Raw genomic sequence first — 143,614 nt, forward strand, 5'->3', positions numbered from 1 at the left:
GGTGGGGAGGGGAGGGAGGGGTAGGGAGGGGAGGGGAGGGGAGGGAGGGGAGGGAGGGGAGGGGTGGGGAGGGGAGGGGAGGGAGGGGAGGGGTGGGGAGGGGAGGGGAGGGGTGGGGAGGGGAGGGGAGGGGAGGGGAGGGAGGGGAGGGAGGGGAGGGGTGGGGAGGGGAGGGAGGGGAGGGGTGGGGAGGGGAGGGGAGGGGTGGGGAGGGGAGGGGAGGGGTGGGGAGGGGAGGGAGGGGTAGGGAGGGGAGGGGAGGGGAGGGAGGGGAGGGAGGGGAGGGGTGGGGAGGGGAGGGGAGGGGAGGGGAGGGGAGGGAGGGGAGGGAGGGGAGGGGAGGGGTGGGGAGGGAGGGGTAGGGAGGGGAGGGGAGGGGAGGGAGGGGAGGGAGGGGAGGGGTGGGGAGGGGAGGGGAGGGAGGGGAGGGAGGGGAGGGGTGGGGAGGGGAGGGGTGGGGAGGGGAGGGAGGGGTAGGGAGGGGAGGGGAGGGGAGGGAGGGGAGGGAGGGGAGGGGTGGGGAGGGGAGGGGAGGGGTGGGGAGGGGAGGGAGGGGTAGGGAGGGGAGGGGAGGGGAGGGGTGGGGAGGGGAGGGAGGGGAGGGAGGGGAGGGGTGGGGAGGGGAGGGAGGGGAGGGAGGGGAGGGGTGGGGAGGGGAGGGAGGGGAGGGAGGGGAGGGAGGGGAGGGGCTGGAGGGTAGGGAGGGGAGGGGAGGGAGGGAGGGGAGGGGTGGGGAGGGGTGGGGTGGGGAGGGGAGGGAGGGAATGGAGGGGAGGGAGGGGAGGGAGGGGAGGAATGGGGAGGGGTGGGAGGGGAGGGGCTCGCACCTCGCGCCCCGCCCCGTGGTTGTGCAGGTTCATGAGCGCGCGCGCCTCGTGCGCCGCCTCTCCCGCGTCCACGAACTCTCGCGAGAACTCCACGCCGTGCTCCACGTCCGCTGAGCAGCCGCCCCACCGCCACGACCCTTCGTCCTTCCAGAGCCCACCCCCCACGCCGTTAGCTCTGCCCACCGCCCCCTGACCCCTCCCCGCCGTTCCGCTGACCCCCGCCCTTCGTGCCGTAGGCACCGCCCATTGGCTCGTGGGTTCCGCCCCACGCTCTGTGAGCCCCGCCCACCGCCGTGTTGCTCCGGTAAGCTCCGCCTACTGTCGCGTAATCCCCGCCCACGATCCTGTTAGCCCCACCCACGATCCTGTTAGCCCCGCCCACGGCCCCGTTAGCCCCGCCGTGTCCGTGCGGCGTGGCCAGCCCCTCTTTGGTGGCGTCGCAGCCGCAGCCGCCGAGGCTCCCGCGGCTGCAGGCCGCCGTCACGGCGTGGGCGACGGCGGCGGCCGTGAGGGCGTGTAGGAAGGCGGCCTCGCGGCACCCTATAGGAGTGGGGGGGGGAGGAGACATCATCATCGTCGTCATCGTCGATTCGAGGAAAAGAGTCGCGCCTTTCCCGTTCGTCAAGACCTCGACGCAGTGCCGGATTAAGCTAGTGCGGGGACTGTAGTGTTATGTTGTAAAGGGGTCCTAAATGAAACAACTCAAATCTTACAACACACATTTTTAACTTGCATAGTAAAGTAATTGTATGTTTTCATTTGCTACACAGCCAGATAATACGACAAATCGCTAACCTTAAACACGCGGTCGTTCAAAAAAGTTGAAGACAGTATAGTACTATAGTAATAGAGCAAGTGCAGAATCTCTGAAACGGAATTGACAGCTTTAAAGCATTTAGCGCGGGGCCCTTGAAAGTGCGGGGCCCGTAGCTTGTGCTTGAAGTCACGCTGCGCAAGCCCCTTTTAGACCCAACCGCTGAACCTTCAACAATGCGAGTTCAAGGGTTGAGAGCTGAACGGCGTTCAAAAGAACTCACAAACACCTTGCGAACGACCCAACGCAATATATCCCTGGGTTTGATCTTTCATGAAGCTCATGGTCCACGCTAAACCGCATCCGTGCAAACCATGGCAGATGCGATTACCCGATGCATAAATGGGAAATTTAAAACTCCCCAGTGGTCATCTAGAAAAGACCGTACAACGTATAATGACGCAATGCCCGATCCACAAATACGAAAGAGACATCACAGCGATACACTCCGCTGCTCCTGACGAAAGAAGATCACAATCGTCCTCATCAATTGAACATCATCGTAATGTTCATGTTATAGCAATAAATCATGGGCATCTATTTGCTGGCAAGAGAATGACGGAAGTCGTGGGGCAGTGTCCCATCGAGACCCCACGGCAGCCAAAAGAGCATGGATATCCATCCGGAAGGTTTATAAAAGCGACCCTAGGAAGACGAAGCAACGCGACGACCCGCCGTTGCAGAGCGGCAGCAACTCCTGAGACACGGCAGGGCACCGGACAACAACTCAAGACGTGGCGGCTTCAGCGACGAGGAAACCAGGAGATTCACTATTTTGCGGCGCAGTACAACATGGCTGAGCTAGTTTCAGGAAATAAGAGCCTCATTGAGAATGGCAAAGCCGGCGGTACACTGTATTGACATTCACACCGAGAAGACCATGCACTTTGGACCAGTAACAAATCTGGTGGCAGGTGCGCGTCAGGGCACTCATACAGCCAGGGAAGGATGCATCAGAGACGGAGAGCCTTGGGCCTACATTACTACGACGCCACCTCTTAAAACCGTACGAGCGCCTAATTCCAAACCGCCTATCGACATTTGATGAGCAGCATCTGATCTTGGAGCAGAGGTCGCAAACGGGTTTTGATTCCTTACCCGTACCCATACCCGGCCACACCAGGGTCGCAAACGGGTACCCATACCCGGCCGGGTACAGGTACCCGTTCCCTACCCGTACCCTACCCGATATGAGTGACAAACGGTTACTCACCAGTGACTCACGGCCTACCCGTACCCGTTCCAGGCCGCACCAGGGTCGCAAACGGTTACCCGTACCGGGTATCGGGTAGGGTACGGGTATCGGGTACCCGGTTGCGACCTCTGTCTTGGAGCAAGCTGAATGTTCCTTCCGTCCACAAAATCCTGCACTACTCAAGTGCTGCACGTCACTAAACTCACCGGAGTCAGCTTTGACAAGGGTCTAGCAACAGGCGATGGTGTTTTGCCGACCTGACAGCGGCGTACGACACAGCGAACTTCCGGAAGCTCCTCACTTAACCCTTTCCCGTTCCGACGACGTACATGTACGTCATCACTTTTTATTCCGATACCGCTGCGATAATGAACGTGTACATCATCAACACGAAACCGGAAGAAAAACTTAAATAAAACTACGTTATCGGTACAGAGGCTCCCACAAGACCATGCGGGAGGGCATGTGGCACAGTTTGGCGCCAGCTATCATAGAGTACAGTCGTTACACTACAGTTCTCTGCGGTGAGTACAGTGTCTTTTATAACAATGGCGCTATGCCTCTGTAATAAACCTCTTTAAGACGGCTTGTGAATCGGTCCTTTTATTTCACTTCCACAGTTTACAAACACTCCCCGTTGCTGGCAGGCAACGGGAAGCGGGCAGACAGCCACAAGAGACGCACCGCCCACGTGGGACCCGGAGCCCCGCACGCACGTGGCCCCTCGCTCCCTTCGTTCCGTGTCTGCTCCCGTGTCTCCCATCTCTCCCCTCTTTAACGCCTGGGTCACGTGGTACCCTTAAGCCAATCCTGAATAGCCTGCGCCGAACATTCCAGATTCCCCCCATCAACTCCCGGGACCACGCCTCTGACTTGGCTTCCCATTAGCTGAGGCCAAGACCGGCAGAACCAATCACCCTAGCTGACATGCCGTGATCACGCCGAGGCCATGCTCCCAGGCTCTCCCCCCATTGGCTATAAAGCGGGACCGGCAGAGCCGATCACCACGTGAGCCGGACATAGGCTCTTATTACACCTCTGCAGATAAAATTTACGTTGAGCCGCTTGCGCGTTCCGAGATTTAGAGGTGAATGGGACACCCACCCTGCAACTTGCAGACGTCTCGGAACTGGAAAGGGTTAATATCTACAGCTTGACACACGACCGCCACCATGGTACGACCGACACAGTCTCTAGCACGGCCAACGATTCTACGTCGAACTATGCAGGAAGCGGAGCCGCTGGCGACTACAGTACAACGACCTCCCACACCCAATGGGGGAGCGGACTTGTGCCAACAGTCTCCAACGTGAGAAGAGGTGTTCCCCTTTTATCTGGCAACAAAACAGTTGTGTTAAGATATTAAAACACCAAACTGAAACCTTTTACAAGGAATCATGTCTGCATTAACCACAATGCTTGTGGTCAGGACACTAGACACCCGCGACACTGTCACGCCGTGGAGATCGAGAGAGACAGGGAGATACACAGACACGGAGATACGATCACGACAGATGGAGGACACTCGACCCCCCCAAGTCGCTAAACCATAGCTGTAAGCAACCTAAAGTCATGAAAATGCATTCTAGCCGCAACGGAACTGCTTACAAATTGTTGGCGGCTTTATGCCTGGAAATGTGTCGAACACGGCTGGACGCAATAACTAATCACATCACAACGCACTTCGATGTTGACGAACGCCTCGCCGCTGTAAGTGCACGTTGCATTATCCGGGACAGGCAGACTTCGCTTAGCGCTCAAGATGCGTTCCTGGAGAAGTGAGCGCTAAACGAAACGGCGTTAAAAGGGACCATAATCATTGTACATATGGGAATGCGTTCCCGACAGTGTTATTTCTTTCGTGTGCGCAATATACGAGGGCTTCATATGGGCATCGCTAAACCGCGCTCCCAATCCGGGTCCTTCTCAGAGAAGAGCTCCAGGTCCTCCGTGGTCTTAGTGATGCCCTCAATCTACATTTCTGTGGTGAGGTTTCTTGTAGGTGGAGCCTGAGACTCTGTCCTGGTCTCGTGATTTATCACCTGGCTAAACAAATCGATTGTTTTAACAACATTTGATCGTGACTTCAAAATGTGATCATTCGAATCGCCGGGGGTGAGGTCTGGTTGGCTGGGAGTGTAAGTCGCTCTCATTGGCTGAGCGAATGATGGGGGCCGGAGTTGCTGCGTGTTTTCACTCGTAAGTGCTTTGTAGAGATGTTTTGATTTAAAAAAAAAATTGGTAAAAATGTTCTCCAGGACAAAGAGCGCTATAACGAATCAGCGTTCTACGAGGTCACGCTAAGCTCGGTCTGCGTGTGTATATCAATCATCAGCCTTATCCATAGCAGACGCACTAACAATTAGCGATCATCATTAGCACAGCAGTAGCACCACCACCAATATCAGGACGATCGCCTCCAAACCACCACCTCCATCACGACTACCACCACCACATGTCCTAAGGGGCCATCCATAAATGACGTCACGCGATTTTGGATGATTTTTTTACCCCCCCCCCCACCCCCCTTCGTCACACGGCGGCACAAAAAGTCAGACCCCCCCTCAAATATGACGTCACAAAGCTCTGCCCCCCCCCCCCCCCAAGAAAAAACATGCTTCAAACTATTGTCATTGTAGTGCGTATTTAATGTGGCGCTGCACTCTGATGTTGTAGGAGAAAACATGTATCAAAAAGTGTATTTAATTAAGTAGAACGTGTTGTCTATATTTATTTAAAGTTGCGCATTTGATGTGACGTCACATTTCTCAACCCCAACCCACATCGTCACACATCGTCACAAATGTCTGACCACCCCCCCCCCCAGGTGCGTGACGTCATTGATGGACGGCCCTTAACACCAGCACCGTCATCATAAACACACCACCACGTGTCCCATCACCACCAGTGTCATGTCCTCTGAGCCACGTGGTGGACACTGGTGGTGGAGACGTCCATCCCAACATTTAAACCATCACCACGTGTCCCATCATCAGCAGCATCATCACCAGCACCACCACCACGTGTCCCATCATCGCCAACCATCAACCACGTGTCACACTACCACATGCCCCAAATATTCCATCACCACCACATGTCCCATCACCACCATCACCACCACATGCCCCAAATATCCCATCACCACCACATGTCCCATCACCACCACGTGCCCTAAATATCCCATCATCACCACGTGTCCCATCATCATCAGCACCACCTCCAACCACCAAATGTCCCATCACCACCACATGCCCCAAATATCCCATCACCACCACGTGTCCCATCATCATCATCATCAACACCACCTCCAACCACCACATGTCCCATCACCACCATCACCGCCACGTGCCCCACATGTCCTACGTGTCGCACCGACGGGCATCCTCCTGCCCATCATCCCCGCGGCCCCGCCGATGCCCGTGCAGTTCCAGCGCTGCTCGCGGAAGAGGCGCGAGCACTCGGCGGCGGCCGCCTCGACCCCGAGGCCCGCGGCCACCACGGCGCGGGGCCGGCGCGCGCACGCGGCCCTCTGGCGCGGGGAGAGGCCCGCCAGGCGCACGCAGATGGCGCTCGCGCCCAGCGCAGCGGTGCCGGGTACGGCCCTGCAGGGCAGCGTGGGTGGGGTGGGTGGGATGGGAGCGGGGGGGAGCGGGGAGGGGGAGCGGGGCGGGGGAGATGGGAAGCGGGGGGGGAAGGTGGGAAGCGGGGGGGGGAGATGGGGAGCGGGGGGGGGAGATGGGGAGCGGGGGGGGATGGGAGAGGGGAAAAGGAGGGAATGAAACAAGATTAGAAACCGGGCATGGCCCTAAAGGGCAGCACGGCGTGGTAGGTGCGCGGGGGGGGGGGGGGTGTGATAATGATGAGGTGGTCGCCAGAGAGGGGAGGAGAGTGGAAACGAGAAGGGAAGAAGGATACAAGACAAGGGTTGAGCGATAAGAGAATAGTTGGGGGGGAGATAATATACCGGGTAGGCCCATGAAGGGCAGCAGTGGAGTGGTGTGAAAAGGAAGATGGTGGGGGGGGGGGTAGCGGTGGAGGAATGGTGAGCAAGGGAAACGGCGCAGGATCACTCAGGCAGCAATCTTGTATGCAAGGGTTGGTGGGTCGAGCAGTGACGGGCGCGATAACAGACGACGACACGAGGATGATAGCATGAGGTGGAGGAGGCTGTACGACACATTTTACTCTGACCCAAAAATCAATTATGACTCGTAGTTGATTACCCAGGAAAGTCCAAGCGACTCTTCATCCCGAGTATCCTCCTATGGTTGTTTACACGAGGGAAGAAACCAGAGCACCCAGAGAAACCGCTACGCGTGCGAGGGGACAACGCTCAATCTCCCTACTGATGGAAACAGGTGGAGATGATATGCTTAGGTTTTTTTCGGTAAAGTCACGTAGGTAAAAGATTTAAATTAATAAAAGTAAAATAAAATAAAAAATCACGACGTTTCGGAGGCAACACAAGCTTCCGTCTTCAGGTGGAACCGTCACAGTACAATAGCTGTATATTACTTGATACAGCTATCGTGCTGTGACGGTTCCACCTGAAGACGGAAGCTTGTGTTGCCTCCGAAACGTCGTGATTTTTTTTATAAATTTAAATTTTTTTACCTACGTGACTTTACAGAAAAACCCTAAGAATATGAATCCTTGCAGTCACGAAAGCTTCAAATCTAGGTGGAGATGAGTCGACACTTTTCTGTACTGCCTTCTTCCTGGCGAGCCAGGAGTATCATGGGCACCTCATTGATACCCACGGGAAATGAGTTGCAACAGGAGGTTAAATTTCGATTTAAAGCTTTCGTGACTGCAGGGATTCATCTTCTTGGTTCTTTCGGTAAAGTCACGTAGAAGGGAAATAATAAAATTATAAAAATAAAACATAATAAAATAATTATCGTGAGAATTATTTTATTATGTTTTATTTTTATTATTTTTACCGAAAGAACCAAGAAGGAGGTTAGTTCACACTTGCCGTAGAGCCTTTTGGCAAACCACGGTAATATGGTTCCTCGATGCCCGCCCATGGGAAGGGAGTTTCGCAAAAGATCTCTGCGGTGATCCACCAATTCTCGCTGCTGCCCCCACGGTGCTGGATTGTCACAGCCAGTCACGTGCAGCAGCTTAGCCACGATTAGAAAAGAACAGATCATAAGCCAAAAACGGAACAAGACCTGGGTAGTGCGTTAAGAAGCGTGGGGGTGTGCACGGGTGAGATGTTAACTACCTCGCCTGATATGCAGGAGATCGTGGGTTCGATCCCGACCCTGACGCCTGATGCTGTATATTTGGAGTTTGCGTGTCTCTCTCTCATCATCATCACGGTGGCTAGGAGATGTTAACTACCTCGCCTGGTATGCAGGGAGGTCGTGGGTTCGATCCCGACCCTGACGCCTGCTGCTGTATATTTTGAGTTTGCGTGTCTCTCTCTCATCATCATCACGGTGGCTAGGAGATGTTAACTACCTCGCCTGGTGTACAAGAGGTCGTGGGTTCGATCCCGACCCTGACGCCTGCTACTGCTGTATATTTGGAGTTTGCGTGTCTTTCTCTCTCCCCGTAGTCGCGTTGATTTTTCTCCGGGTCCTCCGGGTTTCCCCCTCCACATTTAGAGTCGATGACACACGTTCATAGAGTGTTTGGCTGCTGCTGTACATTTCAACGTGATGAGCAACTTCGTCGGGCTATCACTTGTGGCCAGATCGCTTCTGAAAACGAGCTCGGTGGGCTTTACCTGGATAAATTAGAAAATAAATTGTACAAAAAAATGTAACGTCCTCAGATTTAAGCGACTTTACGACGGAATTGCAGCCAAAGTTTGCATTTAATGCAGAGAACACGCCCGGATAGGACCTCGTTTGCAGGCTACATCGGATGGATTGCTACCAACGCAGGCACCGTGCGAGATCGACTGCAGCGCTGGGAGGCATTCAATCCAGCAGTGGATGAATAATTCCCTGTGCATGCATTGCTCATGTACGTACATGTGTGTGTGTGGGCGCGCGCGTGCGCATGTGTTCCACTCACCCCTGCCGCTCGTATATGCACGTCACCACCAGCAAGAGACGGAGCCAATTTCTAGGAACCTCCCAACCCATCCTAACATGTCTTCACCCTACACGGCACTCCGAAGCACCGGCGACGACTGCGGATATCATGGGCCGCCCCGTTCACACACACACACAGGTCTCCAACCCTGCCTAACGAGCCCGTGTGTGTGTGCGCGTGTGTGTGTGCGTGAAGGTGTGTGTGTGTACAGGTGTGTGTGAGAGAGAGTGTGTGTGTTTTACTTTGTGTGTGTACGTGTGTGTGCGTGTGTGTGTGAGAAAGTGGGTGTGTTTTTACTTTGTGTGTGTACGTGTGTGTGTGTGCGTGCAGGTGTGTGTGTGTGAGAGAGAGTGGGTGTGTTTTTACTTTGTGTGTGTACGTGTGTGTGCGTGAGAGGGTGTGTTCATACTCGTGTGTGTGTGTGTACGCGCGTGTATGAGGATCGGTCGTGTAGCGTGTGCAGTGCCGGCCTTTATAGGTGCTCGCTAGCAGCACTTGCTCCTACAGTCTGTAAAGGCTACACGGGGGATCTTTGTCTTTGTACGCGCGTGTATCTGAGATACACGGGGAGCGGTGGTGTAGCGGTTAGGGCGCTGCGCTACGAACCCGGCGACCCGAGTTCGATTCCTGCTCACGGTCAACAACATTGGCGATTATCTGAACCGGTCCCGGGCCCTCCCCGAGGTCAACTCAGCCTCAAATTAATTCCTGGTGCGGGGAGTAAGCATCGCCGCTAGGGAGACAAAGGCGGCCGGGCGTGGTGCTGCCCACCCACCCACTCGTGTGCCGATCTTCATAAGTTCTCACAGCACTTGCCCCAACAGTCTGTTCAGGCTACACGGGGGATCTTTGTCTTTTGTATCTGAGAGAACGTGGGGAGCGGTGACGCAGTGGTTAGCGCAACCGCGCTACGAACCAGGTGAATGGAGTTCGATTCCCGCTCACGGCCAACATCAGTGACAGAACCGGTGCTCCTGGGTCCTCCCACAAGGTCCACTCGGCCTTAAATAATTACCTGGTGCGCGGTGTATAAAACATCAGCACTGGAGAGACAAAGGCGGCCGGGCGTGGTATTTAATTATTGTTCACCCACCCCTCGTGTGGCGTGTTAGCCTCCTAAAGGTGTTCGCTCGTCTCACTTTCCCAAACACCACGTGTGGGCTATACGGGGGACATTTGTCTTTTGTTGTGTGAGTGTATTGATACGGGTTCGTGTTTGGACGTGTATGAAATGTAGCTGGAAGGTTTGCCGTCGTGCGCGTTACATGCCTACCCACACACATAAACACACAGCCCCCCCCCCTCTCTCCCCTTATAGCCTTATAATGGACTGTCGGGGCAAGTGCTGCAAACAAGCACAGGCGAAGGCCGGAACGCCACGTGGCCGTAGCCATTAACAGGACGCCTTCGTCTCCGGCTACTCATTTTATTTTTTAAGGCTGAGTTGACCTAGGGGAGGACAAGGAACGGTTCAAATGTTTGCCACCGTTATTTGGTTGTGAGCGGGAATTGAACTCTGGAACCGCTGGGTTAGAGGCCGTCCATAAATGACGTCACACGATTTTGGACTATTTTTGACCCCGCTCCCTCGTCACACGACGTCACAAAAAGTCAGACCCCCCCTCAAATATGACGTCACAAAGCTTTGCCCTCCACCCCCCCAAAAAAATAAAACATGCTTCAAATCGCTTTAAACTATTGTCATTGTAGTGCGTATTTAATGTGGCGCTGCACTCTGATGTTGTAGAACAAAACATTTATTAAAAAGTCTATTTAATTAAGTAGAACGTGTTGTCTATATTTATTTAAAGTTGCGCATTTTTATGTGACGTCACATTTCTCACCCCCCCCCCTCCTCGTCACACATCGTCACAAATATCTGACCCCCCCCCCCCCCAGGTGCGTGACGTCATTTATGGACGGCCCCAAATAGTAGCGCAGTGCGCTAACCGCTACGCTCCAGCTCCCCAAACACACACAAGCTCGAGGAATACATCATCCCACTGTTGGTCATATGCCAGACCGCTGACGAGGCTGTTAGGACTTATAACCGTGATACTTTGAACACTGTACACGCGTGCACATAGCCATAGCGAGTAAGTATTTTAACAGACTGTTGGGGCAAGCGCTGTTGGCGAGCATCTATGAAGGCCGGCACGGCACACGAGGGGGTGGATGGCCAACAGCACGCCCGGCCGCCTTTGTCTCCTCGGTGCGGATGTTTACACAGAGCTACAGGTACTCATTCAAGGATGAGTTGATCAAGGGGAGACCCAGGGCCGGTTCATATATCGTTCGCTCCCGATGACAGGAAGCGAACTCAGATCTGCGGGTTCGTAGCGCGGTACGGTGACCACTGTGCCACCTCTGCCCGCACACAAACACAAGCGCACAGACACACACACACAGACACGCACACAGACACACACAGACACACAGACACACACACACACAGACACACACACACACAGACACACACACAAACACACAGACACACACACAGACACACACACAAACACAAGCACACAGACACACACACACACACAGACACACACACACACACAGACAAACACACATAGACACACACACACAAACACACACACAAACACACACACACAGACACACACACAAACACACAGACACACACACAGACACACACACACAAACACACACACAGACACACACACACAGACATAAACACACACACACAAACACACACAGACACACACACAGACACACACAGACACACACACAGACACACACACAGACACACACACAGACACACACAGACAACTAAAGATCCCCCGTGTAGCCTTAACAGACTGTAGGGGCAGGTGCTGTTAGCGAGCACCTATGAAGGCCGGAACGGTACACGAGGGGGTGGGTGACCAGCACCACGCCCAACCGCATTTGTCTCCCTAGTAGCAATGTTTACACACCGCACCAGGTGCTCATTTGAGGCTGAGTCGACCTAGGGGAGAGCCCAGGTCCGGTTCAGATATTTGTCAATGAGTTTGACCCAAAAGCGGAAATCCAACAGGGTTGCCACTGCGCCACCGCTCCCAGTCACAAGGAGAAAGATCCCCCGTATAGCCTTAACAGACTGGTTGGGCAAGTGCTGTTAGCGCCTATGAAGGCCGGCTCGGCACAGGAAGTGGTGGATGTTGAGCACCACGCTCGGCCGCCTTTGTCTCCCTCGTGCTGATGTTTACACACCGCACTAGGTACTCATTTGCGGCTGAGTAAACCTAGGGGGAGGCCCAGGACTGGTTAATAATCGCCACTGGTGTTGTCCGTGAGCGGGAATCGAACTCTGATTGCTGGGTGCGTGGCGCAGTGAGCTAATCACTGCACCACCGCTCCCCCAGTCCCAAACACACACAAACACACGCACAAAAACACACACACACAACAACAACCGCCATTCGCCACTAAGTGGCGGTGACGTCACCACGACGCTTGTGCCAGGCCATGTGCACCTTGAGGCTACGTGAAGTGTCGAACGCCCGCTGGCAGGAGGTCACGGGGCAGACCCAGGTGCCCCGGGTCGACTGAGATGACCGAGATGACTGGCTGATGCACCACCTGTGCCCCCTACTGTGCCAACTTGCTGTGCTTTAGCCACCCGGCGCTCCGCTCGTTGTTGTGAGCGTCGCTCCTTTGCTCTCCGTTGTTGTTGGAGGGCGACTGCCTCCAACTGCCCAGTAGCGTCCTTCACGAGCCACCTCCACAGAGGCCGCTCTTGACACCGCTGGTACCAGTCATCGGCAAGTCCACTCAGCTCCACGTCCTCCTGCACCACATCACTCCATCTCTTCTCTAGCCCGTGCCGCGCCTGGTTAGCCCCCTCGATCCGGCCGAACAAAAGCTGTTTAGGCATGCGGTGGCTGGGCATGCGGGCTACGTGACCCAGCCAACGCAGCCTTGCCTGCCGGAGGAGCTCTCCGATGGGACTTTGCCCAGATCTTTCAAGGATTTGTGAGCTCCTCACACAATCCAGCCTGGTTAAACCCAGGATGGATCGTTGGCAGGCCAGCCTAAATGTTTCTAACCGGCGAAGATGCTCCATTAGGGGGGTCCACGTTTCGCAAGCATAGAGAAGGGAGGGAATGACCGTGGCCGAGAATACCTGAAGCTTCGTGCGGAGCGACAGACCAGGTAGCTTCCACACAGCGTTACGCAACCGTTGAAAATATATTGCCGCTCGACTGATTCGGAGTGAGACCTCTGCTGTTAAACTGGAACCGGTCATAATCACACTGCCCAGGTATGGAAAACTCTCCACTCTCTCCACTACTGCCCCATCACCGATTGGGAGTTGTGGGGGTAGAGTGTCCGATGGTGCAAAATACCCAGGCACACAATCACACGCACGCACACACAAACACACGCACACAAACACACACACAGTAGCAGCCGCAAAAGTTTCAGCAACAGCATTGTGCAGCACTCTAATCATCTTCATCAGCAGCAGCCAAACCATTATCAGTTTCAACATTAGCAGCAACACCACCACCATCACCATGATCAGCAGTAGAACCACCATCATCATCAGCAGGAGCATTAACAGTAGCAGTATCATCAGCATCGTGTTCATAATCTGCAATAGGAACACCATCAGCAGCAGCAACAGAAGTGTGCACAGTAAACAATGTCATCATGATAATCAGCAACAGCGGAAAACCATCATCATCATCACCACCAGCAGCAGCAGCAGTGACATCATCATCAGTATCAAAACCATCGCTCCTTTTCAATTGCAAAACCATCATCATCGATAGCAAACCCATCATGCTGTAAACACGCAATCAGCTTGTCGCTTACTGATGCAGTTAGGAATTTATTGCATGTGCAGTAACATCATCTACTACAACAGATAAGAACGTTTAATATTACAACCAACGATAACATCATTACCATCATCAGCAGCATCATCATCATCAGCATTACCGATGTCATGAATGACGTGCAGGAGGAGAGCTCTACAAGTCTAGTAAAGATGACCCGGGACGACTCAAACCATAAGTATCAAGTCGACTTGCTATTGGGGACTTGGACAAGAGAGATCCGGCCACATAGATCGGTATTGCTCAACACTGGGAGACACCAAACCAGAGCAAACACATGTTTTACTGGTAGGAACCACCTGGTTCCACCAGCCCACAGGGGATTATTGTGTCCGTCCGTCCGTCATGCAGGGAGGGGTTGGGTGGGGAGGGAGGGGCTGGGTGGGGAGGGGAGGGTGGGGAGGGGCTGGGTGGGGAGGGGCTGGCTGGGGAGGGGAGGGGTGGGGCTGGGTGGGGAGGGGCTGGGTGGGGAGGGTGGGGCTGGGTGGGAGGGGTGGGGCTGGGTGGAGGGGCTGGTCACCCGTGGTGCCCTAATAACACTCAACGTTTAACCTACTCACGCCGGCTTGTGCCCGCCCTCACAGTCGGCCATATTTGCGGAATACACCACGCCGCCGTTGACCCTGGCCATTGACCGAGCAACCCAACGTTCCTACCAGCTCCCTCCGCAGGACAATGTGTTATTTGCAAACGTGTGCTGCTAAATTAAACGCACCCGAGGGCAATACGCTTATTGGAAAGCGTTCGACAAGACATGCGTGTGCATGTTTTTTCTTTCTTCTCGCCCACTTGTTTATAAAGTGAATAGGCAGTCGACTGGGCGGCCCCATGCACATCGGTCGTCGAGGGAGGAACGCCGCACATTGTCCGTCCAAAGAGTGGCCGTGAGAATGATCCAGCAGCCTCCCAAAGGGGGTCGTGAGTTGGATTTCCTTGCCAATTGTTGACCCAGCCTCACCATTAACATCACCATCATCCTCTTAGGTTTTTTTCGGTAAAGTCACGTAGGTAAAAAAAGAAAATTAAAATTAATAATAATAAAATAATAATAAAAGTATTAATAGAAATTAAATGTATTGTTATTTTATTTCTATTATCGCTTTTATTATTTTTTTATAAAATAAAAATTAATAAAAGTAATAATAAAAGTATTAATAGAAATAACATAAATACAATGTATTATTATTTTATTTATATTATTACTTTTATTAATTTTTATTTAATTTTTTTACCTACGTGACTTTACCGAAAAAAACCTAAGAGTATGAATCCTTGCAGTCACGAAAGCTTCAAATCTAGAATCACCATCATCATCGTCACATCTACGTGGTCGATACATTGAGTACCGTCTCTGCCGTCATGCATGGGACCGTTGGACCAACGTTGGCTTGCTTACAGGGTGGTAAACAGGGTTGGGGTAGTTGCTAACGCTAAAGCCCAAACCCCTAAATCATAACTCCAATTTTTGTTTGTGTTTTACCGGAATCGTAACGCCAACATGACACCCGCCCCTCAACGCTCACCTTGCACCCGACGACCGGCACTGCACGTTCATCGTGACGCTCACCCTGACCCATGCGGAACAAGATCGCTCTCACGAGTCGCCCACCTTACACACCATCGCCTGCGACTGCTTTGCCCACATCATGGGTGAGTAGCTGCGCAAGCAAAACGTCTATTTAAAACCATCGCTTCGGGATGTCAACAACCATCATTTGCAACAACAAAAAATTGTCGTGTCCGCAACGATTTAGAGTCTCTGTCTCGACCCTGAGCAGCAAACATTGCCCCGCAGCTCGCAACCAGTCGCAATCCATTTAGTTGCGCGTCACGCAAAAGCCACGAAACTCCTCGCAACCAGTTGCGATTCGTTCAGTCGCGCGCGACACAAAGTTGACGCAACCGCGCTCGCAACCAGTTGCGAGTCGTGCAATTGCGCGCAACGCACAGTTGACGCAACTGGTTTGCTCGGGTGTCGATCCGGCTGAACGTTGAGCTTCAACCCTGACCCCGACTCGAACCCAGGGCCGCACGCCTGCGTCGTGCTGCTCTCTGTACATCTGCACGCAGCAGCGCGTTCCTGACGCAGGCCGAATGGGCGTGGGACGACGGCCTCGGCAAGGTAAGGTAATTGTACCCTTTATTACCGGGTAAAAGGGTAAAGGTAAAGGGTAAAGGTGTCGACATGTAAAGGGTAGGGTAAAAGGTAGGCTCGTTGCTTTTTACCTTTTACCTTACCTGCTAAAGGGTAAAAGGTAGGGTAGAGTGATTGTATTGTGGTAAGGTAAAAGGTAGGGTAAAGGTAGGCTCGTTGTTTTTACACTTTTACCTTGCCTTGCCGAGGCCTACGTGGGACTACGGTGCGATTATTTTATTTCATATGGCGACGATGATGATGGTGATGATGGTGAGCGGATAATGGTGAGTGCCGATTAGGTGAGTACGGACCGCGTGTTGAGTCGTGCTGTGAGCGGTGTTGGTGAGCGGTGTTGGTGAGGGGTGTTGGTGAGAACAGCGGTGAGTTGTGTCGGTCAAAACTGTGCGAGTAATATTGGTGAGCGTCGCTGAGTACTGCGGTGAGTTGTGTTGGTGAGCACTGCCTGAGTAGCGTATGGTGGGAAGCGTTGGTGAGCAGGTTTAGTGAGCATCGTGGTGAGTAGTGAATAATTTTGGTTTAGTGGTGGTGAGCACTGCGATGGTCACAGTTGGTGAGGTGGTGCGGTGAGTCGCGCTGGTGAGGTGCACACGGCCGCACGGCAAGCTGACGCATGGTTTGCACACTGAGTAATACCTCCGTGGTGAGTAGCAGTGGTGAGGGTGAGCAGTAGCGGTAAGCAGTGCGATGAAGTTGAACAGGGTGGTAGTAGCAGTGGTGAGGGTGAGCAGTAGCGTTGCGAGGATGAGTAGAATGTCGCACGGTGTGGCGCTGAGTCGCGGCGGTGAGGGTGAGCGGTGCGGTGAGGGTGAGCGGTGCGGTGAGAGTGAGCGTGGTGAGGGTGAGCGGTGCGGTGAGGGTGAGCGTGGTGAGGGTGAGCGGCATGGTAAGGGTGAGCGTGGTGAGGGTGAGCGGTGCGGTGAGGGTGAGCGTGGTGAGGGTGAGCGGTGCGGTGAGGGTGAGCGTGGTGAGGGTGAGCGGTGCGGTGAGGGTGAGCGTGGTGAGGGTGAGTGTGGTGAGGGTGAGCGTGGTGAGGGTGAGCGTGGTGAGGGTGAGCGGTGCGGTGAGGGTGAGCGTGGTGAGGGTGAGCGGTGCGGTGAGGGTGAGCGTGGTGAGGGTGAGCGGTGCGGTGAGGGTGAGTGTGGTGAGGGTGAGCGTGGTGAGGGTGAGCGTGGTGAGGGTGAGCGTGGTGAGGGTGATCGGTGCGGTGAGGGTGAGCGTGGTGAGGGTGAGCGTGGTGAGGGTGATCGGTGCGGTGAGGGTGAGCGTGGTGAGGGTGAGCGTGGTGAGGGTGAGCGTGGTGAGGGTGAGCGTGGTGAGGGTGAGCGTGGTGAGGGTGAGCGTGGTGAGGGTGAGCGGTGTCACGCGGGGCTGACGGAGGAGTTGGAGACGGACGAAACTTCGGTGCGGGACGCGCTGGACACCTCGGAGCCGTCGTCCACCTTCTTGCCAAACAGCTGCATGATGCAGTTGCGGAACTGCACTCGACAAAGGGGGGCCGTCCATAAATGACGTCACGCGATTTTGGACGATTTTTGACCCCCCCTCCCCCCTCCTCCTCGTCACACGGCGTCACAAAAAGTCAGACCCCCCCCCCCTCAAATATGACGTCACAAAGCTCTGCCCCCCCCCCCCCAAAAAAAAATTTAAACATGCTTCGAATCGCTTTAAACTATTGTCATTGTAGTGCGTATTTAATGTGGCGCTGCACTCTGCTGTTGTAGGAGAAAACATTTATAAAAAGTCTATTTCATTAAGTAGAACGTGTCGTCTATATTTATTTAAAGTTGCGCATTTTGATGTGATGTCACATTTCTCAACCCCCCAGCCCCCCCCCCCCTCGTCACACATCGTCACAAATGTCTGACCGCCCCCCCTCCAAGGTGCGTGACGTCATTTATGAACGGCAATCGAACTCGCGTGGCCGGGTCAGTAGCCTAAGTGTGCTAACCACTGCGCCACCACTCCTCACTAACCACTGTCACCACGGGACGCATACACACACACACGCACGTGTGCGCTTACTGCCTTACACTGTCGTATCTGTCATCCGTATTGTGGATGGATCGCGTTTGCCGCATAATAAACATAATTTGGCTGGAAAATCTTCATATATAGAGGACCGCAGAGCTTGGAGGTGGGAAGGGAATGGGAATTTGATACCGGCTCACCGCCCTGCTGATGCCTTTCCCGCTCAGCCGTGGTTCCTTCTCGAAAGTCGGAGTCGTTCCACATTGAAAACTAATCTCTTTAGAATTATTTTTCGTGTCTAGTTTGTTGTCCTTCCCCGCACCGCCGATTATCTCGGTTGGCAACGTACGGCGCGAAAGAAGTTCACCGTGCATACGCGCATACACACGTTCTCGCTCTCATTCGGACAGCGAGCGAATTTTGCGTGACGACGACACGTTAGAACGTGACGTTATTTAAATAACCGCGTCATCACCAACAACTAACGCCACTGCTTCTGATATTTGATTATCCATGCCACCAAAACCATTACCGTCAACACGATCATCATCCTCACCACCACCACCGTTACCATTATCACGTCAGCTACAATCACCAACATTGTCAGGGTAACAATTATCATTATCTTCACCACCACTACCACCATCATCAGCACCACCATTAGCACCACAGCCACCACCTTATTCACCACCACCACCACCATCCTCACCACCACCATCCTCACCACCACCACTACCACCACAGTCCTCACCACCACAATCGCTCTCACCACTATCTTCACCACCACCATCCTCACCACCACCACCACCACCACAGTCCTCACCACCACAATCGTTCTCACCACCATCTTCACCACCACCATCCTCACCACCACTATCCTCACCACCACCACCACCACCACCACAGTTCTCACCACCACAATCGCTCTCACCACCATCTTCACCACCACCATCCTCATCACCACCACCACAGTCCTCACCACCACAATCGCTCTCACCACCATCTTCACCACCACCACCACCACCACTCCAACGACGAACACCACCATCCTCACCACAACTACCAACAACAACAACAACCGCCATTCTCCACTAAGTTGCTGTAACCTCCCCAGGGCGCTTGTGCCAGGCGAGGCACCTCAAGCCTGGACACACTCCGCCACCAACCGCCGATCTTCACCAAACCAACAACACGCCGGAGCCCCGCTCACCTGTCTGTTCATGAACACGTAGATGACGGGATTGTAGATGGTGGCGCTCTTGGCGAAGTACGCCGGGAGGGCGGCGGTGAGCGGGTGGAACGCATAGCCCGGGTTCGCGGCCGCATAGCACGCGAAGAATGTGTAGGGTCCCCAGCAGAAGATGTAGGCTAAGATCATGACCACCACCATGCGGGAGACGTCGCGCTCCGCCTTCTGCGTCGTCTCCGACTCCTTCTGCTGCTGCGCCACCTACACTCGGTCAACGCGGAAGGAACGAGCGTGGTGGAGGGGGTGGTGGTGGTGGTGTTGGAGGGGGTGGTGGTGGTGGCGGTGGTGGAGGATGGTCAGGGACACCGGGAAGAGGGGAGGCATGGGAGAGGGAAGAAGAGGATTGACGCGGAGGAGCACGGAAGAGAGGAAAGGAATGAGGAGGATGGAAGGAATATATGAGAGGAGGTGGAGGGAGACGCGGATTCGGAGGAGGTGGACATGGGAGGGAGAGGAGAGAGAGAGGATAGGAGGGAATGGAAAATGAGAATAGTTATTTATACTGGAGGAATTCGATGAGCTATTAAGCTCGTTTTGACATATATCCAATAGGGACGGGTCAGAACATTACAACAATAAATTATAGGCAAGGCAAACAAGTCACTGAAAAATATATACAACAAAAAAAACTAAACTATGTATCTTGCGAGGTAAGGCCCACTGAGCCATTAGCTTCTTTTTCAGAAGCGACCTGGCCACAACATCATAGCTCAACGAAGTGGCTTATCATCATGTGCAAATCTACAGCAGCAACATTGTATAAATAAAATAGGGGAGGAGAACGCGAAGGCGGAATGCTGCGTCACTCCCATTCGTCACCACTCACTCATCATCGCCACTTCGTCTTCGGCGAGTACCATGGACAGCTCCTGTGTCACGTGGAGAGTAGTGACTCCCTACCTCACCGTGACTTCACCGCCCTCCTGCCCACGTGACGTGTCCCCCGGGGAGACAAAGGCGGCCGGGCGTGGTGCTATCCACCCACCCCCCTCGCGTGCCGTTCCGGCCTTTACATGTGCTGCTCGCTAACAGCACTTGCCCCTACAGTATGTTAAGGCTATACAGGAAGAACTTTGTATTTGTGATCTCCCTGCGTGGCTCTGTGTCCCCTCCCCCCTTACCCTAACGCCCAATGTTTCCCCCTCGTCCTTTCCCCCGATGCCCTCATCCCCTTTCCGCCCCCAAATATTCCCCCCGATGATCACTCACATCCTCACGTGCCCTACGTCTCTGTGTGCGCCAACCTCATCTGATGCTCCCACTGGCCCGTTGCCCCCCCGCAAGTTGCACCCGCGCGTGCCCCCCTCCCCCCTCTCCCCCCTCCACCCCCTCAATGCTCACAGAGTGTATGGCGAGCCAGACTTGTAAGTAGCAGAGGATGATGACGGAGAGGGGGAGGAAGCAGCAGGTGACCATGAGCACCACCATGTAGGACTGCACGCCCGGGTCCGTGCTGCCGCTGAACACGTCCGGCCCGCACGACGTCTTCAGCCCGTGCGGCCAGTACCTGGCACGCGCGCCAGGCAGGGCACGGCGGCGGCATGGAGACCGTGCAGGAGAAAGAACGCGCCGCGGAACGCCCAGGGTCCCCTCCACCCCGGGGGGGGGGGGGGGGGGACACGTCGCGTCGACGGAACACGCTCGCGCGCGTCGCTGCCTCGTCTTGTCTTCACGGAATTGTTTCCAGGGCCTTGACGATACGGCGCTTGACGAGGAAGCTCACAACGGTGGAACATGCGAACGTGATGGCGGAGACGCGGTGAATGAGATAGACGAGAGGGGAAGCAATGGGGGGGGGGGGGGTCGTGGGGGTGAGCTAGTAAACAAGAAGTGAGTCTTGAGTGAAGAGCGGAAACGAGCGAGCGAAGGTGGAGGAGGAGGGGGTTGTTCCAGTGAAGTGGCTCGAGCACAAGGGAAAGGAGTAACCGAGGAGAGACAGACAGCAGAGACAGACAGCAAAGACAGACAGCAGAGACAGACAGCAAAGACAGACAGCAGAGACAGACAGCAGAGACAGACAGCAGAGACAGACAGCAAAGACAGACAGCAGAGACAGACAGCAAAGACAGACAGCAGAGACAGACAGCAAAGACAGACAGCAGAGACAGACAGCAAAGACAGACAGCAGAGACAGTCAGCAGAGACAGACAGCAGAGACAGACAGCAAAGACAGACAGCAAAGACATACAGCAGAGACAGACAGCAGAGACAGACAGCAAAGACAGACAGCAGAGACAGACAGCAGAGACAGACAGCAGAGACAGACAGCAGAGACAGACAGCAAAGACAGACAGCAGAGACAGACAGCAAAGACAGACAGCAGAGACAGACAGCAGAGACAGACAGCAGAACCAGACAGCAGAGACAGACAGCAAAGACATACAGCAGAGACAGACAGCAGAGACAGACAGCAAAGACAGACAGCAGAGACAGACAGCAAAGACAGACAGCAGAGACAGACAGCAAAGACATACAGCAGAGACAGACAGCAGAGACAGACAGCAGAGACAGACAGCAGAACCAGACAGCAGAGACAGACAGCAAAGACATACAGCAGAGACAGACAGCAGAGACAGACAGCAGAGATCGAGAACGGAGTGGGGGGGGGGGGCTGAGGGGGCGGGCGGGCTTGGGGGAGGCATTGCCGCCACTGCAATACAAACAACTCCCCCCCCCATCACCCACCCACATGGCGACCCGAGTTCGATTCCCGCTCACACGGCCAACGTGACTCATGCAGCCAGCTATGGCTGCAGGGTGTTGGTGGTACACGTTGTTGATGTCGTTTTTTGTGAAAATTCGGTCACAGTTCCTACGATCACTGTTGCATTGCTTTTATGACTTTATTTTGGTGATTTCGAAAACGTTGTTTGGTTTGGCCTTGTTTGTTTGTTGTAGTACGGAGTTAGACTGATGGCCTTAATCTAAGTTGTCTTGTGGTTGTTGTTGTTTTTTGACTTGCATCCCACTGGGATTTTTGCACACAGCGTTGGTGTACGGTGCTTTATCTGCAATAAAGTGCCGTCTTTTCTTGGATTTTCTGTTTGCAAATAGTCACATAGTCACTTTAAGATGTTTTCTTGTTCATGTTTTTGTTTGTTGCGGTTGCTCCCGATTCAAGAGCCGAATGGCTCACAGGGCTATACCTAATACATTAAACTGAAAACTGAATAGTCTGAACCACTCTTGGGCCCTTCCCTAGCCTCGCAAGGGGTAACCGGTGCTGCATGTAAACGTCACTACAGGAGTGGGGGTGGGGGGGTTGGGGAGACAAAGGCGCGCGGGGATGGTGCTGGTCTCGTGTGCCGTGCCGGCTTTAACGGGTGCTCGCCAACAGCACTTGCCCCAACAGTCTGCTAAAAGCTGCGTGCAGTACAAGAGAGAGAGAGAGCGAGCGCTGTGCCTCTGTAGATACTGTGCGAGCGACTGGTGTGTCCGTGGCACACGCCACTGGGAGAGGGAGGGAGGGAGGGGGGGTTACTGGAGTCAAGGATGCAATGGATGGGAAATGAGAGAGGAATAGGAAAATAACGGGAAATAAGAGAAGAGTGATAGAGAAACGGGAGCAGAGGGTGAGGAGAGGGTGAGGAGAGGGTGAGGGGAGGTGAGGAGAGGTGAGGAGAGGAAGTGGTTACTGCTGCTGCACGGTTTAGCATTCTCAGGAAGAACGTAATCAACCAGGTAGGGTGTTGACTGTTATGTTATCCGACTCTCTGTTGTATTACATTACATTTCTGAGTATACTAGATTTGTGTTTCTATTTCATTTATACCTGATGATGATTGCTTGTGTTGCAATCGAAACGTCGTATGCTAGTATTTAATTTATTATTTTATCTTTATACGTGACTTTACCGAAAGAACCAAAGAGTTATTCCTGCAGTTACGAAAGCTCCAAATTAGGTATGGAGCAGCAGGGTCCGTTTCCACAGCGGGCCGCGGTGAGAGGGGCGGGGATTTGATACCTCTCTCAAAAGAGCTTCATAGATCATCGAATTCCTCCGGTCAAAAATAAAGATTCTAAGTGGCGGGGTCACGTGATTTACGTGAGGCTGATTGACATTCAAGGCACAGATGTTGGTCACGTGGGATCCCCTCCCCTCGGCGTCTCCCCTCTTAATACCTGCTCCAGCCGAATATGGGAAGCGAACACCAACACGCGGGCCAGACCCACGAGAAGATGATGAGGATTATGGAAATTTTGCCGTCGAACTTGATGTTGCCGAAGGGTTTGCAGACGACCATCCAGCGCTCCCACGAGATGATGGCTAGCGACCACAGACCGGCAATGCCTGCACGCGACACCATCGCATCATCAGCCGTCGTCATCGTAAATATTACAGGAAATATTCGCCGTCGTCACCAACGGCAGAAACATATAATCAGCGCTATCATCGGCGGCCCCGTCGTGATTGTTGCCTGGAACCATCGGTAGCAGGATCGTCGTCGAACTCAGCGGCAGCATCGGCAGTGTTATTTTTTTTTTACGATCAGTGGAAACAAGAAGATGCTCGGTGTATTTGGCACTTTGCTTCGTTCATCATTTCGTAAAAAAAAATGTTTTTACATTTTTAAACTTATCTTTATGTAAAACCCCCACCTCTCGCTTATTCTCTCGCTCACTCTCTAGCTCACTCTCTCGCTCACTCTCTCGGTCACTCTCTCGCTCACTCTCTCGCTAGAGTGATATCATCGCCGTCATCGTCATGGGCATCCTCAACATCATCTATAGCGGACATACCACCACCACCATCATTATTATCAGTCGCCTGCACCAGGCATCTTGAGACGCACCTCCGTTATCATTTCCATCATCAACAACAGCAGACAATCATCATCAGTAGAAGACGGCATTGGCCTAACATTTTCAACCATCTTTAGTGGTGAGGACATCTCCACCACTGTCGACACGAAAACAACCTAGACACTCACCCCATTGCGCAGATCTTTGTGCCACATCTTTGCCCAGATCTTTGCCCAGATCTTTGCCCAGATCTTTGCCCAGATCTTTGACCAGATCTTTGCCCAGATCTTTGTGCCAGATCTTTGACCAGATTTTTGACCAGATCTTTGCCCAGATCTTTGCGCAAATCTTTGCCCAGATCTTTTACCAAATCTTTGCCCAGATCTTTGCCCAGATCTTTGACCAGATCGTTGCCCAGATCTTTGCCCAGATCTTTGCCCAGATCTTTGCCCAGATCTTTGCCCAGATCTTTGCACAGTTCTTTGCCCAGATCTTTGCGCAAATCTTTGCCCAGATATTTTCCCAGACCATTGCCCAGATCTTTGTGCCAGATCTTTGACCAGATCTTTGCGCAAATCTTTTCGCACATCTGTGAAAAGATCTTTGCCCAGATCTTTGCACAGATCTTTGCCCAGATCTTTGCGCAAATCTTTTCCCAGATCTGTGACCAGATCTTTGCCCAGATCTTTGTGCAAATCTTTTCCCAGATCTTTGCCCAGATCTTTGACCAGATCTTTGCACAGCAGTTTTCTGGCCACCTGGCGCTTTCGGACCTGCGCTCCAGGCGCCACTCACCGCAAGTGGATACAACGTAGCCCTCGAAGACGCACATCGGGTGCCCCAGGATGAAGTATCCGAAGACCTGGTTGCACACGCTGATGGTGGAGGCGAAGATGGTCTCTAGGATGTCGGCAATGGCCAGGTTGACGAGGATCCAGTTGAGCGGATGCCGCAGCTTCTTGAACTTCATGGTGGCCACGAGCACCAGGCCGTTGGTGAACAGCGAGAGGACGACGACGATGATCATCCACGCGGACGTGAGGTTGAACATCCAGCGAGGGGCGATATGATAGTTGGGGCCTTCGAAGGGATCTGAAGAGGAGGGAGGAGACGCGGCAGAGTAGAGGGTGGGGGGAGGTGTAGGAAGGTGAGAGGAGGGGAGATGAGGTGGTGGTGGTGATGATGATGATGTTGTTGTTGAGTGGAGACAAAATGTCGAGGTTGCCTTAGGCGAGGAGATGATGCGAGGAATGGAGAAGGGGGACATGGCAGGAGCGAGGAGGTGTGAGGAGACGCGAAAGAGAGGGAAGAGTTACTTCCAGACGAGGGGTGGCGACGGGTGGAGACATTTTGCACGGCGGTGCGGGTGGTGGAGATGCCGCGGGGAGAGGAGATGATTGGTGAAGATCATTTGAGAGGACACGATGAGAGGGTCGTAAATATGCATCTTGCCTAAAGCGAGTCGAATAACATCACAGCTGCGATGATGATGATGGTGATAATTGTTCGTGATGATGCGAGTGGTGATGGTGGTAATGATGACCGTGTTGGTACCGTTATAGCTGCTGCTGCCGCTGATGATGATGATGATAACGACGATGTATGTGTACGTGCGTTGAACTTCCTTCGCACCGTACGTAGCCAACAGCGCTAATCGCAGGTGCGGTGGCGGGGTGGGTGCAGAAGGACAAGAAACGATGGCGGTGTCGTGGTGGCGACGATGTTTGCTCACCCCTCGTGTTGTTCTCGTTCGTGTATCTAAAGATGCTATCCTTCGTTGTGTCTTCGTCATCGTTGCGCCTGCGAGCCGCGAACACCGCCCCCTGCCAGGACGCCGTCATTTTGTTTTTGTTGTTGTTGTCAAAAAAAAAATTCCCGCCAAAATAATATTTTGAATGCACTTCACTGAAACGAAACTCGACAACGAAATAAACCCGCTAAATGTGTTTTGTTTTGTTTCGTGTTCATTTACTGCCAACGATTCGCCTCAAATGTTCACGAGTAAATTATTTAATGAACCTACGAGGTGTTTGTAAAGTCTTTACTGCGTAAATGTTTTGCCTCGCGTTAAATAATGTTGAATTCTTTAAAGTAAATATTACAACTTTGATTATGCACTGACACGCACTATGCTTGAGCAACTACTCCATCTCACTGGAACGAAATTTCCACTATTTTTATGATCACAATAAATACCTTTATATATAAAAAAAATGTTACCACAGAAAAAAAGAAGCAAAAAAACAACGCTTTAGTTTAAAAAAAAATTTTTGCTTGAAATATTTCCCTTCTGAAACCAATTTCAAGATCTCTGGAGTGCAATTCGCGGTTCGATTCCCAAGCCCCCCTCAGGTGTGATGGCTGCTGCTGCTGCTGCTGTTCTTGTTGGTGGTGATGGTGGCGATGGCGGTGATGATGGTAGTTTGCGTTCGTGGATTTTTGTATCACCCAAAGAAGTAGTGCTCGTCCACCACCCGCTTATATAGACTCGAGCAGCAGAGATGAGAAGACTTTTTTTTCGTTAGCAGAAAGAGAGACGACCTCAATCTCGCCGCCTAAGCCCTGGAAGCCCGGAGTCTTAATTAGATATAATTGCTTATTTATTTATTTTTGTCTAAACGGAGATAGGTGGCTGGGGGGTTACATGTGTGTTGGTTGTTGGTGGTGGATTGTTTAAGCGCGACCTTAATTTTATTTCGTTCCCCCAACCAATTCCCAGATTCACCGTCCGCCTGTGTGGCCAGCTGTGCAAGGGCGACATCCGATGGTGCCTACAAAGTCAAAGGTGCCCCAACTGTGGCCTGGAGCAAACCGTGGGGGGGCAAGTGGGGTGGCCAGCAACCACGCCCTGGTCGCCTTTGTCTTCCCTGAGGCTGAGTCGATCTAGGGGAGGCCCAGGACCGGTTCAGATCATCGTCGCTTGTGCTAGTGGCCGTGAGCGGGAATCGAACCTGGGTCGCCAAATTCGTGGGGCGGCGCGCTAACCACTGCGCCACCGCTCCCCAAGTAGTGCTTACACACTCACAACAACAATGATAAGCCACTTCGTTGCGCTATCATTTGTGGGCTCAGGTCGCTCTGAAAAAGAGCTATGCAGCTCAAGTGGGCCTTACCTGGTTAAATAAAAGTTTTTCTTTTTTGAATATTGTATATACAGAGTGGCCCATAAGTCAGGATACATAGGGTTATAGGGTTATTACACACATTGCAGTCACGAAAGCTTCAAATCTAGAATTATTACACATATATTTATTTTGACACATCGCGTGGATTTATTTAATTTGTATGAACACACGTTGAAACTGACTAACATTCACATCAATGCACGACGCATGAACTCTCTTTTGGAAATTAGTTGAAATAGTTTTAGGTAGGATACATCCGCCACTTCGCAACCAAATATGGAGAAGATAATATTACAGACGATTTACTGTTACCAACTATTTTTTAAATCCTTTATATTAAGTTCACTTGCTTGCTTGCTTGCGCGCTTACGACCGTGCAAATCTTTCGGTCGTTTTTCAACCCACTTCCCGTGATCCAATCGAGCTGACATTTTGCACACAGACTCGTTGTGCGTGACAATTTATTTTCGTGAAAAAAAATTCCAAAATTTTACACTTTTTAGGAAAAAAAAAATATATTTAATTACCAATTGCTTAATGGTGGCAGGCAATCATCTGACCCATAGGTGGCAGCCATCTCAAGCCAGAGGACGAGAGGACTCTAGCCGCCACGCATATAAAGGATTTATAGTGAAAAACTTTGTTTTTACGGGTTAATTTTTTATGTTACCAGGTAAGGCCGACTGAAGCTACACAGCTCTTTCTCAGAAGCGACCTCACCACAAATGACAGCTCACGTGGAACTTTAGAGCAGACAAAAACTCTAAACGCACGTTTCTAGATGTCGATGGGAAAACCGGTGGACCAAGAGAAAGATCCACGCGACCACGAGGAGGACATGCAAACTCAAAATATGTCGACTTCAGGGTCGGGATCGAACCCACGACACTCTCGCATGCCAGGCGAGGTCATTAACATTTCGCCACCAAGGGGATGGCCGTGGTCACGCAGGCTCAACCAGGACTAAGGGGGCAGAACACGGCATATATACGTCGATAAAATGTACTGCTCGTTTCGACGGGAGGACTTCGAGAGAGAGCGAGAGAGCGCGCGCGTTTCGTTGTTGCAGTTCCTCCTTCATTGAAGAAGTCCTTCAACGCTGAATTGGTATCGCTCGAAGACCCTCGACAAATCGATTTCCGGCCACCTAGTTCCGCCGCTCAAATCTGGGTTCTGATGAAGGACTCCACTTTCGTTTCTTCTCTCCAGGAAGACGGTGTCAGTGGCTGTTTCAGGTGACAGTCTCCGAGCGAGGCGATTCGTTTAGGCGTGGCGGCGGCGTCGGACATCTGGGTCGCGCTGATTCTGGATAATCCCTTTCGTTCGTGAGGATGTCCTGGGCGAACTGATTGATACCTGGCGCTTGGCACTGGAAGGGATGATGATGAGGTTTGGTGGCGGTGGGACGGGTGTTACGTTGGCGAGGGAAGGATGGGAGGTCGCTGTTAAAGTGTTTGGGGGGGGGGGGGGTGTGGGGGGGGTGGAGGCTTTTCGGGGGCAATGGGAATTGGATGTAATTATGATAAGTGACTCCATCATCCAACGCAACTTGACACCCGCGGAATTAGGGCCACGTTGCTTCAGCCTCTCGTGCCACTCACCACGTGGGCTGTAATTCGCTTCGAGGCTCAACGCGTGTGGGAGCTCAGTTAGATCGTCCCACCGCGACGAGACCCCGAGAGGCAGTGGCCAGGTGTGTATGTACTGTGCGCATGTGTGTGTGTGTGCATGTACGTGTGCATGTGTGAGTGTCTGTACGTGTGCATGTGTGAGTGTGTGTGTATGTATGGCACAGTAGGGGGCACAGGTGGGTGCATCAGCCAGTCATCTCAGTCATCTCAGTCAGTCGACCCGTGGCACCTGCTGGGTCTGTCCCGTGACCTCCTGCCAGCGGGCGTTCGACACTTCACGTGGCCTCAAGGTGCACATAGCCTGGCACAAGCGGCGTGGTGACGTCACCGCCACTTGGTGGCGAATGGCGGTTGTTGTACGTGCGGTAGTGTAGCGGTTAGCGCTACGCTGCGCTATGATCCCCCGCTCACGGCCAACACCCAGTGACGATTATTTGAACCGGTCCTGGGCCCTCCCTAGGTCGACTCAGCCTCAAATAAGTACCTGGTGCGGTGTGTAAATATCGCCAATTGGGAGATAAAGGCGGTCGGGCGTGGTGCTGGCCACCCACCCCCTCGTGTACCGTTCCAGCCTTCATAGGTGCTCGCTAAGAGCACTTGCCCCTACAGTCTGTTAAGGCTATACGGGGGATCTCTTTGTCGTTGCTGTAACAGTGAATGGATCGCGGCTGGTAAATCAAGCAATCGGTGTTGATGTTGTTGCTTTACAATAGACGAGCAGGCGATGTAGCTCCTTCATACACCTGCCCTTCCACGCGACGACGACGAATGGCACAGAACGTGTTTGTTGGAATTGTGATCCATAATACAGGGTTAGTTTCGGGTTAGATCGCGTAAGTATACATGTGTCTCGATTTAAAGCTTTCGTGACTGCAGGGATTCATCTTCTTGGTTCTTTCGGTAAAGTCACGTAGAATGGAAATAATAAAAATAAAACATAATAAAATAATTCTCACGACGTTTCGGCCACAACGCAAGCAGCCGTCCTCAGGTGAAGAACAGGTCTGTCGAGAAGACAGAATCTGTGTTAAATTTGTTATTGTGAGATGATATATGTAATATATTTTTTATTTAGATAGTTTAACATTTTTCGATTTAAAGCTTTCGTGACTGCAGGGATTCATCTTTTTGGTTCTTTCGGTAAAGTCACGTAGAAGGGAAATAATAAAGTAATAAAAATAAAACATAATAAAATCATTCTCTTAATTCTTATTATGTTTTATTTTTATTATGTTATTATTTCCCTTCTACGTGACTTTACCGAAAGAACCAAGAAGAAGTTGAACATATTGTTTGTTGATGCTGCTGCTGCTGTGTTGGCAATGGTGCACAGACAACTGGTATGAGTGGCCAAGTTGAGACCACAACGCCACGCATGTAACATGTATTATCGGCACGTCCTGAAGAAGTCCATTGTGCTTTCTTCTTGTCTTATAGGTCGTCAGCATCATCAACGTTAATTTCTTGAGCAAATGCCACCGACTCACAGCAGCAGAGGCAGCAGTGATACATAGAAACAACAACTTTGGACCGGATTTTTCCATAATTAGGACTCATCGGCACAGTACGTACAGTCACCGCACATCTGGTTCGTACGGTTGACTACGTATGGTGCGAAAGAAGTTCAACATACGGACAATTCTCACTGCTGTAAAGTCTGCCTCTGGGAAGCGCATATACGCTACTGGCATTGTATGTGTGTCACTTACAGCATTGAGGCATCAGCGCAGAGATTTTTGGTTCAAATGCGGGGGGGGGGGAGGTTTAGTCACCCATAATTAAATCCGATTCTCGAGGAGTCTACAGGAACGGATTTTCTACTCATATTTTCATAATCAACATTTTTTTTCTTCATATTTTGCTTGCCTTCCTCCAACTCCTTCTGGCTTCTAACACGAAATCGGCAGCGATTACAATACGAGCCAATTATAATTGAGTGCGTTTGATGTTCACGGCATTCGTACGGCGCAAGGCTAAGGGGCCGTCCATAAATGACGTCACGCGATTTTGGACTCGCCGTGCCACCAATACCATTGGCCACTCGGTGCCGGTGACGTCACCACGGCGATGGTGCCAGGCTAGGTGCTCGCTGCTTGGCAGGAGGTCACGGGACAGACCCAGCAGGTGCCCTACAGGCGTGACCGACTTGGGGGCGTCCATAAATGACGTCACGCGATTTTGGACGATTTTTGACCCCCTCCCCCCTCTTGTCACACGGCGTCACAAAAAGTCAGACCCCCCCCCTCAAATATGACGTCACAAAGCTCTGCCCTCCCCCCCAAAACCATATTTCCATTTTGAAAATAAAACATGCTTCAAATCGCTTTAAACTATTGTCATTGTAGTGCGTATTTAATGTGGCGATGCACTCTGATGTTGTATGAGTATTGTTATAACAATTCCATACTTATTTAAAGTTGCGCATTTTGATGTGACGTCACATTTCTCAACCCTCCCCCCCCCTCGTCATACATCGTCACAAATGTCTGACGCCCCCCCCCCCTCCTAGCTGCGTGACGTCATTTATGGACGGCCCCAAATAGTAGCGCAGTGCGCTAACCGCTACGCTCCAGCTCCCCAAACACACACAAGCTCGATGAATACATCATCCCACTGTTGGGCATATGCCAGACCGCTGACGAGGCTGTTAGGACTTATAACCGTGATACTTAACAAAAAACGCAAATAACTTCACTGTACACGCGTGCACATAGCCATAGAGAGTCAGCGTGCTAACAGACTGTTGGGGCAAGCGCTGTTCGCGAGCATCGATGAAGGAACGAAGGCGCTGCCACCTTTCGCAGACGGGTCTAGTCTGCGGGAGGTTCACCGTATTGGGGGAAATCGCTGCCACGCGGCTTCACCCGACGAGGCCTCTAATTTTCGAGGGCAACTTGTGAGATTTGGGCCGTATGACGTCATTGGAAAAAGGGATCCGCAGTATTCACCAGGGCGGCCGCGAATCGTGAACCGCGAAAATCGTTGCGATCGGCAACATCGCCACCGCATCCCGAAAGGAGGAGGATGGTGATGGTGAGCGTCATGACAATGCTCCACACGCACGGTGTGTGATTTCCTCTCCTACATTCGACCATCACTAACATCTCATTCGTCTGTCTGTGCTAAATTAGATTAAGTATTTAGTGAGCGTAGGATTGGTATAGAAGGTGTGTAGACAATGACAAAGAGCCCCCAGATAGCCTGAGCAGACTGTAGGGGCAAGTGATGTTAGCGAGCACCTATAAAGGCCGGCACGGCACACGAGGGGGTGGGTGGCCAACACCACGCCCGGCCGCCTTTGTCTCCCTAGTGGCGATGTTTACACATCGCACCAGGTACTCATTTGAGGCTGAGTCGACCTAGGGGAGGCCCAGAACCGGTTCAGATAATCGTCACTGATGTTGGCCGCGAGCGGGAATCGAACCCGGGCCACCAGGTTCGTAGCGCAGCGCGCTAACCGCTACAATAAATACACACATATATACACACACATCTAAATATATATATTTTGGGGGGGGGGTGAATGTTTATTTCTGAGTTATATTTTAATATCGACGGTTGGGGATGGTAACAAGGGTGAACACACTTGGCCAGAGATCCTCCGGCTGGGCAATTTCAACAATGGGCAATTGGTTTTAAAATCCCCTAACCCTCTCGTCCCACACACCCGCCCACCCACCCACCACCCACCAACCCACCCGCCCACCCACCAGCCCACCCACCACCCACCAACCCACCCACCCACCCGCCCACCCACCAACCCACCTACCCATACGCATGATATACGTTGAGCACGACCGGCGATCGGGATGGTCGCGTGGTAGCCAGGTGGCGGCGGTGGTGGCGGTGGTGGTGGCGGTGGTGGTGGTGGTTGTGGTGGCGGCGGTGGTGGCGGTGGTGGCGGTGGTGGTGGCAGCGGTGGTGGTGGCGGCGGTGGTGGTGGTGGTGGTGGCGGCGGTGGTGGTAGCGGCGGCGGTGGTGGTGGTGGCGGTGGTGGTGGTGGCGGTGGTGGCGGCGGTGGTGGCGGCGGTGGCGGCGGTGGTGGTGGTGGTGGTGGTGGCGGTGGCGGTGGTGGTGATGGTGGTGGCGGCGGATGGTGGTGGCGGTGGTGGTGGTGGTGGTGGTGGCGGCGGATGGTGGTGGCGGTGGTGGTGGCGGTGGCGGTGGCGGTGGTGGTGGTGGCGGCGGATGGTGGTGGCGGTGGCGGTGGCGGTGGTGGTGGTGGCGGCGGATGGTGGTGGCGGTGGCGGTGGTGGTGGCGGTGGTGGTGGCGGTGGTGGTGGCGGTGGTGGCGGCGGATGGTGGTGGCGGTGGTGGTGGCGGTGGTGGTGGCGGCGGTGGTGGTGGCGGTGGTGGCGGTGGTGGTGGTGGCGGCGGATGGTGGTGGCGGTGGTGGCGGCGGTGGTGGCGGCGGTGGTGGCGGCGGTGGTGGTGGTGGTGGCGGTGGTGGTGGCGGTGGTGGCTACGTTGCTGCTGCTGCACGTGACTGCTGTGACCCAGCGCTGTGGAGGCAGCAGCAGCATCAGCAGCGAGGATTGTATTGTATGTCTGTTGGACTTCTTTAGCACCGTACGTAACCAACCGTGCTAATCGGATGACAACAAGCTAAACACAAGCTAGAAAGCAGTTCTAATGGAATGAGTTTTAAATCTGGATTTGAAAGTGCATAGCTACAGTGGATACGTAATGTCGGAAGGAAGAGCGTTCCAGACGGCCACTGAAGCACATCTGAAAGCGCGCGATGCGGTAACCACCGTCTTTGTTCGATGGCCAGCCAAAATCCGCTGCTGCGAAGATGACCGGAGTTCGCCTGATGGTTTATGCTTCTTGACGAGATCAGCGAGGCATCGTGGTTCATTTGTGGCAAGCACTTTGCGTGTAAATTTCGATTTAAAGCTTTCGTGACTGCAGGGATTCATCTTCTTGGTTCTTTCGGTAAAGTCACGTAGAAGGGAAGTAATAAAATAATAAAAATAAAACATAATAATTAATAAAACATAATAATTATTATGTTTTATTTTTATTATTTTATTACTTCCCTTCTACGTGACTTTACCGAAAGAACCAAGAAGACTTTGCGTGTAATCAGCGTGACCTTACAATGTATTCGTTCGGCTACCGGAAGCCAATGCAGCTGGGCGAGCACCGGACGGACGTGGTTCAGATCTTCCAGCACCCGTCACGACACGTGCCAATGCATTGCCTACACGCTGTAGCTTTGCTCGTGTATTTTTTTCTTCCAGACGTCCCGTAGAGTCGTGGGTTGCAATGAACGAGCCTTGTCGAATACTCTGCAACACGCCAAAAGCTATGCTACACTCGGGTTGGTGGACCACCGCACACACAGATGTTGTTGTGAAACTTCCTTCTTGCCGTGGGTGGGCGTCGAAGGGGTTCAGTGCTACCCAGGCTGGTCAGGAGAAGGCGGTACAGCGAGTGTGGACTAATCGCCATCTGTTTCCATCTGTACGGAGACACAGTGTTGTTGTTGCTATTGCCTCCTCGCGCAAGGCGTGGATTTTCTCCGGGTGCTCGGATTTACTCCGCGCGTTAACACTCGTTATAATAAACACAATTCATCATTTATCGGCTCGAAACATACTCAAATATAAACGAAATATAGCAGCGGCAGGATCGTCTTGAAAAAGAGTCCAAGGACGTAGTGTGGCTTTCCTCGATGAATAAAAGAGTGTGGTAATGGGGTTAATGAGTGGGTGCTCCCATCTCTACCAGAGAACGTCTGGCCATTGTGAAAGCGAGAATGCCGAAATTGCCCTCCTCTGCGGGGAGCTGTCGAGGGCTCTCTCGAGCCGATGCCCCTTCCGGCAGTAGGGGCGCGAGCGGAGCAATTGCAGGGCTGCGCCTCTATCGGACGTGATCAGCTGATGCGCAGAAGCGAGATGTATTGCGGGATTGTGATGTCGACGGCACGGGGGAGGAGGCCTTCATCCAGCAGTGGAGAGAACCACCGCTGTTGGTCGCATACATCACGGGTGCAAATGAGAGGTGTTTACAGTACAAAAAAATATTAGTTTGGAGCATGGATTGACTTCATGCAACAGCAACATTTAAGTTGTTCTCAATGTACTGCAAGAAGGGCCTTTGTCTGAAACGTCGCGTGTTATATATATTTGTTATTTCAAGACCACCCCCAGTGTTATTGACGAATCTGTTGAGGTTTTTCGTTGTTGTTGTTGTTATTGTTACGTTTATGGCTAGGAGCGCCAATTAGTTTTAGCCTAGGGGCTCCCCTGTTGTCAGCTGTCCCTGTGCGGCATTAGGTGAACGCAGCACCCACCTGCCAGTGGACGTTCGTCTGCTAGAGTAAGAAGGGGGTGGGGAGGGGGGCCAGACGTTGCCACACTTTGGCAGATGTAGAGATGCGAGACAGGTCAGTCACGGGGGTCGTGGAGGATGAGACGATGGACAAGGGAGTTGACACCACGGGTGTCTGTAATCGAACTCCCGTCTCCAACATCCCGACTGTGAAAAATCCATTCCACATTGCCCTGACGGGAACGAGTCCGTAACCAACGGGCGGGCAGTCGCTGCCAAGTGACTTGAGAATCTCCAGCCACGGCTGCTGATTTGCAAAGTCAAAATCCGACTCCGTTAATCCACCCACCACCACCCAGAGTGAACCAGATTTACTGCTTTTTTACCTCTGGGATTAGGGCCTTGTGTGTGGGGGGGGGGGAGTTTGGGTGGAAGTGGGAGCATGTGATCTTGGTGGAGGGTGGGCGGGGGGTGGTGGATACGTGATGGTTGTGGCGGTGATGGTGGTGGAGGGTGATGATTTTGGATTAACACCACCAAGGATCGAGACTCAGGACCTCCAGCAAGCGGATTAACCTCACTGCATCCGTGTCAAGGACTCCAACTCCCATTTCTCAAGGTGAGTGGCCACAGAGACAATGATACCCCATGTAGCCCCGGACACGGCTGTTTGGGACAGGCGCTGTATCTTGTGTGCATTATAGGGTACCGTGTGTGGACGTATTGGTGCAGCGTAACAGACCGGTCCTCATTAAACAATCTGACGATGTCGCTGTTTGCCCTTGAGTGAGCCGCAGACACTCCATCAGAAGTTGCACTTTCGATTCAGCAGCTGCTTTCCCACTCGAAATTAATAGAGGGACCGTCCGATCCAAGTCTCTAAGGTTGGACACGAGGAGTCAAACCCGGCCTTTGGAACACGGAGCCAAGCCAATCGTCCGTCAGGCTGGGTGCTGCTATACGGCAGTGGTTCTTAACCCCTTTACTGCAGCCTTGGTTATCAATCGTATATTTTTGTTAAAATGCAATGTTAATTAATACATAGGTTTGATGATATAAAGTAGTTGTATTTGCGTGCCCCGTGCTTAATTTGCGTTCAGATTATTCACCTTCTAAACCAACCTGGCCATACTCTTAGTTCTTTCGGTAAAGTCACGTAGGTAAAAAATGAAATTAAAATTAATAAAAAATAAAATAATAAAATCACGACGTTTTGGAGGCAACACGCAAGTCTCCATCGTGATTTTATTATTTTATTTTTATTAATTTTTATTTCATTTTTTCCCTACGTGACTTTACCGAAAGAACTAAGAGTATGAATCCTTGCAGTCACGAAAGCTTCCAATCTAGAATCAACCTGGCCATGTCTCGCACCCCCAGAAAGGGCATCTCGCACCCCCAGGGGGTTGTGTGTACCCCCCCCGGTTAAGAAGAAGAATAGCCACTGCTCTACAGCAGCAGACTTTGAAGCCTTCGTGTTGAACCACTCGTGACATTTGTCTTCCGATCGCGCAAGATTTTCTGACGGGGGTTGCGAAACGTGGGGGGAAAAAAATGTAGCGATATTGGTTTTTTTTTACCGGCAATACGTTCATTTGGTTAACCATTGGGGAGCGGTGACGCAGTGGTTATCACAGCTCACCTTATAACCCTGCCGCATGAGTTCGATTCTCACTTAACATCAGAGGTGTAAGGCACTACCTCTTGAAGTACAAAGTACGAAAATCAATAACAATCCAATATTACTGTGTCTGAAATCCCTGTAATGTTCACGAGGACAACATAAGTAGATGATGACAAAATAAGGCGAGATGGACGTGGCTGGTTGTGTAAAAAGAAAAAAACTGCGGACTGTTCCCCGGCTGAATAAGAGCACTCTATAGAACCCATCGTGGCAATTCCTAATTTCACAGGTAAAATATGTGTCCACCTGACACATACAATTAATACAGGGACTCTTCTACTTACGAGTTAGGTTCCAGAGGTCTGTTCGTAAGTCGATTTGTTCGCAAGTCTAACTTTACTCCTGTCGATTCCAAACATGTTGTACGGCATGTACACTAAACACGAGGAGTGGCTTTAAAAGTTGTATAATCTCCTGTAGATGTAAATTCCACTGGTTCTTCATTTTATGCAGATGTAGATGCCACTTATTCTTCATGTTCTGCAGATGTAGATGCCACTTTTTCTTCATGTTCTGCAGATGTAGATGCCACTGGTTCTTCACGTTCTGCAGATGTAGATGCCACTGATTCTTCACGTTCTGTAGATGTTGATGCCACTGGTTCTTCACGTTCTGCAGATGTAGATGCCACTGGTTCTTCACGTTCTGCAGATGTAGATGCCACTGGTTCGTGATGTTCTGCAGATGTAGATGCCACTGGTTCTTCATGTTCTGTAGATGTAGATGCCACTGCTTCTTCATGTTCTGCAGATGTAGATGCCACTGGTTCTTCATGTTCTGCAGATGTAGATGCCTCTGGTTCTTCATGTTCTGCAGATGGAGATGCCACCGGTTCTTCATGTTCTGCAGCTGCAGATGCCACTGGTTCTTCATGTTCTGTAGATGTAGATGCCACTGCTTCTTCATGTTCTGCAGATGTAGATGCCACTGGTTCTTCACGTTCTGCAGATATAGATGCCACCACCATCTATTGCGCGGCGGTTGAACTTACGAATCTCTGTCCGAACAGGCAACTGGACATACGGACAGGTTTGTTCGTATCTCTGAAAGTACATAAGTCGATTGTTCGTAAGTACAGGAGTCCGTGTAAAGTTGTCACGTGAACAAACGTGCCAGTGTATTCCTGCCGGAGAGCAAATCACGACGTTTCACAATTGGGCGAGGACGTTTTAGCCGTTGGTTCCAACCGCCATCATCAGGCAAGTTTGCCAGAATTCTGAAAATGTCCTCCGGTCCCAGTGAGGAGCTCGCGTCTGGGCTCCAATAATTCCAAATGGTTCACACGGTGGAGCCGAAACAGACTGAGGGTTGGTTTCGGCAGATGCAACTCTGTCATGAAATCATTGTGTGGGGGGGGGGGGGGGCTTCTCCACAACCGACCAATGTGCTTGCCAGGAGAAAAAAAACCACATGGACCATCTCCTGAGATGCTGCGCAGCACCACGATGCTACTCCTCAAGATTTTGGCAATGTCAACGTCAGAAGCGGTCGCCTGCGCAGAATTTTGGTGAAAGATCCGTGCAGAGGTTGGACAGGAGGCACGACAAAGAAGAATGCCTTAAATAGGTGGTGGCGGTGATGTCATCGACGTATATAAATTATAGATGATCTCAGGCAAGATTCCACACATGCATCGTGAGCAGAAGAAATATATTTTTTAATAGATTAATCGACATTCCAGAGAACAAGCATATGACGTAATCGCAAGACATATGTGAGGATATTGCATACAAATTGAGGACACGTGTGTATGTATGTTGAACTTCTTTCTCATCGTACGTAGCCAACCGTGCTAATCGGAGGCATGCGTGTGTACACACATATATATATATAACTATGCAGAGAGTGAAATGACACAAGTGTAATTATTACCGTGTTTGTTATTGTCATGGAACGAAACATTCACGAAATCAACTGCCGCCATCTTGGTGGCCAGAGTCACACCGAACAACAAAATGGCGGACGCGACGTCACTGCCCGACTAGCGAAACGGCATCTTACGTTGAGTTTTACTGTGAACCGCTGGTTATCGTAAGTTTCCATTGCGTCGTATTTACATCCCTAAAAAAAGAACGTAGCACGAACACAAGCGGGTAGATGTGCGATGTTTCCCCATGCACGCGTGTACGTTGAACTTCTTTCGCACTGTACGTAGCCAATCGCGCTAATCGGAGGTGCAAGGGAAAGACAACAAACTAAACACAACAACAACCAGCAGTTCTAAAGAAATTAGTTCTCAATGTAGCATAATGGTATAGTAGTGTATAATAGTATAGTGTGCAGTCGTGTTGTGTGTAGTAGTGTATAGGGTAGTGTATAGTCGTGTAGTGTATAGTAGTGTATGTGTGTTGAACTTCTTTTGCACCGTACGTAGCCAACAGCGCTAATCGAAGGTGTAGAGGAAGGACAAACTGATACAACGACCAGCAGTTAAGAAATTAGTTCTCAATTTAGTATCGTGGCATAATGTATAGTAGTGTAGTGTACAATGGTGTAGTAGTGTAGTGTGTAGTAGTGTATAGGGTAGTGTATAGTATTCTTGGTTCTTTCGGTAAAGTCACGTAGAAGGGAAATAATAAAAAAATATTGATATTATTTTAATTTTAATAATATAATAAAATAAATATTATTTTATTATTTCCCTTCTACGTGACTTCACCAAAAGAACCAAGAATATGAATCCCTGCAGTCACGAAAGCTTTAAATCAAAATTTAGTGTATAGTAGTGTATGTGTGTTGAACTTCTTTCGCACCGTACGTAGCCAACTGCGCTAATCGTAGGGGGAAGAACAGAAGGAGTATTGGTTGTCCTCCTTGGGCAGGGGAAAATAAAAATGACGCTTTCACCGTGAGACGTGAGAGTTGTTTACCGAGAGACACGCACCGCGGATCGAGACAGGAGATACGAGAAGGAAGAAGAAGATGGAAGATGATGAGAGGTATTTTTAATTCATTTGGGACGCCACACGGAGAGATAGTAACACCGGGACATACGTTCAAAGAGACACGGAGACAAACATGAAATCAAACGTTTCCCCGCTAGCAAGCGCTCATTATTTTCAACCAAAGTTCACCGGGGAATGAGGCAGCTGGTCTCATTGCACGTACAGACGCACGCACGCAGCTAGCCAACTCCATCCACCACGAGAGGACTCTAAAAGTGGCTTTCAGGTGCACTCCAATGACGACCACAGCGCCGTGTCGCGTCTGCACAACTCTTTTAAAGTGTATCCCGCGGTTGTGTTTGGAGCGACACGAGGTGCTGTCAACACGCGTCACCGGCTCTCAAACCCTGAGCCAGGGGCTTGAAGCGTATTCCGTGACTTATCGATCTCGAGGAATCTTCGGTCCTCAAATTTCAGTCGCTATATCCCAGGACGCCGTTCCCGGTCCATCTCGCCGCGCTTGCCGCACCCCGACTTCTGCGCGAACTTGTTCGCAGGATTGTGCGATGAATATTGTACGATAATAAATTGCTTTTATTTTTTTTTCCGGCTGCTTGCGTTGTGGCCGAAACGTCGTGACAATTGTATTTTATTATGTTTTATTTTTATAATTGTATTATTATTTCCCTTCTACGTGAGAATTGTATTTTATTATGTTTAATTTTTATTTTTATTATTGTATTATTTCCCTTCTACGTGACTTTACCGAAAGAACCAAGAAGAGGAAAATAAATTGTTTTTTTTTGTTACTCTACCCGTGGTGAGTAGAGCCAAGGGAGCGACGCGCGGGGAACGAGAAAGGAACGGGAGAGGGAATGGAGGCCAGGAACGGAAGTCCCCCAAGACGGACAAAGAGGAGAGGGCGCGGCTCTCAGGATGAGCAACAAGAAGAGAGGAGGAGCCAGGTAGGAGAAGAGGAGGAGGAATGACTGGGTCAAGGTGTTAGGGTGGGGGAGGGGGGGTGAGAGGGTGGTGATGATGAGAGGATGGTGAGGATGATGATGATGAGAGGGTGGTGATGATGATGATGAGAGGGATGAGAGGGTGGTGAGGATGATGACGATGATGATGATGAGAGGGTGGTGAGGATGATGACGATGATGAGTAGAGGGGTGAGAGGGTGGTGATGATGATGATGATGAGAGGGATGAGAGGGTGGTGAGGATGATGATGATGATGAGAGGGTGGTGAGGATGACGATGATGATGAGAGGGTGGTGAGGATGATGATGATGATGAGAGGGTGGTGAGGATGATGATGATGATGAGAGGGTGGTGAGGATGATGATGATGAGAGGGTGGTGAGGATGATGATGATGATGAGAGGGAGAAGAGCGCAGGAAGGAGCGAGCGACAGTGAGCTGCATCACGGCGTCTGTTTTCACAGTGGGCGGTGGTGAGAGGGGGGGGGCAACACCGAAGTCACGTGACTTACGGGAGGCTCGATCTTATTTTGATACCTTCATACTCGAGTGGTGGTGCCCTACTTCGACAAGTCCTACTCCACAAGTCGATCGAGTGAGACGTTTTAGCCAATGGGTGCCTTTGAAACGAGAAGGAGATTTGGCGAACACGGAAACGGCGCGTGGCCCCGCGTCGCTCTCTGTCCCTCCGGCTGGAATTTGAGAAGAATAAGAAGAATAATAAAGAAAGAAATAAAAGAACGTTTCAAGCAGCGGCGCGCGATGTGACTCGGAGGACTCTGGCGGAGACGCGGAGACGCGGAGAGAGGTAACGATTACGACGAAGTACTGCCGAGACAAATTCCTCGATAGTGGTGGTGGCGGTGATGAACATTTGAGGTTATATTTCATTACGATATTGACACAGACAACACACACACTGGGGAGTGAGGGCGGTGTGTGTGAGGGGGGGGGGTATAACTCTAGGACATGAATCGGACTTGGTTGATGGTAATGAGCATCAATTTTTCTTAAGCCCAGTGTTTTTCACTAATTTTCAGAGAGGGAGTGGGGGTACTTTCGCCGACAAGATATTATCAGTGTGAGGGCCGCCACACATTTTGGGGTTTAACAGTAGCACGATGACGATGATGATGAGGAGTGTTGTCACGTGTTGTGTTGTGTATTGTCGGGGGCCGCACTAAAGGGCCACCAGGGGCCGCGCGACCCTTGCAACGAAGAACACTGGGATAGAGTGTTTCCCCCTCGCACGCACCGCCTTAGGTCACGGGGCACACCCCTATCCGCAGGACACCTCTACCCGGCAGCTCTGAATGCCACCAGCTAGCGGTCATCCGGCGGGGTAGCTGAAGGGGCGTGAGGGTTCTAGGAATCCCTGGGTACCAACAACAACAACAACAGCAAACAGGGATTGCCTTCCGTGTGACGCGACAAGCCGATGATTTACCGGGAGGTGGACGCGACTTTGGCTTTTAGTTAGTTCGCGTTGTTTTAACGGAGATTCACGACGCCGTTTGCTACAGCAAGAGACGCCGAATGGGCAGAGGAGGAGCAGGGTCATGGGGGCGGCTGACGAGAGATGGGAGACGCAATTCGCGACGGCGTGGCGGGGACCCCCGAGAGAAAGAGGGAGGAGGAGAAGGAGCGGACAGCGGAAGAAGAGGAGGCGGCGGTCACGGGACCAGCGGCGGGATGACATCGCAGTGGTCGCAGGGGACGACAGGACCCAGCAGCAATGCAGCCACGTGCCATGGCAGTGCGGCTTGGGGGGCTGAAGATGCTGCTGCTGGTGGTCATCATCATTCTGCCACTGCTGGCTGCTGAAATGGGATTCCCCCGACTCAGTATTCAAACTCAACCCTACCTCCCTCCCTCCATCCCTACCTCCCTCCCTCCCTTACCCCTTTCCCATCTCATATCCAGGAGGACAATCGCACAATGACAGCTCCGCTCATCGCCTTCACAAGAAGTCGCCGGCTGACGAATCTAACCGAGAACAACGCGGCCCAGGCCCCAATCCCCTCCCCCCAACTACCCACCCACCCCTCCCCTCGTCTGAAAAATAAGAATGAGTGTCGCCCTTTTCCTTCTGGCAATACAGCAGGAGGCGTCACGGCGTTCGGCAGACGCCCCCCGTGTCCCCTGCGCAGTGGCCGTTTAACCGCGTGCGGCACCGTCCGACAGGGGGGAGGGAGGGACGGAGCAGGCGTGGGTCCCTGCGTGCCCCCAGCGTCACGGTTAGCAAATCTGCCCAATTTGAAACATTTGTATTCGCAAAAACGACTTGGCGGTGGGTTACAGCGACGGCGACATCGCCCCGTCGTCGTCGCCCCTCGAACCTCCCCTGGCAGACTAACGCCCGCCTCGAGAGCCCGTGCCCTGTTCACCTTGTTGCCGCACAGGGGCAGCTGGCAACGGGCGATGGGGGTTGCTCCCAGAGCCAAAACGCCACGGTCGTTGCCGTCACACGGACGCGGTCCTAAAACGAAACGTTTGTGTTCGTCGCCGAAGTTGTTAATGCCTCCCCCCTCCTCCGCCTCCAGTAAGACCCCCATTCACTTAGACACACACACACACCCACATCCACCCCCCCAACTCTATCCCTCTAGTCTACCCTCCGACCCACCCTCCACCTGGATCTCCCCACCCCCCCCCCCCGTCCTCCTCCTCCAGGTGGTCGATCAGATCTCCTGGTCGTGGTGTCGTACGGACGCGTCTCAGGCGGGGGACACCTGGCTGGTGGACACGGAGGAGACCTCCGTCTTGCTGGTCGAGGCTCCCGAGTCATCGTCGCCCAGGGGATTCTTCCCGCAGCACAGCGTGGTGATCATGCAGTTGCGGAACTGCGTGGTGACGGGAGAGGGCAGACGTCGTCAAAAACCGTCGTCGTCCTCGTCGCCGGCGATGATTTTTTTTTCTTTCGGCCGTTGTTCGCATTTCGCAAAAGTCGTTTTCGGTGTTAAATGTCGATGTCGTTATTGGTGTCATCGCGAACAGCAGCAAAAGCAGCAGGTTGGTGCGTTAATAAGCAGTATTACCACCACCACTGTCAACACCATCAACAATAGCATAGCCGCCACCACCATCATCACCATCATCGCCATCGCCACCACCATCATCACCATCGTCACCACCACCATCATCACCATCATCGCCACCACCATCATCACCATCGTCACCATCATCGCCATCATCACCAACATTGCCACCACTATTACATCATTATAACCATCACCGATATCGCCGCCGCCACCAACATCATCATCATCACCAACATCGGCATCACCACATCGTCACCAACAAAGACAAAGATCCCCCGTATAGTCTTAACAGGCTGTAGGAGCAAGTGCTGTTTGCGAGCACCTATGAAGGCCGGCACAGCACACGAGGGGATGGGTGGCCAGCACCATTCCCGGCCGCCTTTTGTCTCCCGAGTGGCTAGGCTTACACACCGCACCTGGTACAGTGCTCATTTTAGGTTGAGTCGACCTTGGGGAGGCCCAGAACCGGCTCATAAAATCGTCACCGGTGTCGACCGCGAGCGGGAATCGAACCCGGGTCGCCGGGTTCGTGGCAAAGCGCACGAACCATTGAACTGCCACCACCAGCACCACCAAAATCATCATCACGACCAACAACAATAACCACCACCACTTGCAACAAAGTGCCGGTGACGTCACCACGGCTATCGTGCCAGGCTAGGTGCTCGCTGCTTGGCAGGAGGTCACGGGACAGACCCAGCAGGTGCCCCACGGGCGTGACCGACTTGAGACTTTGGGGCCGTCCATAAATGACGTCACGCGATTTTGGACGATTTTTGACCCCCCCCCTTTTCGTCACACGACGTCACAAAAAGTCAGACCCCCCCCCCCCTCAAATATGACGTCACAAAGCTCTGCCCCCCCCCTCCCCCAAATAAAATATAACATGCTTCAAATCGCTTTAAACTATTGACATTGTAGTGCGTATTTAATGTGGCGCTGTACCCTGATGTTGTAGGAGAAAACATTTATTAAAAAGTCTATTTAAGTAGAACGTGTTGTCTATATTTATTTAAAGTTGCGCATTTTGATGTGACGTCACATTTCTCAACCCCGCTCCCCCCTCGTCACACATCGTCACAAATATCTGACCCCCCCCCCCCTCCCAGGTGCGTGACGTCATTTATGGACGGCCCCTTACTGGCGGATGCACCGACTGTGCTCACCCCCCCCCCTTACTCGCCGTGCCAACTCGCCGTGCCAGCACCGTCGAGAACGGCGTCGCTCACCTGCTTGTTCATGAGGATGTAGATGACCGGGTTGTAGAGGGCCGAGCTCTTGGCAAAGAAGGCCGGCAGGGTCATGAACGTGGCGCCGAAGTCGGAGCCCTGGTGCGTGAAGATGTAGAAGGCCACGGACGCGTAGGGCACCCAGCACACGAGGAAGCCGATCACCATGAGCACCACCATGCGTGTCACCTCCTTCTCGGCCTTCTGCGTGGACGCTGACTCTTGCTGGGCCGCGGCAGCCTAAGAGAGGGGGGGGGGCAGGTTGGAGGGGGTCACGGGGTTAGAGTTGTCCAGGAACACGCTGCCACGGTAGCTCAGAGATGTGAAGTTCCGTGACCCGACTGGGCATCTGTGAAAAGAGCTTCATAGCTCATCGGATTCCTCCACTTGAAATAAACATTCTGATGACTGACTACCTTCGCTTCTATACAGGAGGTCGTGGGTTCGATACCGATAACCGACCCTGACGCCTGCTCTATATCTGGGGTTTGCGTGTCTCTCTCTCTCTCCACGTGGTCGCGTGGATTTTTCTCCGGGTCTTCTGGGTTTTTTTTCTCCCCTCCGGGCGAGGTGGTTGACTTCTCGTCACCGTCGTGGTGGATGCGGCTCCTGCCTCCACGCGGTTACTCAACCTCGAGGAGGGAGGAACCACAGACGAGCGGGGAGGTAGCAGTCAGGCAGCAGTAAGCCGGCACAACATTCACCCACCCCCCCTTCCCAAGCTCTGTGGTCCTCTACATATTGCGGTATAATCGTCCGATAGGTGTTACAATGTGGGAGGAAACCGGAGAAAACTGGGGGGAAACGCCGGGTGTTAGCAGCGTTGCCGGATGGCGCTAGTGCGGGCCCTGTAGCATGATGTTATAAAGGGGCCCTACATAAACAAAAACGCGTAAATATTAAAACACAAACTTTTAGCTTGCATAGTAAAGTAATTGTATTTTTTCATTTGCTACACAGCCAGATAATACGATCAATTGCTAACCTTAAACACCCAGTCGTTCACGAAAGTTGAAGGTGGTATAGTACTATAGTAATAGAGCAAGTGCAGAATCACTGAACCCGAATTGACAGCTTGGAAGCATTTAGCGCGGGGCCCTTGAAAGTGCAGGGCCCGTAGCTTGTGTAGCTACTACACGTGTAGCTACTACATGTGTAGCTACTTTTGTTCTTAGGATAGCATCACGCTATCCCATACAGACGGAAAAGGTGGAGTCCACATTTTCTGTAGCGCCCTCTGACTTGTGTTGCACACTCGAAATGAAAGACGTGGGCAGGTGCTCCAAATCGAGGGCAAGCACATTGATTGTGGTCAATATTAATCTTGTGAAGAACAGCACCGTCACTCTGTAAAATGCAACAGCACGTGTGTTACAACCAGCATTGCTCCCGAGTCGCCATTAACCACGTGACTGGTATATCCGCGCGGTCATTCAATAACCCTGCCAGCCACCTACAGGCCCGATTCAGTCATCTCATGCTGCTGTACACACACCCATTGATGCACTGCACAGCACATCAGGACTTTCACAGAACCACACTTTACTCCCTTGCTGCTGCACAAGGACATCATTAAAAGAGTGATCCATTCCTAATGTGCCACACTTGCCAGGGCTATAGTTCGTACTCGAAGCCAACAGGAATGGAGTTTCACAACATCTGTGTGTGATCCAGCATCCCCCGTTGCTGCCCCCACAGTGCCGGACCCTGCGTGTGTACGTACGTTGATTTCGCAACGTAGGTACCCATCCGTGCTTATTGGAGGTGCGGGTCACAGGTCACGTGCGTAACCACCGCCCAGCACGTGACCCAATCAGACTCATCAGAACGTTCATTTATTCTTGCAGGAGGAAGAGCTATAAAGATAGTTTTCATAAATATCTGACAAAAGATTTTTTTTCATAAATATCTTGACTTAAAGCTTTCGTGACCGCAGGAATTCATATTCTTTGGGTCTTTCGGTAAAGTCACGTAGATAGATTCAAATTAATAAATAAAAAACCTGACGTTTCGATCACAACACAAGCGATCGTCATCCTCCTGATAATACATGTTAACCTATCCACGTGACTTTACCGAAAGACCCAAAGAATAGAATAATAAAAATGCAATTTATAACGCGCGCAAATTTTCGGACGTAACGGCCGCAACTCAATAGAATTAACCCAGCATGAGCCCCAGTCTCGCCGGATCTCAGAAGCTAAGCAGGTCTGAGCCTGCCCATTTGTCTTGAACGGGAGATCGACCGCCGGTGCATGAAACACGTGCGATTACGCCCGCAAATGTACCCCACCCTTCGCTGGCCAGAATGGTGAAGTATGGTCAAAGGGTATGGCCAAACGTGTGCTCGAACAACACCCCACCCCACACCCCACCCACCACTGGTAAAGGTGTCGTGACAACCGGGGAAACGAGTGGCATTGCCCCGTCTAAATTGCGAAGTTAAACAGTCAAATTGTCATCGTTGTGGGTTTGACTCTCCCACACACACCGGGTGTGCTGAAGCAGTCACTACTAACTGGTGGTGGTTTTAACGGCACGACACTTAATTCCACGCGATCTTACCCAACAACAACAAACACATTAATTGCGAATTACTCTTTGGTTCTGTCGGTAAAGTAAGGTAGAAATAAATTAAGTAATAATAGAATGCGACGTTTCGATTGCAACACAAGCAAACCATCGTCGGGTACAAATGAATGAGAAAACAAACGTAGTGAAGTCACGTAGAAGGGAAATAATAATAAAATAATAAAAATATAAACCAATAGAAGTCACGTAGAAGGGAAATAATAAAATAATAATTTAATAAACTATTTTATTGCTTTATATTTTTAGAAGGGAAATACTAAAATGATAAAAATTGAAAACAATACTATTTCATTGTTTTATATTTTAGAAGGGAAATAATACAATAATCAAAATAGAAAACAATACTATTTCATTGTTTTATATTTGTATTACTTTATTGTTTGCCTTCTACGTGACTTTACCGAAAGAACCAAGAATATGAATCCCTGCAGTCACGAAAGCTTTAAATCGAAACTTAAAAACTTAGTAAACTCGGAAATATATTGCAGTCGAACATATAGAATCGGCCGACACCACAGTCAACACCCCGCCCGGTTGATTAGCTTCGAATCTCGTTTAATTCATTCTGAAGTCTAACACTGCCCCCCAGTGGCGAGATTGCGCAACTTATTAACCAGTGGCGTTTAACCTAAATCGTAAAACAATTTACAATGTGAATACACACATACATCGGGATTTGACGAAACAAAGTGAGTTGTTTCTAGATTTGAAGCTTTCGTGACTGCAAGGATTGATACTGTTAGGTTTTGTCGGTAAAGTCACCCTGGTAAAAAAATAAAATTTTAAGTTAATAAAAGTAATAATGGAAATAAAATAAAATAAAAATAATATTACTTTTATTAACTTTTAATTTTATTTTTTACCTACGTGACTTTACCGAAAAAACATAACAGTATAAAGTGAGTTGTACTTACGCGCCCCTGTGCTCAATTTGTGTTCCGACGATTTACCTTCAAAATACAAATCCACCCCCCACAAAGGGCATCTCGCAGCCCCAAGTTAGGAGTCACTGCTCGACGGCAAAACTCTGCAACCTGCGTCTCTGTAAGAGTGCAGCGCGGCTCTTGAAATTATCTTCTTGTTATTTTGGTTGCCGACCCCTGACCATGGAAGTTCAGTTCACCATGGATGTCCAGTTCACCATGGAAGTCCAGTTCACCATGGAATTCCAGTTCACTATGGAAGAACCAGATCATCATGGAAGTCCAGTTCACCATGGAAGTCCAGTTTACCATGGAAGTCCAGTTCACCATGGAATTCCAGTTCACTATGGAAAAACCAGATCACCATGGAAGTCCAGTTTACCATGGAAGTCCAGTTCACCATGGAATTCCAGTTCACTATGGAAGAACCAGATCACCATGGAAATCCAGTTCACCATGGAAATCCAGTTCACCATGGAAGTCCAGTTCACCATGGAATTCCAGTTTTCCATGGAAGGACCAGATCACCATGTAAGTCCAGTTCACCATGGAATTCCAGTTCACTATGGAAGAACCAGATCATCATGGAAGTCCAGTTCACCATGGATGTCCAGTTCACCATTGAAGTCCAGTTTACCATGGAAGTCCAGTTTACTATGGAAGAACCAGATCACCATGGAAATCCAGTTCACCATGGAAACCCAGTTCACCATGGAAGTCCAGTTCACCATGGAAATCCAGTTCACCATGGAAGTCCAGTTCACCATGGAAGTCCAGTTCACCATGGAAGTCCAGTTTACCATGGAAGTCCAGTTCACCATGGAAGTCCAGTTCACTATGTAAGAATTAGATCACCATGGAAGTCCAGTTCACCATGGAAGTCCAGTTTATGTTGTAAGCCCAGATTACCATAGAAATCCAGTTCACCATGGGCAGGGATCAGCACCCTGTGGCCCCACAGCCGCATGCCGCTCGCTAAGGACCACTTCGTGACCGTTACTCATTAAGGACCACGTCATCCCGTATTCACGATGCAATGCGGCTCTTGAAAAATATCGAGATTTTTTTTTGGTTCACCAAATTTGAAAAAAATTAACCCGTAAAAACAAAGTTTTTCACTCTAAATCCTTTATATGCGTGGCGGCTAGAGTCCTCTCGTCCTCTGGCTTGAGATGGCTGCCACATATGGGTCAGATGATTGTCTGCCACCATTAAGCAATTGGTAATTAAATATAAAAACAAATTACCAAAAAAGTGTAAAATTTTGGAAAAAATTTTCACGAAAATAAATTGTCACGCACAACGAGTCTGTGTGCAAAATGTCAGCTCGATTGGATCACGGGAAGTGGGTTAAAAAACGACCGAAAGATGTGCACGGTCGTAAGCAAGCAAGCAAGCACGCAAGCACGCAAGCAAGCAAGCGAACTTAATATAAAGGATTTTAAAAAAATTGCCGCTTCTTGTTGTTTCGGTTGCCGACCCCCTGGTGGAAAGGAAGCGGCGATTAATCGATTATCATCCACGACTCTGTTGGGATACGCGCATCGAATCGCGCGTGTGTCAACGTGAGTGTGTCCGTCTGTCCGACTAATGGTCTGTTGTATAATTGTCAAGTCAACCAGTGTGTCCGCCCGTCTCTCCAATCGCCGTGTGTGTGTGTGCATGACTCAGCCTCAAAAGGGGTACCTGGTGCCAAGTCTAAACATCGCTACCGGGGAGACAAAGGCGGCCGGGCGTGGTGTTCACCACCCACCCCCTCGTGTGCCGTGCCGGCCTTCATAGGTGCTCGCTAACAGCACTTGCCCCAACAGTCTGTTAAGGCTATACGGGGGAGCTTTGTCTTTGTACGTCTGTCTCTCTCCATAATAAAGGTTTTTGGGTTATATCGCGTCAGTATGAATGTGTCATATCCCTCCACCACCCGACACAGCCAATTAGTAAGGGATGTGTCACGTTAACAAAACGCCAATTAGTGACTACTTCCGCCCATTAAAACCCCTTGCTTAATTGGCCGTATCGGGCGGTGGAGGGTTACGACACATTTATATAGTGATAGGTTTATACCCTTTCAACTGGTACAAAAACTGACACCTTTATACAAGGCATCATGTTTGCAATAACCACAACACAAGCAGTCAAAATGCAAACAACAATAATCAACTCTGATGATGATAATGATATGCACTGTCCTTGATGATAATGATATGCACTGTCCTTCAAGGACAGTGCATATCATTATCATCATCAAAGTTGTTTCTTTTTGTTTGCATTTTGACTGCTTGTGTTGTGGTTATTGCAAACATGATGCCTTGTATAAAGGTGTCAGTTTTTGTACCAGTTGAAAGGGTAAAAACCTGTTACTATATTTTGCCACTGGTAAAGGAGATGTCTCATAATGTAAATGCTTACCCCGAGCTCTCAATACTTTGATAGTGCGCTGTCTTTGAGTTGTGCGCCTTTTGGCATCATCTGGTCCAACACCAATGGAGACTAGGCTCTAAGAAAAGCTGTCTCGGGTGTGGACCAATCAACTTCAAGGACAGTGCATATCATTATCAAAGTTGTTTCTTTTTGTTTGCATTTTCACTGCTTGTGTTATGGTTATTGCGAACATGATGCCTTGTATAAAGGTGTCAGTTTTTGTACCAGTTGAAAGGGTAAAAACCTATCACTATATTTTGCCACCGGTAAAGGAGATGTCTCATAGGACACATGTATACTCACACGATCTAACCCAAAGACCTTGATTATGAACAATATAGGGTGTGCGAAAGCCTGCTACGTGTTAAACTGTCTCTCTCTCTCTCTCGTCCGTCTGTGGGTTCCACGTACCTCCTTGACTGTGCACAGCAGGCGCCCGTAGCAGAAGAAGATGATCACGAAGGGGACGAGGAAGTGAACGACGAACATGTAGACCACGTACGACTCGTTGTTGAAGTTGGGGTTCATCGTGTAGTAGTCGGGCCCACAGGAGCACTGCATTCCTTCCGGTAAGTACCTGACATCCATTCATTCATTTCTACATTAGTGCATTCCTTCAAGCATGAACCTGCCATCCACATTAGTGCATTCCTTCAAGCATGAACCTGCCATCCATTCATTCATTTCTACTTTAGTGCATTCCTTCCGGTATGTACCTGACATCCATTCATTCATTTCTACATTAGTGCATTCCTTCAAGCATGAACCTGCCATCCACATTAGTGCATTCCTTCAAGCATGAACCTGCCATCCATTCATTCATTTCTACTTTAGTGCATTCCTTCCGGTATGTACCTGACATCCATTCATTCATTTCTACATTAGTGCATTCCTTCAAGCATGAACCTGCCATCCATTCATTCATTTCTACATTAGTGCATTGCTTGAAGCACGATCCTGCCATTGATTAATTCATTTCTACATTAGTGCATTCCTTCAAGCATGAACCTGCCATCAATTCATTCATTTCTACATTAGTGCATTCCTTCCGGTAGGTACCTGACATCCATTCATTCATTTCTACATTAGTGCATTCCTTCAAGCACGTACCTGCCATTTATTCATTCATTTCTACATTAGTGCATTGCTTCAAGCATGAACCTACCATCCATTCATTCATTTCTACATTAGTGCATTCCTTCAAGCATGTACCTGCCATTGTTTCATTCATTTCTACATTAGTGTATTGCTTCAAGCACGAACCTGCCATCCATTCATTCATTTCTACATTAGTGCATTCCTTCAAACATGAACCTACCATTGATTAATTCATTTCTACATTAGTGCATTCCTTCAAGCATGAACCTGCCATTGATTCATTCATTCCTACATGAGCGCATTCCTTCCCAGAGGTACGTGCCATTGATTTATATTGTTTGTGAATACATTCCTTCTGGCAGGTACCTGTCATTCATCCAGTCCTTCCGTGGATTCATTCATTAATTAATGTCTTCACTCAATGAATCATTCATTCTAAAGTGCATTCCTTTTGGCAGGTACGAGTCATTCATTAACGAGCGCATTGAGTCATTCGTGCGTGCAGTTATTCATTCCCCCATTCAGTCATCCTGACACGGGTACCTGCCAGAATGTTGTCATCCTACGTGGGGGATGCGTTCCCGAAAGGTGCGGCGACGAATACTGAAACGCCGTCGATCGAAGCGGTTTACAGGGTTGATAGGCGTCCCTCTGGTCTAACACCGCTTTGAGACGAGGCTCAAAAGAAAGCCATCTCTGGTGTGGACCAATCAGTTTCAAGGACAATGCCTTTATTAATCAGAGTACGTTTTTTGTTTGCATTTTGACCGCAAGTATTGTGATTAATGCGAGACGTGATTCCTTGTAAAAAGGTTTCATTTTGGTGTTTAAACAACTTAACACAGCTGTTTTGTTGCCAGATAAAAGGGGGGAAACCTATTCTCAGTAGTACTAGTAGTTAGCGGTGGTGGTGGGCGGTGGTGGTGGTGATGGTGGTGGTGGTGATGGTGGTGGTGGTGGTGATGGTGGTGGTGGTGATGGTGGTGGGCGGTGGTGGTGGTGATGGTGGTGGTGATGGTGGCCGGTGGTGGTAGGCGGTGGTGGTGGTGATGGTGGTGGTGATGGTGGTGGTGATGGTGGTGGTGATGGTGGTGGTGGTGGTGATGGTGGTGGTGATGGTGGTGATGGTGGGCGACGGTGGTGGTGGTGATGGTGGTGATGGTTGTGATGGTGGGCGGTGATGGTGGTGAAGGCGGAGAGGCGACGGATTTCCGATTGCGAGGGTGGGTGGGGGAACGCAAATCGCGTTAGCGGCCTCTTTAAATCGAGATCGGGGACCTCTCATTGCGTTGGGACCTGCTCTCTTCGCTGTGTTTAGTTTGTTGGCCTTACCCCCCCCCCCCTCGGACACGCTACGGCGAACGCCGATGGCTACGTGCGGTGCAGGAAGACGTTCCACGCAGAGTGTGCGCGCACAATGTGAGGACGTTATTTGCAAAACGACGTACAGTCGTACACGGCGTCATTGCAATTTTGGTTTATTCAGATTCTATACGCTCTGGTTCTTTCGGTAAAGTCACGTAGGTAGAAAAAATAAATAAAAATATAAATCACGACGTTTCGAGCGCAACACAAGCGGTCGTCCTCAGGCGGAAAATAATAATAATTTATGGTTATAAATAACCTCTTGTTGTAACTACAGGCAGTCCTCTATTTACGATGGAGATGCGTTACGACGACCCCATCGTAAGTCGAACATATCGTAAGTCGAAGATGGCCTAGCCTACCCAGGAGTCTTAAAGAATGGTGATGATTTAGCAAAACAAAGCAATTTACAGTACAGTACTGTATAAACTATATACCGTATGTATTTATGAATTACAAAACTGTATTGCACAGTAAAATGTATAGTAAAAAAACAAGGTAAATTCTTAGCCTACCTATATGAACTGCAATTTAATAGAAAGTTTTTTCAGGAAACAATCCTATCTGCTATAAAAAAAAAAAACTTTTAACAACATGCATTGAACGTAGCGTATCGTGGTAACCTTAAAATGAAATCGCTAAAGCTACGTATATCATACATACATTGAACGTATCGTAACGTATCATATTGTACTGTACCCACCAAGATTCTGTCCGTCGTCTGCAAACTTGAACGATGTTAGGTTGTTGATGGCAATTTTGTCGTATAGCCATCGTAAGATCGAAATATCGTAAGTCGGACCCCATCGTAACTCGGGGAATACCTGGATATTTAACTTCTTGATGTAACAGCTGTCTCACTGGTCCAGCAGTTTCACTACTGGGCTATTTTATTTCCCGCGTGAGAACGACCGCTTGTGTTGCGATCGAAACGTCGTGATTTATTTTATTTTTTGTTTTATTTTTCTACCCACGCGACTTTACCCAAAGAACCAAAGGGTATGGATTCCTGCTGTCACGAAAGCTTCACATCAATATATTCAGATCGTGTCGATTACATTGCTGCTATTAATTTCCACACGGCTATCATTTGTGACGAAGTCGCTTCTGAAAAGCAAGCTAATAGCCCAGTGGGCTTTACCTGGTAAAGATTAAAAAAACATTCATAATATAGTTTTTCCCTTTTTTCTGGCCACAAAACTGAAACATTTTTACAAGGATTCATGTCTGCATTAACCACAATACTTGCATTCAAATGCAAAAAAACACTATGATAATACATGCATTTTTCTTGGTTCTTTCGGTAAAGTCACGTAGAAGGGAAATAATAAAATAATATTAATATAAAAAACAATACATATTAAAACAACATTTATTGTTTTATATTTATATTACTTTATTATTTCCCTTCTACGTGACTTTACCGAAAGAACCAAGAATATGAATCCCTGCAGTCACGAAAGCTTTCAATCAAAATTTCATACATGCATTGTCCTTGAAACTGATTGGTCCACACCAAGGGACGGCTTTCTTTTGAGCCTCGACCCAATTGGTGCTCGACCAGAGGATGCCAAAATGCGTACAGCTCAAAGACAATGCACCACTGTTGCCAGAAAAAGGGGAAAAACCCTATTATTATATTTTGGTACTGGCAAAGGAGGTCCAATGATAAGAAAACATTGTTAAGTTGTATGTGTATATTTCTCTTTAATTATTTAGCTACCTCTCCTATTTCCTCTGCTATCCTATCGCGTTGTTGTGTATTGTCTGTGCCCTTGACTGGACATCTGTGAAAAAGAGCTTTGTTGCTCATCGGATTCCTCCGGTGTGAAAACATTTTCTGCTTCTGATTGTGGGCACTGTGATTGTGACCCCTTGCGGAGATCAGAATGAGCTACTACGTGGGAGGAGACTTGTGCCGAGTGACCTGCAGCACATCTCAAAACATCACTCGACATTCCGTGCAAAATGTAGATCGTACGTGGTCGTATCGTCACATTGCTATTGACACAAACCCAGCGCTCGAATGCGAGTATGCGGGTCTTGTGTGTTTAAGTCTATTTGTTCTCGATGTAAGCCTAAGGGTGTCCACGTAAGACTTGCCATCTCTATGCAAGACTTTGGTTTTGTTCTAGTCTATTGGACTGTATGTAAGTCTATGGGACCCTATGTAAGTCTAAGGGACTCTATGTAAGTCTATGGAACTCCATTGTAAGTCCAGCTGGCATGGAAACCCTACAACTCCACCTACAGCGAAGACCCGCGCTTCGATCCCCTATTATGTGCGTACGTTGAACTTCTTTCCCACCGTACGTAGCCAACCGCGCTAATCGGGAGGTGCGCGCGGCGAAGGACGACGAACTGAACACACAAAAAGCAGCTTTCAAAGAAATGACCAGTGGGACAACCGGCCTGCACACTCGAGATCCACACTCATCTCCTCCTCCACCTCCTCCTCCTCCTCGTCCTCACCTGGACCAGCCGACGAGGGGTGGAGCCGCACAGGACATCGCCATGATCCAGGTGAAGGCCACCCCCATGATGGCGTGGGTGTTGCCGAAGCGAAAGTTGCCCATGGGTTTGCAGATGACGATGTAGCGCTCAATGGCCAGCACCACGAGAGACCAGAGAGCCACCTCGCCTGCCCCGCACACAACAGACAAAGTGTCGCCTCGGGCAGACTCTCAGGGGCAAGTGCTGTGAGCGGGTAGCACCACCCGGCATTATGGCCAGGGTGGCACGCCAGGGAGTGGGAGAGTCGTTGACACGTTTGACTCCCGAAGTGGCGACGTTTACGCATTGCTCCAGGGTACTCGTTTGAGGCTGAGTTTACCTAGGGGAGGCCCACGACCGGTTTAGATAATCGTCACCGGTGGTGGCCGTGAGCGGGAATCGAACTCCGGCCACCGGGTTCGTAGCGCAGCGCGCTACCGCTTCCCATACATAATACAGACAAAGATCCCCCGTATAGCCTTAACATACTTTTGGGGCAAGTGCTGTTAGCGAGCGCCTATGAAGGCCGGCACGGCACACGAGGGAATGGGTGACCAACACCACGCCCGGCCGCCTTTGTCTCCCCATTGACGATGTTTACACACCGCACCAAGTACTCATTTGAGGCTGAGTCGACCTAGGGGAGGCCCAGGACCGGTTCAGATGATGGTCACCGGTGTTGGCCGTGATCGGGAATCGAACTCCGGTCACGGGGTTCGTAGCTAACCGCTCCACTACCGTTCCCCCATACAACACATACAATGGTCACAACCTACACACACCCATATACGTTCAGTCCCCAGGTCCCTAGTGTAAGCCTTCAACGGCGTTGGAGGAAGATGCTTAAAGCTGCTCCCCATTAATTCTAGATTTGAAGCTTTCGTGACTGCAAGGATTCATACTCTAAGTTCTTTCGGTAAAGTCACGTAGGTAAATTTTTTTTTTTAATAAATGAAAATAAATGAAAATAAATCAATTAAATCACAATTTAATGATTTAATTGATTTATTTTATCAAGAAGGGAGGCGCCGTGCTTTCCAGACGGGTGTCGCCCGCCAGTTACGCAGCGATGTTTACGTTTCTCCGTGTAATCCCAAGCGGGTAATACATAACTGGTGGCTCAACATTCAAGGGGACCTTTTTGCGTGCATTGTTTTGAACGCCACGGCACCGGTGGTATATTGGACCAGTGCGGCAGCGGGCCAGATTCGAACCTCCACCGCTGAGCCACGGCACAATCCCCCCACCCTCCCGGGCTGATCCGAACCCAACACCAGAATCAGAAATCATAATATGTATTTATTCCTGGAGGAATCCGGGTGAGCTACAACGCTGCCTAAGGTGGCGGCGATTACTTTTGCGTACCGTACCGGCGATGGATTTAATGCTGCGAATAGCACGAGCGCATTCCCTCCTCCTTAGCAAACCATCGCGTCTCAAACGGGTGTCACACAATTGGGGGAAGCGGTGACATTGACGAGACCTCAGGGGTTGGCGTTACAGACCGACAAGTTAAACGTGGTGCCTGAAAACGCGACGCAAATCGTCGTTCACACCGTGTCCCTTAACAAGGGGGGAGGAACATATCTTCTTGGTTCTTTCGGTAAAGTCACGTAGAAGGGAAATAATAAAATTATAAAAATAAAACATAATAAAATAATTCTCACGACGTTTCGGGCACAACGCAAGCAGCCGTCCTCAGGTGAAGACCAGGTCTGTCGGGGAGACAGCGTCATTCAGACGCCGAAACGTCGTGAGAATTGTATTTTATTGTTTTATTTTTATTATTTTATTATTTCCCTTCTACGTGACTTTACCGAAAGAACCAAGAAGATGCATCCCTGCAGTCACGAAAGCTTTAAATCGAAATTTAATGGGGGAACATGTCACAGGCGATGTTTGGAGGGCGATGGTTCTTCTTCATAACAATGCCCAGAACGTCATCTGTTAAAGCACATTGTACTGTGAACGAGAGCCATTGCTCGAGACCTCACCGATTGCGTACTTTTATTTTACTTTAAGACCGCAGTGTTATTATTGACGGATGTCCATAAGAGTTTTTTGGGGGGCGGTTTGATCGCGTAAATATATAAATGTGTCGTTAAACCCGCCACCACCCGACACAGCCAATTACTAAGGTTTTGGTTTACTCTCCAACACACCGGTGTGCTGTACTAGTAACGAATTGCAATGTTTTGTTTACGTGACAAACCTTAATAATTGTCTGTGTCGGATGGTTGCAGGTTTAACGACACATTTATATTAATCGATCTACCCCCCTCCCCCCGCAAAGAAAAAAAATCTGAATTATGGATGATATTGGTCGCGCAAGCCTATGACGTGTTAAATTGACGTATATGTTGAGTTGTTTGGCCATTAGATTGTGTTTGTGCACCGCTGCCAACGCAGCAGTAGCAGCAGCATCATCCACGTGTCACAAATATCTGGTGCGGTCTCAGGATCTTACAAAGATAAATATCTCCCCGTATAGCCTTGACAGACTGTTGGGGCAAGGGCTGTTAGCGAGCACCTATGAAGGTTGACACTGTGGCACACGATGGGAAGGGTGGCCAGCGCCCACGCCCGGCCGCCTTTGTCTCCCCAGTACTTATTTAAAGCTGAGTCGACCTAGAGGAGGCCCAGGGGCGGTTCAGATAATCGGGACTGGTGTTGGCCGTGAGCGGCAATCGAACTCCAGTCGCCGGGTTCCTAGCGGAGTGCGCAAACCACTGCACCACCGCTCACCACACACTAAACTATAAAACTAAACTATTTATAATTGACCAGGTAAGGCCCACTGAGCTATATATCGTTCTTTTCAGAAGCGACCTGGCCACAAATGTTAGCTCAACGAAGTGGCTTGTCGCGTGGAAAATTATTAGCAGCCAAATACTCTAAAGGCACGTCTATTACACTGGTCAACACACTTTTTCTGGCATGAGGTATTCCATCGGTTTTAAGGTAATTTTGGGGTGCTGATTCCAAATCTGGCATGAGTTTTTGTCTATCACATCAGGTTTTTGAGATATCAAATATTGCATTTTCAATAAAAACTGCAGAAGAAAAATATTAAATGAAAGTGGATATCTACATAAAATTATATTATAAACACACTATCCTAAACATACAGCACCATATTTTAACACTAAAGCAGTCACTGACTCGCAACAACTTGCAATCATAAGTGACAGAGTTAATTTCGGGTAAAATCAATGAAAATGGGGTATGCCGATAGCATGAAAATGATGTGATAGAGCAAATCTGAGATCAGATTTGGAATCAGCACCCTGAAATTAGTCTAAAACAGCTGCAAAAGTCCAGGCCAGAAAAAAATGTTTTTTTTTGGTTGACCAGTGTTATAAATGTGGAGGGAAAAACTGGAGAACCCGGTTAAAACTCCACGCGACCATGGAGGAGAGACCTTCGAATATACAGCAGCAGCAGCAGGCGTCGGAGTTGGGATCGAACGCACGACCTCCTGTATACCTGGCGAGGTATTTAACATCTCACCACCCGCGGCACACACACACGCGCACACACACACAATGCCAACACACAACTTCGATGGCCCATTGCGGACCCCACGTCCTTACCGCCCAGAGTGGCGAAGAAGCCCTCGATGCTGCACATGGTCGGGCCGAAGACGAAGTAGCCGTTCATGGAGCTGTACATGGTGAGGGTGAAACCGAAGAGGACCATGAAGAGGTTGGCCATTGCCAGGTTGAGCAGGATATAGTTGAGCGACGTCCTTAGCTTCTTGTGTTGCACCGTGACGAACAGGGTGAGGAAGTTGACCGGGAAGCCCACAAGGATGAGGAAAAACATGTAGGCAGCCAGAGCCGAGTATTTCCATGGCTCGGCGAGGTAGTACTGGGGGTATTCGAACGGACTACGGGCCAGGCCCGTCTTGTTCGAGAAGGGAACGTAAAAGTTGTCTCCCTCTGTGCCGTTCATGGTGGCTGATTTGGCGAGGGCTCCGAATGGCACAAAATTTGCGCGAGATTATTTAACGAGCCCCGTGCGTCTAATCGTCGGTTAAATTCGTCTTTTGATACAAGTTGATAATGGGTCGTGGAAAACGGTGGTGGTGGTGGTGTGTTTGTTGGTGGCGTGGTCGAGGTTGTGTTGAGGAGTTTTGGTGGCCCGGTTTACAAAGTTTGAATCGATATGACAATGGTAGTGGTGGTGACGATGTTAATTAACGATTGTGAGTTGACAATTTTATCTCGCCCGCTTTTACCAAGAGTGAGAGGTGTGTGTTAGTGCTTGTGAAATAACGGATAGGTGTTTATTGAAATAGGTGCTCGCTAACATAATTGGCTCACAACAATCTATAATAAGTCTGCACAATGTCGGTAGGTGGTTGCGTTTATTTACGTGAATTCATGCGTATCACGTACACACGATTGGGCCGTGTCTTTACGTGTCCATGTACGTGTATGTGTGTTAGGTCACTAAATCAACACCGTTTATGAATCCGAGATAATATCAGCAAGGTCAATGATGTGTATGTACTTGTTTCACTATTGAAGTAGTATCGTCATCATTCGCGGTAGTATTACTGACGTTGCATAGGCAAAGCTCTTTCTATCGAACGGTGTCTAAACGTGGGGTGCGGTGTGCGATAATAAAACAATCGGCAGCTATTAAAAAAAAACTTTTTTTTAAAATTCTGCCACGAGTGTGTAATCGTATCTACGCGTGGCGGCGGTGGTTGTGGTGGTGGTGGAGCTGCACGGGTTGGATGGCTGAATTATCCGTGCGTGAAGTGACCGCTGACGAATTTTATAATGGCCAGCGTGGTGCTGATCAAGCAGATTGTTAGGTGGACTTTCAGACACCCGCACACACACGCCCTAATTAACAATCTGGCTTAAGATAAATGGATTCGAAATGCATTAGAGTGGATTAGAAATGAGAGTTCCCCAAATCGGCCTAATGTGTGCAGGAGTAGTTTATTGCGCGGGGAGCGGTTGTTGCGATGGTTTTTTTTACGTGATAAGCCTTTCTAATTGGCTGTGTCGGGTGGTGGCGGGCTTTCACGACACATTTATATTTACGCGATCAAACCGAAAAAAAATGCCTCTTATGGACAAATTTCAATTTTCGAAGCCTCTCATCGTGACCAGCAAATCTCGAATATTGGCATCGAGCTACCGGACATATCGCTGCAAACGTGCGCACGAATGTAATTGAACATCGCCAATTGTGTCTCGACTGCAGATTGCTGCCGATAGGCGACAACACGTTCGTCAAGAGCACTGTTTGGCCTTTAAAATGTTGAGGCGACGTTTCGGGCAATGACCCTTATATATAGCATATGCATGACGAATAATGTATATATGTTTTAAAATACGTTTAACTATTTGTTCGCACTCACTGACGCAAAGTCAGGGTTTCTCATTTTGACCATTAAAGTTATGGTAATTGTTTTTTTTACCCTTTTATCTGGCAACAAAACTGACACCTTTTTTTACAAGGAGTCATGTTTGCATTGACCACAATACCTGCGGTCGGAATGCAAACAAATAACATTACTCTGATAATGTATGCACTGTCCTAAAAATTGATTGGTCCACACCCGAGACAGCTTTCCTTAGAGCCTAGTCTCACATGGTGTTGGACCAGATGATGCCAAAAGGCGCACAACTCAAAGACAATGCACCATCAGAGTATGAGAGCTCGGGGTAAGCATTTACACCATTGGAACCTCATTTGCCAGTAGCAAAATATGATCATTGTTTTTTTACCCTTTTATCTGGCAACAAAACTGACACCTTTTTACAAGGTGTTATAAAAGGGTAAAAAAACCAATTATCATATTTTGCTACTGGCAAAGGAGGTTCCAATGGCATTAAAGTTATGTCAATTAAAAAAAACTTTCTCTAACTCGATACTCAACATCACGTGCGGTAAGTGTTGCGTCGTGTGAATATGCATCGTCACATCAATTCAGCTACACCCCGACGCTCTCCGATGACCGTGAACCTTCAGGCAAAAGTCTCGTAATCGAATTTTGTCATTTACAACTCCCAGCAAGAATGCCGCAATGCTTAAGAGACTTAACACTCAGCCGAACAGAACGAGGATGAACGTCCTGAGGGATTCATACTCTTAGTTCTTTCGGTAAAGTCACCAAGTAGGTAAAAAATGAAATTAAAATTAATAAAAATAAAACAATAAAAAAAATCACGACGTTTCAGAGGCAACACAAGTCTCCGTCATCAGATGGGACCGTCACAGCCAGATTTGCTGCATCATGGCTGTGACGGTCCCACCTGATGACGGAGACTTGTGTTGCCTCCGAAACGTCGTGATTTTTTTTATTTTTTATTGTTTTATTTTTATTAATTTTAATTTCATTTTTTACCTACGTGACTTTACCGAAAGAACTAAGAGTATGAATCCTTGCAGTCACGAAAGCTTCAAATCTAGTCCTGAGAGATGATAATCTCAGTCCCGAAGATCCAAGATGAGTGACAAGGTAGAGCCCGTTTGTGGACATGTGGCGTCTCTCACTTTCAGACGCGCTTCTGCGGCCGTCTGGAACGCTCTTCTTTTCGAAATTAAGAAGCCACTGGAGCGTTGCACTTTAAAGTGATCCAAGTTGAACATTAATTTATTTAGAACTGCGTTTTTGTGTTTCGTTTGTTGTTCCCTTCACCGCACCTCCGATAAACGCGCGGTTGGCTACGTACGGTGCGAAAGAAGTCCACCATACGTACATACAACTTGTAACATAGTCGCAAACAGTATTCTCTCGAGGAACCGGCTATGCATCAACATCACGCGTTTAGAGCAATTGGCTGCTATACATTTTCACGTAAGCAACTTCGTTGGACAATAATTTCTGGATTAAAAATGCATCTCTTTATAACTATCTTTTGTGTTTAGTTTGTTGTCAAACTAAAACAATCTAAACACATTAAATTTTGATTCAAAGCTTTCGTGACTGCAGGGATTCATATTTTTGGTTCTTTCGGTAAAGTCACGTAGAAGGGAAATAATATAATAATAAAAACATTTTTATTGTCTTCTATTTTTATTATTTCCCTTCTACGTGACTTTACCGAAAGAACCAAGAATCTCAACACATTCGTAAATAATACTGCGACCTTTAAAGGAAAATATGGAAAAGGCAACGTTTTGAACAATGTCCCCTATTCATAGCCCATATTTGTTTTTGGGAAGGATGCCACCAACTTAGAATTCCTGGCTTCCTTTAGCAAAATGGCGACTGAATTACGTAGGCCGCCTTGTTGGTCAGGTAAGCAAAACTTTTGTATTTGTGCTTTATTGGTCAGGTAAAAACGAAACGTAATTTTTTATTTTTCCCTAAGCGTGACGCATTCATAAGGCGACACAAAATGTGTACAGTAGTTGACATTAAATACTGTACTGTACATATATTGGACTTTTAACCCTTGGTAAGATGACTGCCTATTAACCCTAGTACTACGGCCGCTTTTTACCCTTGGTAAGATGGCCACATTTTTTAAACCTTGGTAAGATGGCCACCTTTTAACTCTTGGTAAGATGGCCGCATTTATAAACCCTTGGTAAGATGGCGGCATTTTAACCCTTTGTAAGATGGCGGCCTTTTTAAACCATTGGTAAGATGACATTTTTACATTTGTAATCCCTTGGTAATATAGCCGCCTTTTAAACCCTTGGTAAGATAGCCGCATTTTTAAACCCTTGGTAAGTGCGTGGTATTATATACAGTATATATTATATCTTTATCTTTGTGTAGTGAGTCCAACTGAGTCGCAGATGTTACGTAACTTTAACACAACATCACACAATCTACACTCGTGTCTCGAATGCCCATCTAATCACGCTACGGCAGAACTAGACACGGTTCGCTATCCCGGCCCGGACCACGCGCTGGGTCCCAGACCGCGTGACTAGAAGCCTCTTCTCCCCGACACACCAGCACACAAAGAACCCCGAGCTCCTCACGGCCCCCGTTATATCCCCCTGGACTGTGGCTGGCTCCGCCCTTCACCCTGCCCACCTTCCAGATCTCTCGAGCTTTTTCTCAAAGGCTCCTGAGAGCTCTTTTAGACCACGTGACCGCCCAGCGGCCCCCGTCCACCGGTGGCCCCCCTCCAATATCATCCGGTCACGTGTCAGCAGGTCAACCAGCGTATCATGCCCCAACGTAACCCTGGCTGGCTGACGCCCCCTCACCGGGAGCCCACACCACACACTGCTCGCGGTGCCTCCGCGCTGACCAGCGCTCATCCAAGCCCCGCTAGGGCTGGTACTACGCCCCGTAAGCGGGCTATACATGATTTCAGCACATTATCTGCCGTGGCTTCATAAGCCCGGCACCACACAGTGACCATCACAGTCACTACATTTGTATAGCCTTGCAAAAGCTTTAGCAATTGGGGTGAAGGTCTGACATTAAGTTGGCTGTTTTAGCCTTCATTCTTGTCTCACATCCACCATAGTGGCTCACGGGGGCTTCCAGTTGTGCAAAGGGCCCAGTGAATATGAAACGTTTGGTCAACGTTGGTCCGGCGGTTTCAGCCAAATGCCAACATTGGTCAAAAGTTGTAATGTTCAGTGGCAGCAAGTGGTGGGGGGGGGGGGGGGTAGGTAACCCCCACCACCTCAAACTTAATAAACAAAGGCCCACAGGAGGATAGTCCAATATCTACTGGAGGTTACGAGGGGACGGTGAACGTGACGTCCCCTGGCCAAATCTCTTTTGGTGCAGCCAGAGGATTGACCTCATCCCATGGGGGATTCATATTCTTTGGTTCTTTTGGTAAAGTCACATAGATAGAAAAAAAAAACACTAATGTAGACTATAGCCTGGTTCTTAACCTCGGTGAGCATACTGGCAGTCTATAATGTAGACTGTAGTCTGTTTTTGAACCTGAGTGAGCGTACTGGCAGTCTATAATGTAGACTGTAGTCTGTTTTTTTAACCTGAGTGAGCGTACTGGCAGTCTATAATGTAGACTGTAGTCTGTTTTTTTAACCTGAGTGAGCGTACTGGCAGTCTATAATGTAGACTGTAGTCTGTTTTTGAACCTGAGTGAGCGTACTGGCAGTCTATAATGTAGACTTATTATTTGTTCTTTCAGTAATAAAAATTAACAACAACAAAAACCCCACGACGTTTTGATCACAACACAAGCGGTCGTCATCAGGAAAAAGGGGGTTAGCCTCTAAAGGCAAACTGTTTATAAAGGTTTAGAGAGGGGCGTAGCCCAAGTGTGTCAGCAGCATGGGCGGGGTAGGTAATGTTAATGTCAGTAGAAAACAAGCAACTACACCAATCAAAGGGCCGCCAGGCAATCATTGCACCTCACTCCACACACCCACACTGCTGATGGTGGAGGTTGACAAGAAAACACAAATCAAGTCATGACCCAAAGTGGTTGATGACATCTTTCCAATGATTGCTGAGTTCATAACCATCCTCTCGGTTGAAATTTTGTCTGTATATATGGATGACTTCATGAACGAATCTTTGTTGATAGCCAGAAGGCTTGCAAAGTACCATCATCTTAGAGAATATCAATTTTGTGTGAGCCAGCCGCATTAAAATAATGATCAGCCAAGGCAGAAGTATTGGTCCTACCATGTTTCAAATCTGCCTTGTGCTCACGAACACGGTCCGAGACATGTCATTGAGTTTCCCCAATGTAACTGCTGCCGCAGATACAGCTTAGTTTGTAGACGCCAGGATATTGCATGTCAGGAATCTTGTCCTTCGCAGATGGGATCAGATCACGAATTTTATGTACTGTGTTAAATCGGACCTAGATCTTGTGCTTGTTCATGATTTTGGAAATATTTTGGTTATCCCTGCTATGTATGGCAAGGTGATGGTTTTGATTGGATCCTCAGATGGCTCCTTCCTCACGGTTGGGATGATGGCTTTGCGGATTGTGTAGTCAGAATATCCATTCACCTTGAGAGCTCGGTGTACGTGTTTGAGTTCACTGGTTAGGTGTTCATGGTCGGAGTTACATTGATCTCTATGGTGTAGCGTTTTGATGAGGGAATTATTCTGGGATGGATGGTGGTGGGAATCAGGTTTTAGGTAGGCGTCAGTATGGGTTACTTCCCTGTTGACAGAATGGCTCATTGAGCCATCTGGTCTCTTTTTGATTAGGACACCCAAGAAAGGTAGCATGCCATCTTTTTTTACTTCTATGGTGAATTTGATGGCTGGGTGTATGGAATTGATGTGGTTGAGCAATTGGTTCAGATCTGGTCGGCCATGTGGCCAGATGACAAACGTGTCATTCACGTACCTGTTCCACAAGGACGGGCGTAGAGTGGATGCCTGGACGGCGCCCGTCTCAAATTTTCCCATGGGTGATCCTTCAGAAACAATCTGTGCGTTGTACGGACGTTGAAATTATTTCGCACCACACGTAGCCAACCGTGCTCGTCGGAGGTGTGGGGGAAGGACAGCAAACTAAACACAACAACAAGCAGTTCTAAAGACGTTAGTTTTCAATCTTGACTTGAAAGTGCGTAGCCCCAGTTGGCTTCCTAATATCGGAAGGAAGAGCGTTCCAGACGGCCGCAGAAGCGCAATCTGAAAGAGCGCGATACGGTGACCACCGTCTTTGTTAGATGGTTAGCCAAAGATCCGCTGCTTCGAGGATGACCGGAGTTCGCGTGATGGTTTATGCTCCTTTACGAGATCAGCGAGGTATCGTGGTTATTTTTTGGCAATCATCTAGCGTACAATGAGTGCGACCTTATCATGTATTCGTTCGGGTTACCGGAAGCCAATGCAACTCGGTGAGCACCGGACGGACGTGGTTCAGATCTTGCAGTACCCATCACGACACGTGCCAAAGCATTGTGTACACGCTGTAGCTTTGCTCATGCTTTTGCCAAACGTCCTGTCGATGACTGAGCCAAAAGCCGCCGCTGCGAGGGTGATGGGAGTTTGCGTGATGATTTATGCTCTTTGACGAAATCAGCTCAGGGCGGCCACGTGGAATGTCTGAACGCTTGTTGGCAAGGAGAAACTGCCATTCACCTATTGGGAGCTGGATCGTAAGGGACCCAACCACCTGGATGTCTGTGGAACGGTGGCAAAAATGTTAACTACCTCGCCAGATGCACAGGAGGTCGTGGGTTCGATCTCGACCCTGACGCCTGTTGTATATTTGGAGTTTGCATGTTCTTTTCGCTCTCTCTCCCCGTGGTCACATGGTTTTGTTTTTTTATAATCACGCGTTTAGAGTATTTGGCTGCTATATATGTCCACGTGATACGCTACTTCGTTGGGCCATAATTTATAGATTGAACATTCATTTCTTTACAACTGCTTTTTGTGTTTAGTTTGTTGTCCTTCCCCCGCACCTCTGATTAGCGTGGTTGGCAACGTACGGTATGAAAAAAGTTCAACATACATTTGTGGCCAGGTCGCTTCTGAAAAAGAGCTAAAGAGCTCAGTGGGCCTTACCTGGTAAAATACAAAAAAAGTAGTTTATACTGTAGTTTAGTGTTTAATAGGTATTGGCTAAAGTGGCATCTCGGGATCAGGTCATATTAGTGTTAACTTAACACATCGTTTTTCCACACCCAATATTACCGTGATTCACAGTTATTTTTTTAAATGAGGCCACGTAATTAACTGGCCAGATGTGTGTCGTCAAGACCCTCCACCGCCCTAACTAAAATCGTCACACGTGTGACCAAATTTAGCAATATTTTTTTCTGTATGTACGGCCAACTTGTATCCGTTTTTTTACGCGATTACTAGCAATCGCACTACTACATATCTTTTAGCAACCTTGGTGCGAAGTAATACACATTGCAGTGTGCAATTGCGTTGGTAAGAAGTCACATGGGAAGGTTCATTTTGATTGGACTGCAGTCGAATAACGTTTAAGCCAGTGGTTTTTAAACCTTTACCAGCATAAGTACCCGGCGTTGCCCGGGTGAAAAATATATTTCTTAATAACCTTACATATATACACAGATGGGCTGCTACCCCTGCCCCCCCCCCCCCAGCCACGATCTCCTGGGCCGCTGTGCAGTAATATGTACGGCCTATAGTGTGGTGGGGTGTCGAGGCCTAGTACCGTGCAGAGCCTCCGGCCTCGCCTAAATTGCCCACCCGGCTGAGGCTGGGTACAGGGGCCGTTACCCCCCCCCCCCGCGCTACAATAATACTGTCCAATCGCTATAATTTTATTATCTACCGACCCTATAATAGTAATTGCACACATTGTGGTGGGGGGGGAGTGAAGAGGACGTGAAACTTTGATGAATTTACCTCAGAGTCGCGTGTTAATGCGTGCGCATATTTTTAACGGGAATTAAAAATGGCGTCCACCCCGCAGCGAATGCGTCGCTACCCGTTGCCAGGGGCAACCGCCGTCCAATGAAACTGCGTATGGTCCGGCGACACACAGACAAACAGACACACACACAGACAGACAGACACACACACAGACAGACAGACGGACAGACAGACAGATTTGCGATTTTATATATATAGATAGCAGCATTGCACATCCTTTGGTTTTTGAATCGTAAAAAAATGTATGTTAATAAATACAGAGGTTTGATGAAACAAAGTAAGTTGTAATTACGTGCCCGTGTTTTAATTTGTTTCGATGATTTACCTTCGAAAAAAATCTGGTCATGCCCCGCACCCCCTAAAGGGCATCTCGCACCCCAGGTAAAGAAGCACTGGTTTAGGCAACACACTCCTACTCGGAAGCACGTGAAAGTACAAAAACCCAAGACGATTAAACCTGTGCAGTACAATTTCAAAGGCCGTGGGAAACTTGATTTTTTTTTCGATATCGTGAATAGTTAACATCGTACCGAACCACCAAAAATGATATCGCAGCGACCGCAATAGACGACAAGTGTGGGTTTGCAATGTGACCCAGTAGACAGGTGTGGGTTTGCAATATGACCCAGTAGACAAGTGTGGGTTGCAATGTGACCCAATGGACAGGTGTGGGTTTGCAATGTGATCCAATAGACAGGTGTGGGTTTGCAATGTAATCCAATGAACAGGTGTGGGTTTGCAATGTGATCCAATGGACAGGTGTGGGTTTGCAATGTGATCCAATAGACAGGTGTGGGTTGTAATGTGACCCAGTAGACGATAGGGGTAGGTTTCAATGTGACCCAATGAACAGGTGTAGGTTTGCAATGTGATCCAATGAACAGGTGTGGGTTTGCAATGTGATCCAATAGACAGGCGTGGGTTTGCAATGTGATCCAATGGACAGGTGTGGGTTTGCAATGTGATCCAATGAACAGGTGTGGGTTTGCAATGTGATCCAATGAACAGGTGTGGGTTGCAATGTGACCCAATGGACAGGTGTGGGTTTGCAATGTGATCCAATGGACAGATGTGGGTTGCAATGTGATCCAATGGACAGGTGTGGGTTTGCAATGTGATCCAATAGACAGGTGTGGGTTTGCAATGTGATCCAATGGACAGGTGTGGGTTTGCAAAGTGATCCAATGAACAGGTGTGGGTTTGCAATGTGATCCAATAGACAGGTGTGGGTTTGCAATGTGATCCAATGAACAGGTGTGGGTTTGCAATGTGATCCAATGAACAGGTGTGGGTTTGCAATGTGATCCAATGGACAGGTGTGGGTTTGCAATGTGACCCAATAGACAGGTGTGGGTTGCAATGTGATCCAATGGACAGGTGTGGGTTTGCAATGTGATCCAATGGACAGGTGTGGGTTTGCAATGTGATCCAATGGACAGGTGTGGGTTTGCAATATGATCCAATGGACAGGTGTGGGTTTGCAATGCGATCCAATGAACAGGTGTGGGTTTGCAATGTGATCCAATGGACAGGTGTGGGTTGCAATGCGATCCAATGAACAGGTGTGGGTTGCAATGTGATCCAATGGACAGGTGTGGGTTTGCAATGTGATCCAATGCACAGGTGTGGGTTTGCAATGTGATCCAATGGACAGGTGTGGGTTTGCAATGTGATCCAATGGACAGGTGTGGGTTTGCAATGTGATCCAATGGACAGGTGTGGGTTTGCAATGCGATCCAATGAACAGGTGTGGGTTTGCAATGTGATCCAATGGACAGGTGTGGGTTGCAATGCGATCCAATGAACAGGTGTGGGTTGCAATGTGATCCAATGGACAGGTGTGGGTTTGCAATGTGATCCAATGGACAGGTGTGGGCTGCAATGTGATCCAATGAACAGGTGTGGGTTTGCAATGTGACCCAATAGACGATAGCTGTGGGTTTGCAATGTAACCCAATGAACAGGTGTGGGTTTGCAATGTGATCCAATGAACAGGTGTGGGTTGCAATGTGACCCAATGGACAGGTGTGGGTTTGCAATGTGATCCAATGGACAGGTGTGGGTTGCAATGTGACCCAATGAACAGGTGTGGGTTTGCAATGTGATCCAATGGACAGGTGTGGGTTTGCAATGTGATCCAATGCACAGGTGTGGGTTTGCAATGTGATCCAATCGACAGGTGTGGGTTGCAGTGTGACCCAATAGCCAGATGTGGGTTGCAATGTGACCCCGATGCTACTTGTGGAGTAATGCGGCACTAAGAGCCTCAGCGGATTAGCGCTAGATTCCCTCTCACACCTGCGAGTCGCTAATCCTGATCCTGCCCGGTCCACACTTTCCTACACCTGTCAAGGGCACGGCCACAGTCGCATCTTGTCTGTAGAGCTGTCGATAACCAGCGGCGGCTGCCTCTGCGTCTATTTCTTTGCCTAGCCATCTGTCTAGATCAGGGGTCGACAACCAAGCGAACAAGAAGTCTTGACACTTTTTTCGAATTCGTAAAAAAAAACAACTCTATTTCACTGAGCTGCAATGCAATGTGAATACGAGACGTGGTCCTTAAAATAGATATCGTCACAAAGCAGTCCTTAAAGAGCCGCATGCGGCTCCGGAGACACAGATTGCCGACCCCTGGCCTAGATGACATCTCGATGGATATTGTCTGTATGCAAATCCTTGTCTCGCTTCGTGCCTCTATCTGCCCACCGACATGTGTATATGCATCTCCAATTGCGGCGACGGCTAACATTAGTGGCAAGTTACATCTCAATCAGTCCTGGGTACCGTGTAAACTAACCAGCACTGACCAGCATGGTGAAGTATGGTCAAAAAGCTCCCCTATGAACGACACATGGAGAGGCCTTGATCCAGCAGTGGATTGAGAAAGACCGGTAAAATGACTATTTGTATAAATTGACACACAATTGTTTTTTTTTTTTTTACAAATCATAAGCACTTTATTATAAACATATCTGCGTTCATGGCTTAAATACAATTGTATGAAACATCCCAAAAGCGGCGAATTTGAAGGAATGTGTGTGTTTAATTATCTCCTCTGCTCTAAGCCAGAAACACAGTGATCACGTTGTCCTTTTAAAAAATCGCATCCAACCTTTCAGCAATTGTCCCTCAAAGTGCATGGCATAGGCACAACCTCTGTATGAACCGAAGTGTTCTTGTGGGTTTGCTCTACTCAGCCAATGGCCGATGCTCGTCCGTTGGGGGCCATAACCATACGTTTTTTGGGGCTGGGAGGTGGACCACCACCTTTCGATTTTAACACGTTGTCCTGCGGAGGGAGCTGGTAGGAACGTTGGGTTGCTTGGTTAATGGCCAGGGTCAACGGCGGCGTGGTGTATTCCGCAAATATGCCCGATTGTGAGGGCGGGCATAAGCCGGCGTGAGTAGGTTAAACGTTGAGTTTTATAAGGGCACCACGGGGTGACCAGCCCCTCCCCACCCAGCCCCACCCCTCCCACTCCCCACCCAGCCCCTCCCCACCCAGCCCCTCCCCACCCTCCCAGCCCCACCCTCCCCACCCCCTCCCTCACCACCCAGCCCCTCCCTGCACGACAGACACAATAATCCCCTGTGGGCTGGTGTAACCAGGAGGTTCCTACCAGTAGAAACTCAGTGAGACGACAGAAGAGGCTTAGGTGAGAGATAGAGATGCAGTGAGGTGAGAAAAAATGTGCACAAGAGAGATGTGGTACGATGATAGAGATGAGACACATGTAGTGAAATGAGAGCGATATTGACAAGAGTGAGAGATGTCGTGTGATGAGAGAAATGCGGACAAAATATAAGTGCCGTGCTCTGGCACGAACCATTGAGCCCCTTAAGAGAGACGCACTCAGACCCTGGGATGCTGGCTCAGCATTGAGATGACAACGGCTTGGGGAGGGGCCTTCCTCACGCGGTGGATTGACCATAGCTTATGATGACAAGAGGCAGAGAGAGACTTGGTAGGCGTGTAATGTTTGTCACAATTTATGTTCATGATTCGATTCAAGTGTCAATGTTGTTTCCGGTTTGCGTTTGTTGTCTCTGTAAATCCACTGGCTACATCAACGCATGCCTCAGCTGCTTCTGTCCCTCCAAGAGCCCCCTGTAGTGATGCAAGTGGCTGAGCACTATAAAATGACAGTGTCGTCGCCAGGTCAAAAATATTCCCTTTTATTACTCACTTCGTGCGGCTAGATAATATCGGCCGTGGGCCGTACCTAAGCGGTAGGCCTCATGCGGCCACCACGGGCCGATTGATTCGCCACTTCTGCACAATTTGCATATCATTTGCATTGCATGACAAGTAAATCTCACAAGCTCGATTTGATACGCTCGTGACCGCATGTCAAAATCAATTGTCAAAAACGAGCAATTGAATCGCCACGTGCCTAAACACCGCACATTGAGAGATTGAGCACCGGCTCGCTTGCTCGGACACGGCCACAATACGCCCCCTGAGTCTCAGCGGAGCGGCGCCAGCAGCAGCAGCTACAGCAGCTGCAGCTGCTACAGCAGCAGCAGCTGCAGCAGCAGCTACAGCAGCAGCAGCTACAGCAGCAGCTACAGCAGCAGCAGCTGCAGCAGCAGTATCTGCAGCAGCAGCAGCTGCAGCAGCAGCTGCAGCAGCAGCTACAGCAGCTACAGCAGCTACAGCTACAGCAGCAGCAGCAGCTGCAGCAGCAGCAGTATCTGCAGCAGCAGCTGCAGCAGCTACAGCAGCAGCAACAGGAGCAGCAGCAGGAGCTACAGCAGCAGCAGGAGCAGCAGCTACAGCAGCAGCAGCAGCTACAGCAGCAGCAGCTACAGCAGCAGCAGCACCAGCAGCAGCACCAGCAGCTACAGCAGCAGCAGCTACAGCAGCAGCAGCTACAGCAGCTACAGCAGCAGCAGCAGAAGCTGCAGCTGCAGCAGCCCGTTCACTGCGCCATCTCCTCGATGGGGCGCCGGCAGTAGGGGCAGCGGTTGTGCTGCAGCACGAGCAGCTCGTAGTCCTCGCTGTGGAACATCTGCGGGGCGAGAAGGGGGGGCGAAACATCCTCGCCGTCGTCACCATCGTCGTCATTATCGTTGTCGTCACGTCGTTTCCAGCATCATTGCCAGCATGATTATATTCAACTTCGGCATTGCCAGGATAGTTATCCTCATCATCGTCATCATTGCCAAGATGATTATATTCCACTTCGGCATTGCCAGGGTAGTTACCCTCATCATCGTCATCATTGCCAGGATGATTATATTCCACTTCGGCATTGCCAGGGTAGTTATCCTCATCATCGTCATCATTGCCAGGATGATTATATTCAACTTCGGCATTGCCAGGGTAGTTATCCTCATCATCGTCATCATTGCCAGCATGATTATATTCAACTTCGGCATTGCCAGGGTAGTTACCCTCATCATCGTCATCATTGCCAGGATGATTATATTCAACTTCGGCATTGCCAGGGTAGTTACCCTCATCATCGTCATCATTGCCAGGATGATTATATTCCACTTCGGCATTGCCAGGGTAGTTAACCTCATCATCGTCATCATTGCCAGGATGATTATATTCAACTTCGGCATTGCCAGGGTAGTTACCCTCATCATCGTCATCATTGCCAGCATAACCGTCGTCGGACGTTTAAAGTAGACACACCATGCTTATCAACTCAAGGTTTGCTGTTTTGCATAAAATAGACATTTTATAAACATGTTATGCAGACGTATCGCATGGTAATCAGTGTTGGGCCTTTTAATAATGGAAATGTAGATTGTTCCTGATACTGGCAAAAAAGGTCCCATAGATATAACTGCTCAACCTGAGCTATAAATGTTCTGATACATGCATTGTCGTTGTACTGTTCGCATTTTGGCATTCCCTGGTCTGACACTGGTGAAACAAAGCCATAAAGAAAGCTGTGTCTGGTATAGGCCAATCAGTTGCAAATACAATGCAAATATTATTATCAGAGCATGTTTTAGCAGAAGTACATGTGGTTAATGCAGACTTGATGCCTTGCAAAAAAAATATTTCCGTGGGGTTTGAACATCTCAACACCTATACTCTTTGGTTCTTTTGGTAAAGTCACGTAATTAATTTTTTTATTTTATTTTTTTATTTAATATAATTTATTTTATACCTACGTGACTTTACTGAAAGAACCAAAGAGTATGGATCATTGCAGTCACGAAAACTTCAGATCTAGATCTCAACACCTGTTTTATTGCCAGAAAGGGTAAAAACCTAATTCTTATTCTTCATACTTTTGTAATGAGCGACTTCCGCGACAAGTCGTGTAGAGGGTACTTCTTCTTATTTACTCACACTGGGCATAACTCTAGGTATTAACACCTCTACTGGCTACACACACAGCCGATCACTCGGCGTGGTCCCATCGCCCCCACTCGGCTACGCCGCTGGCTGGCGGCGTGACGATGACGGTGATGGAAACCACGCAGGGGATCTTCCACGTGGCCGGACGACGGATAGAGATGTCGGCGAGCAGCGACGCAGCCAGGACCCAGGACCCCACACATGAGCCCCGAGCCCCGGGTCCGCTCCCCCTGATATCCCCCCAGGCGTGGCTAGGACGCGCCTCCAGCCATGCCCTCTCGTGGAACCTTCGAGCAGGTTCCCGGAGTATCTCGGCTAACCCCCGCCCCCCTGTTACCTTTGCCCCAGATACACCTCCTTCTCCGATTGGTTGTTACTTCTGTGCCCGTACCCGTGAGTCCCTTCCCAGGCCAGCAGGTGTCACCCTGTCATTACACTTTGATACTGGCAAAAAAGGGTTACCGTAGATGTAACCGCACCGCAGACAAAACACACGAGTAAATCGCGGCGCCCCGACCTGGAAGCAGGAGGAGCACACGGTGATGGGCACGTCGGGCATGAGCGAGCGGTAGAACTGCCAGCGCAGCGGCGGGGGCCAGCGCTTCACCAGCACCTGGCGCCGGCTGAGCGAGCGCAGTGCCGCGCGGTTCAGCACCACCGGCACGAACTCGGCACCGTCCTGCCGTAAACAACGACGACAATGACGACAACGACGGCAATAGCCAGGGCTTCATTTCTCACTGAATACTTCCCGGGTCGCTGGTAGACTGGAGTAGGTGGCAAGTGAGGAGTAGCAGCCACAGCCATCGCGCGATATGATATACTGGATGTGGAGTGCCGGGCACAGGAATATATTCTGGGTCATCAGCTGACCTTAAGCCCAAGTCTGGTGTAAGTCTATAGGTTTCTGCGTCAATCCACTGCTGGATGAAGGCCATCCCGTGCTGTGCAAGTCTTGGGGGTTATATGACCATACATCACCACACTGGTCGGTGCGGGATGCCACACAGACGTGTAAGCGTAGAAGTACGGTACAACAATTGTTTTTTGTACACTGCGTTACTGCCTGCAACAAATCTACGTTTACGTGTGTTGCAAATATGCTTGCGTGCTGTGTGTGGGTTCTGCGTAGCCGACTGACCTCGAAGCTGAGTCGAGCAGCGAAGGGGTCGTTAGCATCCCCCCCGGCATCCTCGCTATTTTCCATGACCATCATGTCCGCCTCTGACCAACGCAGATCAAGGGGCAGTGGAGGAGAGAGAAGAAAAGCACAAGGAGGGAGGTGGATTGAGAGAGATGGACGGATTAGCACAGTTGGCAACGTACGGTGCGACAGAAGTTCATACAGGAGGTCGTTGGTTTGATCCCGACCCTGACACCTGTATATTTGGAGTTTGCATGTTTTCCCTGTAGTCGCGTGGATTTTTCTCCAGGTCCTCCGGTTTTCCCTCCACATTTAGGAACATGCGTTTAGAGTGAGTATTTGGCTGCTATACATTTCCACATGATAAGCCACTTCGTTGAGCTATCATTTGTGGCCAGGTCGCTTCTTAAAAAGAGCTATATAGCACAGTGGTCCTAACCTGTAAAGTAAAAAATAGTTAAAGTAAAACAAATAACGTACAAGTAGTGCTGCTGGTGGCGGTGGTGACGATGGCGACGGCTGTGTTGGTGAAGGCAGCAGCGGTGATGAAACAGTTATGGCGTTGGTAAAGGTGACGGAGGTAATTGGTGATAATGGTAACGATGACGTTGGCTTTGATGGTGTCAGTGATGTTGATATTGGTGGTGGCGTTGTTTTCTGATGGTGGTAATGGTATTGGCGACAGTGCAAATGGCGGCAGTGTCATTCGCTTTGACAGTGACGGTGAACATGGTAGCGGTGATGTTTGCCTTGATGATGGCAGTGACATTGCCTTTGATGGTGATGACGGTGATTATTGTGGTAACGGTAAGACCGACGTTGGCTTTGACTGTAGTGTGATGACGATGATGGCGGTGGCACTGCCGGTGGTACGATGCCCGACGTCCCACGCACCTCCGGCTCGCGATTCGAGCCACCGCGTGTCCCCACGCTGCCCGGCGCCGGCGGGAGGCCCCTCCAGGTTGATGAGCGACAAGGCCTCCTCATCGCCCACTCCGTCCTCCAGGGAGAATCCCACCAGGGGCAGCACCTCTTCAGTCACGACGTGGGCAGGACAGGGAGGGGGAGGGGTGGGTGGGCGGCTCCGGTCAGAGTAGCTACAAGAATCCGGAGTAGGTCTAATCCCATAATCCTACTCCTGATCCTAATTCTAAACCAAACCATGACCCTGATCCTAAACGTAACCCTGACCTGAACAATAAGCCTGACCATGACCCCCCTGATAACTCTGACTCCCTAACAGGGGTCAGCAACCAACAACAAAAAGAGAAATTGTTTTCGAATTCGGCAAAAAAAAATATTTCAAGAGCCGCTTCAGATGTAAATAACGTCACCAAGCAGCCCTTAAAGAACCGCATGCGACTTCGGAGCCCCAGGTTGCCGAAACCTGCCCTAGCATGTATCCATGTTGAAATTCTTTCGCACCGTATGTAGCCAACCGTGCCAATCAGAGGTGCGGGGGGAAGGACAACAAACTAAAAACAAAGAGCAGTTCTAAATAAACCACTTTACAATCTAAGATAATTTAAGTGCATAGCTTCCGGTGGCTTCCTAATATCGGAAGGAGCGTTCCAGACGGCCGCAGAAGCACATCTGCAAGCGCGCGCGACACGGTGACCATTGTTGGCTGTGCCCCCCCCCCCCCCACCGAAAGATGAGAAGGAGTAGACAAACGGCTGGCGGCAGTTCACGCACGCGTTTCCACGTCCGCCGAGCAAGGGGTTGTTGGTGGAGCAACGGTAGCACATGGGGATCAACTCCTGTCATGGGAAGAAAAAAAGAACCACAGATATCTCCCAGTTACTTTTCCATTGTGACATCCCTGTCCATAATCAACGTTTTTGGGTTAGATCGCGTTATTTATAAATGTGTCGTAACCCTCCACCACCCGACACGGCCAATCAGCAAAAAAGTGTCACGTTGACAAAAGACAAATAGTTCACGGCTTTAGCCCACCAGCGTGTTGAAGTGTGAAACCACAACATTTACAAAAAAAATGTTTCCTCTGTTTCCCTGACAGTGTCTCGCGTGTCCCCATTTGTCCTGCCTAGCACTTCGCCTCTCTCGTGTCGACGGACGTCAGGTACGTCTCTCTCATCCGAAGATACGAAACGTCCCGGTTTTTTCCAGTGTCCCAAAGCTCTTGTGAAAAATCTGAATTTGGAACTCGGATGGCAGAGCAGTGGGCAGGGCCTATGCGCCATGGGATTAGGGGCCATCCATTTAGTACGTACGTATAGAGGGGGGAGGGGGTGGTTAACCAAAATGCGTATGCTTGCGTATGGGGGGGTATTGGCCTTCAAATGAGTTAATCCTTAATCGTTTCTGCGTGGATTAAATATCGGCCGTTCTATAGGATTCGGGGGGGGGGGGGGGGGTGCATCAAGTGTACGTACACATGTGGGGGGGGGGGGGGGGCGTGTACAGGGAGGGGGAGAGGTGTCAAGTTTTTACAGATTTTTGCGTACGTACTAAATGGATGGTCCCTTAGCACGTGGTTCAGTGGGCATGGTTGTAAACACCTGCAGCAGCGAATAACACCTGCATATGCATAGTGGTCACTCATTCAAGCACTGTCCAGGCTCACAACCCTGAGCTTCCGGGATGTGCAGAGATCAGCCACATTCCGGGTGATCGCAAGGCGATCCCCCATACACCCTCAAGACATCCCAACACGGGTACGGAGGAGTGTGTAGGAGGGGTGGAGTGTGGGGGGGGGGGGTGTGGGGAGAATGGAGGATCAGGTTTTCCATTTGCATCACAGCCACACAAATACCGCCCTTTCCCTCCCTGACCCTCCCCCAAACGCCAACGCACGAGACACCTCGCTGTCCTGGAAGGGCTTTGAGCGAATGGTGATGCTGCCCAGCATCACGGCCTCCTGCAGCCGGGGCGGCACTCGCAGCGCCAGCAGACGCTCAAAGCAGTGGCGCGCCAGCTTGTAGGCGCCCAGCGCGCGGCTCTGTTTGGCCAGGGCATACAGAGTGTTCCTGCGGGGACAGCGGAGTCAGGCCCCACGTTTGTCAGTGCCTTTGTGGTGGTAGAGCACGCCTGTGATCCAGTGCTGTGGAGGCAAGGGTTGGTGGTGTCGTCATCATCATCTTATTCATTATTGCCATCGTTAGCATCATCCTTAAGATGGTTAACATCATCGTTGTGTTCATAGAAATCATAATTGTCATCATCACCACACACGGTGGCGAGGTCAACCCGCCCGGCCTCCTAAGTCTATGTTTTTAAAGTCTCACCACCACAGTCTCTGGCTTTTGTCTTTTCCCCTGGTCTCACGCCTATGGGTGCCACTCCACTGCCTGTCCTCGGTAACCTGCCCCCCTCCATCCTGCAGACGTCCCACCAATTAAAACGTCTGTTCACGATTGCTTTTACAACCTTTTCATACCACGTTCCATTCCAAACTTCTGGATTGTTCACCCGATACTGTTCTGGTAAGGTTTCCTCAGTCTTTGTATCTTCTCCACCGCCAAAACGTATTTTCTCAAGGTTTCTGTGAAGCTGCTAAACAACTGGTGTTTCATTTCAGCGCTAATCCTATACAGCAGGGGTCCCCAATCCCCTGTCCGTGGCCTGTTAGGAACTGGGCCGCACAGCAGGAGGTGAGAGCGGTTAGTCTGTGTGTGGAACCCGCCCCCATAATTTTATTTACCAGTTCCGTCCGCGCCTCTTTCCCGCACTGCGCATTTGTCTCAGTCACAGTTTTGGTAAGCCCACAAGCTTCTAACCCCTAGGCAACATGAGTAAGAAACAAACGTCGCTGGAGAGCTTCTTTGAAAAGAGGTAAAGACCCAAGGATGAACCCCCCCCCCCCCCAGTCCGTGAAAAAATTGTCTTCCACGAAAGTGGTCCCTGGTGCCAAAAAGGTTGGGGACCGCTGCTATACAGTCATCCATTGAAATGAATGAAAGAAGGAATGGTTGAGTGAGTGGAATAATGAGTGTTGACGGAGCACTCACACTTTGGATATCCCCGGTGGGCTGTCTCGCCCCAGGCTGTGCAGGAGGAAGCGGGCGATGTTGAAGATCGACTCGGGGAGGTGAGACGTGAACGGTTCATCCTAGCACAACCCACAGGCGCAGGAAGCGTTAACGCCACTCCCTGCAAACACTCAACCCACGAAACAAACGGCTCTTATATATTATATATTCTTGGTTCTTTCGGTAAAGTCACGTAGAAGGGAAATAATAAAAATAAAACATAATACAAATTCTCACATTTCGATTGCAACACAAGCAATCATCATCAGGTGCTGTAGTTTTCACACCTGATGATTGCTTGTGTTGCAATCGAAACGTCGTGAGAATTTTATTGTTTTATTTTACTTGTTTTATTATTTCCCTTCTACGTGACTTTACCGAAAGAACCAAGAATATGAATCCCTGCAGTCACGAAAGCTTTAAATCGAAAGCTCTTATATTGTACAATAGCACTTAGCCTTTGTGTTGTGATCTGTCCGATAACAGTTTCAAAGGTTGTAAAATTAAAAAAAATCCGGTTGATAAGCAGAGGCCCAAATATACAGGCATCAGGGTCAGGATCGAATCCACCCCCTCCTGGATACCAGGCAAGGTAGTTAACATCTCGCCACCGCGACACGCCACAGTGATATTTGTTGTCATATTGTGAGAAATTAAATCGCAGCAACCCTAGTGCACGTATGTGTGTGTGGGACGCACGGTGTAGCGCTGGATGGAGTGGTAGGCGTAGTACAGCTCAGCCAGGTGCTGGAACTGCTCAAATTTCTTCAGCATCTCCTCCGCCTGCGCCGTGTCACCTGGTGAGCAGCGGCCAATTAGCCAGATGTGAGGTCGGGGTAGAAGTACAAGTGTGTCCAGCCAACTCTGATCTTTGTTTGCATTGTGTGCTGTGTTTGTGAGCCACGTGTGCCGTGTGTGTCTGCCATGTGTGTGTGTGTCTGCGCCCTGTATCTGTTCTCTGTGTGTACCGCATGCGTGCTCCATATGCGTGTGTGTGTGCCCTAAAACCGCGTGTGCCGTGTGTAACGTGCATGTGCGCGCTGTGTGTGCCGTTCATTCGTGCGCCATGTGCGTGCAGTTCATGCGTGCACCATGTGTGTGCCATGTGGGTGCCATGCATGCATGCGCCATGTGTGTACCATTTGTGTGCCGTGCGTGTGCCATGCGTGTGTCGTGCGTGTGTCGTGCGTGTGTCGTGCGTGTGCGCCGCACTGCCAGCGATGTCCAGGCACTGTGTCGACAGCATCCAGTAGTAGTAGGCCGCATCGTTGCTGCGACTCTCGGCGACTGCGTTGTGCGTCAGCGTCTCCAGCACGTGCACCGCCTCCCCACGCCGCCCCGCCTTGTGGAACGCTGTCGGCCCACAATCACAACCGCACCTCTCGATTAGCATGGCTGGTTACGTACGGTGCAAAATAAGTTCAACATACATACATAACGGTGAGCACAACCGCGACCTTGACGTGCTGTAATTGCTGTTTGCGTAAACTGCAAATAACAGAATCTCACGCGCGCGATTTATCGTGGGCGTCGCGAGTGCACACACCAACGTATTGTCACGCAGCACAACGTCAGCGGCATTGCACCACGGCCATATCGTACCACAACCACTGCCACCACCACCACATCACACCACACCATCACCGCATCACATCACCCTCACCACGTAACATCACCGCAACCGGCACCAAAATTCCATGACAACACCAACACTGCATCGCATAACATCGCCACCACATCGCGACACCACACAACCGACGTTGCAACGCAAGCCGCCGATGGAGGAGGGTGCAGCACGTGCCTTTCTGCGCCTCCTCAAAGCGGTCGTTCTCCGCGAGCCAGCGAGCGTACGGCACAAACGTCTCATCGCGCAACTCGGGGTGCCGCTCCGCCAGCGCAAACGCCTGCCAGAGTTCGGGGACGGAGACAGCAACAGACTGGTTGTTATTGGGGGTGCAGGCGGTGCAACTGCACCGGGGCGCAAAAGGTTCGGTGGGGATCCTGGTGCCGGTCTAGGGAAAAATTGGACAGATGGTTCAATTTCATTTCTTGCACCAGGGGCCATAACAGCCATGCTATGCCACTGGGTCAGGCAGAGAAGGACAGACACAATCAGTGAGTACAGATACAGTGCTATGAAGCTAGCTACCTGAAATCCATTCCTGGTCAAGGCTCACATCAGTGGGCAACCTGCACCAACCAACATGGTGCGGTATGGTCAAACAACCCCCTTGATCGACGTTGTGTGGAGAGGCCTTCATCCAGCATTTGATTGACAAAGGACTGTATAGGTGAAGCGAGTGAGGGAGGAAGTTGATGAAGAGATGACGGTGATGTCCCATTATCACCCCTTGTTGCAGAAGTACGTGGTTCATATCCCAAAGGCTACCCTGGTTAATACTGCATGTGTATCAACCATAAACTGCACACCGTCTGCTTAACAGCAAATGTTAAAGATCCCGTGATATTCTGAAAGTGTAGGCCATGTGTGCTGCTGTCATGGACCAAATTTGAAAAATTACTCGATTTGGATTGAACATCGCAATCATTGCTCCCTACTGGCGTACGACTCCACCACTTTGCAGGCCGGTGCTGAGTCACGTTTTGCCACACAGAGACAGCTGTCATGAAGGGGTCACCTTCGATTGGTTGACATGAAATGTGATGCAAGGCACTTTAAGATGCAAAGGTATTTAAGTAAGCGCCCTGTAAACGAACACGTTCCTTCGAAGTGGGCAGGTAGGAACTTGGTTGGACAGCGCATTCGTGCGATCCGTGTCACGCAGCGCAAGCTGCGTGGGGCAGCGCATCACGTGGTGCCAAGCCCGCCCGAAGCGCTCTATGAAATACAAATCGAGGGCGTGGCTATGCACGACAGACAGACAAATAATCCCTGGTGGGCAGTGTGGAACTGTTGTTCCTACCTGTAAAATATAATTTTTATGACTGAGGGCACAGCCAATCGGTTGAGGTGTGCGATGATGCGGGCCAGAGAGAGAGGGGAGTGGGGGACAGGGCGTGGTGTGTGGCGAGCGGCCACCTCGTCCCAGTGTCGTGTCTCCACGTGCAGCCGGAGCAGGGCGGCCCAGTCCCCCATCTTGCCGTAGGCCTCGGCCGCGTAGCCGTGCTGGCCCAGCCGCTGCAGGTGCTGGGCACACAGCGCCAGCGATTCGCGATCTGCCTTGTCCATGCGGCGCGCCACCTCCACCAGCCTGCACGCGCACGCACGCAGGCGGGGGCACAGACGTAGGGAAAAAAACAATACAATATAGTTCACTTAAAACTAAAAAATTCTCAATTGGAAAGGAGGCGACCCATTTAATTCCTTACACCTGGGCTCATGCCAACAATGCTATCCCAACAGAAAAGGGAGCCAGAGAAATTCACTCCACTGGAGATCCCAGTTTAATTACAGGCGGCTTTTGGATTTGAACCCAGGATCTCAGCAATGGAAGCTCTGCGCAGAATGGAAACGGCAACAAGACAGAGACTTGTTACATGAGGCAGAGACCCAGAGAATGAGAGAGTGTTTAGGACTTGGGTAAGACAGAGACTGGAAGAGGCAGACAGATACAAAAGGTGGTGGTGATAGCTATAATGATGACACGGATGTTGCACATTCTAATGATGCTGATTGTGGTGAAGTTATTGATGCCTATGGTGATAATGCTGGCATTGCAGATGCCGCTGATGATCATGATGACGGTGGTGGCTATGATAATGCTCATAACGCCAATGTGGCAAATACTGCTGCTGATGTTGACGACGATCGTAATGATGTTGCAGACGCTAACGACGGTGATAATTGTCGATGCTGCTGCTGACATTAAGGAAACCGCTGATGCTACAGAAGCTGCCAGTGGCGATGTCGATGATAACGCTGATGCTACCGACGCTCGCAACAATATCGACGAGACTGCCAGCACTTTTGCCGATTGGTGGCAGTGCTGGTGGACATGGCAGTAAAAACGCGTGCACGTGTCGCGGCTCACATGTCAACCCATCCATTCTGCCCGATGATTTCAATCGCCTTGACATTCTCTCCGGCCGCCAGGTACATGTCGGCTGCGGCGCGGGGGTCCTTGACCGCCTGTGCCCAGTCCGCCTGCTTGCGCATGAGCAGCCGCGTGTCCTTGGGGTCACCCGACGCCACAAACTCCTGCGTTCGGCGCACGAGCGTGGCGGAAAGGACGTTGAAAGGTTGACTCGCTTCTAGATTTGAAGCTTTCGTGACTGCAAAGATTCATACTGTTAGGTTTTTTCGGTAAAGTCACGTAGGTAAAAAATAATAATAAAATAATAATGAATGAAAATAACTCTATTAAATCACGATGTTTAGGAGGCAACACAAGTCTCCGTAGACTTGTGTTGCCTCCGAAACGTAGACTTGTGTTGCCTCCGAAACGTCGTGATTTAATTGAGTTATTTTCATTTATTATTATTTTATTATTATTTTTTACCAACGTGACTTTACCAAAAAAACCTAAGAGTATGTTGACTCGCTTGCTACTCCACTTGCTCGTTCGCAACATTCACTTGCTCACTCACTCGCTCATTAATCTTTCGTCCTCGTATTCATCCGCTCACTTTCTCGGTCGATCACTTGCACACACCGTTAATCACTCGCTTTCTCATCTGTGGAATTTATCGCTCACTCTCTTGCACATTTACTAGCTTACACATTTACTTTCTCGCCCATTCGCTCAGTTGACCGCTCGTGCATTTCATTGCTCACTGGATCACCTCATTCACTCAGCCACGAGCTCACACATTCACTTGCTCCCTTTCTCGCTCATTCACTCAATAACCTCGCTCATTTTCTCGCTCCAACATACTCACTCTCTCGTTTAGCCACTTACTGCCTCAATCGTTCGTACGCTCCCCGGTACTTCACGCCAAATGGCACAGCTTCCCAGGTCCCGACCTGGGCGTGTCAAGGGGCAATGCGCAGGGTCAGGTCGGGGAGGGGGTGGGTGCGGTGTGCACCTTGGCGCAGTCGAACATGCGCAGGTCAGAGTACATGGCGAGAGCCCGGCTCTCGTGGCCGGCACGCTTGTAGAGTTTGGCGGCGTCGTGGAAGCGTCCACGGTGGGCGTGCACATCCGCCAGGAACAGCTCCTGGGCACTCTCGCCACGCCGCCGCCGCTCCTGGAGGAGTGGTGGGGGGGGCAGCACCCACGACGTGTGAGTGGGGTCTAAGCCGCTGGTGTCGGACTATACTACAGGGCCGCGTAAGTAGCCCTGGGGCAAGGGTGACCAGAGGGTTTAATCCAAAATGTGACTATCGTGAACTCCGTTAATTTTACTTTACAAAAATGTAAATCGTCCAATTGTGCACATTTACAAGATCATCAGGGGCTACTGACTAATGTAACTTTTGTGCAGCGTTAGTGTCCCTAACTATGACACAAAACGTGAAAAAATAACATTTATTTTTTGTATATTTTCATTTTCCCATAGGATAACATGGTGTGGGAGTGGTAGTGTAGCAGTTAGCACGCTCCGCTAAGAACCTGATCACCCGAATTCGATTCCTGCTTATGGCCAACACCAGTGATGATTATCTGAACCAGTCCTGAGCCTCCCCTAGGTCGACTCAGCCCCAAATGAGTACCTGGTGTGGTAATTATCGCCACTAGGGAGACAAAGGCATTCGGGCGTGGTGCTGGTCACCCACCCCCTCGTGTACCGTTCCGGCCTTCATAGGTGCTCGCTAACAGCACTTTACCCAACAGTCTGTTAAGGCTAAATTGGGATTTTTGTCTGTTTGGTTTGTTTTATCAGCATGGTACTTTTCCCCCTATACAATGTGTTCCAGGAAAGAATGTTCGTTTCCCACAAAAAACGAAAATTCCGGATTTTGGTCCCATTTCAAATATTTGTGCCACCTTTTTTTCTCTAAAATAATTGACAGTCTGATATCAATCCACCACGAGATGATGGCCTCCTCATGCCGTATTGGTCGACGGGCTTATTATTCGACCATACTTCACCGCAATTTGTCAGGCCAGGTTGATGAAGCAGGGGAGGAGGTCCCAAAAGCCGTTCAGGTATCACTCGCGACCGATGCTAGGGTGTCCGGGTTTATCGCGCAGTGTGCTAACTCGTGCGCCACCGCTCACCTCTATGCTGTAGATGAGCTCCAGGTATCTGAGATCCCTCACTCGGATAAAAGCCTGGGGTGGGTATCACACATAATAGGTGTCACACAACGGTGGTTGCAGTGGTGGTGGTTATCACAGAATGGTGGTGGTTGTAGAGATGGTCGTTGCAGTTGTAGCGGCGGTTGCAGTGGTGGTAGTTGTAGCAGTAGTGATGGTCGTGGCTGTATCGGTGGTGTGGCTATCGCACCGTACGTAGCCAACCGTGCTAATCGGAGGTGTAAAAAATTAACCCGTAAAAACAAAGTTTTTCACTATAAATCCTTTATATGCGTGGCATCGGTTTTATTTTATTATTCATTTGTGTTTTTCTTGAGTAAGAGTTTCATTTTTATCACATTGGTATTTTAAATAAAATATGAAAAAAAAAAATTCCTAAAAAGTGGAAAATTTTGGAAAAATGTTTTCACGAAAATAGATTGTCACACACAACGAGTGTGTGTGCAAAATGTCAGCTCGATTGGATCACGGGAAGTGGGTTAAAAAACGACCGAAAGATTTGCACGGTCGTAAGCGCGCAAGCAAGCAAGCAAGTGAACTTAATATAAAGGATTTAAAAAGGTGTCAGTTTTGTTGCCTGATAGAAGGGTAAAAAACCAATTATCATATTTTTTACTGGCAAATGAGGTTCTAATGTTGTAAATGCTTACTCCGAGCTCTCATACTCTGATGGTGCATTGTCTTTGAGTTGTGCGCCTTTTGGCGTCATCTGGTCCAACCCATGTGAGACTAGGCTCTAAGGAAAGCTGTCTCGGGTGTGGACCAATCAACTTCAAGGACAGTGCATATATTATCAGAGTTATGTTTTTTGTTTGCATTATGGCTGCAGGTATTGTGGTCTATGCAAACATGACTCCTTGTAAAAAAAAAAGGTGTCAGTTTTGTTGCCAGATAGAAGGGTAAAAAACCAATTATTATATTTTTTACTGGCAAATGAGGTTCCAATGGTGTGTGGGGGAAGGACAACAAACTAAACACAAGAAGCAGTTCTAAACAAATTAGTTTTCAATAAAAGTGATGTAAGCAGTGGTGGTGGTATAAGTGGAATTGGGGGTGCCGTCCTGCCGAGCCACCTTCTTGGCCGTGTCAAAGTCGAGCCCTTCGAGCGCTTCCAGCGCCAGTTGCCGCCAGTCGGTCTCCGTGACCCCGAGGCACGCGATCTGGTACGCCTGCTGGTACAACCCGCGCTCCAGGTACTGGTACATGGGCGCCGACTGTCCACACATGCACGCACGCACACACACATAAAGTTAATGACAAAGCTCCCCCCCCCCCAATAGCTGTATAGAATGTGGGGGCAAGTGCTATTAGCTAGCACCTGTAAATGCCAGCATAGTGCATGAGGGGGTTATGTGACCAGCATCACCGCCTGGCCGCCTTTGTCTCCCCAGTGCTGCCGTTTACTTATTGCACCAACTTCTCATTGAAGGCTGAGTCGACCTAGGGCACACCCAGGACTGGCTCAGATATCCATCACTGACGTTGGCTGCGGACAGGGATGACACTCATGTTTGCTATGAATCAAAGTGCTATAAACCTCAGTGTCTAACTCAGTATCTAACTCAGTGTCTCTCTGTGCCTCTCGATGTATTTCTTGTAACTCTCCAAATCTATTTCTCTGTGCCAGTCGGTTATCCGTCCATGTCTGTCTGTGTCCGTCTCCACGTGCCTTTACACATATCTCTGCGGCTCTTGCTTTGGCAATCTGTCTCCATGTTTCTCCTCTCCGCCCCGTCGACACAGCGCCCCCCAAGTAGCCTCGACACGTCCCTCGTCCGTCACTCACGGGGTCAGAGAAGCCACCGGCTTACCTGCGGCACCTCGACGGCCGACATTGAGAAGACGTGCAGGCAGAAGATCTTGGAGCCGTTGTAGCCGACCACGAAGCCCTGCAACTTCTGCTGGTGCACGGGCAGGTCGCTCGCCTTGATGTTGAGCAGCCCGCCGCCCGAGAAGCACAGCATGTCCTCGCACTGCGTGTTCCACGCCACGCTGTTCGCATTCGGCTCCTGGTAAGGAAGTGCACACAGCCAGACGCAAGCGCATGCATGCGTGCGCACGCCAGCAAACACACGCGCACGATATACGTCAACATTACCAACAACGATGATGCAGAGAGCGATTGTGAGAGAGCCACAGATCGCCCGTGGCTCAAGTTTGTCGTGGGTTTTATAGGCGGGGGGTTGATGTAGCAGCAGCAGCCTATAAGAACAGTTGTACACATTACGGGAACCAATCTAAGCACCACCCAGGCTCAATCCTGTTTAGCTTCTGCGATTGGGCAGCGCGCACGGAGTGATTCGGTCGACGGGCGACGGGTCCGTAACACGCGAACCGAACGTTGGGCACGTCCCTACGTAGTTGCGGTGACGCCGCCGCAGTCACGCAAGAGGGCAGGCACCTGGAAGAGCAGCTCGCGCGTGCGCAGGTCGTACACGAGGCACACGTTGTGCTCGTCCACCACGGCCAGCTTGTTGCGCGACGTGCTCATGTCCAGGCAGCGCACTGACGTCGCCTGCTTGAGCAGCACGATTGGGAAGAGGTTGTCCACGAAGATCTTCAGGATCTGAGAGACGAAGAGAGTAGGAGATGGTGGCAATGGAGCGACAGGTGACAGGGACAAGACCGCCCGACAGAAATATATAGAATTATCAAAAGTCAAACAGTGGTCAGTGTGCTGATTCGTTTGCCCTTGTGCTTTTACGTACATGTGTGTGTATCTGTTTATAAGTGGGTAGTGTAGTGGTTAGCGCACTGCGCTATGAACCCGACGACCCGAGTTCAATTCCCGCTCACGGCAACACGAGTGACGATTATTTTAACTGGTCCTGGGCCTCCCCTAGGTCGACTCAGCCTCAAATGAGTACCTGGTGCGGTGTGTAAACATCGCTACTAGGGAGATATAGGCGGTCAGGCGTGGTGCTGGCCACCCACCCCCTCGTGTACCGTTCAGGCCTTCATAAGTGCTCGCTAACAACACTTTTCCCAACAGTCTGTAAAGGTTAAACGGGGATTTTTGTTTGTTTGGTTTATTTTATCAGCATGGTATTTTCCCCTTATACAATATTTCTTCCAGAAAAGAATATTCGTTTCCCACAAAAAACTAAAATTCTCGATTTTTGATCCCCCCTTAAAATATTTGTGCCACCTTTTTTTCTCTAAAATAATTTACAGACTGACATCAATCCACTACGAGATGATGGCCTCCTCATGACGTATTGGTCGGCGGGGTTATTATTCGACCATACTTACGGGGGATCTTTGTCTTTGTTTGTAAGTGGGCGTGTGTATTTGTGTGCGTATGGCCTCCCCTAAATCGAGTACCTAACAAGGGGTATAAACATCACAACTGGGGAGACAAAGATGGAAGGGGCGTTCCGCCGGTCACACCACCCCCTCGTTTGCTTTGCTAGCGCAAGATAGGTGCTCGCTTACAAGACTTGCCCCAACAGCCTGTGTACGCTACACGAGAGATCTTAGTCACTGTGGTCATTAGAGATTAAAATGTATGTGTGGGTGATATGGGACTATGCATTTTTGTTCAATGTTTGTGTTATGTATGAGAGTGTTGCCGCTGCTATATGGAAGATCTTTCTTTTTAGTCTTTTTACGTGTGTGTTTGCGTCTGTGTGTATGTTTAACAGCATAGGTCTCACTCCGAATCAGTCGAGCGGCATTATCATTTCATTGGTTGCGTAACGCTGTGTGGAAGCTACCTGGTCTGTCGCTCTGCACGAAGCTTCAGGTCTTCTCGGCCACGGTCATTCCCTCCCTTCTCTACGCTTGCGAAACGTGGACCACCCTAATGGAGCATCTTCGCCGGTTAGAAACATTTAGGCTGGCTTGCCTACGATCCATCCTGGGTTTAACCAGGCTGGATTGTGTGAGGAGCTCACAAATCTTTGTAAGATCTGGGCAAAGTCCCATCGGTGAGCTCCTCCGGCGGGCAAGGCTGTGTTGGCTGGGTCACGTAGCCCGCATGCCCAGCCACCGCATGCGTAAACAGCTTTTATTTGGCCAGATAGAGGGGGCTAAACGGGCGCGGCACGGGCTAGAGAAGAGATGGAGTGATGTGGTACAGGAGGACGTGGAGCTGAGTGGACTTGCCGATGACTGGTACCAGCGGTGTCAAGATCGGCCTCAGTGGAGGAGGCTCGTGAAGGACGCTGCTGGGCAGTTGGAGGCAGTCGCCCTCCAACAACAACAAAGGGCGGAGGAGCAAAGCTCACAACAACGAGCGTAGCGCCGGGTGGCTAAAGCACAGCAAGTTGGCACAGTAGGGGGCACAGGTGGTGCATCAGCCAGTCATCTCAGTCAGTCGACCTGTGGCACCTGGGTCTGCCCCGTGACCTCCTGCCAGCGGGCGTTCGACACTTCACGTGGCCTCAAGGTGCACATGGCCTGGCACAAGCGTCGTGGTGACATCACCGCCACTTAGCCGCGAATGGTGGTTGTTGTTGTTGTGTGTGTGTGTACAGTGCTGCCAACTGAGCCATCTTGTTGCTATATCTAGCTAAGTGGTTCTTAACCTTTACTGCAGCCTTGCACCTCTTTGGTTCTCAATCGTGTATAATGTTAATAAACACAGAGGGTTTGATGAAACAAAGCAGTTGTAACTCAAGTGCCCGTGCTTCATTGGTGTTTTCGATTATTTACCTTAAAAAAAAATCTGTCCAAGTCTCGCAATCCCAGAAAGGGCATCTCGCACCCTCGGGGTGCGTGCACCCCCAGGTTAAGAAGAACCACTGCTCTAGTGTCTTACTGGGATGAGGAGATGACGTAGATCTAGGAACGAGTCCCACGTGTGTGTTAAGGAACCTGCATCAGTTTACTCTGTTTAATCCTCAGTGAATTGTCTAGTGACACGATTCCAGGCCTGTATATAGGATCCCGCACCAGTTCACCTACTTTTTAATATTTGGTAAATTGCTCAGTAAAATGTTTAACAACTTTAGAAGGTCTATACATACCCCCACCCCCTACTCACAAGGGTATGTGTGTTTTACGTTGTTGTTATATGCATTTGTCAAGACATCGCAGTTGGTTAACCCACCAGGGTCTGTCCCATGACCTCCTGCCAGTGGAGCCTTCGACACTGCATATGATAGCCTCGAAGTGCACCTAGCCTGGCGCAAGCACCACGGTGACATCACTTATTGGCGAATAGCGGCTGGTGTTGTTGTATGTTTAATGAATGTGTGAGTGTTGTAGTAGAATGCCAGGGTGGGGGGGATATTTGTCTATTTGTTATCTGGCTACTTGTTGAGGTTCGTTTGCTGACGTTCTACATTTAGAGTCTTTGGCTGCTATAAATGTCCACACGATGATCAGCCACTTTGTTGAGCTATCATTTGTGGCCATATCACTTCTGAAAAATAATTAAGAGCTCAAGTGGGCCTTACCTGGTAAACGAAAACACTGATTAGTTTATTTATTCAATTGTAGTGATTTGCTTACCTTTCCTATACTTTTCACTCCTACAGTTTTTTTGATACTGTTTGTTGTAACTTTCTGACCCACCTCTATTGGACGTCTGTGAAAAAGCGCTTCACAGGCCATCGGATTTCTCCAAGCTAAATAAAGATTCTGATGCTCATTAGGAGTTCAGAATCATCAGAATGTGTATTTACACTTGAGGAATCCGATGAGCTATGAAGCTCTTTTTTCAGACGTCCAGCAGTGGTACCATCGTCCTTACCTGTCCGTTCTTGAGGCCCACGAGCAGTCCCTCTCTCCCCGCGGGGCCGCCGATCACCTTGATGTACCGGATGAGTGACTCCATCACCCATTCGCGCTCCTTCAAGCCGCCAAAAGTCAGGCACTGCAGCCGCTTCTCCTGGAGGTGAAGTACGGGGACGGAGGAGGGGCGGAGGGGTCAGGAGGTCATGGGGTCAAGCGCAGCCGCACCCTCTCCTGGTTCATGCGAGAAATGTTTTGATACAGACGTCAATGACTCTCTGATCATCAGCCTTCTTTACTTGGCCGGGTCAGGGCCCATTAGCACGGTTGGCTACGTGCGGTGCAAAAGAGGCTCAACATACATACACACATGCAGAGCCACTGTTGTGGAGGGTTAGGAAGAGGTTCAGGGTCAAATCAGGACATGGGTTCGTGCGGTAGTTCCTAACATTTTTAGTATGGTGGCCGCTAATTAAGACTGCTGTTTTTCCAGAACTGCTCCGGTCTCAATCAAAGTGAATGAGGTTACTTGAATGCATAGGTCTCCGTTAAAGTGAATGAGGTCAGTTAAAATTGTAGCGCTGAATACAGTCCCTTTAATATATAGGTCATTTCCTTTGCAGCTCAGTATTAGCACATCAACTTTCAGTTGACTGGATAAATGCTCATTGAGATTATCTGTAATTGGAATTATAGTAACCTCGTAATCATTGAGGAAAGATTTGAGCATCGGTCAAGGTATGGTATAAGTGCTATTACCCAAAATGACCTTTTCACATGTTTAAAACAAAATGTATATTCAAAGTGTGTCATCGGTGTCACGTTGCAAGACAAAGACATTCCCATCCGGAACGCGTGCAGCTTGCATTGTGTTGGAGAATGGCCTCGGAGACACTTCAAAAGGGCCCTTTAATATATATTTTACGTCCTGAAAAACAGTGGTTATCACTTGTAAAAAAAAAAAAATTATGTTGCTATGGAGAAACGCGGCTCGGCACGGGTTAATCATCATTGTCATCATCATCGTTATCATTACATTACCATAATTCATTGTCATCACAGCACCTGGCAGAGGATGATGTGTTTGGAGCAGACGACAAGCAGGTTGCAGTCGAAGCGCCGGCCGATCTTCTGTTTGACGCGGTACTGCATGTCGGCGGAGTCGTCCGACACCAGCTCGTAGATGACGATCTTCTCCGGCAGCTGGATCGCGAGCCGGTGTTGGTAAATGGCGATCTTCTTCACCAGCTCCTTGCAGCGGATCCTCACTTCGATGCAATCCACGCCGGTGATGGTGAGCGTAATAAAACATTGGAAAGTGAACCCCCGCACAAAGCGATCGATGCAATGTACTCAAACGAAGAAGGCCGCAAAGTTGTACTTTCCGATTTAAAGCTTTCGTGACTGCAGGGATTCATCTTCTTGGTTCTTTCGGTAAAGTCACATAGAAGGAAAATAATAAAATAATAATAATAAAACATAATCAAATAATTCTCACGACGTTTCGGCCACAACGCAGACGGCTGCTTGCGTTGTGGCCGAAACGTCGTGAGAATTATTTGATTATGTTTTATTTTTATTATTTTATTATTTTCCTTCTACGTGACTTTACCGAAAGAACCAAGAAGAAAAAAGTTGTACTTAATAACAGATGAAACAAAGAGTGTGCGGTTGTTTTGCCACCTTTCTGCTCGGTGATGAGATGCTGCACAATGACATCGGTCATGTTCTCGCGGAAGGCGTAGCGGTCCTTGTAGAGGCCGTGCACCGTGCTGAACACCAACTGGAAGTACGACACCGTGCCATCCTGGCTGCCCAGCGCCTAACGGATGGGCGCACGAAATAACATATTTTTAAATCCTTTATATTAAGTTCACTTGCTTGCTTGCTTGCGCGCTTACGACCGTGCAAATCTTTCGGTCGTTTTTTAACCCACTTCCCGTGATCCAATCGAGCTGACAATTTGCACACAGACTCGTTGTGCGTGACAATTTATTTTCGTGAAAATTTTTTTCCAAAATTTTCCACTTTTTAAGAAAATTTTTTTTCATATTTAATTTAAAATACCAATGTGATAAAAATGAAACTCTTACTCAAGAAAAACAGAAATGAATAATAAAATAAAACCGATGCCACGCATATAAAGGATTTATAGTGAAAAACTTTGTTTTTACGGGTTAATTTTTTAAAAAGATACATTTCGAATTTTATTGTGGACGTGAAACGTCATTGCACAGCTCCCGACAGATGACGGGTCGTCTCTCCTCCCCAGCGGATGTTTGTACGTTCCAAGCGGTTACCCGCAGCGATTGCCTTTGGTTATGCAGGCTCCCCGAGGGGGTGGAGGAGGGTTACAGTCCCCTGACTGCCATATAGGGTTTGGCCAGGAGACGTCATTGATGCCTGTGCCCCTTGGTGGTATTATGCTTGGGTTTTGTGCCTCGTGGTCCTTCGGTGAGTCATTTAAGGTGGGGGGGGGGGGTTAATAGCCCCTTGCATCAGTCCAGACACACACAAACATATACCTACACCAAAGGACATAACCACACCAACCATGCACAACTATGCCAATAAACAACAATCCCCCATATAATACTAACAGACTGGAAGGGCAAGTGCTCTTAGCGAGCACCTATGAAGGCACACATGGCACACGTGGAGGAGGTGGTTAGCACCACGCTCAACCACCTTTCAACCTCAAGGACACCCAGGACTGGTTCAGATAATTGTCGCTGGTGTTGGTGGCCGTGAGCGGGAATCAAACTCGAGTCGCCGGGTTCGTAACGCAGTGCGCTAACCGCTACAAGACAAAGATAAAGACAAAGATCCCCCATATAGCCTTCACAGACTATAGGGGCAAGTGCTGTTAGCGAGCACCTATAAAGGCCGGCACGGCACACGAGGGGGTGGGTGGCCAACACCACGCCCGGCCGCCTTTGTCTCCCTAGCGGCGATGTTTACACATCGCACCAGGTACTCATTTGAGTCTGAGTCGACCTAGGGGAGGCCCGGGACCGGTTCAGATAATCGTGACTGGTGTTGGCCGTGAGCGGGAATCGAACCCGGGTCGCCAGGTTCGTACAGCAGCGCGCTAACCGCTCCACCACCGCGCACACCTACAATACACACGCCACCCCCACTCCTCCGTCACTCACCACGTATTCCGAGTCGGGCTTGACGCGGCAGCTCCACACCCACGCCGGGTGCTCCCCGACGGGGCCGAGGGGCACGCCCTCGCGCGTGTACAGGTGTGCGCGGCCGCCCGAGCCGCACACCACTACGTACTCGCCCTTGGAGAAGTAGCTCACGCAGCACGGGTCGAAGCCCAGCGTGCGGTCTTTGCCGATCTGCAGAGGGTGACATACATCATCGCCACCAACACCGGTAGCAGCGTATATGTACGTTTGTTGATCTTCTTTCGCACCGTACGTAGCCAACCGTGCTAATCGGACGTGCGGACATAACCACACCGAGCACCAGCAGGCGAGTGATACCACTGGCTGAGAGGCGACACTTATCCTCCCGAGACCGGCAGTCTCACCGGCCGTGCAAATTACAGGCTCGGTGACGGGCGCAAATAGAAAGAAAATGGTGGCGTGTGGTCGGTGGTGTGGTCAAGGTAAGACGATCTTGTCGTGGTGTTGGTAGTGAACGTGACTCAAGTGGAAGTGTGTTGTGGTGGTGGTAGCGATGAGAGACATGCAAGGGTTAGGGGGTGTTGTGGTGGGTGTGATGGGATGTAGTGGTAGGAGTGGTAATGACGTCGGCCTTCATAGGTGCTCGCTAACAGCATTTACCCCAACAGTCTGTGAAGGCTATATGGGAGATCGTTGTCTTTGTGGTAGTGTTGATGGGTGTGATAGTGGTTTAGTGGTAGTGCGTTTGGTGGTGGTGGGTGAGGTGGTAGTTGTCTGAGTGGTGACAGTGTGTGTGCATGGTTGTGGTAGGCGTGTTGGTGGTGGCAGTAGCGATATTTGTAGGCATGATAATGCAGAACTGTTATACAGGGCTTTGGAGGCAGGGTTTTGTGAATCCTGCAAATTTCAGTTGCATTGAGATGCTATATTAATTGAAACTATTAATGTCATTGCACACGGAATGACTTGCCACTGCACCGCACGGTACCTGTTTGCCACTGAGCTGATAGAAGGACAGCTTCTGCCCCCAGTCCGATATTGCTAGTGTGTCGTGATGATCTTCCCTACGAGCAGCACACACCATAAATACAAAATATAAAGACCACACGTTGCCCGGACGGATGCCTCGGCAAATCGCACCGGAGCCCTGCGCACCGTCTTCAACGGCCGACTGCAGCCGACCTTGGGGCAAACCAGGGTTGTGGTGGACGTGCGCTGTTGAGGCCAACGTCGAACATCACGGTCTTAGAGACTGTGCTCAGCATTGCGGCGTGCTTAGGACAGGGTCGTCTGGCGGCGTCTTGTTGGGACCGCGACGTTCCAGCCAGGGGCATGCGACTGACGATGACGGTTCTTACCTCGTTTGTATCAGCACTATCCAGGCTCTCAAACATTGTACAAGGATCGCTCGTATAGCCTTAGCAGAATGCTGGGACAAGTGCTGTTGGCGAGCACCTATGAAGGCCGACACGGCACACGTGGGGGTGGGTGGCCAGCATCGCGTCCGGCTGCCTTTATCTCCCCGGTGGCGATGTTTACACACCGCACCAGGTACTCTTTTAAGGCTGATTTGACCTAGGCGAGGCCCAGGACCGGTTCAGAATCGAACCTGGATGGCTGGGTTCATAGCGCAGCACGCTAACCGCTACACTACCACTACCCAAAAGACACCAGACATCTTCATCTAGTGTCTTATCTGGTGTCTCCTGGTATGGGCTCTCACCAGGCCACAAGTGAATGTCGTCCCGCGACACGACGTGTCGTGACCGGGCCTTGACATCGGCCTCAGACACAATCGACTGCCAGGCTCGGCCTACATCTCACCGCGATGGGCTCCAGCAGATGGACCAGACGGGGTGGCCCCCTGGCCTTTCAATCTTCACCTTCTCTTCGCCGTTCTTGTTGCGGATGCTCACGACGCCGTTGAACATCCCCAGAGCCAGGTACTGCCCGTCATTGGTCCAGCTGGACAGACGTGGAAAGTAGGAAGCAGGAAGCAGGAAGCAGAGAATCGCGGCAGTCTTGGCATGACGGCGGTCATTCAAAACGTGGGGTTATATTGCATTAAATGCAACAACATACTCAAGACAGGATACAGAAATAGTGGGCACATGTATACATGTAAGTATGTATACTTTTTATTGCAGGTGATGAGCACAGCCCCTAAAAAAACAAAACGCCAAGCGGCCAGCAACAAATGACAATATTCAAGGTGTAATAGATAACAATGTTATGCATGTTTCAGTCAACTGCCCTCCTCCCTGCACGTGGAGCCTACTTCTGATTTAATTTTATGTCTTTTCAACCAGTTTGATCCCAAATGTATCCTGCCATGAGACGAAATGTCACTTTGAATCCCAGTGCAACCCTTTGAGACAATGACCCATGTTACAGAACTACTCCTGAAGATTCCCTCAAGTGACCTCTGCTCCACTTTCCCACCTGCTCTTCCACTGACAGGAAAGTTCGCCGCGTGATAAACCAACATTTTAATTCTCAAGAGCTGGAATTTTTCCAAATTGCAATTTAATGTGATGTGCATTTCGTGCAGTAATTGATGGCCGTTAAATTCTTGACACCTCAGTACCTGGTTTAATCACAGGTGGCTGACACCTGGATATGAACCAAGGGTCTCAGTGTTGGTGGCTCAGTGTTGTGACCTCTAATCCGCCTAACCACCTGCACGCATATTTTTCCGAATCACGTGTTAAAACACGCGTGTGTTTTCCCGCAGCAGGCGTTACCTGCAGCACGTTATGCGGCTAGAAGCCTTGTGCTTCTGCACTGACTTCTGCTCTGGAGACCACAGCCCTGACAAACATAGAACAGAAAGTCAGCATTATATAAACAGACGGGTAACAATTCACGTGCAAAAAAAGCACAGCCTCTATGCATTATGTAAAAAACATCAGCACCCCATAATAAATGCCTTGTGGTCAGTCCTCTTGACTTAGGCCACTGTCAATATAAATTTGAGCAAATGTGATTGACAGGCAGGATACAGATGTAGAAATTGTCGACCGATTTCATTCTCATGGTTTTTCAGGCCTGCACTATTAGTCTGTTATGGCGGCTTTGTCACATCATTTGCAAATTTGATCAAAACTATTTACGGTATTCTCGTATATTTTCTTATCTTCCATATATGTACAGACACTCATTATGCATTGCTGTGGTGCATTATGGGTACCTCTGTCTCTGCATAAAAAGTTTTAATCCACCAGCCTATTGCTTTCCAGACAAATATTATCCCGCGGCATATGTTTAAGCAAGCAAACTCTCAAACGAATTCGACCTGGGTCTGATAAGCAGTCAAGCTTGTCAAATGCTGTTGAATGGTGCTAAGTATGTTATACAGAGTGCTCTTACCAATAATGGGGGGTAGGGGTGGTGGAAAGGATTAAATTAACTCTAATGCACTCACCAAAATCGCTAGAGGAACATGAAGCCAACTGGTGGCTCACAGGGTTATAGGCCACACTCTGGATGACGTCATTGTGCCTGCAGAGACATGAGGTTGGGTAATGGGTCAACGGTCTATGTATTCATTCTGTCCTGCAAATCATACTCATTTTCACACTCATCCAATCATCCACTCTGCCGAGTATTCTCTCATCCAGTCACCCATCTAATCATCCAATCACTCATTTACCCATTCACTCAATCATCACTCATCCGTTCATTTACTCTCCCACTCCATTCATCGGCTGGAAAAAGGTAACGCATCTCAAGGGTATCTCCCCTCATCAAATAAAGGGCATCAATCTCCCAATGTAGTAATTATTTCCTTATCAATGTATGTGGCCAGGTAGTGCAGAAAAAAACTGATATTTTATCGAGCACTGAAAATTACATTTATTTGAAACACAGATGTGGTTGCATTCAAGGATCCATAAATCCAATTCACACTGCATTGTTTATCTGCCCAGAGATATTTTGTCTGGTACCTGACTCCGTTTGCATCCCAGGTCTCCCGTGACACGAACTAGTCTCAGTGAGCATGTATGACCTTGTTTATTTAACAAAACGAAAGTGACTCAAATGATCCCTGAGGGCGGTACTCATCTCCAATTTTTAGCCCTGAGGCAAGGGTGGAAATTTCACATTTCTATGGCAGGGCTGAGTTTATCCATAGGACCTCCCCACAGAGTGGTGCTCAATTTATTGACCCCCAGATGGATGATGGGCAGAGTTAATGCCCAAACAGGATTTTAACTCATGACCTTCCGACTGTTAGCCAACCACTCTACCCCTGAACCACCTGGTATACTGTATATGCGAGTTGATGTATAATTGCGGCAAACCCACAAGTGTAACTAGATTTATGTACAGAGACCGTTTGTCCTGCGATGCACTTCGATGACACTCCACGTCCTCTCTTGCCAAACAGACTTTCATCTCAATAGCATCCCACCTGGTTTTTAAGCGTGTGCGTGCATGCATCACTGCTTCTGTATACGAGTGCATATACATTTGTAAGCCTACAAATGTAATTGGTCTCAAGTCGCTCTAACGCGTTGTTATTTTTCCCGTGTCGGCAAAGTGTGCTGTTGCCAAGCGGCTCAAGGGATGCTGCGTGTGCCCCCAGATGTTACAAGATAAGCGCATCACACGAAACCCCACGGTAAGCCCGTGTAAGCCAAGAAGCTTTAACCGGGCGTTTGAGTGAAAACCCTCAGTGCGAGGATCACTTTGCCTGCAGTTCACCCAGCGGACACATTGACTGATTCACTTGAGTTACATGCTCATAGGAACTCGGCAACCTCATCACTCTTCTATCGCTACCACCATGGTTGCCTTTCCTGTGAACTTCACTCACCGTCTATGTTGAGGACTCGGTCTACCAACATGACCGTTTGATCTCATCCGTACTGTGTTCAACAAAACTCTCCTCTTTCTGCTCCTTCCCTCACACCACTCCACTGTGGAATTCCCCCCCATCGTATCTCTTTCCAAGTCCTTGTAATGACCTTGCTCAAGGCAAGACACGTACAAATTCGTATCAATTACCACTTTCATTTGTGCCGTTTGTTTCTGGCCGCTTTGTGTTTTGGGCCTTTGGGTCTGTGCTTAGCAACTGTGCTCTATAAGAAACCTCTTGCAATCACCCACCCATCTATCAATTTTAGCACTGGGTGACAGTTTCAATTCCTGCTACTCCCTTCATAAGCATATGTGTGCATTTCACTGAATCGGAGAGCTGTAACCATTACCCACTTAATACTGGCTCCTGCACACTCAATAAAAAAACAGTCCCTTTGTCAATCCACTGCTGGATGAAGTCCTCCAACACCAACCCATAATATGCCCTTACGTGTATTTGAGGATCCCTTCAAGCTTGGACGTCCAAATGATGACGCTTTTGTCTGCTGAGCCAGAGGCAAAGCGTTTCCCTGTGCGAGAAACACAGGCGTCAATCTCCGCAGAGCAATCCTCACGATGTCGCCATCATACAAATTATATCAAAATCACATGTCATGATCATATCGTAATTATCACAGTTATATCACGAGTCAAACACATAAACATTACAGTTATGCCGTCGTCATGATCATGTCATCATCACAATCACGTAATCATTATCAGAGCCAAATCATCACAATGCCATCAGGATTTAATCATATGAATCTTCCTCATCACTACAATCACATAATTATTGTCATCAGCTCACCATCCTTTGCATATGCCACGCAATATACTGTGTCTTTGTGTCCTTTCAGTGGCTGTATCAGCGTCCCATCCGACGTGTCATAAACCTAGCACATGCATGCACCAAAACAAAAACATTTAGCGGCTTCTGCTGGAAAGCATTCGGAGAAGAAAAAAATTAAAGCCGGGTCTGCAACCTGCTTTGTCAACATCGGAGTGAGTGACTGTGCAACAAAGGAATTAAATTGGCATAATCAGGATCATAACAACCAATCGTAGTTTGCAAATGTGCAAGTTGTGTAAAAATACGTCGCTAGTAATTCCTGAGCAGCCGTGTCTATCTCTAAGCAACATGCCAATGTGTCTGAAGGTTAAAGTTTTTTAAATGTGGCACGGATCGGAAATGTGTACACTGCAAATAAGTATGGAAAATAAGTACAGTAAAACCTCGTTATTTCGGTATTTGATCATTCGTAATTGGGGATAATTGGGCACGGCTGCACTTTCGGCATATATACAGTATTAGTAATTAGCCATGAGCCGAATTGCCGTACCGAATGGTCCAATTTTGGCATACAAGTGAAAGTGACGCCGCTCCACGACCAAAACAACTACTCAGTCTAGTGGTGGCGCACGCGGTGAGCGTTAGTGTACTGCTGGTTACTGATGGTAAGTTACTCTTTTTGGAAAATAATTTGGATTTTTTTTAATTGGGGCAGGAGGCACTGAGAAGTGCCATTGTACATCATTCGGAATATTGCATAATTTGGCAAGGCCAGAGCCCCTTATGAGTAGAATTAACAAGGGTTTACTGTATTGAAAGTTGTATGCTTGGAATTAGACTGTCAGAAGGCGGAACACATGGATCAGAGAACAAATGTAAGCTAGAGACACCACATTTGCCGTGAAGAAAAGTGGGCTTGGGCAGGACACGTCTCCAGAAAGGGGTGATGGCCGATGGGCAGAAATAACGACTGGGTGGCAGCCACAGAAGGGAATGCGCCCAAGGCAGAGGTCGCAAACGGGTTTTGATTCCTTACCCGTACCCGGCCGCACCAGGGTCGCAAACGGGTACCCGTACCCAACCCGATACCCGGCTACCCGTACCCGGCCGGGTATCGGGTAGGGTACGGGTACCTGATTGCGACCTCTGGGATGAAGCCATGTTGCAGACGCGGGTGGGTTGATTCTAGGAACTTGAATTGTGAGAAGAGACAAGACGTTGGGAAATGAGTGACAAACGGTTACTCACCAGTGACTCACGGCCTACCCGTACCCGTACCCGGCCGCACCAGGGTCGCAAATGGCTACCCGTACCCATACCCGGCCGGGTACGGGTAGCCGGGTATCGGGTAGGGTACGGGTATCGGGTACCCTGTTGCGACCTCTGGCCCAAGGTGATGTCGAATGTGGGGATGCCTCATACTCAGGTGCTCAGTGCATTGTTGCATCATGGGAACGTGAGGGATGGTGACGGCTTGAGGAGGCCTTCATCCAGCAGTGGACTGATCATGGCTGATGATCACCGTTTTGCAATTGTATTGAGACTGGACTGTACTTCACAGACTGTGGACACTAAACTCACCAGGACCTTGGTGCCTGCTGCCACGATCAGCTGTGTCCCGTCTGGTTTGAACGCCAAGTCATTTATGCTGAGGAAACAGGTGGTTAGTTAAAGGGAAGCAAAAGTCAATGAAAATACAGTCTGTTCTCCTATAAAGCAGTTGTTGCGTTCCTGAAGAACACCGCGTTATGAAAAATAATATGGGGTAAAGCACAGTCCGCGATAACACGTGAGATGTGTACACAGGCTGAACAAAGACCCGAGGCACGTGGGAAGCATCGAGAAGCATCCAGCAGCATCCCAATGCCTAGAGTTATATGATGCTACACCGAGGCAGCCGCACAACCGCTTATTCCTACTCACGTGACATAATTCTGATCGCTCGATCGCGTTATATCTAATTCGCATCCGCTTTCAAAAATGTGTTCCCTAATACATTAATTGCATCATATCCAATTCGCGTTATGAAAACGCGCATTATATGAGAATTGACTGTACATCTGATGGTGCTTATCTTATAGCTACATACCAAAGATGTTTTTTTTCCTGCGCTCTGACATGAGGATGAAGTTTGACCGATGAGAAAAAAAACCGTTATGGTTTCGCAGCAGCATTTCGCCTTATTAAATCCTTTATATTAAGTTCACTTGCTTCCTTGCGCGCTTACGACTGTGCAAATCTTTCGGTCGTTTTTTAACCCACTTCCTGTGATCCAATCGAGCTGACATTTTGCACACAGACTCGTTGTGCGTGACAATTTATTTTCGTGAAATTTTTTTTCCATAACTTTACACTTTTTAGGAATTTGTTTTTATATTTAATTACCAATTGCTTAATGGTCGCAGGCAATCATCTGACCCATAGGTGGCAGCCATCTCAAGCCAGAGGACGAGAGGACTCTAGCCGCCACGCATATAAAGGATTTATAGTGAAAAACTTTGTTTTTACGGGTTATACTTGTTTTTAACTTGATGGTGCAATTGGTGTAATGTCATTCGACGAAAAACATGATCGAATGTCTTCGAGGGCGGTGCTAACCCTCTGTGTGAGAGAACATCTTTTGCGGAAGCAGATATCACAGAGCCACCTCCTTCAAGTGACCGAGTCCAAAATTAACCCGTAAAAACAAAGTTTTTCACTCTAAATCCTTTATATGCGTGGCGGCTAGAGTCCTCTCGTCCTCTGGCTTGAGATGGCTGCCACCTATGGGTCAGATGATTGCATGGCACCATTAAGCAATTGGTAATTAAATATCATATTTTTGTCCTAAAAAGTGTAAAATTTTGGAATTTTTTTTTCACGAACATTATTTGTCACGCACAACGAGTCTGTGTGGAAAATGTCAGCTCGATTGGATCACGGGAAGTGGGTTAAAAAACAACGGAAAGATTTGCACGGTCGAAAGCGCGCAAGCGCGCAAGTGAACTTAATATAAAGGATTTAAAAAAGTAGGGGGCAGCAGTTTCCCACTTTTCCGGCTCTGCCACAGAGAGTCTTATCTTGACTTGAAGCTTTCGTGACTGCAGGAATCCATACTCTTTGGTTCTTTCGGTAAAGTCACGTAGGTAGAAATAAAATAAATCACTTTTCGGGTGCAACACAAGCCTTTGGCTTTCCCACCTGATGACGGACGCTTGTGTTGCGCCCGAAACGTGGGGGGTGGGCTGGGTGGGGCTGGGTGGGGAGGGGCTGGGTGGGGAGGGGCTGGTCACCCCGTGGTGCCCTTATAAAACTCAACGTTTAACCTACTCACGCCGGCTTGTGCCCGCCCTCACAGTCGGGCATATTTGCGGAATACACCACGCCGCCGTTGACCCTGGCCATTGACCGAGCAACCCAACGTTCCTACCAGCTCCCTCCGCATGAATGTGTTTTTATGTATGTACGAATGTTTAACTTCTTTCGCACCGTACGTAGCCCACCGTTCTAATGGGTGGTGTGGGGGAGGACAACAACGCAACTTAACACAAAAGCAGCTATAAATAAATGATAAATGGCAGCACAGTCACCACCACCGTATTTTAAATCAAACGTGGGGTCCGTCTTCTAATCGATTGTGCGCGTGTGAGATCGAATGTGTAACAACTTTATTAACGCTTGGCACGACTTTGTTTGAAGTCTTGCGTTCCAACGATGCGTTTTATACTCTTTGGTTCTTTCGGTAAAGTCACGTAGGTATAATTTTATTTGAGGTAAAATTATATTTTCTACCTACGTGACTTTACCGAAAGAATCAAAGAGTATGGATCCCTGAAAATCACGAAAGCTTTGAATCAAGATCGACGCGTTTTACACTCCGAATAACACGGTTATTAAAAAAAACACGAAGGCTCCGTTGAGACGAAAGGGTTGTTAGTGGGAATGCAAACAAACGTCGAGCAAAGTAATCGTCGACTATCTTGCCAAATTAATTACATTCTAAATATTAAAATACGAACGCGTTTAGTGTCGTGGTTACCATGGCAACCCGCACCGCGCTGTTAACTCAACACCCGGCGCGTCGCTTTAACGCTCTAAAAGCAACGATAACATTACAACGATACATTACGATACATTAACAACGATGCTTTACAACGATGTATAACATAACCCTGGCAATATTACACTCGAAGTTTAAATTAATCGTCAACATCTCTCTCCCTCACCATTGCTCCGCTTTATCCTTGTCGTACGCTTTGTCGTTCCACGACGGGACGGCCCTCATGGTGACTTTTAATCTCTCCCGTTACCTTAGTTAATTGGCCCTTTTAACCGAGAAGCTAAAGTTTAATTTGTTAAACGTCTTCGTTGTTTGTCTGTTACAAAACTCTGCACCGACGTGCAATGTGACACTAAGCGCAATTCTAATTCCGTACAACGTACAGGGTGCCGTGTCCAGCCTCCGCGCCACCGATTGGTCGAGAACCGACCCCTTCCCCCCGCCCCCTTCTTTCCCTGCAGCCAATCGGCAAGCGGCATCTTTGGCGCGTTCTTTATCCGCGCTACCAATTCGGATCGCGGCCGCCAGCGCGCATGCGCAGTTGCGGGCGAGGCGGGGCTTTCTCATTCTTAGGTTTCAAGCAGGGAACGCTCAACGCGGTGCGGTGGCCTAAGGAGGCAGAATCGGCGACGTTTCGGGCAATGACCCTTTCTTCGTAGCGCAATTTAGGGACTCGTCGCCACAGTTATAGTCACCGATGCTCACCGCTGCGATAATCTGACCTCTGGAAAACATTTAAGGTGGTGTCCCCACTCCGCGCTTATGAGGCCCATTGGTTTGGCTGTGATGCCAACACACATCCACATCTCCAAATAACCACAAATTCAGCGTTTAATTACCGAAAAGACAAGGTTACACGATGAACAAGTTGAAAGTTGTAAACGTATAGCTCGTGCCCTTTAAAGCGGTCAGAATCAGATCACACTGGAGGAATCCGATGAGCGATAAAGCGATTTGTTTACAGATGTCCAGAATATGAGAATAGGTTTTCCCCTTTTTTCTGGCAACAAAACAGGTGTTGAGATGATAAAACACCAAACTGAAACCTTTTACAAGGAATCATGTCTGCATTAACCACAATGCTTGTGGTCAGATTGCAAATAAAAAACGTACTCTGATAATATATACAGACATGATTCCTTATAAAAGGTTTCAGTTTGGTGTTTTAACATCTTAACACCGGTTTTGTTGCCATAAAAAGTGGAAAACCTATTCTCATATTTTGGTATTGGTAAAGGAGGTCCCATGATGTCGATGTCCAGAAGTTGTTTAGTATAAGAAAGTGTTCCAGAGTCATGTAACGATGGGGACCCTTCGTTTCTCAATCCTGGTGTTAAACTAAAAAAAATTACCGAAAGAACCAGAGTATAAAAAAAATGTAAAGCTTTCGTGACTGCAGGGATTCATCTTCTTGGTTCTTTCGGTACCGAAAAACCAAGAAGAGTATAAAAACAATTATGCGGGTTTTTGTTTTACCCAGGAGTGAGCTTAATGACTCTCCTTTTTCAGGAGTGCCCTGCCAACTCTTTAGAAAACATTTCTGACATAAATTAACGAAAGTCGCACTGCTGTTGCTCTTTTATTTTTGTTTGTTTCCACCTGTGGAGGAGACGCACACCGTTATTTCAAAGCGAAAATAAAAAATCAACGCCACCATCCCTGCCAACTATTTAGATACATTTTCTGACAAATGTGAGGGTGTAATCTGGTTCATGGATGGATTTATATTTTGCACCCCGATGGTATTTTTTTGTATTGTTGGAATGTTTTGACCCCGTGCCCCCCTGACTGGACATCTGTGGGAGGGGGGGGGGGAAGCTTTATAACTCATCGGATTCCTCCTGCAGTATGAATACACATTTGTATTTGTGGCCAAGTCGCTTTGAAAGAGAAGCTAATAGCTCAGTGGGCCTTACCTGGTAAGATACAAAATAGTTTAGTTTTATTAGTATATATATTTTAATGACTTGTTTATCTTGCCTATACAGTACTTTGCACTCCTCTTTACTACTATAATAATCACCAAGAAATGTCTGTCCGTCCCGCGCGTGACGTCACTCCACATGAGTCCCACCCCCGCGTGACGTCACGCCACATGAGGCCCCCCCTCATTAATATTCATGAGTGGGTGGATTTTTACACTAACGCAGAGGAATGTCGAGCTCAATTAAATATTTTATTACGCAAAGTCGCTTCAAATATGACGTTTCTTGTGACGGTAAAATAAAAATCTACGCAGCACAGTGCTACATCAGTCCGTGACGTCACTGCAAAAGAGCCCCCCCCCTTCATTAATATTCATGTTCGCGTGGAAATTTACACGAACGCACTCCTCCCCTCATTAATAATCATGAGCGGGTGACGTCACTCCACATGGCGCACCCCTCCACAATAACCATGAGGGGGTGACGTCACTCCACATGCCGCACCCCTCCCCAATAACCATTAGCTAGTGACGTCACTCCACATGCCGCACCCCTCCCCAATAACCATTAGCTGGTGACGTCCCTCCACATGGGGAAACCCCCCACCCCTCATTAATAATCATGAGCTGAACAATTTTTCTTTTAAATATTTCAGATTTACTGCAATATACACCCGTTCTTAGGTGGGCAAAAGCCTAGTTGTATATTGTTTGTTGTAACGTTCTGACCCCGTGCCACCTGGCTGAACATCTGTAGGGGGGAAGAGCTTTATATTCTTAGGTTTTTTTCGGTAAAGTCACGTAGGTAAAAAATTAAAATTAATAAAAGTAAAATAAAAATAAAATAAAAATCACGACGTTTTGGAGGCAACACAAGCTTCCGTCTTCAGGTGGAAAAGTCACAGCACGATAGCTGTATCAAGTGAGATAAATTCCAAGAAACCCGTATTTTTAAATCCTTTATATTAAGTTCGCTTGCTTGCTTGCGTGCTTGCTTGCTTACGACCGTGCAAATCTTTCGGTCGTTTTTTAACCCACTTCCCGTGATCCAATCGAGCTGACATTTTCCACACAGACTCGTTGTGCGAAACAATTAATGTTCGTGAAAAAAAATTCCCAAAATTGTACACTTTTTAGGCAAAAATAAATGATTTTACATATACTCAAATAGAACTTTCATGGCTTTGGCTGAACGTAACAGTGTAAGAGCCCAGAGCGTAACCCCTCCACAGGCCGTGGCGGAGTAGCGCAGTTGGTAGCGCCCTCGCTTCCCATGCCAAAGGTCGCGGGATCGATCCCCGCGTCCTCCACAGGCGAATATATGTTTAAATCCTTTATATGAAGTTCGCTGCCAGGCATATGAAGGATTTATAGTGAAAAACTTTGTTTTTCGGGTTATACTTATTATATATACTGGTTGAGGGTGGGAGGAGCCAAGGTAGGCCCTGAATATTATTTTTGTGAGGTTCGGTGCGGCTGAAGCACGCTGTTAGGAATGAGCCCTTGTTGTGCAAACCAGGTGCGGATGATGTAAAGGTGCATGTAAAAGGGACTGAGCCTTTTTGTTATGTAGAGATGATGCGGCTGAAATCGCTGCCAGGAAATGAGTCTTTATTGTGTAGAATGGTTGACTGAGCCTATTGTTATGTAGAGGTGGTGCGGCTTAACTCGCTGCCAAGAAATTAGTCTTTGTTGTGGAGAATGGTTGACTGAGCCTATTGTTATGTAGAGGTGGTGCGGCTGAAATCGCTGCCAGGAATGCTCCAAATATGTGTAGTTAAATCTTTTTTGCATGGTTAATAACATCTTTCCAATGATTACTAAGTTTGTACCCATCATCACGGTTGAAATTATGTCTGTGTTTGTATATTTGGATGGCCTCGTGTACAAACCTTTGATGGTAGCCAGGAGGCTTGCAGAGCATCTTAGTCTCGGAAAAGACGATTTCATGAGAGCCCACAGAGTTGTAGCAATGATCGGCAACGGCGAAAGAATCAGTTTTGCATCCGAAACGTCGTGATTTTTATTTTATTTTTATTTTACTTTTATTAATTTAAATTTTTTACCTACGTGACTTTACCGAAAAAAACCTAAGAATATGAATCCTTGCAGTCACGAAAGCTTCAAATCTAGAAGAGCTTTATAGTTCATCAGATTCCACCTGCAGTCCAAACAAATATTCAGATTCTGAAACCCCCTGCGAAATATCGCGAGACTACGCGGGCGCGGTCACGCGCACGCGGCCTCCGCGAGATTTCATTTCGTACACCGCACAAGCATGGGCAGTGGGCACGCGCGCTGCGTCACGTGGCAACGCCCCGTCCATTCGTTAGCGGCGGCGTGGGGGGGGGGCTCCCGGTGTGGCCCCGCCCCGCCTCGCGCCGCCTCACGCGTCCTGAGTGGGAAATCCAAAGGCGGTTGGCGGGAAACGCGAGGGAAGTCGAGGAGGCGAGAGAAGCGATGGCGACGGAGGCCTCGGGCGGGTAAACCAAAACAACCACCAAACACACACAGTCGGCCTCGTCCGTGAGCCGAGCGAGGCGCTAACGTCGCGGCGGGGACGGAATGACGGCTGAGGGTTAATGATGGAGGGGTAGAAGGGTGGGTAGGTGGGTTGGGAAGATGGCGCGCGCCGCGAGTGGTGGGGGGTCAGTCGGGCCTAGCGTAAAACGCACATGGTCCAACGTTACGTGACATTAGTAATATAAAGTTGTCGTTGTGAGGGGAATGTTGGGTGATGGTGGTGGTTGTTGTTGGTGCTGCTGCTGGTATTATTCAACGGGCGCTACGCACGCGGAGACGGAGCGATACGCATGTGCTTGAGGCTCGGGAGCCGTGGGGGTTGTTTCGCAGGGGTCGGAAGCGAGAGATGGCGGCGGCCGCGGCGGCGACGGCCTGGGAATTACTTTAATTCAAATTTCGATTTAAAGCTTTCGTGACTGCAGGGATTCATCTCATTGGTTCTTTCGGTAAAGTCACGTAGAAGGGAAATAATAAAAATAAAACGTAATAAAATTATCACGACGTTTTGGCCACAACTTTTATCCAGCAGTGGATTGTTGCACGGCGGCTGAAAATTAACGGCTTTGGCTGCGGCATTCTTACATTCGCCGTATAATATTGTTGCGTGCATTCGAATGGTGTGATACCCTCACTTAGATTAAGTTAGGCACAAGTTACGTAGTGTTGGCCCGATCTCACTAACACGGGTTCTATTAATACGAATGTAACACCCCATACTATTACACAGTGCTCGTACAATACTAGAAGTGTTAGCCTAATTAAGAATATTGTTAAACTACCTGGAGAAGTGTATATTTAGTCATGCAATCGTGTGTCACTTCTACACGTAATTGTGCACTTAGACCTGCTAAGACTCACTGAGGTGGGAGTGTGCAGGCGGCATTAGTTGGAATGTTTTGGGACGCATCAGTCACATGGATCGACCATAACTATTGATGAGTAGTAACTAACATGCCTATTCACAGGGTACTAATACCATAGTACCGTACAGACCAAGAATCGCAGCAATTACGAAAATAATGTATTTATAGTCGTGTAAAATTTTATAACGCTCCGAATTTTTTTCTAAAATATAACGTTACAGTGTTTAGTACTGTCCTTTATATGAATACTGCTAATGGTAAGTGCGGTCTAAACTTGCAATCCAGTATTAATACTCCTGATTATTGTGTGGCGTCAGTTTTCTGTGTATATGATAGTTGCCCGCAAACATCAATTGTCTTCGCTTTCTGTTAAGGCTATACGGGGAATTTTTGTTGTCTTCTTATTCCCGTGCGCGTGTTTCGGTGGCGCGTTATCTTCTTCTTCCTCTAACCGTGTGCTCTGTTGTGTGCATGTGAAACTGTGTCTGTCTGGCAGTAAAGCGTTGCTGAGCAGTGGAGAGGTTGCGGGAGCATCCTCTGTGCCAGACGGCTCAGCCGTTGCCACCATCAGTAGTGCGGGCGCCAATGGTGAACCGGAACCTGCTCGTTCTGGGAAACCGGAACATGTCCCGGCAGCACCGTCGCCACAAAGGGAGAAACGCGCCGAGGAATCGTCAGAAATGAAGGGGGGATTGCCGGAGCAGCCCAAACCGGTGAAATCGGAGGAAGCTCGAGCCTTGGCAGAACCAAACAAACGCCAGGAACTGCTCGAGTTATCAAAACCGAAAGAGCCGTCCGAGTCGAAGGAACGGCAGGAAGCGGTCAAGCCTGCAGAGCCTAAATTAACGAGCAGCAAAGCACAAGAACCACTCCCATTATCAAATCCGGCAGAATTGAAGGGACTGCAAGAACCAGTGAAATTACCTGAAACTAAATTAATGAGTAACAAACCACAGGAAGCGCTGCCATTATTGAAACCAGCACGATCGGAAGAATCCAAGGCGCTGCAGGAACCGGTAAAGTCGACGGACCCAAAAGTTTCGGGGGAACCAAATAAACCGCAGGAACCTGTGGCGCTGACAAAATCGAAGGAATCGGTAGACTTTAAGGTTTCACATGAATCGGTCAAGTCTGTGGAACCTCTCGGATCCTCAAAACCACAGCAGCCAGTGAAACCCAAGGAGGACACCAAATCGGATAAACCACAGGAGTTGGTAAAATCGGCAGAACCTAAGCAACTGGTGGAACAAAAGCAACGACAAGAATCGGTGAAATCTGCAGAACCCAAGGACATGGCGGTGCCTAAGACTCAACCTGAATCTGTAAAATCTTCAGAACACAAGAAAGAAGTGGAACGAAAGCTACCACAAGAACCAATGAAATCGGTAGAGTCCAAGAAAGAGGGGGAACAAAAGCAAACGCAACCACCACCGATGAACTCGACGGAACAAAAGGTGGTAGAATTGAAATCTCGTGACTCTGTAAAGTCTGCTGAACCCAAGAAAGAAGTGGAACGAAAGCAACAAAAAGAACCGGTGAAATCTGCAGAACACAAGGAGACGCTTGAGCCGAAGACTCGGCAGGAACCTGTTAAATCGGCAGAACCCAAGAAAGAGGTCGAACGAAAGCAACAAAAAGAACCGGTGAAATCTGCAGAAAACAAGGAAGCGGTTGAGCCTAACTCTCGGCAGGAATCGGTGAAATCGGCAGAACCCAAGAAAGAGGTGGAAGGAAAGCAACACAAAGAACCGGTGAAATCTGCAGAACACAAGGAGGCGGTGGAAGAACCCAAGGCAGCAGCACCGGTGGAACTGAAGGAATCGGAAAAGTCAAGAGAGCCAAAGTTACCGGCGAAGCACAAGGAAACACGGAAAGCGGCCATGAAGAGAGCAGAGCAAGCCGCAGAAAAGAGCTCGCACACAGACGCAGAAGGTTCCACCTCTGGTGTAAGCAAATGCATCATTGAGCAGTGCACCCAAACTCGATGCTAGAGGCAGGTCCACGCCCGAGAGATCAGTTGCGCAACCAAATCGCGCCAAGTTAATTGCGCAATCAGGATAAGAGTGTCCGGGAAATTCAAAGCCTTGGTATTATTTCATTGCCATAGTCTCAAAGTTATAAGACACTCCAAAAAGTTGTGCCTGTGTCAGTAAAGTTATTCTAATCTGGTCTCGCACATGCACACCCACTGGATGACAACACACAGCCTCGGCTATTCTTTCTTTTTAAATGCAATGAAAAATCTGGAAAATGCGATAACGACATTCAGTGCTAATAACTTTGTCTTTGAACAGTTCCACGATTTCGGCATGGGTAATCTTCCGTTGTAATTCTTTTTTTCTTAAATTTCATTCCAATTGTGCGTTCGGTGTTATTACATAAACAATCTGTTTGGAGATCTTAAAGAAGTGCAACTGTACCTTTACCTTGCAGGCAGCTGAGGAAAAAGAGAAGTCTGAGGGTAGTGGCTCAGTCACCGAAGCCAAAGTCGAAGCCAGCACTTCTGAGTCACCGATGCCCGAGGGCTGGCGCCGTTTGGTGATGCAGCGGCAGGCCGGAGAGACGGCCGGCAGATACGACGTCTACATATTCAGGTGTGGTGCGGGCAAGGTGGGGGGGGGGTAGCAGAGAGTGATGGAGAAAAGTGAAACCCCCTCCTCCACTTGTTCCTGTCCTTCACAGTCTTGTGTCAGTTGTTGGACCCGCTTATTGTTTCGTGTTATCACATGTCATCCATTTGATCTCGGGTCATCCCGTGTAAGTAGAAGATAGGCATTACCTTCATTCAGTCTGCAGTCATTGCGCTGCAGTGCCGAGATGTTAACTTTCTTGCCTGGTATGGAGGAGGTTGTGGGTTCGATCCCGACCCTGACGATGCCTGCATATTTGGAGTTTGCATGTTCTCTCTGTCGCCATGTGGATTTTTTCTTTTCCCTCCATATCTAAAAACATGCGTTTATAGTATTTGGCTGCTGTACATTTCCACGTGATAAGCCACTAAATTTAGCTATTTTTTGTTGCGAGGCACTTTTAAAAAAGAGCTTTATAGCTCCGTGGCCCTTACCTGGTAAAATAGAAATGGTATAGTTCATAGTTTAGTAAATACCAGCCAGTCAGTTGCTTGCACTTTATTGGGTTGTAGCAACGCATGGTTGGTGCAGCGATTTCCTTCACTAAACTGTTTAAAAGTAAGAGTTTCCCTATTTTGAAGGTGGGGAAGTACAGTCTTCATCCCATAAGCTGCCACTACCTATTGTACGCTTGTTTGGGAGCTATAAACGCTCTACATAAAGCAACTTCTTATGCCACCCAATGGATTACCAAACTCAACGAAGCGTTATAATCTGTGACCAGTTGCTTTGCACGTCCGATTAGCACTGTTGGTTACGTACGGTGCAAAAGAAGTTCAACATACAAATGCCGTAGAAAAGAGCAACCGAGAAAGTGTTCACAGCGTGTTCTAATACTGTGCCGATGCTGCTTGAGTTTAAAAGTTATTAACTCATGAAAAAAAATTCTCATTTAAACCTTCCCCCCCCCCTCCCTCGCAGCCCGAGTGGTAAGAAGTTCCGCTCGCGCCCGGAGCTGGTGCTCTTCTTAAAAACGCTGGGCGATACAGCGCCCTCCGCCGATGACTTCGACTTCAGTAGCAGCACCGGCAAAATGGCAGCGGTGGCCGCCAAGATGCGAGTTGCTTCGCCCCGGGGCAAAAGCGAAACTCGCCGGAGCAAGAGTCCCCGCGCCACCACCGCCGAGAACTCCCCATCTACCCCGCGCACGCCAAAATCTCGCACCTCCGCCCGGAGGAAGTCTCCCGCCTCTGCCACCAAGAAGGGTGGAGACGCAACGCCGCCAGCATCGTCGTTGGAAAAAGTGGGGGGGCGGCGGCCGTCGCGAAAGACGGCGGCAGTGACGGCCGAGGTTTCGCCTTCGCCGTCCCGAAGCCGTCGCAGCCGCAGCCGAGAGACGTCGATGACGCCGCGTAAGCGGGCAAAGCCGACGGCGCCCCGGGAGAGCAACGATGGGGGGGACGATGAAGACAAAGAGGAGGAGGAGGAAGCTGTGCCACAGCGGCACCACGGCAAGAAGAGGGCGGTGCTGAGCAGCGATGACCGCGAAGACGAATTGTGCACGCCCAAGAAGCGGGCGAGGGGTCCGAGCGCCGGTGCCAAAGAAGAAACGACCGGTGATGGAACCTCAGCGGAGGTGAAGAAAGTTGGAAGCCCAGGTAGCGCCTGATGACTCCCGTGTGCCTGGATGTTGTGGTGGTGGAGCCGCCGGGCTTTATCGCCGGTGGGATGAGGGAGGAGCGGGGTCAGGTGGTTGCCCGTGCGGTTGGCCCCTCGCTGGCGCCGAGGGCTGCGACGCAGAGAATGTAGGCGACGCGACGAGAGTGGTGCAGAGAGACGCGTCGCGGTCTCACTCAGGTTGTGTGTTCGGTGTGTGGGAGGCGCGTGCAGTGTGCGGGGTTTGTGTGTATATTTAGTGTGTGGAGTGTTGTGCTATGTGTGGTGTGTGTGAGTGTATTTGGTATGTTGTGTGGTATGTGTCCATGTAGTGTATGTGCAGTGATTAGGGGGTATTCGGCATGTAACGATTAATATATTGATTTCTATCGAATGTCTAATTTGAATTCAATCTCATGCATTGCTACAATGGCTTTTAAAGGGCCACCCCTGCCTCTGTCCAGGGGCGGCCCGTCCATATTGGCGAACTAGGGCGATCGCATAGGGCGCCAAGTTAAATGGGGCGCCAAATTCGAGGAAAAAAATACAACTAAAATATACAAATTAAAGACCGAAGATATTATTTCAATCCCCGTGCGCATAGAGGGAATATGAATTATTCATTTTTCAACATTTCTGAGAATGTATTGGTTGGACCTACTGACGGATGGACAAACTGAATAATTATGCCTCTATTTAAAAAAAAATACTCTTAAAAACATTAAACGTAAAATAGGGGCAAAATGTTTCCCAGTTTACCAAAAAACCTCCGCCTCGAGCTGACCTTGGGGTTTGGGGTGGGGGCACCGGTTGCATGGTTTGCCTAGGCCGCCAGTTGCTGGCAAGCTAATCTAGGGCCGCCCCTACCTCTGTCCACCGAGCAGTGTGAATTGGTTCACCAGTCGATCGGTGGGTCGCGTATGGTCGGGTGACGTGTGAATACTTCCACCTCTTCCAATATCAGTGTCGAAGAGTAGGCAAAATATACCTTGACATGAAATGTTATATTGTGGAACCACTAATTGTTACAGGCCTAATGCCTCGATCGACTAGCTTGTGTACGTGTTCTGCGTGTGTTGTAAACGGTCAGACTTGGTGGAGATCACACGGCAAGCCCCATGTATAGGCGTGTAATGATACGTTTGATTTATCATCCATCGCTCACGGTTAATCGGCATCCTTATCTTACCCATTCTGCTGTGTGTGTGCGCGTATGCCAGCGGTATTGTTAAGTGCATTGATGAATCGTGGGTTAAATTGGTCTCCTTGTACGGGAGACGTCCTGTAATGTAGAAGTGATTGATGTGTCGAGGTACACCACAATCGGCTGTGTCGCTTAAATTAAGGACCTTTCCACGTTAACCGTTTCTGCCGTGGTTTTGCACCCCGGGAGTTGACGTCTTATTGATCGTACATTTTTCAGTGGTAAGGACGATACTGATGAAAATGGACACACGGATTGAATGATAGAATTCGGAAAACGACGATACTGATTGTCACATTTTCTTCTTAATCCAGGTCCACGCCTTTCGAGATCACTTGCGCAACCAAAATCACTCGAAATCGTGCAACCTAATCACCCGCAGCAGCTTTGTCCACATCTGTGTGAGTAGTTGTACAACAAAAAGACATGTCTGAGTGTCTATATCTGGATTGTAACATTTTTTTTTACAATTCAGAAACTGTAGCGTGTGGTGATGCGATACGTTGCTATCATTTCTCTGAGCAGATCGATTGTTGTGAGTAGTCTATACTGTGAGCAATCGGTTGCGGAGACGTCCGCGCATAAACGATTCGGTTGCGTGCAACCAGGTTGCACACAACTGATCGCTCGGGTGTGGACGCAACGTAACTAACGTCGAGTTGTTTTTTCCACAGAACAAAGTTCGCGTCCGTTGTTTATACCGATCACGAGTAATTCTTGATTCCGCATCCTAACCCCAAAGTGATACGCTGCCCGTGTACAGACCTTTTGTCAATCCACTGCTGGATGAGGGCCGCCGCACACCGTGGGCGTTATTTGGTGATGCTTTAAGCTTTAGGATAGTCGCGTGGTGTGGGTAAGAGTTTGAGGAATGAATTCCACTCTTTTAAGAATGGAACGGCAACTGCGTCGTTGGAACGGAATGAGCGTTTTTCTTGAAGCATTCACAGTGCGACGTCGCATGTCCGACCCACTGGCGACTGAAGCATAGGCGGATATGTGAAAAAGTCAAATGCCACGTGAACGTTTTTAGATACTGCCAGATTTGCGCCGTTAGTGGCAATTAGGGTTACTGCACACAAATCAAGCGCAAACTTTTAAAAGTCGGGATAATGCTTTACTGTACTTAAGAGGTAAGCGATTGTAGGCTAGATGAAGAAGACATGACCGTGCGATAAGGTCAGATTTACAAACACCAGATTGTAACCGACCGTTGCACCCCCGCACACAGTTACTGACTGCTTCACTGGATGTAGGCAGTTAATTGGGCATCGCGGATGTTGTACTGTATATACAAAATCGGGAGTGTTAGAAGTTTGGGGCCACAGCTGTGTAGATGGCCGAGGTAAGTCTCGAGTGGATGGGGGCGGGTGGTGGTGGTTCGTCAGAATCGTAAGATTTCGGTGCCAAATTATACTTTCCCCACCCCCCACCTGTCCACTGTCTTGTACGATATTTTTCAAGTCCTTATGTAATCTTCTCCCACCCCTCCATATAATAATTTAGTATAATTCCATACCATTTTCTTGGCGAGACTGCATTAGCAGTGTTTCGTAACCGCAAATAACAAAAAACACTGCGTCCTTCAATAGCCCTGCCCTAAAAGGAAATGCATATGGTAATACACGGCGTGATGAACTGCGATGACGAAGGGGCATTGCTTGAAACGTCGCTTATGATATCTTCCTATTAGGGTAGCATCTTGCTTCACGCGTTGAGTTTGTGTTAGCATGATTAGATGTTGACGTATAGTTTTTGTTTTAAGTCATCACAAGACTCGAGGTCTGTTCTTTAATTTGTGTTTCTTTTGCATGTTGTTAACCGGACAAATCGGGGAGCGTCGTCAGGTCCAGTAGAGTTACGTTCGTTTGTTTCTCAGTCCACTTGTCCTGATGAGGGTAGTGCTGGTGGCTGCATGTTGAGTATGGCGGTCCAGACTTCCCTTTCCCTGGCGACAGACTCTAGCTCTTCCTGGGGGAATTCCCAGGCCAGCCGAGTGACATCGTCCCAACAGTGTGTCCCTGGGTCGACCGCTGGGGTCTTAACCCAGTGTACAGACGCTACATTATCACATGAACAAGTTGGGAAACATCCATATTCATATATTGAGTTGGATGACGTAGCTATGTACACGTTGCAGTCCAGCGATTTGAATGCCGAGGGTTGCTGGATCGCATACGGGCCATGAGGATGTCCCAGGAGATGGATTCTCAAACCCATTTGTGCCGACATTGAAGTGTCCTGCCTGCCATCGTGTATGCAAGGGGTATTCGACTAACTCCCCTTTCTTCCACATCAATCAGAACCATCCTTCAAATGGAATTGGCCAAACATCCAAATGTACGAGGACTCTCTCGATAGAGTTTTAAGACTTGGGCGAGGCTTTTCCGGATAAGTAAATGAAAATTATTTTTGCTATTAAAAAGGTAACTTTAAATAAAAATGAAATGGGGGGATAACAAGACCTTGTGATTCGTAACATGAATCATGAAATGCAAAAAAATGTTACGTTACACCGCAAACAACCTTGATTACTACAAAGGATAAAGTGTTTTTCTATATTCTTGGTTCTTTCGGTAAAGTCACGTAGATAGAAAATAAGAAATGTAAAAATAATGAATTGAAAATAAAAGCTTTTATTATTTAAAATGTATTAAACATTTTATTCTTTTTGTTATATGTCTAAGTGACTTTACCGAAAGAACCAAGAATATTCCTGCAGCCACAAAAGTTTTAAGTCGGTGTTTTTCTACTCAATTTTAAGTGATGGTCTGGTGTATTGCTGGTCCGCAGATAATGGTGGAAAATCAATGTTCCCATGGCAGAGGCTGGTCTACTCATAACATCTCAACGCATGAGCCACTACTGTAACCATCACCAAAGGGGGTTGATGTTTACGACAGGACCAAGGTGAACCCTTTGTCAAGAATTTAACTCGTGATGTTGTGGTCGATTCCCCACTGTCTGCCGGGCTCATTTTTACGATGAAATCCTTATTTTAGAATTGCCACTCCGCGATAGACTTATTTTACTATTAGACACACGTAGATCAGTGTTTCACTAATTTTCAGAGGGTTGGGTGGGGGGGGACCACTTTTGCCGGAAACACATCAGTGTGAGGGCCGCCACATTTGAAACCATTGGGGTTTGACAACATGGGGGTGGGGGTGGTGTTTTTACATTTGTGTATTGTCGGGGCCCGTACGTCAGGGGCCGCAATACAGGCCACCAGGCACCACCAGTGGCCTGCGGGCCTTGCAATGAAGAACACTGGTGTAGATCGACGTAGTTTGACGTTTTTTGCGAGCTAAACAAACGTATGCGCCGTCTCGTAATTTGTTTTCGACAAAAAAAAATCAATCTGACTTACGCCCACGACGAGTTGTGATTGTCCACCCCCCTCCGAGCCCGATACGAATGCCGTACATTTAATTCTTTATTCCAGCTCTTGGAATAACAGTTTGCGAAAGGACCAGCGGCATGCGCCGTTGGAAGAGGTTAAAGAGGGTTTTAGCACGGGCCATGCGTGATATCTCGTGGGACCGTCCACCCCCCCCCCCCCCCCCTAAACATCGCGGCGTCTTGGTGAGAGATGTCCCCAACAGAATTTTTTTGAGGCGTCAAGACGTGATGTTCGAGAGCACAATTGAAATGTAACTGGGGAATTCTGAAGAAATAATGGTAAGATTTCGATGTTATAGATCTGTTGTGTGGAAACTTTAACCTCCTGCATTTCCCTCTCGTTGCCTTGTGTGTGTGTCTGTGTAGCACCGACTGCTGTTTAGCATTGTTTAATACTGAAGGGTTCTAATAAACACATTTTTAAACGTATCCAGTTGTGTTTGCACGTGATGTGTTTCGCTACGTAACCAGTGTGCCTAGAGGGGAGAGCGCTTTTTAAACGACGCGTTTCTGCCCGCTTTAACACGGTTTTTAAAAACACGGGTCGTTCGCAAAGTGCCCAAGGAGCTCGGAGAGAAAGTACGAGGTCGTCGTTGCGTTGAGAGAGACATCAAGTGGAACGTGTGGATGATTGGAGAATGTGCGTGGGTTGCAATGTCACAATTCGCACTTGGGGAATACAATTTTAGCGCACTTGGGCTGGACACGTCGCTCGCTACCTTTAGAAGGGACAGCAAATGGCGGTGGCGTCCGATGGTCAGGAAGAGAGAGAGGATTGACGAACGTTAATCCTCGATTAACGTTCGTTCGTTAATCGAGGAGCTGCAGTAATGAGATCGGCTGTTGTTAGGTGGACTGGCTGCATCACTGGATTTTGATAGGTGGCCGATGGCTTTGGGACACCTTCATCCAGCAGTGGACTAGATTATAATGTGCTGCTTTGAAATTTGCCTACGAAATACCGCTATGTGGATCTGGACGAGAACGCGAGTTAAAACGTTTAATTTCTCATTTTCGTATCTAATTGCATCCAATCAGTGTGCATTTCACGGTAATTCTCCCAAAGCAGTGTGGGTGGGGCACAATTGGTTGTGTGCAACTTGCTTGCAAGCAAACGAATCGCTCCTTTGTGGACATCCCTTCAACCGATTGCGAGCTGTTGCGCAACTGGTTGCTTCCTATAGAGATCGACTACTTTCAAGAGATTTGGTTGCGCAACTGACGGCTCGGGTATTAAAGGGCTGACGCAGCAGTGAAGCAACGTGTCGCTCATCGCAGAGTAAATCTACTTTAGAAAGTTTGCTTTTTTCAGCCCAAATACCGTCAACTGTGTGCACCGACGTGCAACAATTTATTGTATCTATTAGATTGCACGACTTTGCCGCGCTGTGTTGTTAGAGGGATCTAGGTTATAACTTTAAACCACAAATTGTGTTCACTCAGCCCATCAGAATGCCCCAGATGGGCCAATAAAATTGAGTTGCCACTTTTTAGGAAGTCGGCAGATGGACCCGTGCGCATGTCCTGGGCCATGCCAGAGGAATGAGGAATTTCCACCACGGGCTCAAGGACATCTGGTTGGAGACTGACGAGCCATCATTGCTCAACACTCGGTTGATGTTTTTCGAATTGATTGCTTAGCCGAGGTCGTGAAATCTCATTTCAGATGCTTCATAAAACCGAAATCTAGAGGCGACTGGGTGGCTTCGGTCAGAATGCTGACCTGGCACCACTGAGGTAACGGTGTTCGAATCACGGCAGCCCTACTCAAGCGGTTTCCGAGGGGACAGGCATCCATGACGTCTCCTGACCAAACCCCGCTCCCACGTGGCTGCCATTCTTTAATTGTGTTGGTGGGGGGCCCCCACCTAAGACCCCATTGAAACCCAACATGGCTTGGTGTCGACTATCTGTTGGCGTTTGCAAGCGAGAATTTCATCAATGCTGCTTGCAGCTGGGGTTTGGCATCGTCCCCTGCCTCATGATGCCGAGCAGAAATGGGTGAGGTTCAGGACTGTGGCTCGTGCAGCTGCTGTGGCTGCATTGGGTACGTGGTCCACAGCTTCCCAAACAATCTGGCTGATGCAGGAGGTGTTCCAGCTAGCCGAGAGAATGTGGCAGGCCCCTTGTCACCGCCTGCAACATCCCACACCCGCGCATGAGGAGGCTTATAGTAGTCAACACCCAGAGGTTCGGAGAGCCGTGCGACACTGCAAGGATGAGCAGTGGTCGCGGGTTGCTGCGGGTGTGGAAATTGCCTCGGCAAACTCGCGATCGCAAATTACGCTTTAATTACATTGGGAGGAATTGGAGCTGGTTGGAATTGCCGATGACTGGGTACCAACGGTACCAGAGGTGTCAGGGATCGGCCTCTGTGGAGGAGGCTTGTGAAGGACGCTACTGGACAGTTGGAGGCAGTCTCCCTCCAGCAACAAAAGGGCAGAGCGATGCTCACAACGATGACGAACACCGCCAGGAGGCTAAGACACAGCAAGTTGGCACAGCGGGGAGCACAGGTGGTGCATCTGCCAGTCAGCTCGGCTAACCCTGCGTGTGTCTGTGTGCTGTTTGATGTTCGTGTGTGTGATGCACGTCTGTGGTGTCACGTGGTGAACACATGCAGGGATAATGAGGGCGAGTGTCCGTCCTTTGCGAATGAGGAAGACCAGTCCATACTTCTCCCGTGCGCGCATGGCCAATGGTATAGTCACTTCACACAGCCTTTCACCCATTCACTCAGTCAACGCTCAGTCTCTTACTGTGAAAGGAGGGTGCGCACGGTTTGGAGATGTAAACTACCTCGCCTGGTGTACAGAAGGTCGTGTGTTCGATCCCGAACCTGACGCCTGCTGCTGTATATTTGGAGTTGTATTGTTCTCCCCGTGGTCGCGTGGATTTTTCTCTGGCTCGTCCGGTTTTTCCCTCCACAATTAGAATCAACATGCATTTAGAGTATTTGGCTGCGAGAAATTTCCACGTGATGAGTCACTTCGTTGAGCTATCATTTGTGGTCATGTCACTTCTACAAAACAGCTATACAGCTCAGTGGGCCTTACCTGCTCAAATAAAAAATAGTTTCATTTACTCAACTATTCACCCTCTCAGTTACTCAGGTTGTCCTTAATGCTCACCTAGTCACCTTTTACCTCTTCCAAATTCATTCTCAGCCTCTCGCTCATTCACCCGCCTCTACACTCTTTACCTGTACGTACTGAGTCAATCGCTTACTCATACTCACCCACTCACCCACACAGTTGGCGAGATGCGGTGCCAAAGACGATAAACATGCATGCACACAATTACCGAGTCTATCACCCATTTCCTCAGCCAATACGTATGAATGCATGTTGACCTTTTTTCACACCGTACGTAGCCCACCGTGCTAATCGGAGGTGTGATAATGGTACTAATGCTGCTGATGGTGGTGCTGATGATGGTTGTAGTGATGGTGATAACGGTGCTAATGATGTATGTATGTTGAACTTATTTCTTACCGTGCGTAGCTAACTGTGGTAGTGGATGAAAACGCCCGGTCTCTCATTCTCACCCACCCATGCACCTATTCACTTACCTACGACTCTCACTCATTCAGCCTCAAATTGTCATTAAACCACTCGCTCACCCATTCACCGACTCATTCACCCGCTCCCTCACCCACACAAAACTCGCCCAATTGGTCTCTAATTCTCACCCTCGTGGTCGCTAATGTGCATTGTACAATGTGGAGAGAAAACGGTCCACAGCACAACTGGAAGACACCGCGGCTTAACAGTGGAGCGAGCGGCTCACAATCAAGAGAGAGGGCTTCTAGTTCAAATCCTGGTTAGGGGTTGACTTAGCCCATCATTCCTGGTTGTCCTACGAAGAGACTCGCCCCCACCATAGGAATGTGGAATTTCCACCTTTGGCTCAGACCTGTAAACAATAGAAATACAATTTTAACTTTTGCCACACGGTAATCCATAACCGCTCGCTAATGGAGAGAGTTGTGGGAAGAAGAACCAGAGGCAATCAGCAAAGGCAGCAGCAGCCAGGCAGTGATCCGGCGCTACGAACAATTGCACAAGCTCTGCTGCCCTGCATATATATTAAGAGGCCAGGCAATTAATGAGCGTTCATACGCGTGGGAGAAAACTCATAAAAACCCACGGGGGGCTTGTGACCTGAGAGACACTGCGTGGCCGCTAGTCGACCACGTGGTGGAACTGCTGCCCCCCCCCCCACTCGCCGTGTGGTTTCGCCCCCTAGGGCTCGGCGCCCTTCACAGGGCGTCCTGGAGGAAGTGGACCCCTCCACGCTCCCCCTTCAACCTCGTGCAGGAGACACTCTTCCACGACCCCTGGAAGCTCCTGGTCGCCACCATCTTCCTCAACAAGACCTCCGGTGGGTGGGCATCGAGGTGGGGATGGGAGGTGGAGGGGGGACGGCGGTCTGGCCTAGCACGTAATGGCCGTTTAGGAAACTGGTACCCCCCCCCCCCCTGGTTATGGAACTCCCTACTGGTGCCCCCCCCCCCAAACTGTTTATGGAACTCACCACTGGTCCCCCCCCTCGGTTATGTAACTCCCCACTGGTGCCCCCCCCCCTGGTTATTTAACTCCCCACTGGTGCCACCCCCCTGGTTATGGAACTCCCTACCGGTGCAACTAAGTGGCTCTGAGTTTGGGTGTCTGTCTCTATCATGGGGTTCATAATGGCTGTGTCAGGGACACCAGACGAGTACTGCTGATGTCCTGCATTCGAGTATAGCTCTGAGTCTCTCTCAGGGAAATCATAACGGCCATGTCGGATACACTCAGCAGCACTACTGAGGTCCATGCTTCCAGCTTTGGGCCTAGGTGTTTCCCTGTCGGGTAGCTAATAATGGCCATGTTGTAGATACTTAAACAGGTCCCTGCGGGGTGGGCTGGTAGGAACGAACAAATGAATGGCTATAATAAAATGAAATGGCGGGGGTACGATACGAAGGGAGAGTTTGAGGCCTAGTTCTAGGCTTGAGGCCTAGTTCTAGGCTTTAGGCCTAGCTGTAGGCTTTAGGCCGCTGTAAGTTAATTTTGAATTTAAATGTTTTAATTTAAAACTATCTCAGGGAATTATAAGGGAATGTTACACTTGTTTAGCCAGGAAAGCCTCACTGAGTCTAAAGGTTAGTGTAGGGTCCTGCCAAGTGTTTGCAGTAGGGGGCGATGTTGCTACACCTAATCGGACATCGGACGGACGGACGATATAATCTATTGTAGGCTGGTTCACTTCGTTCCTACCAGTACAAGTAACGCCCTCCATCCCACCCCCACCTCCTCGCCCCCCCCCCCTATTCACCCCACCCCTCCCCCGCCCCATCCCGGTGCAGGCCGCCAGGCCGTGCCGCTGCTCTGGGAGTTCCTCGAGCGGTTCCCGTCGGCCGAGGTGGCGCGGGAGGCGGATTGGCGAGAGGTGGCGCGCATCATGCAGCCGCTGGGCCTGCACGCGCTGCGCTCCAAGGCCATCATACGCTTCTCACGTGAGGCCGTGCGGACGGCTCCTGAACAAAACGCGCAACTCGAGACAATAATTCACGTCGAGGATATGAATAACGAAACGAACAAGCAGTCAATTCGGCTCGTTCAAATTTTCGTGTCGCTCTGCCGCGTAAAATAAAAAATTCAAGACAAGCAAACTCTGGACTAATCTAGATTTGAAGTTTTCGTGACTGCAGGGATCCATACTCTTTGGTTCTTTCGGTAAAGTCACGTAGGTATAAAATGCAATATTTGATATCTTAAAAAACTCATGTGATAGACAAAAACTGATGCCAGATTTGGAATCAGCACCCCAAAATTACCTTAAAACCGTTGGAATACCTTATGCCAGAAAAAGTGTGTTGACCAGTGTAATCCACCCACGGATAATTGAAAGAGTAAAATGTAACTGACTTGAAGCCTCGGCTGCTGGAGTTGGGTTGTCTCTGAAGAGTTTAATTTTTTTTCCCTTTTTTCATTGCCATCTTCAAATTCCCAGGCGAGTTTCTGACGAAGAAGTGGCGCTACCCGATCGAGCTGCACGGCATTGGGAAGTACGGCAACGACTCCTACCGCATCTTCTGCGTCAACGAGTGGAAAGAGGTGCGACGCTGCTTTGCTTCACTGCTACACGAGCCCCCCTTGGAGGAAGTTTTAAGGTCATCGCCAGCAACTGGCAACGTTTGCCGTGCAATTTCCTTTTTGTAACGAAATAAAAACCTTGACTTTGTCCCGAAATGAAAGGAGAGCGGTACAGTCAAGGATGAAATGTACGGGGAAAAATAGAGAAAAGGACGGAAGAGGGAAGGGACGCCAGGGACGGAAGTCCGCATGATGGACAGAGAGGAGGAGGGCATGACTCAAGATGAGTAGCAGGAAGAGAGGAGGAGGAGGAGCCATGGAAAGGAAGCTGGGGAGAAGAGGAGAAGGAATGAGTCAAGATGTTGGGGGGGGGGATGAGAGGGTGAGGATGATGATGAGAGGAGAGGGAGAGAGAAGGAAGGAGTGAGCTGCAGTCAGTTGCATGGAGGAGTGGCGTCTGTTTTCATAGCGGGCGGCAGGGTGAGGGGAGGGATTCAGAGTGGGGGTGGCCACACAGGAGTCACATGAATATGGATGTCGTGGCCAAAAACCTCAGAAAAATGTTCTGACTGGACAAACCGGGAGTAGTCATTGTCAAACTGTACTTCTATGCTCCCACGTACATGTTTCTGCCTTAATCAAACCCACTCTGACCAACGCGGTGACGTATGGTCAATGACTCTCACCACCCGCACGGCGTAGGGACGCACTAATGCTGTCGTGGATTGACAAAGAAGGCTCTACGTGCACAAGAACATTTAAATTCATGGAAATAATAAAAGTGACATTGATGGTGATAGTAACAATATTGTCATAGGTGATGATGTATGTTGAACTTCTTTCACACCGTGCATAACCAACCGCGCTAATCAGAGGTGCGGGGGAAGGACAACATATTAAACACAGAAAAAACTGTTCTAAAGAAATTCGTTTTCAGTATAAATTTCAAAGCGCATAGCTCCAGTAGCTTCCTAATATCGGGAGAGCGTTCCAGACGGCCGCAGAAGCGCAATTGAAAGCACGCGATGTGGTGACCATCTTTGTTCGACGGTTAGCCAAAAGCCGCTGAGAGGATAACCGAAGTTTTGCATGATGGTTAACGTTTCCTGACGAGATCAGCAAGGTATTTGGTTTCATTTATGGCAGGAACGTTGTGTGTAGTGAGTGCGACCTTATGATGCCGATGACGCCGCTGATAAGACTGACAAAGATGATAAATTTCGATTTAAAGCTTTCGTGACTGCAGGGATTCATCTTCTTGGTTCTTTCGGTAAAGTCACGTAGAAGGGAAGTAATAAAATAATAAAAATAAAGCATAATAAAATAATTCTCACGACGTTTCGGCCACAACGCAAGCAGCAGTCCTCAGGTGAAGACCAGGTCTGTCGGGGAGACAGCGTCTGAATGAAACACCACCACGCTTGGAGCGTATATTTAAGCTGGGTTGCAAATTATTTTGTCAAGGCGCCCTTCCCCCCTTCCAACTCAGCTTAAATATATGCTCCAAGCGTGGTGGTGTTTCATTCAGACGCTGTCTCCCCGACAGACCTGGTCTTCACCTGAGGACGGCTGCTTGCGTTGTGGCCGAAACGTTGTGAGAATTATTTTATTATGTTTTATTTGTATTATTTTATTACTTCCCTTCTACGTGACTTTACCGAAAGAACCAAGAAGAGGAAAGATGATAAAGATGATGATGCTGCTGCTAATGATGATAACAGATCATGATGATGACGACGATGGTTCTGACAATGTCATTTCAGGTGAAACCACATGACCACAAGCTCACAGACTATCACCGCTGGTTGTGGGAAAACCACAAGAGTCTGGGACTTGACTGATGGACTCACTCGCCCTCGTCACGGGAATGAGGAATTTCCACCACTGGCTCAGCTTTTGTAAAACGGGAGATTCTGTGCTGCAGGCATTTAAAGATGTATTAATGAATCCATTAAAAGCGGTTCTTCCTCTTGCATCGAATTGTGTGCTAAGAAAATGTTTAAAAAATATATTTTAGCAGGTAAGTCTGACTGAGCTATGTAGCTATTTTTCAGAAGCGACCTGGCCACAATTTATAGCTAAACGAGAAGTGGCTTATCGTGTGGAAATGTATAGCTGCCAAATAATCTATCTAGATTTGAAGTTTTCGTGACTGCAGGGATCCATACTCTTTGGTTCTTTCGGTAAAGTCACGTAGGTAGAAAATAAATTAAATCACGACGTTTCGGGCGCAACAATCTAAATAATGCTTGAAAGTCGAATCTGTCTCTACTGCTCACAACCGGTTGCAGATACGTCCATGAATGTACAAGCGATTCAGTTGCACGCAATCAAGTTGCACGCAACTTATCGCCCAGGTGTGGGGACCGACTTTACTTTCCCGCCATCTCGCTCTGGAATATTTTACTGAGGCTATAATACTGTACACCATGGCTTGTTGCACTTTTAAAACATTTGTATACCCTCTTTACCTGGATAGACTTGGATGTCGTGCGAATGCGGAATTCGAAATGATCGGAAACATGATACTGTACCGTGATGTTTGATCTCGAAGTTAAACTCGTACTCCGTGATGTTTAAAAAAAAATGTTTGAAAATTGTACACTTGTGTTCTGCTTAACAGGTAGAATTTCGTGACCAATATAATCCATGATGTCGTTTTTTTTGGTTAGATCATGTAAATATAAATTGGTCGTTAAACCCGCCACCACCCGACACAGCCAATTCGTCAAGTTTGTCACGTAAACAGAACATGCCAATTCGTTACTAGTGTAACTACTCGACGACAAGTTATATGAAGAGCCACTTTCATTTGAAGACTCCCACAATACGGGGCCCTATGCTTTGTGCTTGTCTTCCAGTTTGTATCTTCTCTCCACTCCTCGTGCTCTCCCCTTATACATCCCTCTGCTACTTTTATGAAATGTACCCTCAATGTATTTCCTTTAGCCAATCGCTGTCCTTTCTCTCGAACGGATCCAATGCATCGCCTCTGGGTTACACTTTGTTTCCCGTCTATTCTCATTCAAAACTTTTCCTCCAATCACTTCAAAGGCCTGCCTCCTGACCAATCCCTGTGGAGGCCTCTTTCCTCCAATCAGAGACCTTGGTTTATCTTTGAATAGCCGTTAGGCTGGACATTGGCTTAAGGTCATTGTCGGTCATTACACTAGTACAGCACTCGGGCGAGTTGGTATGCTATACAGTGGTACCTCGGTATACGTCGTTAATTCGTTCCAGAAGGGGTAGGACTTGTACCGAAAATGACGTAGACCAAACTAATTTTTCCCATAATAAATAAAGGGAAAGGAAATAATCCGTTCCAGAGTATACGAAATTATATTTTATATGGCATATTATATATTAATGTGGTTGTATAAAATAGTTTAGACACTACTTATTACGAAAATGCATACATAAATTTAAATAAATGCATAAAGTAAAATAAATTGAAATAAAAATTATATTTAACATCACTTTACCTTGCTGAGAGGAGTTGATAGCCTACGAGGATGGTGGTGAGGAAGGGGAGGAGTCGTGAACGGGGTAGACGCGGTGACTCATCCCGACCCATACAAGTTCTAGCAAGCGCATCGTATCCCAAGCAAGACGTCGTATCCCAAGACATTTTTCTCGTCAAAACACGACGCATACCACATTCGACATATTCCAAAGCGGTCGTATACCGAGGTATGACTGTACTAGTATATTTCGATTTAAAGCTTTCGTGACTGCAGGGATTCATCTTCTTGGTTCTTTCGGTAAAGTCATGTAGAAGGGAAATAATAAAATCATAAAAATAAAACATAGTAAAATACAATTTTCGCGACGTTTCGGCCACAACGCAAGCAGCCGTCCTCAGGTGAAGAACAGGGCTGTCGGGCTGTCATTCGGACGCTGTCTTTCCGACAGCCCTGTTCTTCACCTGAGGACGGCTGCTTGCGTTGTGGCCGAAACGTCGTGAGAATTGTATTTTATTATGTAAATTTTTTATTATTTTATTATTTCGCTTCTACGTGACTTTACCGAAAGAACCAAGAAGATGTACTAGTATACTCATCAGGCAGCAGTCAGATTTGTGGAGAAATCCTCCTGTTTCGTTCCTTATAGGGGTAGATTGTGAAGGCATCACTTGTGTTCTGGGCAACAACAAAAAAATCTAAGTTGAAGTTTGCCACGAATTCCTAACATCAACGGTTAAATTTCATGATTGTGCTTATTTTGGTGAGGTGGATGGTGCGTGTTTATAATGTCTCAGAGACTTTATTAAAGACGAGTTTTGAATATATGTTGAGTATTCATTTTTATTATTGGAGTCTAATCTTATCGGTAGACAGAAGCGGTGGTGGGGGGGGGGTAGATTCAGACTAGTTGCCCAATGTGTAAATCAAACATTCTTCGATTTACATGTGCTATGAGAAAGGGCCATTGCCTGAAACGTTGACTATTATATTTATTTCTCCTTTTAAGGCCACGCACGCACAGTGTTGCTGCATCTGTGAAAAAGAGCTTTGGGGCCGTCCATAAATGACGTCACGCACCTGGGGGGGGGGGGGGTCAGACATTTGTGACGATGTGTGACGAGGGGGGGGGGGGGTTGAGAAATTTGACGTCACATCAAAATGCGCAACTTTAAATAAATATAGACGACACGTTCTATTTAATTAAATAGATTTTTAAATAAATGTTTTCTCCTACAACAGAGTGCAGCGCCACATTAAATAAGCACTACAATGACAATAGTTTAAAGCGATTTGAAGCATGTTTTTGCGACCTAACCCAAAATAAACCTCCTTTATTACGTATAATACATACCTGTATAATACATACCTGTATAATACATACCTGTCAACCCCCTTATCAGTCGCCCTACCTTATTACAGACAAATTCAGACCTTATTGGTCAATCCCGTTCCCTTATACATCTCAACGTTCATCCTACAAAGTCCCATCATCATCATCACAAGGGAGAAACACAAATAGACACACAAAAAAATGCGCCCATATTGAAACAGCTGTATGCCGTATTGACCTGCAAACTCTATTTTCCTGCAACTAAAATGCGGGGGAAACCACATGGGTTTACAGGTATGATAATATTAGTGGCGAAAGCCTACTTACTAAACTTTAAGATGTGTCAGTGCCGGATTAAGCTAGTGCAGGGCCTGTAGCATATAATATAAAGGGGCCCTAAATAAAAAAAAAACGTCAATATTAAAACACGTACATTTTTACTTGCATTGTAAAGTAATTGTATTTTTTCATTTTCTATACATCCAGATAATACGATAAATCGCTAACCTTCAACACCCAGTCGTTCATAAAAGTTTAAGGCAGTATAGTACTATAGTAATATAGCAAGTACTGAATCACTGAACCGAAATTGATAGCTTGAAAGCATTTAGCGCGGGGCCCTTGAAAGTGGGGGGCCCGTAGTATATGCAGCTACTTTTGCTACGAGGATAATCCGGCTCTAAAGGTTGGTATATATTACAGATTTGAAGTTTTCGTGACTGCAAGAATCATACTTTTTTGTTTTTTTCGGTAAATTCACGTCGGTAAAAAATGAAATAAAAATGAAAAAAATGTAGTTGTTTTTCCTTTTTATTTAATTTTTTACTTACGTGACTTTACCGAATAAAACCAAAGAGTAAGGTTGGTATATATATCGGTTGCTTAATTTTCTTTTTACATTTTGTTTTAAGCACCGTATGTATAGGAGGTAAATAATTTATTAAACCAAGGGCCCTATATCCCACAATCCCCCGCGCTCGCCCCTTCCTTCCTCCATATTGGGACCGGCTGAGGTGAGTACAGACATACGGGCGCTCCGTAATCCGCGACAATCCACGAAGTGGCGACGAACAAACTTATCCTTAAATAGTTTAGCTTGTTGGCGGGACTCTTAGGCGCGCATCGATGTAAATATGTTCGCCGATTATTTTGGGGAAGTTGTGTTTTTTTGTTCGGTTGGCGATTGCCTGCTCGCGCCGCAGGCTCGTGCAGTGCGTTTGCGGCCTAGGCCGCACGCGTGAACTGAAAGGGGACCCCGGTGATGTTGTAGTTGTAAACATTTAACATTAATTGTAGATTAAAACAAAATGTTTGCATTTCTAAAATTGGTTATCGTCGTGCAAACCCAGCTTTTGTCAATGAACTCGCAATGCGTACAATATACTGTACACGCGTGTGAGGGGTTCCGTTGATGAGCATCGCGGCTGCCAATATACACCAGCTGATCGGGTAATTATCCTTAAATTATAACGAATAAAGAGTCAAAGTATGCCACCCTTACGAGCCTAAAAACATTAAAGATGCCCCCAATTAGTATTACTATTTAATAAAACTCGCAGTATTCAAAATAGGTTAATAGGCGAATGGTTATGGTTCGTGTACTTGCTATACAGCAGTGGACAAACATCTGTGTACGCTCGAAACACGTGTCCGCTTTATCGTGGCCTTCCCGGCCTACGTAGTCGGATGTTAATAGTTATACTTTGACATTGTCAGCACTCGTATAATATTGTAGACATCGTGGATGTCAATAGTTTTTTCGTCCGCTGCTGCATGAAAGCTGCTTTCTCCTACGCCGTATCTGTTATGGGGGTTGCTTGATCATACTTCACCACGCTGGTCACTGTAGGTTATTGAAAGCCTGGCTCTGGTTAGGTCACTCGCCACTGATATTAGCCGTCGCCGGGTCTCGAATTAAGTTCGAGTTCGTATAAGCAGCCTTGGTAATAATCACGTAGCAAGTCGCTGAACGTTTCCGTTAAAAACACGAATTTGTCCCGTTTGTGTTTTGAACGCTTCAGTTCCCTTAGCCCATGTGGTAACATTTGCATCCTACGATGTGAATTTTCTGTTTGAATCGTCAAATAATCGGTTTGCTTAAAAGGAGTGGGATGATGTATCCGCTGACGATTATCAACTGTCCTCGCACTTTCGCGAGCCACCATGTAATGAGAAATCTGGTGTTTTATAAAAAAAATAATGGTATACTTAATCGGTTAACAAAACACAACACATTCGTCAATAACACTTGCCTTAAAATTAAATTAACTCGGCAACGTTTAGGGCAATATTTTATCTCGGGTGTTGGAGCCACGGTTTTTGTCGATTCAATGCGTGTATCGCGAGCGTAAAAGCACATGTTTGAATTGATGATTCAGTCGTTACATCTCGGCCAGAGACCCCCCATGGCTGCTATAAAGCTTTTGGTGTTTAGCGGTTCTGGCTCGAGGCGTGTGTCGGTGTAGTGAAGTATGGTCAAAACCACCCTCCCACGGCCAGCGCTGCCTGGATTGACGACCCCTGTAATTTTGTAATAATCAATGTTTGCTGAATCGTTGAGATGCTTTACGAGCTACGCGTCTTAATGCGGTTGTCTTTAGGTTTCATCTTTGAATTGCAAAACCGTGCCGCGATGCTGCTCGGGACATGCATTTGCCGGTGTTTTTGTAGCAAGGGTTTTACTAAAGATATAGAAATCGGCTTGTTAAATACTTAAAATAGTCTCAGTTGTGCCATAAGTGCATCTGTTTAGCATGAGAGTGTATTCTGAATAGACATTGAATAGTTGGTTCCTGTTCTTGACTTGGAATCACAAACCCCTTGTTAAGACTTTTGAACAAGGCGACGTGCTTATTATGAGCAGTTCATTATATAACGCTTCGTCAGTAGTACTACTTTCAAGTAGTGAAACTGGCGAATCGCAAAGATGAGAATCTTGTTCTGTGAAGCTCCCGAAAGGTTCTGGGTCGCGATGTGGCAAGATTAAAGGACGGAGGCCACATGGCTTCTTGAATCGTTCTTGTCGAGCTACGAAATGCCCCGTTTAGGCGTTACAGGGCTGGCGTCTCGGTGCTTTCCCTGTGTCACACGTGGGCATAGAGAATCAGGCTCCTAGTTTACACTCGGCCGCCACCTACATGGTCGCCCTGAATGATTGTGGAGCCAACATCGTCGCCCTTACACGAACATGGCTGGCTTAACACCAACTAGGTCGTCCTGGCATGAACGAGAGGCTGTGGGGGGGGTAGGGAGGGAACACCTTGAACCGATTCAGGTATTTCCACTGATTTTGGACGTGGCCGTGAGCTCTAGCTTGACGGAACGTGCTGTGTGTGTGTGTGCGGGCACAGGCGGCACCATGGTGGCGCTACGTCCCCTCGTGAAGCCCAAGATCGTGAAGAAGCGCACAAAGAAGTTCAAGCGCCACCAGTCGGACCGCTACATCAAGATCAAGGTGAGGGGGGGACTACTTTGAATAGAATGAAATTTTTTTTTCCTGTTCGTATTTTGTATCTCCAAAATGCTGTACAGAAATGCTGGGATATGGGTATCTGACAGGAGGCATATTCATTTTATAAACAGAAACGGCTAGCTAGAGGAAAACGGTAAGATCTTGAGCCTGGACTTTTAAAGGGTCGGGGAGCCGACTGCACGGGTGGCTGGGATTGAAGGCATTTCAGATGAAAGAGCCACCTCCAGCTGAGTGCAGTTGAACTGGGGGTTTCAAACGAAGGCCTTGCTTGCTGGAGCAGAGTGCATGAAAATGAATAGTGTAATGAGAAGGGAGATGTTGGAAAGCATGGAGGAGAGTTATGTGTAGTGAAAGGGGAGAAGGAGAGTGTATGGAGAGCCGTTAGAGATGTATGGGATTGGAGAGGGTAGGTAGTGGTGACTCTATGAAGGATCTTGAAGATAGTGAGTGCACTAATGGATTTGGAGCCATGCAAGTACAGGGGTAATGAAAATATAAAAGACATTAACAATTGACAATATAATTCCCTTTGTAATCTGCCGGCCAGCTCAGTGGTCGAGCGAGCAGCATGGAATTGTAAGGTTGCAAATTCTAATCCTGGTTAGGGGTTGTTTAGTAAAATAACTAGCACTTTGTGGAGAAATCAACAGCGGTTGTCCGATGATAGTCTTGTGCCTGCCATTAATTCCACCACTGACTCACGACTGTAAACAAGAGATGAGCAACCACCTCGGTGCTCCATTTGAACAAGAAATAGCTTTGGCCTTTTTTAACAAGAGTTTATAATCCAGACCTGTTACAAAAATTAAGGAAGATCGTGTTAAAAACACATGGCCAGCTCGCCTCTAACACGTTCGTCATCTCCCTCCCCTGCCCCCCACTCTCGCCCCCCCTCTGTGACCCGGCAGCCGAACTGGCGCAAGCCGAGGGGCATTGACAACCGCGTGAGGCGGCGCTTCAAGGGGCAGCTGCGCATGCCCAACATCGGTTACGGGAGCAACAAGAAGACGAAGTACATGCTGCCCACTGGCTTCCGCAAGTTCCTCGTGCACAACGTGCGAGAGCTGGAGGTGCTCATGATGAGCAACAAGTGAGTGTGTGATGGCATCCGCGCCCCTGTGCTTGTCTCTTGCATGTCTGCAGCAGTAAGGGATAGTTTTAACACGTAGGCTTTCGTGACCAATATAAAAAATACATTTTATACAGGTAGGAACAATAGTTCCACACTGCTCACCACGGATTATTTGTCTGTCGTGCATAGCCCCTCCCAAACTTATAGTACGCTCCCGGATTGGTTGAAGTGCGTCACGTGACCGCGAGCCTTTTGTCGTGCACGAATGCGTTGTCTAACCAAGTTCCTACCTGCCCACTCCAAAGGAACGTGTTTCAGGATTAGGGGATGTCTGTGGTTGATTGTCCCCAACCCCCTCCCCCCGGCCTAATAGAATTGCGATTAAGGTGGTTCCTAGAGAATATTTTCATAAAATATTTTGTCTTCTATGTGTTGGGAGAACGGTCCGGAAGCGAATATCAGAGCTGCCTCTTGAGATCCCGAGTAGGGGGACAATTTGTTTTTTAATTGATTATTGTTTCCAAAAGTCATGCAAATCGGGGCCCAAGTAAGCGACCGCAAAAAAGTCGATTACAATTATCAGCTCATGAATCGACGAATGGGCCAGTTTAACCACAAGTCTACGAGACAGTTTTAAGACGTAGGCTTTCGCGACCAAATATCCATAGTAAAGGTTTTTTTTAGTTAAGATTGTGTAAATATAACCCGCCATCACCCGACAGCCAATGAGTTAGGTTTGTCACGTAGTAAAAGCGTGCTAATTAGTTGCTACTTCAGCACACTCTGGTGTGTTGGAGAGTAAACCCAAAACATCCAAATAGCCACCCGACCTCCTAAAGAACCGCATCTATGGAACTGCTGTGCCCCATGGACCGGAAGCCAGAGGGCGTTTGAGCCTGGCCTTTGGGATGCTGCCAAGTTGAGCAACGGTGACGAGATGTTAACTCCCTCGCCTTGATTTTCAGAAGGTCGTGGGTTTGATTCCGACCCTGGTGCCTATATGTTTGGAGTTTGCGTGCGTCTCTTCCCCCGTGGTCTTGTGGATTTTTCTCCGGATCCTTTGTTTTTTCCCTCCACATTTAGAAGCGTGTTTTATAATATTTAGCTGATTTACACATGATAAGCCACTTCAGTGGGTTGTCATTTGTGGCCAGGTCGTTTATGAAAACGAGCGATATAGCTCAGTGGGACTTTCCTGGAAAAACATATATTTTGAACCTTTTTAAGCACACAATTCGATGGAAGAGTAAGAAACGCCTTTAATGGATTCATTAATACATCTTTAAAGGCTTGCAGCACAGCGTCTCCTGTTTTACAATAGTAGTAGGACTTACCTGGTAAATTTAACAATGTTCTTAGTTTAGGGTTGGTGGGAAACCCACCCTCTCGTGAACACTTTTGGACAAGTGATGGCTGTGTCACCGACGTGCATTGATGCAGCGGTTGTCAACCCGTGTGGCTTGCCTTTCGGGGGTGGGGGGGGGGGCACAGGCTGTGACATAATGAATACCATGCAGGAGAAATGGCTTGTGTGTGAGAAAACGTTGTTGGTTCTTCACTGGTGAAAGAACTATACAACATGCCGGTATAGATTTAATAAGTGCCATGAAGGCCTAGGGGCCACCATACTAAAAAAGTTGTTGAAATAGTTGAGTAGTGCTGATTCAAACGCCCAAAATGTTATCTGGTGCGCTGGGTGAGGCGTATATTGAAATTACTTGAAGTCATAATTGTCATTTATCCTACAAAGTTGTATGGGGTCTTGAGACTTTCATGAGGGGGGGGTCATACAATGGTATGTTGGGTTGGTTTCATTTTCGAGTTGCGTTTTGTGCAGTTTTATGGAACCTTCCGGTAAACCTCTTCGTGCCTCGTACCAACACGCCCCGCTTCTCTAACCTGTCCTCATGTCCTGCCCTCCCCCAAGGACGTTCTGTGCCGAGATCGCGCACAACGTTTCGTCGAAGAAGCGCAAGACCATCGTGGAGCGCGCTGCGCAGCTCGCCATCAAGGTGACCAACGCCAACGCTCGCCTGCGCAGCGAGGAGAACGAGTGAGCGGCGCGCGCCCGCCGTCCCCCTCCTCCTGATCCTCCTCTTCACCACCGCCGCACGGCCACTTACCCCACCACAGAGCCGTTTGCGCTGTACAGACTTGTTGTTTGCGCCACTTTGTAAACGGAATAAAAATGTGGAAAAAGAAACTTGTACGTCCTGTTTTTGGGGAGGTTGTGTGATGCTTTCATGGGGAGCATTTGCTTGGCGCACTGCTTCAAACCTGGGTTTAATATCCGCTTAAGGTGGATATCAGAGCTTGTCCAGGGCCCTCCCCTAGGTCGACTCGGCCTCGTGCAAGTACCTGGTGTGGTGTGTAAGAAAAACATGGGAGAAAAAGGTGCCTGGGTGTGGTGCTAGCAACACCACACTGGTGTGGCGCGTTGGCCTTCAGAGGTGCGCTAACATGACTTGCCCCACCACCAGTCTGGCTGTATGGCAGTTATGGGCAACCTGGACTAATTAATGGGCCACATGAACGGCCCTCCACCTCAGTGGGCCGCAAGCTTGAAAGCGTGCTTGTGTGCAAATTGCGACCCCATGCATAACCCTAAATGAGTGTTCACTAATTTTCTGAGGGGGGCCCCACTCGCCGAGAAGACGTCGGTACTTGAGGCCCCCGCCACACTGCCGCCTGCTAGGGGTGTTATCACGTGTTGTGTCTTGTTGGGGGCTGCACTAAAGGCCACCAGGGGCCGCCAGTTACCCGTGGTGGGCTTCCAATGAAGAACACTGCCCCAAATACACTTACAACAGGGCCACCACGAGGGGCTCTGTCGGCTGTATGCAAACCGCGGGTTACCCACCACTACTAAACGGGGCACCTTGCGCTTGGGTCTGTTCTGCGTTCCCCCGGCGTCGCCTCTACACCTCGCCTGGCACAAGCGCTGTGGTGACGCTACTTGGTGTCAATTGGCAGCTGCAATTGCAAAGTATCGAATCGGTGCTCGCTAATATTTTCCCCAACCGCCTTTTGTCGGTTATAAGAGGAACCTTGGCACCTGCCCGCCACTTCAGTCGGTTAACCCAAAACGCGTGGAGTCTTGCATGATCTGCCTTGGAGCGTTTGCAACTCGTGGTGTCTTCAAAGTGCACCTCGTCTGGTGATCTCTAATTTTCAGAGGAGGGGGGGGGGAGCTTGCCGATAATACAAGTCCAAGTTCATTTATTAGGTATAGCCCTGTGAGCCATTCGGCTCTTGAATCGGGTGCAACCGCAACAAACAAAAACATGAACAAGAAAACATCTTAAAGTGACTAAGTGCAAACAGAAAATCCAAGAAAAGACAGCAAAATATTGCAGAAAAAGCACCGTACACCAACATTGCAAAAATTTCAGTGGGATGCAAGTCAAACAACAAAAACCACAAGACAACTTAGATTAAGGCCATCAGTCTAACTGTACTACAACAAACAAACATGGCCAAAATAAAGCTATAAAAGCAATGAAACAGTGGTCATAGGAATACATCGGCAGTGTGAGGGCTACCACATTTTAAACCATTGGTGTTTGACAGCACGGTGATGATAATGGGGGGGGGTGTTTTCACATTTGTTGTATTGTCGGGGTCCACGCTAAAAGCCACCAGGGGTCCTTCCAAATGAAGAACACTGACCTAGCTTGATTCTTACTGTGGTGCTCGGGTGTGGGATATGGGTTGTGGACAGCAGAGGGCAGTGCCGCAAAATCCATGGTTTACCGAGTCGATGGCTCCCCGCCCTCGATCTGCACACCGGCTGAGTCAAGTAGCGTCAAGGAACTCCCTGCCGAAGCCCACTTTTAACGGTCAATGCGATGTCCCCCTAACGCTCGTATATTTGAATATCCACGTGTTCATGTAAATTCCATGCGGGCTGCTTTTTTATACCGCTTTGCACACTTCAGCTCTTGTTCCACTTTGTCGAGAGGCGTGCCTGATGTTGACATGCGTGCATCAATTGCTGAGGCCTCGCTCCTCAAGTTACGTCGTTGATACAGATCCACACTTGCAACTTGAAAGCCAACATAAAACGGACCACAGCCTATTTATTTTCGTTGGTAAACTCACGTTTTGTGACGTGGCCTTGGCTGACCCGGGTCTGTAAAGACGTAATTCTATTTTTAAATCCTTTATATTAAGTTCACTTGCTTGCTTGCGCGCTTACGACCGTGCAAATCTTTCGGTCGTTTTTTAACCCACTTCCCGTGATCCAATCGAGCTGACATTTGGCACACAGACTCGTTGTGCGTGACAATTTATTTTCGTGAAATTTTTTTTCCAAAATTTTACACTTTTTAGGAAAAAATAAATTATATTTAATTACCAATTGCTTAATGGTGGCAGGCAATCATCTGACCCATAGGTGGCAGCCATCTCAAGCCAGAGGACGAGAGGACTCTAGCCGCCACGCATATAAAGGATTTATAGTGAAAAACTTTGTTTTTACGGGTTAATTTTTAAAGCCACGTTATGGCCATGCATAAAAGACGCAATTTCCACAAGGGTTCGTGGGTTCATCAAGGTCACACGGGTGGGATGGACAGGGTCGTTGCTAATGGCAGATTTTGTATTTCTCGCTCGTCAATTTCTCGAGCGCTTCTGGACTGGCGCTGGGAGTCGGGAGTAGTGGTGTAAGGCACTGCCACTACAATACAAGGCACGCCTTTCCACAGTAACCCGTGGCCGCCCTGATTAATGCTGCGGGTGCATTGACCGTAGAAAAATATTAGCCGTCCGGTTTGCGGTCGATGTTTTAAGATCCCATTTCACGGCATTCACAACGAGAGTCCACTGCGTTCCAACGTCATTGGTCCAAATTTGAAATACAGGAAGGTCTCCGAGTACACGGACCCGCTCATACGCGACCGACCCCGATTCATAATTTCTACACTTTGCGACTCGTACTTTAGTTACATGCTCGGGGGTGGGAAGCGATGAGTGAAATCGCCCTCCTGCCATCACGCGAACGTGGATTTTACGGCGTTGTAACTGCATCGCCCGCGCAAGAAACCAGCCCAACCAGTAAAATTTCGATTTAAAGCTTTCGTGACTGCAGGGATTAATCTTCTTGGTTCTTTCGGTAAAGTCACGTAGAATGGAAATAATAAAAATAAAACAATAAAATAATTCTCACGACGTTTTGGCCACAACGCACAGGTCTGTCAGAAAGAAAGACAGCATTCAGACGCTGTCTTTCTGACAGACCTGTTCTTCACCTGAGGACGGCTGCTTGCGTTGTGGCCGAAACGTCGTGAGAATTATTTTATTATGTTTTATTTTTATTATTTTATTATTTCCCTTCTACGTGACTTTACAGAAAGAACCAAGAAACCAGTCCAACCAGCTCGCATATTTTTCGGATTTATCGTAGACAGATTATTAGTGAATCGTTTACTGTACAGTACTGCACTTTATTAAACATGAATAAACATTTATATACATTTTAGATATATACCTGTCAACCCTTTATCAGTGCCTAACTTATTACAGACCATTTCAGACTTTATTGATCACCCCGTGCCCTTATGAATCTCAACGTTCATTCTACAAAAGTCCCATCACAAGGGAGATACACAAACAGACATTTGTTTTTGCCCGTATTGAAACGGCTGTACGCCGTATGGACTATGAAAACTCAATTTCCCTGTACAAGAATACGGCGAAACCGTATGGGTTGACACGGCATTTCATTAAATGCCTGCAGCACAGCTTACGCCGGGGGGTACACGGAACCTAACCTCCGCCGCGTACTCTGAGACCTGATTGTACTTTACTACTCGCAAAATTATTCAATTGGAGTCTGATGTGAGCACTTGGCAAGATCATCCTGAAACACGAGAGCCATGCGAGTGAATGTGGCTTTCCTAGCGTAATAATCTTGATTTGAAGTTTTCGTGACTGAAGGAATCCATACTCTGGTTCTTTCGTTAAAGTCAGCAGTTTTTTATTCCTGCTGTGGTTGTCCCACCTGATGACGATTGCTTGTGTTGCGATCGAAACGTCGTGATCTATTATTTTATTTCTACCTACGTGACTTTACCGAAAGCGTAATAATACTTTAATAATGATTTCAACTCGCTACGCGTTGCACAGTATTCACTCGGAAAGGACGACTCGAGCACAAGGAAGAACCGCAGAAGACATCAGCCAGGCGGTGAGCGAGTGCCAACAATTTCCCAAGGTTTGCAGTCCTCTATATATTAAGAAGCTTTCAAACGTTTAATTGGCGTTCATAAAGTGAGGGCAACACACTATCCAATTCAGATTGGTCCAGATGGAGATTGTAGCATTCTACTGCACTGCCGTCTTATGGTAAGCTAAAGTATTATGGTCCTTCGACACCCACGGGATGGGGAAGTCACGGTGTGATCCACAAACCCTCGCTGCTGTCTACACAGTGCCACATTACAGGCAGTCCACGGGCAGCGCGCAGTCACCACCGCCCGACCATCGTGATTCGCCTGATGGTCCTTCAACACTCATGCATGGGCGACGCGGTGACTAGGAGATGTTAACTACCTCGACTGGTATACAGGAGCGCGTGGGTTCGTTCTCGACCCTGACGCCTGCTGCTGTATATTTGGAGTTTGTGTGTCTCTCTCTCATCATCATCACGATGGCTAGGATATGTTAACTACCTCGCCTGGTATACAGGAGGTCGTGGGTTCGCTCTCGACCCTGACGCCTGCTGTATATTTGGAGTTCGTGTGTCTCTCATCATCATCACGGTGGCTAGGAGATGTTAACTACCTCGCCTGGTATACAGGAGGTCGTGGGTTCGATCCCGACCCTGATCAATGCCAGCTGTATATTTCGGAGTTTGCGTGTCTCTCTCACCCTGTGGTTTGTGTGGAGTTTTCTCCGGGTCCTCCGGTTTTCCCCTCCACAGTTAGAAACATGCGTTTAGAGTTTTTGGCTGCCATACATTTCCACTTGATAAGCCACTTCATTGGGATATCGTTTGTGACCAGGTCGTTTCTGTAAAAGATGTATACAGCTCGGAGGGCCTTACTTGGCAAAACTAAAAATAGCGTAGTTATTTTGTACCTGTCAAGCAAACTCTTGCTGTGCAGCAGAACCTGCTAGGCGCGTTATTCGGATCATTACTAACATCGTCATCATTACGCACTGGATTTCAATGCGAGTGCGTATTTCACATTTTTGAAATTCGTGAAAAGAACGCCCGGTACTCGGCTTACCTGGAGACATAACCGTGACCTTTGCATGAAGGTTCCACCCCGCCGAAGCCGCTCGCTGATAGGTTTGCCGACACGCCGAGAGAGAGAGAGAGAATGAGAGAGAGAGGGAGACAAAGCTGCTATGCAACGGCCCTCATGGGTGGAGTTCATGATTCAACTTTGCGACCAAACCTGTCCTGGACGCAAATAAAGGCCACACGTGACGACAATTAACTCGGGCGATGAAGGGAGGATTATGGATTGTTCGTGGTGCTGGTGGCGTGGTGGTCGCGTGATGGTCTGGTGGTTATGGTTTGTTGTGCTGTGTGGTGATGCTGTTGTGGTGGTCTGGTGGTGTGATGACGGTTATGTTTGTTGTGCCTTCACATAGGTGCTACTCGCTAACCTCACTTGCCCCAACAGTCTATTCACGATACTGTATACGGGGGATCTGTGTTTGTTTTGTGTTGCTGTGCTCGTGTGTGTGTGTGGGGAGCAGTAGTGGTGTGTAGCGGTTAGCCAGCTGCGTTACGGGAATCAACCCCTGGGTCAGCTGGTTATGTTGGTGGCCTTGTTGCAGTGTCGTGGTGGTTGGGCTGTGGTCGTGGTTGGTGGCTGTGTTGTGGTTGTGTGGTACTGGTGGCAGTGTTCGTGTCGGTAATGGCGTGAAATCCACGCGTGACAGTTCTGATCGGCCTGCTGTATACCATTCGATCCTGTCGGCCAATCTGGCTGACGTTTCAACTCGCGACCCAACCTATCCTGTACGCGCCCGTGATACATGCAAAATAGCCCACTCATGAATGACGACACAGCAATAATGATAATGGTGGGTAAGAGAAGTGTCAATGTTATTGTGCTGTGTGGGTGAGTGGGTGGGGGGAAGTTGGAAATTCCTAGCGCGGCAAGTCGTCCTACTGTGACCCCAAAAGTTCCTTTAGTTGGCACAGAACAAACATGAGAAAAAAAGACCTGCGGATCTATTTTTATCCGGGGAGGTGTTGGTATTGTGCAATAATATCTGGTCTTTGTCCACCCCCCAATACCCACTTTAGACATGACGCAATTGTCCGAGGCGAGTTTACGCGTGGCGGTGTTGCAATCTTACGTCTCGACGACGTAGTGGAAGCTGGCGAGGGAAACGGAGGAAGACTGCGAGATGGACAGCCCCGCGATTATAACAAGAGATACATTATAACGGGAAATAACATGTTCCTTCAAAGCCTCTCGCCATGGCTCCCACCAACTTCTTTTGCACGAAGTAATGTAACGCGCCCCTCTGTAGGAGTCATCGCTTTCACAATCGTCAATAACCGAGTCAGAGGGTCGTTAGAAATCAGTGTGGTACTTATTACTATTAAACTATAACAATGTTTTTTGTTTTCTTCTTACCAGGTAAGGCCCACTGAGCTGTGTGGATCTTTTTCAGAAGCGACCTGGCCAACGAGAAGTGACTAAACGCACGATTCTAAACGTGGAGGGAAAAAAATAACCCGTAAAAACAAAGTTTTTCACTATAAATCCTTTATATGCGTGGTGGCTAGAGTCATCTCGTCCTCTGGCTTGAGATGGCTGCCACCTATGGGTCAGATGATTGCCTGCCACCATTAAGCAATTGGTAATTAAATATATATTAAAAAAATCCTAAAAAGTGTAAAGTTATGGAAAAAATTTTCACGAAAATAAATTGTCACGCACAACGAGTCTGTGTGCAAAATGTCAGCTCGATTGGATCACGGGAAGTGGGTTAAAAAACGACCGAAAGATTTGCACGGTCGTAAGCGCGCAAGCAAGCAAGCAAGTGAACTTAACATAAAGGATTTAAAAACCCGGAGGACCCGGATGAAAATGCACGCGACCACACAAACTTCAAATATACAGCAGCAGGCGTCAGGGTCGAGAGCGAACCCACGACCTCCTGTATACCAGGCGAGATAGTTAACATCTAGCCACTGTGGCCCCCATGTAATGCCAAAAAATCTACATGTTGTGTCAAAGCCTCTCCATGTCTCTCACCAATTTCAACGCACTACATAATGCGACACTCCCCTCTGTAAGATACGAAGTCCACGATTTAACAATCGTCAATAACACGAGTCGGAGGGTCGTTAGAAATCGGTGGAGTACCTATGAATGGGTGAACCGCACTGACCGGCTGGATGAATTTATGGTAAAAACAGCCCCTACGACTTTCCCCGACTTAAAAAAAAACCCCCTTCGAAGTGAATCGATGGCTCAGAGGTCGGAGTCTCCGGGGTGGAACGCGGAGTTCAAATATTGCGTTACAGCAGTTGTCCGTGATTAAAGTCGGGTTCTCCAGAAGGTGTGGTGAGTTAATGCACAACAAACGAAAAATACATCCATCACGTTAAACTTGGGTTTGCTCTCTCCTTTGGCTAAATTCCAGCTTCTGAGAATTTGAAATATCTCGCTGTCAGTCACGTGAACGCAGAAGAGCTGCTTTCAGAGGTCGCCCGGGTGATAGGAATGTGTCCCCCGATTTTCAGGTTATTCGAGAAACCACCGACAATCGGGCCAAGATTTTTTTTAAATGAGCGGATTGGTTTGAAAATATCTCGAGTTTTTTTTTGTTTTACCCCCGACAAATGTTGGTGGCACATGGCGTCGTGTGACGTCGATACATGAATGTCACCAATCCGAAAAATTGTCGTTGAAAAATAATATACATTCGGAATTATCTTTAAAAAAAAAATCCAAACTCTGGACCTTTTAAAAATCCCCCCCCCAAAAAACACCATCGCCCCTCCGTGATATCCACTTGCCACGGGCCGTTCTCGAATGCAGAGATAGCCCGCGGATTCCT

The 143,614-nt window shown here is 48.8% G+C and overlaps 6 protein-coding genes and 1 non-coding gene across 7 annotated transcripts in view; 3 read left to right on the forward strand and 4 right to left on the reverse strand.

The window, feature by feature from the left end:
* The window catches only part of LOC144947153 (protein Wnt-7b-like), a 23,708-nt gene extending 8,419 nt beyond the window's left edge, over positions 1-15,289 (reverse strand). Inside the window, exons 1-4 of the mRNA XM_078876347.1 lie at positions 15,258-15,289; positions 6,209-6,438; positions 1,147-1,436; positions 828-971 (exon numbers count right to left, since the gene is read on the reverse strand). Coding sequence (XP_078732473.1) covers positions 828-971; positions 1,147-1,436; positions 6,209-6,438; positions 15,258-15,289 — 696 coding nt within the window. The remainder of the gene's footprint in view (positions 1-827; positions 972-1,146; positions 1,437-6,208; positions 6,439-15,257) is intronic.
* A 561-nt stretch (positions 15,290-15,850) lies between these two features.
* Positions 15,851-26,339, reverse strand: LOC144947187 (red-sensitive opsin-like). Its single transcript, XM_078876378.1, has 6 exons — positions 25,585-26,339; positions 24,648-24,944; positions 23,232-23,400; positions 20,451-20,616; positions 19,071-19,310; positions 15,851-17,367 (listed from the first exon to the last, which is right to left on the reverse strand). Exons 1-6 carry the CDS (start codon positions 25,691-25,693, stop codon positions 17,251-17,253), a joined length of 1,098 nt encoding a protein of 365 aa, XP_078732504.1. The 5' UTR covers positions 25,694-26,339; the 3' UTR covers positions 15,851-17,250.
* Positions 26,340-43,114: 16,775 nt separating this feature from the next.
* RHO (rhodopsin) lies at positions 43,115-59,560 on the reverse strand. The gene is made up of 5 exons (XM_078876379.1): positions 59,191-59,560; positions 55,577-55,745; positions 51,053-51,218; positions 44,706-44,945; positions 43,115-43,278 (listed from the first exon to the last, which is right to left on the reverse strand). Exons 1-5 carry the CDS (start codon positions 59,549-59,551, stop codon positions 43,153-43,155), a joined length of 1,062 nt encoding a protein of 353 aa, XP_078732505.1. The 5' UTR covers positions 59,552-59,560; the 3' UTR covers positions 43,115-43,152.
* A 13,023-nt stretch (positions 59,561-72,583) lies between these two features.
* IFT122 (intraflagellar transport 122) lies at positions 72,584-104,419 on the reverse strand. Its single transcript, XM_078876617.1, has 29 exons — positions 104,186-104,419; positions 101,562-101,628; positions 99,999-100,083; positions 99,642-99,720; positions 97,752-97,828; positions 97,072-97,138; positions 96,152-96,292; positions 95,316-95,391; positions 94,346-94,537; positions 92,874-93,012; positions 92,256-92,458; positions 91,210-91,347; positions 87,913-88,077; positions 87,323-87,520; positions 86,585-86,725; positions 85,473-85,526; positions 84,337-84,498; positions 83,343-83,509; positions 82,391-82,562; positions 81,152-81,254; positions 80,563-80,703; positions 80,050-80,147; positions 79,330-79,430; positions 78,183-78,348; positions 77,007-77,118; positions 76,253-76,390; positions 75,356-75,438; positions 74,732-74,893; positions 72,584-72,904 (listed from the first exon to the last, which is right to left on the reverse strand). The coding sequence occupies exons 1-29, from the start codon at positions 104,242-104,244 to the stop codon at positions 72,815-72,817; spliced, it is 3,576 nt and encodes a 1,191-aa protein (XP_078732743.1). The 5' UTR covers positions 104,245-104,419; the 3' UTR covers positions 72,584-72,814.
* Positions 104,420-108,317: 3,898 nt separating this feature from the next.
* On the forward strand, positions 108,318-126,119 carry MBD4 (methyl-CpG binding domain 4, DNA glycosylase). Its single transcript, XM_078876618.1, has 8 exons — positions 108,318-108,426; positions 109,826-111,275; positions 111,763-111,923; positions 112,881-113,557; positions 122,410-122,544; positions 123,512-123,661; positions 124,159-124,262; positions 126,005-126,119. The coding sequence occupies exons 1-8, from the start codon at positions 108,404-108,406 to the stop codon at positions 126,080-126,082; spliced, it is 2,778 nt and encodes a 925-aa protein (XP_078732744.1). The 5' UTR covers positions 108,318-108,403; the 3' UTR covers positions 126,083-126,119.
* A 3,877-nt stretch (positions 126,120-129,996) lies between these two features.
* On the forward strand, positions 129,997-135,782 carry RPL32 (ribosomal protein L32). The gene is made up of 4 exons (XM_078876619.1): positions 129,997-130,048; positions 132,386-132,489; positions 133,416-133,597; positions 135,507-135,782. The coding sequence occupies exons 2-4, from the start codon at positions 132,394-132,396 to the stop codon at positions 135,634-135,636; spliced, it is 408 nt and encodes a 135-aa protein (XP_078732745.1). The 5' UTR covers positions 129,997-130,048; positions 132,386-132,393; the 3' UTR covers positions 135,637-135,782.
* LOC144947404 (small nucleolar RNA SNORA17) lies at positions 132,069-132,205 on the forward strand. The gene has a single exon (XR_013640059.1). It is a non-coding gene; the product is annotated as a small nucleolar RNA SNORA17 (small nucleolar RNA).
* Positions 135,783-143,614: the final 7,832 nt, after the last annotated feature.

The sequence above is a fragment of the Lampetra fluviatilis genome, chromosome 44 (assembly GCF_964198595.1).
Source record: "Lampetra fluviatilis chromosome 44, kcLamFluv1.1, whole genome shotgun sequence".
NCBI lineage: Eukaryota > Metazoa > Chordata > Hyperoartia > Petromyzontiformes > Petromyzontidae > Lampetra > Lampetra fluviatilis.

Bases quoted from the DNA above. Each gene is read 5' to 3' on its own strand.
- IFT122 (XM_078876617.1), bottom strand. From the start codon at position 104,244: ATGAGGGCCGTCCCGTCGTGGAACGACAAAGCGTACGACAAGGATAAA. The intron at 91,348-92,255 runs GTGCTGTGATGA...CTTCACCTCCAG, and splicing joins AACACATCATCCTCTGCCAG to GAGAAGCGGCTGCAGTGCCT. The intron at 79,431-80,049 runs GTGCGTCCCACA...GGGTTGTGCTAG, and splicing joins ACTCCATCCAGCGCTACACC to GATGAACCGTTCACGTCTCA.
- MBD4 (XM_078876618.1), top strand. From the start codon at position 108,404: ATGGCGACGGAGGCCTCGGGCGG. The intron at 111,276-111,762 runs GTAAGCAAATGC...TTTACCTTGCAG, and splicing joins CAGAAGGTTCCACCTCTGGT to GCAGCTGAGGAAAAAGAGAA. The intron at 124,263-126,004 runs GTGCGACGCTGC...ATGTCATTTCAG, and splicing joins GCGTCAACGAGTGGAAAGAG to GTGAAACCACATGACCACAA.
- RPL32 (XM_078876619.1), top strand. From the start codon at position 132,394: ATGGTGGCGCTACGTCCCCTCGTGAAGCCCAAGATCGTGAAGAAGCGC. The intron at 132,490-133,415 runs GTGAGGGGGGGA...GTGACCCGGCAG, and splicing joins ACCGCTACATCAAGATCAAG to CCGAACTGGCGCAAGCCGAG. The intron at 133,598-135,506 runs GTGAGTGTGTGA...CCCTCCCCCAAG, and splicing joins GTGCTCATGATGAGCAACAA to GACGTTCTGTGCCGAGATCG.
- RHO (XM_078876379.1), bottom strand. From the start codon at position 59,551: ATGAACGGCACAGAGGGAGACAACTTTTACGTTCCCTTCTCGAACAAG. The intron at 51,219-55,576 runs GTGAGGACGAGG...AATGGATGTCAG, and splicing joins CCCCTCGTCGGCTGGTCCAG to GTACTTACCGGAAGGAATGC. The intron at 43,279-44,705 runs GTGAGCGACGCC...GTCACCACGCAG, and splicing joins ACATCCTCATGAACAAGCAG to TTCCGCAACTGCATGATCAC.
- LOC144947187 (XM_078876378.1), bottom strand. From the start codon at position 25,693: ATGACGGCGTCCTGGCAGGGGGCGGTGTTCGCGGCTCGCAGGCGCAAC. The intron at 19,311-20,450 runs GTGAGCATTGAG...GACCGAGTGTAG, and splicing joins TCTGGCTCGCCATACACTCT to GTGGCGCAGCAGCAGAAGGA. The intron at 17,368-19,070 runs GTGAGCGGGGCT...TGTCGAGTGCAG, and splicing joins ACGTGTTCATGAACAGACAG to TTCCGCAACTGCATCATGCA.